Below are 134,931 nucleotides of genomic sequence, written 5' to 3' on the forward strand. Positions count from 1 at the left end.
GTTGAAGGGAGTGGTGAAGATCACCATCATGGCCAGATCCAGAGAGCTCTCTGAGGCCTTCAGAAAGAAGGCTGCAGATGATCAGAACATGGTTGGAGAGGATTATTCTGGAGTAGTCTGTCTTATTTAAACTTCAGACGTTTAGTCTGGTCGGCTCTTGATTGATGGTTGAAGGGAGTGGTGAAGATCACCATCATGGCCAGATCCAGAGAGCTCTCTGAGGCCTTCAGAAAGAAGGGTGGAGATGCAGAGGAGTCTGGGAAGGGGTTTAAGATCTCAGATCTCAGAACAGTTCGAAATGTGGAACCAACCCCATCATTTATGGCATTATTTGGTTTGAAGATTGGTTTGAAGGAAGAGAAACCTTCAATGAGTTCACACACAACGTCCAACGAACCTTGTGGAATTCTCTGGATCTGGATTGTGGATGGTGGATAGGGCACAGCTCCATTTTTGACAAGGTTTTGCTTCCAAATTGCGATTTGGCTTAAAGCTTACCATAGAGGCCTTCAGTCTCAGATCATTACTGATCATTTGAGGTCATCGGAACCAACAGACACCTGTTTTCAGCAGGTAAAGGGCCTTTTGCAATGAGTTTGGGTGGAGGTTGCACTGCATTTGTAGCCCTGCCCATGTTGTCTAATCACTCTTTTGGGTTTAGACCCGTGTTAGTGTAGGGAAAGCCCAGACCTCCTAGTTCAGGGTCCCTCCACCACAAAAGGTAAGTGTGTGGGTGTGTACAGTGACATGTGTCCTCTGCATTTAACCCATCTGTGGTAGTGAACACACACTCACACACTAGTGAACTAGGGGCAGTGAGGTGGACTTACTCAAGGGGCCCAACAGTGGCAGCTTACCGAGCCCGGGAATCGAACCCACAACCCTGTTATCGATAGCCACAAGGGTAACTCTAAGACCACTCACTGCACCACAAGGGTTCTAGATCAGACCACCCTTTACCTGGAAGGTCTAAAGCCACGGCTCGGAAGCCTGCCTCAGCCAGGGAGGTCAGGGTTCCTATTCTGAGCCAGTTCTCCGAGGTGAACCGGATTCCGTGCAGAAGCAGAACACACAGTTTGGGCTCTCCTGAAGGGGGGAGAACCTGTCTGTAGAACAGCGGGTGTCCACCACACATCTCCACCTTCACCGTCCCCTCGGTGATCTGGACTGCAGACATCCTGGTGGGGTGGCCTACAGAGAGTGGGGCAAAGTCCGGAGCAGATTAGATCTTCAGAAGTTCTCAGATTGAGAACTTCTGAGCGAGAACAGCAGATCGTTGGTCATTAGAGGATTGGTCGATGTCTCAGTGGATGTTATGTTTCTCAGAAATACTCACAAACTGACCCACAGCAAAGAAACCACGGTAAAACACCACAGCAGTCCCGGAAGAGCAGCAGGCAGAAACCGCAGCTTTCCCCACCCGTTTTCCGACAAGCCCTGAACTAGAGCCAATCCTGGCGCAGGAGGGCGGGGGCTGCCTGAAAACGGGTGGGGAACAAAACAACGGGAAAGGAGCAGATTAGCGTTCGTATTATAATCTGTATTATTATTGTTGTTGTTATTAATAACCTTTACCTTTACTTTGCTGGTTTATTGTGTTAAAGTAAAAGAGGATATCGTATTTTTTAACACACCCGTTTTCAGTGTTGAATGAAAGGGCTCTCCACTAGAGGCGCACTCTCCCATCACTTCCTAATGGGTCAGTAGGCTCAGTAAGTGAGTGTGAAGTGCAGTGGGGTAATAATTATATTTTAAGTATAGGAAATTATTCATTCATGATTTTTTATTAATATTTTTATAGTGAATGGATATGTGTAGTGTTATTGTGGATACTTGTTTGATGGTAGTTCAAATGTTCTGTTAATTAGGAATCAAATCAATCAGATTGATGTGTACAGCACCTTCTACAGCTGATCTCACGAAGCAGATTTACAGAACAAAAGAGCAACACAACATAAAACATGGAACCTCAAGTGAGCAAGACAAGAAAAAGCTCCCTCCTAGCTGGAGGAAGACACACACTATACACACACTATACACACACTATACACACACTATACACTCACTATACACACATTATACTCACACTATACACACACTATACACACATTATACTCACACTATCCTTACACTATACACACATTATACACACACTATACACACATTATACTCACACTATACTTACACTATACACACACTATACACTCACTATACACACACTATACACACACTATACACACACTATACACACATTATACACACACTATACACACACTATACTCACACTATCCTTACACTATACACACACTATACTAACACTATACACACACTATACTTACACTATACACACATTATACACACACTATACACACACTATACACACACTATACTTACACTATACACACATTATACACACACTATACTAACACTATACACACACTATACACACATTATACTCACACTATACACACATTATACACACACTATACACACACTATACACACATTATACTCACACTATCCTTACACTATACACACACTATACTTACACTATACACACATTATACACACACTATACACACACTATACTTACACTATACACACATTATACACACACTATACTAACACTATACACACACTATACACACATTATACTCACACTATACACACATTATACACACACTATACACACACTATACACACACTATCCTTACACTATACACACACTATACTTACACTATACACACATTATACACACACTATACACACATTATACACACACTATACACACACTATACACACACTATACTTACACTATACACACATTATACACACACTATACACACATTATACACACACTATACTAACACTATACACACACTATACTTACACTATACACACATTATACACACACTATACACACATTATACACTCACTATACTAACACTATACACACACTATACTAACACTATACACACATTATACACACACTATACACACATTATACACTCACTATACTAACACTATACACACATTATACACACATTATACACACACTATACTAACACTATACACACACTATACACACATTATACTCACACTATCCTTACACTATACACACACTATACTTACACTATACACACATTATACATACACTATAAACACATTATACACACACTATACTTACACTATACACACATTATACACACACTATACACACATTATACACACACTATGCTGACACTATACACACACTATACACACACCATACACACATTATACACACCCTATACTTACACTACACAAACATTATACGCACACTATACTTACACTATACACACTATATGCATTATACACACACTATACTTACACTATACACACATCATACACTCACTATACTTACACTATACACTCATTATACACACACTATACTTACACTATACACACCCTATACTTACACTACACACACACATTATACACACACTATAATTACACTATACACACTATACACATTATACACACACTATACTTACACTACACACACATTATACACACACTATACTTACACTACACACACATTATACACACACTATCCTTACACTATACACACCCTATACTTACACTACACACACACATTATACACACACTATAATTACACTATACACACTATACACATTATAAACACACTATACTTACACTACACACACATTATACACACACTATACTTACACTATACACTCATTATACACACACTATACTTACACTATACACACCCTATACTTACACTACACACACACATTATACACACACTATAATTACACTATACACACTATACACACATTATACACACACTATACTTACACTACACACACATTATACACACACTATACTTACACTACACACACATTATACACTCACTATACTTACACTATACACACATCATACACACACTATACTTACACTATACACTCATTATACACTCACTATACTTACATTATACACTCATTATACACTCACTATACTTACACTATACACTCATTATACACTCACTATACTTACACTATACACACATCATACACACACTATACTTACACTTTACACTCATTATACACTCACTATACTTACACTATACACACATTATACACACACTATAATTACACTATACACACATCATACACACACTATACTTACACTTTACACTCATTATACACTCACTATACTTACACTATACACACATTATACACACACTATAATTACACTATACACACATCATACACACACTATACTTACACTATACACTCATTATACACACACTACTTACATTACACACACATTATACACACACATTATACACACACTACACACACATACACTCACTATACTTACACTATATACACATTATACACTCACAATACTTACACTATACACACACTACACACACACACTATACTTGCACTATACACACACTATACACACTTTATACACTCACTATACTTACACTATACACACACTATACACTCACTATACTTACACTATACACACATTATACACACACTATACACATTATACACTCACTATACTTACACTATGCACACATTATACACTCACTATACTTACACTATACACACATCATACACACACTATACTTACACTATACACTCATTATACACTCACTATACTTACACTATACACTCATTATACACTCACTATACTTACACTATACACTCATTATACACTCACTATACTTACACTATACACACATCATACACACACTATACTTACACTTTACACTCATTATACACTCACTATACTTACACTATACACACATTATACACACACTATAATTACACTATACACACATCATACACACACTATACTTACACTATACACTCATTATACACACACTACTTACATTACACACACATTATACACACACATTATACACACACTACACACACATACACTCACTATACTTACACTATACACACATTATACACTCACAATACTTACACTATACACACACTACACACACACTATACTTGCACTATACACACACTATACACACTTTATACACTCACTATACTTACACTATACACACACTATACACTCACTATACTTACACTATACACACATTATACACACACTATACACATTATACACTCACTATACTTACACTATACACACATTATACACTCACTATACTTACACTATACACACATTATACACTCACTATACTTACACTATACACACATTATACACTCACTATACTTACACTATACACACATTATACACATGCTATATTTACATTATACATACACTATACTTACACTATACACAATTATACATATTTATATAAACAGAAGAGACAAAACAATATGTATTTATATATGTAGATGTATAGTTGCAAGATATGAGTTGTTTAAAATGCTACATTTCCATTAGTATCACCTCAAGTAATCAGAACATTGTGAAAATCTGGAAGCATTTGCCTTTTTGTGTAAGAATTATTGTATAAAACATTATATATATTTCTTAATGTGTAGTATGTTTAATCATATCTCTTACATCCTTAGAGATCATTAGTATTAGATTATGATGATAAATATTATTATTATTATTATTATTATTGTTGTTGTTGCTGTTGTTGTTGTTTTTGTTGTTTTTGTTATTATTATTATTATTAGTAGTAGTAGTATTAATATTGTTGTTGTTGTTGTTATTATTAGCAGTATTAATATTGTTGTTGTTTTTGTTGTTATTATTATTAGTAGTAGTATTAATATTGTTGTTGTTTTTGTTGTTATTATTATTATTATTAGTAGTAGTATTAATATTGTCGTTGTTTTTGTTGTTGTTGTTGTTATTATTATTATTAGTAGAAGTAGTATTAATATTGTTGTTATTATTATTATTAGTATTAATATTGTTGTTTTTGTTGTTATTATTATTATTATTAGTAGTAGTATTAATATTGTTTTTGTTGTTGTTGCTGTTGTTATTATTATTATTATTAGTAGTAGTAGTATTAATATTGTCGTTGTTTTTGTTGTTGTTATTATTATTATTAGTAGTAGTAGTATTAATATTGTTGTTGTTTTTGTTGTTGTTGTTGTTGTTGTTATTATTATTATTAGTAGTAGTAGTATTAATATTGTCATTGTTTTTGTTGTTGTTATTATTATTATTAGTAGTAGTATTAATATTGTTGTTGTTTTTGTTGTTGTTGTTGTTGTTGTTATTATTATTATTAGTAGTAGTAGTATTAATATTGTCATTGTTTTTGTTGTTGTTATTATTATTATTAGTAGTAGTATTAATATTGTCGTTGTTTTTGTTGTTTTTGTTGTTGTTATTATTATTAGTAGTATTAATATTGTTGTTGTTGTTGTTGTTGTTGTTATTATTATTATTAGTAGTAGTATTAATATTGTCGTTGTTTTTGTTGTTTTTGTTGTTATTATTATTATTAGTAGTATTAATATTGTTGTTGTTTTTGTTGTTGTTATTATTATTATTAGTAGTATTAATATTGTTGTTGTTTTTGTTGTTTTTGTTGTTATTATTATTATTATTAGTATTAATATTGTTGTTGTTGTTGTTGTTGTTGTTGTTGTTATTATTATTATTAGTAGTAGTATTAATATTGTCGTTGTTTTTGTTGTTTTTGTTGTTGTTATTATTATTATTAGTAGTATTAATATTGTTGTTTTTTTGTTGTTTTTGTTGTTGTTATTATTATTATTAGTAGTATTAATATTGTCGTTGTTTTTGTTGTTTTTGTTGTTGTTATTATTATTATTAGTAGTATTAATATTGTTGTTGTTTTTGTTGTTTTTGTTGTTGTTATTATTATTATTAGTATTAATATTGTTGTTGTTGTTGTTGTTGTTATTATTATTATTAGTAGTATTAATATTGTCGTTGTTTTTGTTGTTTTTGTTGTTGTTATTATTATTATTAGTAGTATTAATATTGTCGTTGTTTTTGTTGTTTTTGTTGTTGTTATTATTATTATTAGTAGTATTAATATTGTTGTTTTTTTGTTGTTTTTGTTGTTGTTATTATTATTATTAGTAGTATTAATATTGTCGTTGTTTTTGTTGTTTTTGTTGTTGTTATTATTATTATTAGTAGTATTAATATTGTTGTTGTTTTTGTTGTTTTTGTTGTTGTTATTATTAGTAGTAGTATTAATGTTGTTGTTGTTGTTGTTATTATTATTAGTAGTAGTAGTATTAATATTGTCGTTGTTTTTGTTGTTGTTATTATTATTATTATTATTATTAGTATTAATATTGTTAATATTGTTTTTGTTGTTGTTATTATTAGTAGTAGTATTAATATTGTTGTTGTTTTTGTTGTTTTTGTTGTTATTATTATTATTATTAGTAGTAGTATTAATATTGTCGTTGTTTTTGTTGTTGTTATTATTATTAGTAGTATTAATGTTGTTGTTGTTGTTGTTATTATTATTATTATTAGTAGTATTAATATTGTCGTTGTTTTTGTTGTTGTTATTATTATTATTATTATTAGTATTAATATTGTTGTTGTTGTTGTTGTTATTATTATTAGTAGTAGTAGTAATATTGTCATTGTTTTTGTTGTTGTTATTATTATTAGTAGTAGTATTAATATTGTCGTTGTTTTTGTTGTTTTTGTTGTTGTTATTATTATTAGTAGTATTAATATTGTTGTTGTTGTTGTTGTTGTTATTATTATTATTAGTAGTAGTAGTATTAATATTGTCGTTGTTTTTGTTGTTTTTGTTGTTATTATTATTAGTAGTAGTATTAATATTGTCGTTGTTTTTGTTGTTTTTGTTGTTGTTATTATTAGTAGTAGTATTAATATTGTTGTTGTTGTTGTTGTTGTTATTATTATTATTAGTAGTAGTAGTATTAATATTGTCGTTGTTTTTGTTGTTTTTGTTGTTGTTATTATTATTAGTAGGAGTATTAATATTGTTGTTGTTTTTGTTGTTTTTGTTGTTGTTATTATTAGTAGTAGTATTAATATTGTTGTTGTTGTTGTTATTATTATTATTATTATTAGTAGTATTAATATTGTTGTTGTTTTTGTTGTTGTTATTATTATTAGTAGTATTAATATTGTTGTTGTTTTTGTTGTTGTTGTTATTATTATTAGTAGTAGTAGTATTAATATTGTCGTTGTTTTTGTTGTTATTATTATTAGTAGTAGTATTAATATTGTCGTTGTTTTTGTTGTTATTATTATTATTATTAGTATTAATATTGTCGTTGTTTTTGTTGTTATTATTATTATTAGTAGTAGTAGTATTAATATTGTCGTTGTTTTTGTTGTTGTTGTTATTATTAGTAGTAGTAGTATTAATATTGTTGTTGTTGTTATTGTTATTATTATTAGTAGTAGTAGTATTAATATTGTCGTTGTTTTTGTTGTTGTTGTTATTATTAGTAGTAGTATTAATATTGTCGTTGTTTTTGTTGTTGTTGTTATTATTAGTAGTAGTAGTATTAATATTGTTGTTGTTGTTATTGTTATTATTATTAGTAGTAGTAGTATTAATATTGTCGTTGTTTTTGTTGTTGTTGTTATTATTAGTAGTAGTATTAATATTGTTGTTGTTGTTATTGTTATTATTATTAGTAGTCGTATTAATATTGTCGTTGTTTTTGTTGTTATTATTAGTAGTAGTAGTATTAATATTGTTGTTGTTTTTGTTGTTATTATTATTATTATTATTATTAGTAGTAGTAGTATTAATATTGTCGTTGTTTTTGTTGTTATTATTAGTAGTAGTAGTATTAATATTGTCGTTGTTTTTGTTGTTATTATTATTATTATTAGTATTAATATTGTCGTTGTTTTTGTTGTTATTATTAGTAGTAGTAGTATTAATATTGTCGTTGTTTTTGTTGTTATTATTATTAGTAGTAGTATTAATATTGTCGTTGTTTTTGTTGTTATTATTATTATTATTAGTATTAATATTGTCGTTGTTTTTGTTGTTATTATTATTAGTAGTAGTATTAATATTGTTGTTGTTGTTATTAGTAGTAGTATTAATATTGTCGTTGTTTTTGTTGTTATTATTATTAGTAGTAGTATTAATATTGTCGTTGTTTTTGTTGTTATTATTATTATTATTAGTATTAATATTGTCGTTGTTTTTGTTGTTATTATTATTATTAGTAGTATTAATATTGTCGTTGTTTTTGTTGTTATTATTATTATTATTAGTATTAATATTGTCGTTGTTTTTGTTGTTATTATTATTATTATTAGTATTAATATTGTCGTTGTTTTTGTTGTTATTATTAGTAGTAGTAGTATTAATATTGTCGTTGTTGTTGTTGTTGTTGTTATTATTAGTAGTAGTAGTATTAATATTGTCGTTGTTGTTGTTTTTGTTGTTATTATTAGTAGTAGTAGTATTAATATTGTCGTTGTTGTTGTTGTTGTTGTTATTATTAGTAGTAGTAGTATTCATATTGTCGTTGTTTTTGTTGTTATTATTATTAGTAGTAGTATTAATATTGTCGTTGTTTTTGTTATTGTTATTATTATTATTATTAGTATTAATATTGTCGTTGTTTTTGTTGTTATTATTATTATTATTAGTATTAATATTGTCGTTGTTTTTGTTGTTATTATTATTAGAAGTAGTATTAATATTGTTGTTGTTGTTATTAGTAGTAGTATTAATATTGTCGTTGTTTTTGTTGTTATTATTATTATTAGTAGTATTAATATTGTCGTTGTTTTTGTTGTTATTATTATTATTATTAGTATTAATATTGTCGTTGTTTTTGTTGTTATTATTATTATTATTAGTATTAATATTGTCGTTGTTTTTGTTGTTATTATTAGTAGTAGTAGTATTAATATTGTCGTTGTTGTTGTTGTTGTTGTTATTATTAGTAGTAGTATTAATATTGTCGTTGTTTTTGTTATTGTTATTATTATTAGTATTAATATTGTCGTTGTTTTTGTTATTATTATTATTATTATTAGTATTAATATTGTCGTTGTTTTTGTTGTTATTATTAGTAGTAGTAGTATTAATATTGTCGTTGTTGTTGTTGTTGTTGTTATTATTAGTAGTAGTAGTATTCATATTGTCGTTGTTGTTGTTGTTGTTGTTATTATTAGTAGTAGTATTAATATTGTCGTTGTTTTTGTTATTGTTATTATTATTAGTAGTAGTATTAATATTGTCGTTGTTGTTGTTGTTATTATTATTAGTAGTAGTATTAATATTGTCCCTGTTTTTGTTGTTGTTGTTTTCAACGTCGTCGTCATCATCATAAAAAGCCTCCAGATGAACTCCACATTTTGCCTCCCCTTCCCGTAAAGTGACCAGAACCTCCAGCTCCATCCAGCGGTGAGGGAGGTGTACTGCAGCACAGCACAGCACCCACCTGGTCAGCTCTGAGCTCCAGCCACGGGAACACAGACCCGGACTCGGTCCTAAACACACGAAAAACGAGCGAACCGTCCCCGGATCATGAGGCTGCTCTGCTTCTTCCTCACGCTGGTGCTCTGGAGGAGCCAGGCTGCTCAAGGTAGGATCACCCAGCTCTTCTGCTGTACTTCAACAGCTCCCAGCATGTGGACATTGGTTTGTGATTTGGGAATTGTGGCATTCCAGGCTGAATACACCTTTTTTGACTGGGAGAGATGGTTATGGGTTCTGTTTGATCAGCAGGGGGATGGCAGTGTGTAGGGATAGGTTGGCTACAGCATTTGCCTAAACAGTCAACAGTGTGAGCATGAGGGGTTGGTTTTCTCTCATTCTGTCTGTAATACAAGTTTAGTTAAAGTTGCACCACACACACACACACACACACACACACACACATACACACACACACACACACACACACCAGCTGAACAGACAGAGCTGTGTTAACTAGACCACATTACACAAGGCAGTTTAGATGAATCCGGGTCATAATAGGACTTTTTACGCCTGCTATAAATAGACTGGGGTCAATAAAAGGCCTGTAAACAGACCATAATATGTTGATAAAATGGGCTTTAGATGGGCTTTAGACTTCCCTGCTGTTTTGAGTGTGTGTATGTTGTGGGGGGGTTGAAGTTGGGGGTACATCATGCTCCTCTGCTATGACAGGACATTCACAGGAGCCCAGTTTGCAGATCCAAAGGTCATGTGTGCTTAAGCCCCCCTGTGAAGAGCATGTCAGTGTTATCTCCCGGGCCTGAAAAAGTGGAGAAACGGCTCGATAGTGAAAGTGTGAGTGCTGGTCAAAATCTCACTCAGTTAGAAGTGGACCTACAGAGCCAAAATATACTGGAGACACTATCACGGAAAGGCCGTGTATCTCCTAAACGTCAGCTTTACAGAAGGAGGAGAAAACCTTCTTCACTTTCATTGGAAGTCAATGTAAAAAGATTTCAGTGCAAGTCATTTTGGAGCATTTCTATTGGTCCATGTAAAAGACCAGCTGTCGGATTCACATTAGGTCAAAAAGGTAAAGAACGGCAAAAATGGAGATATTCAAAAGTCAATATTGTAGCAAATTAATTCAAGGTTTTCTTTGCTTGGGAGTGTGTATGAGATGGTGGTGAGTGTGAGACCATGACTAATGGGCAGTGTTAGTCCTCGCATAAGCACATTAGTATAGTCATAGTCTCGGGTGGGCAATATTTCCATAGTATTTTATAGTATTGTGAATACCTTTGTTAATGTGGTAGACAGTATACCGTTCTAAGCATATGGTGGATATCATCAGTGCTTCCTGACCAGAACACTGACCAGCTACATCTCATTACAGTGTACAGTGCACACAAACCACAGTCCTCAGTACGTGAGAGTAGTGAACATCAGTTTTTAAAGAATCTGTAATGTCAAAATAACGTAAGTATCATGAAACTGTCTTTAAAAATCATGGTGATATTTCTATCATATCGCCCAGCTCTAGTTTTATGTAGAACTGATGGGTATTAGGATGTTTTAATAAGAAAAGTACATTTGGATGCTTGGAAATTGATTGATGATGAGAAACTGATTGACTTTGTGATCCATTATTAAAGATCTGAATGAAAATGTACATGTTTGTATTGGAGAAATTCATTAAATACATTAATATTTTTTATTTACTCTTGGTAATTGTGTAAAAATCAAGTAATAAATTTATCGATTTATGATAATGAGAATCTGGCAGTTCATGATGAATGGACCAATAAAAATGCTCTAAATGACTGGGAATAAATTATTTTTACATTCACTTCCATTGAAAGTTAAGAGCTAAGAATGAGCTAAATATAAATAAGCTCTGTTCTGATTGGCCAGCCTGTATTTTGCCCCACTCAACTGTGGTAGGCTGAATAGGCGGAGATATGTAAATAAGTTGCTTTTTCGACATCAGAGGAACCTTGAATTCATTATGGGCTGAATGGGAATTCAGACTGTCTGTCTGTACAAGCCCACAGGGTTTAATGGTTCACTAACAGAAACAGGGAATGACTGATGTGTATGAATGTCTGTGGTAATTCACATATGTGCGTGTGTGTCCGTGTGTGTGTGTTGACAGTCCACCGCAGTGCACTGAATGATTTCCAGCGGTCCGAAGGAAGAGAGCTGGTTCTGAAGTCGTGGAATGCAGACCGTCTGACCCTGCTGCCGGGCATCACCCTGGAGGAATGCGCCAAACGCTGCTCCCACAGCCTGGACTGCAGGTCCTCAAACCTCAACCCCTCTTCCAACTTCCTCAGCTCTGTCTGTGACCCTGTTTACACCTGGTCACTTCATGTGACTAGTATCTGGACTGTATCCTGATAAAACTTTAGCCACTTGTGTCTACACTGGGTAGTCTAAGGCGTCTCCGGTTAGCCAGACTGAAATCCGATTGCTGCGTTGGGCATAATATGCAAATTTGCTCATTGCTTGGCATTTATTACTAGGGTTTTGGTTGTACTTGGAGGGGTTTTGGTTGTACTGGGAGGGGTTTTAGTTGTGGAATGTGTCTTTGGGAGAGATGGATGCGTTCACACTGCTATAACATGTGGCTCATGCGTCTCAGACCTCCTCCTGAAGTGGTTTGAGTGATTTTTATGTGGCTTGGCCTTCTCCAGATATTCGCATGAAGTGACCAGGTGTAAAACAGGTCTGTAGCTCTATAAAATAACCATTTTAACCTTAAACATCTGGACACTTTCTTCAGTCTTAAAAATAACAGATCCTAAATGGTCCTTAGATTGGACATGTAGTTGGTCTAGAGGCTTTACATTTTGGGCTGTATGCTCAGGCAGGGTTCGAGCCTAGTCTTAAACTACACCGGAATTTAAATGGAAGGTTTCCATCCAAGAAATGTTGGAAAATTAGGACAAAAAATCCTAATTTTAATAACCTGCCTTTGAATTAAAAAAAGGTCCCTTACACTCCTCACACACCTTATTTACAGGTGTATCTGGACTCCGCTGCAGCCTAGGTTTAAAAACTGTAGCTCTAAATGGAGCCGACTGGCCTGGAGCCAGAAACGTCATTAAAAATGAAAAAGAATAATTAAAATAATGTTTTAAATGTTTTAAAATGATGCTTCGGTTGAAAATTTTGATGTTGATTCATTTTCAGCGCCATTGTTAGCGACTATGGTGACTAATCGCGGCAGCCCTCAGTGTTTATGCTCTACGTTTAAGCTCTTTATTAAGAAAAATTAAAAAATAAGTGAGTAACATTTGTTTTTCTCCAATATGAGCCGTTTAAAGAACCGTCGTTTGATAAAGTTTGTACGGAACCAAGAGTACTTCTTGTAAAGACTTTCAGGTGCCTTTAGGTTTAAGTGTGAACATGTCCAAAAGGGACCAGATGGTTCTATTAATTACTGGTTTCAGCTACATTAAGGCACAAGCGTGTTCCTCCCGGCCCACAGCTGTGTCTCTCCATACAAAATCATTGCCAGTAAAACTGAGCTCCAGAGCGATGAATAACTTTGGGTTGAACTGGAACAACGATTGCAATCCAGGCCTTAATGCCCAGTATCAGTACTTGACCTCACTAATGCTCTTGTGGCAGAATGAAATCCCTGCAGCAATTTTCCAACAACTAGCGGAACGTTTTCCTGGAAAGTGGAGGCAGTTACTGCGTTAAGGGAGGTGGGGGGACTCCATTATCAGCTCATTAATGTCCAGATCCAATGATCTGAATGTTCCCCTGAGCTTTCCTGAACCCAAAAAAAGGAAAGAGTTTCATAACTTACACTAAATGTCCAAATGTTTGTGGACACCCCTTTTAATGAAGGCCTTCAGCTACGTTAAGTTGCACCCATTGCTGACACAGGTGTGCAAATACACATGCACACAAACACAGCTTGTCTAGTCAATAAAGAGAGGTATTACCAATAGCATGAACCAAGCCCAGCACTGAGCTGTGGAGCAGTGGACGAACTGTGTTCTCTGGAATGATGGATGATGGTGGAGCTCTATCCAATACTTTTGGGATGAGGTGGGGTGGGGTGGGGTCACTAACGCTCTTGTAACCAAATGCAATCAAATTCTCACAGCAATGATCCTCCAAACTCTAGTAGAAGGCCTTCTTCTATGGACAGTAGAGACAGTTACTCCAACAAAAGTAGGATCAATGAAATCAACAATGAATGGGCAGGTGTCCCAATACTTTTGTCCACATCATGTATGTTTGTCTTAATTTTATTACACTTGTCTTTTGGTCAAGAAAAAACACAAAATCTATTTTGATTGAAAATTAATTATATGTATTAAAAAATACTTGGTAAATATACGTGGTAGGATGTTCACATAAATTTATCATAGGCACGAATGTCAAGGCAATGTTGGACTTCTCGTTTCTTTACACTGCTGAATTTCTGGGCCAGGAAGAGTAACAACACCCATCTTTAATAGAAAAAAACAAGAAATTGAGGGGTTTCTAAAATCAGCACAGGCTCAAAAGTATACATACAGGGTCAAAAATATACATATACCCACTTATTAATTTAGTGACAATGAATTCAGTGATGCTGAAATGTTTCTTTTAACCTCTGAACTTCCTGTCCATGATCATGATTGGCTACAGCTGGTAGCTTCTCTTTTTTTATTCACATAAAATGGGTCTGTTTGACAGAACTCACCGGATTGACCAACTCACAGTGCAATGGGAAAGTCAGGAGCTCAGTGCAGATCTGAGGAGGATGATCGTAGATTTCAGGAGTCAAGAATGTCTCCTGGAGCAGTTTCCAAACAATTACAGATTCCAAGAGCATCAGTTCAAACAACCTTACCTGAGTACATTTTATTGGAAGATGAAGGTGAAAAAGACCCAAACCGTCACCTTCAGCTGAGAGGAAAGTAGCCTGGAGGGTCGGGAACATCCCAAGAACCACCAAGGCACAGACCTGCCATGACCTGGAAGCTGCTGAAACACCAATGTCACTTAGAAGCTTTCAAGAAAGAAGCCCCTTCGAGCCCCATTGCAACTGAACACATGGACAAAAAGAAAGGCTTCAGCAGTGTTCTGGTCAGGTGAGACGAAGATGTTTGGAGGAGTAAAGGTGAGGCATTCAACCCCAGGAACACTGTCCCAACTGGTAAGCATGGTGGTGGTGGCACCATGATGCAGCATGATGCTCTGGGGCAGTTTTGGAACTGGTACCTTATACAGAGTGGATGGAATAATGAAGAAGGGGGTGGACCACCTCAGAATTCTTCAGTATAACCTTAAACCATCAGCTAGATGGTTGAAACTTGGACACAATTGGGTCTTCCCACAGGACCCCAAACGCATATCAACAATGGATAAAGCAGGCTAACACTGAGCTTTTGGAATGAGTCTGGGTCTTCCCACAGGACCCCAAACGCATATCAACAATGGATAAAGCAGGCTAACACTGAGCTTTTGGAATGACCTTCCCAAAGTCCTGACCTCAACCCTGTTGAAAATATGTAGGACTGTGCCTGAGAGCCAAGACTGTGCCAGAAAACCAACATATTTAATTGAACTCTACCTGTTCTGCCATGAAGAGTGGTCAGATATCCCACCAGAAGCTTGCCAGAAGCTTCCTGATGGCTACCATTCGCATCTGATCAAGGTGCAATGATATTAGGTATGCTGTATGAATAGTTTTGACTGTATGTATAATTCTGATCACTGTGTTGATTACAGAACACCCAAAACTTAAACTTGTGACCAACTTTCTGTTTGTTTCTATTAATAAAGATGCATGTTTTAACTCATTCTGGCCCAAAAAAAGAACAGTTCAAAGCCTAATCAATAAAAGCCAAAATTCGTCATGACATTCATGTCCATAATGAGTTTATGTAAACTTCCGACCACAGCTGTGTACACAGTTTCATCACTGGCCAGGGGTTTCCAAGCTTTTGCAACTCACGGCCCACGCAACTGACCACAAAAAGCTTCCACGGCCAACAGGTTAGATTTACATCACCTAAAAATGTAAGGAAATTAGTGCTGTCAAAGTGAACACTAGGTCAAAACATATGATTAATCTGCAAACTTTAACACATTAATCTTTATTTTAATTTTTTTTATTTTAACACAAATTAACTATCTTACCAAGTTTGGCCCCAACTTCCTCCTGCTGGTCCCTTTCTTTACAGAGCCTAGTGACGTATTAGCGTTTTTGCTTTGCGATGTAAAACACAGCGTCACTACTGTTGAGCTCAGAGGGTAGAGCACACTTTATTTATACTGAAATATGGATTCAATCTCATAACTAACTCTCATTCTCTCTGTATCTCGCTCTCAAAACTCTCAAAACGACATAATATAAGATGTATTCAAAGAAAGATATATCTCTACACAGTTTAGCATTTTATTTTTTGTGATTAACCATTTTAATTGATTGACACCACTAAATGAAATATAGCACTATTATAATATAATAATATTTTATAGTATTTATTAATATAAAAATCTGTGTAGCTCATTAGCCTAGTGTAGCAATCACACAGCATAAGAAAATGTCTTACATGGACTTGGACACTAAAATATATAAACAATGGGCTAGCTGTGTCAGTTTACAGTAAGCTTGACCTAAGTATGAGGTTTATAACAGTAATTAGCACAATAATATTTGTTATTTCAAATTCTGTTGGTTAAAAATCTATATTTTGGCTACAAGCCATGCCTGCCACCACCACAGATTCTCTACCAGTTTTCCTCATCATACTAAATATAACTATTGGCCATAAATTAGTCTCCCTCTGTGAAAGAAGCAATATGGGATGAGCAAGTATCTGCATACATTTTTGAGTCAGCAAACTACAATCTTCCAGAATCATGAATAACATGAAATATAATTCTATTAAATTGTTAAATGAAATATAATAGATCATTTCAATTCCTGTATATTCTGAATCTTAATCTCAGCAGCGAAAATGCTTCATCATGTACTTTTGTGCTTGGATTTCCAGAGCCTTCAACTATGAGTTTCGTCCGTCCATCATCTGTAAGCACCTGCCCTGGGTGGACGACGGCGACAATGCTGAGGTGAAGAGAAACGTCAACTGTGATCTGTATGAGATGAAAGGTGAGCTCCTAGGCCTGATTGTGTGTTTACAGGTGATACAGTACAATTACATTGTAAAATTCTGATTTACCAAACCAGGAGTTGATGTGAGGAGAACTCTAACTAATACTAGACTCCATTAGGAGAACTTTGGAGATGTTCTAATGATGAACACAGTGATGGAGAACCATGATGTATTAGTGTTTATTCTAATATCAGTTTTTTACTGAGGAGACACTTACTGCCCAGATAAGCAGCTTCTCATAACATTTACTGCATATACCACCATACAACCCCTTTTCAGCTCTCTATGCTGTCTAACTTTATCAGCTGTAAAATTCGATGCAAAATTTCTGATACTATTAAAAGTATCAAGAATGCAGACTGAAGCTGTCGATTTTTAAATCACTTAGAAAGCTGTGGATGATCAGGAATAAAGGCATATCCAGATGGCATATTAATCTAATGTAACTGGGCTGACCTGAATAATTAAGATGTATTTATTTGTTACTTTTGTATTTGCTTCTATTTCTAGTATTAAGAAACTGTCCTAAACTAAAATATCTGTTATCTAAATAAGCTTTAACAAAAACACTATAGATCAAAAAAGTTGTTGCTATTATTATGGATAATGTAAAAAAATGTAAAAAAAAAAAATCATCTCGCCTCAGAGAGCAACCAGCTGCTCTTCGTGTTGTCACTGAAATTCAAGAAATCAAGCATTTTAAGTTATCGGACGCTAAGAGAAAAATACTAGGGGTTGAAATGCCATTAAGGCATGACAGGTTTGATGAATTGTCAGCATAGTGAACACTGTCGGAGCAACACCTGGGCTGTGTTCAGACTGCAGGCAGATCGGATTTGTTTCTCAGGTCTGGTGAGACCCAGACACCCACACTGTTATTTGCAAGTGATCAGATCAGATTTGCGTGTCAGAAGAAAGCGCTGCACTGTTCAGCCTGTGTTTGTAATAAACAGGTGATGCTAGGTCCAACTATTTCATAAAAAAAAAAAGAAAAGTGCAGAAAATGATGATTTGAAAATGCATAATAATGATCCACAGCTCACATGAAAATCTGTGTGAAAGCAAACCAGTGATAATGAGCCCCTCCCACAAACGAGCCCAGAATTAGTCCAGGGTGCAGATTTCTGTATTCAGGACATGTGAAAACACCCTATGGGTAGTTTTGAGAATCAGTTCAGAAACACACAAGATTTTAAAACCTGTAGAATCCCTACCTGAGACAGATGAACTTTGAGGGGCAATGTTGAATAAACTATTGAGTACCTGAAATATTCATAGAATCTCTAACATGTATTTTTGGTATTTTGGAATATTGTCTAATTTATAATGATTTACGATATGCTGTAAAAGAACTGTATGTCAGTAGATATCATGGGTCATTAATGTCTTCTGCACTGTCCAGTTTATGTGAGGAAGTGCATTGTGGGTAAAGGAGAGGATTATCGGGGGAAGGTGTCCAAGACCCAGAGCGGGAAAACGTGTCAACAGTGGTGGTCAAAGTTCCCTCATGACCACAGGTAAGAAAACAGTACTAACATAAAAAAAAAAAAGCAAAGTATTTATTAGTATTTATTATAGAATTTTAGGTGTATATATATATATATATATATATATATATATATATATATATATATATATATATATATATATATATATATAAATATATATATAATCGCTGCTGTCCAATGAAATCTCCATTTTTGGCCATTTTTACTTTTCTCCATGCTTTGAACCCTGTAGCTTCTTCTCTTCTTCTCTGTTCATAATTCTGAATCGGCCAATAGAAATGCCCTAATTTACTTGAAGTAAACTCTTATTTACATTGACCTCCATTCAAAATTAAGAACATTTTTGCCTTCTCCTGTAAAAAAGGTTTTGGAGATATGTTTTATTGGACAGTGATGATATACATTTATGAATTATTACACACCCCTCTCCATAATTATGGGCACTCCTGGTAAATTATTTCATTATTTTAAACCAAACCACCTGTGCCCCCTCTACCACATTCAATACTTTGTACAACCTTCCACTGCCAGTAAAACAGCCCTTGGTCTTCTCCTTTGACATTGAGGAGAACGCCAGGTTGGAGAATTCATCTGAGAGCATTCCTCTCTACAGAATCACTGCAGATCATCCAGGGTCCTAGTGCCCCTAGATTAACTCTCCTCTTCATCTCAGCTCAAAGATGATCTGTGGGGTCTGGATCAGGAGACTGATGACCCATTTTTAGTTTCTTGGCAGAGGCAGACCGATTTTCTCGTATTCCCATGACTATCCATGCTTTCCAGGGCCTCGCAATATCGATACCAGTGGGCATCTGGTTCTTTACAGTGTTGTCCTCCTTCTTTGTTTGCCACCCTCCTTCAGTGTTTGCTCAGTTTTTCAATCATCTGACTGTACAACTCTGACTCAGTCAGAGCCTCGGTTGTGTTTACATTTGCGGTACGATGACAGAAAAGGTTTTTTTCTGGCATGTTTTCCAAATGATCTGTTGGAATGGAGGTGATGTCTGTGGGTAGTTTCAGAGACCTGGTGACTCAGGATGCTGCATTTTTGTAACTCCAGTGGTCATCCTTGGGGGATTTTTTTTTCCGCCTTACTATTCTCCTCACTATGACCTGGGGGCTTAGTTGGCCAGTTGGTCATGGTTTCAGTTGATTGGAACCTTTTAATCTTATTGTAGCTGTGGACAATTTCAGTTGAGGAGCTACTCGTTTATAGCCATTACCTGTCTTATTTGGATTGTGTGTTCTCTTGTCTTCCCTATGATGAAGTATTTGGAATTTGACCTTTTATGTCTTACATTTACAGCCTTTATCTGACGCTCTTATCCATCATGTAGGAGAATGTAGTGTTAGGAGTATTGCACAAAGACTCTTACTGATGTGGTGTACTTGCCTGGCCAGGGAATTGAACCCTAGTCTACCACGAGGAAGGCAGTGTTGTTACCCACTATGCTATAAGTCCTCGATTACTACTTGAAGGTTCCTAGAAACTTAAATAATAAAATATAGATGAAAAAATAGTTTTAGTTACATTTTGTTTCAAAGATTTTCTAGGGGTGTCAGTAATTGTGGCTTTGTCAATAAATAAAATCATTATTTATTGACTAGCTTTTTTTTCTAAAGAAATAAAACATAGTTGAATGTGTGCTGATCATCATCTTAAAAACATTTAATCCGAATGCTAGAGTGATCATATTTCTGTTTTAAAAAGAGGACACTGCGGACACACAGGTATCCACCATAGTTATGGTGTAGTGGCTGGTGGGTTTTAAGTAGGCCTACACTGTAGGACTGTGTGTATGTGTGTGTATGAGGATGGAGCAGGTAATATTAATGCACATCAATACACACACATTTACTCATTTAGCAAAACCAATAAATAGCCTTAATAGCTTATATGACCAAAGATACTTTCAGTTCAACCTACAACTTAAGCCTACTTGAAACCCCCCAGCCTCAATGTCCTAACTACAGTGGATGTCCATTTGTTATTTGCTAATGTTTTTAGGATAATGATTTGCCAGGTGTGTCCAAACTTGTGATTGGTTATATATATAATAAACACTGTTCTGTACAGACGTTTTAGTCAACTAAGCTCATTATTATACATCATCTCTCTCAGCAATATGAGAGTTTTTACCGTAGAAGCTCCAGCTCTCATCAGAACAGATGCAGGTGAACATAAATCCAGTAAAAAGGAGAAACAAGAGCTTCTCATTCTGAAGAAAGTAGTTATAGTCTGAAGAACAGAGCTCGGTTCCTCCAGGTTTCTCCTGGACGCCCCCCAGTCCAGCCAGCACAGCGTGGAGGATGTGTTCAACTCCATCAGCAGCAGCAGCAGCAGCAGCAGCAGCATCACCTGATTTACCATCATTAAGCCCTGATTTACCACCAAACCAGGTGTTGATCTGAGGAGAACTCTAAATAACACTAGACTCCATGAGAGAGGAGAACTTTGGAGATGTTCTAATGATGAACACAGTGAAGAAAAAAACACAACTTAGTAGTGTTTATTCTATTTTATTTCCACATATGGGACTAAAACCTTTGTACAGTACTGCACATACAACCATACAACCACTTTTCAGCTCTCTGTTCTGTGTAACTTTATCAACTATTTATTATTTAAGAAACTATGAATGATGAGTCAGTTTTTGGGAACAGATGGACCCCCTCCCCCACTAATGGCCTGGAGCTGAACTACTGCCGCAACCCGGATGGAGACCGAATAGGACCCTGGTGCTACACCACAGACCCAGAGCGCAGATATGAGCGCTGTAATATCCCCCACTGCAAAGATGGTACAGATCATTTTTATAAAAATTATGAGGAAAGAGACAGATGATGTAAAGTGTTCTTTTACAAGTAAAACTCCAGCATCAGCTGGGCTTTAACCCTCGTTAAGGAGTTAACGAATAATTAAATAAGTGTGTTGGCTGGACTACATTGTTGTGGTGGTGTTTGTAGTTAAGTCTAATTTACTGTTTATATATATATATATATATATTTTTTTTTTTTTTTTTTTTTTTTTTTTTTGTCTGTAAGAGGTGTGTATCACCTGTAACGGAGAGGACTACAGAGGGCAGGTTGACCACACAGTGAGTGGACGGGAATGCCAGAGGTGGGATCAGCAGTATCCTCATCAACACATCTACCAACCGGAGAAGTATGGAGTTCTGCTCGCTTCCTCTATTACACTGTACCCGACTCCTTATATCATCACTGTTGTAAGGAAAGCAGCATCATGCATATAAACACACACTGCATTTGCCCAACAGTGGCAGCAGCAGAAATTGACTAATCTAGTATCGGTGTGCCAATTATGAATATAAATTAATATAAAAATGGCTTTTATCTGTGTAATACCATTTTGTTTTATTATCCAATGTTATTTTTAAATATGTATTTTTCATTTTTATCATGATATCTTGCTACTCTTTGGGGGCCCCCTGGTGGCATTGGGGCCTTAACCGCCCTCGTAATTCGAATATGCCTTGGACCGGCTCTGATCATTGAGGAAATAAATAAATAAATAAATAAATAAATAAAGTAATTTAGAGTGGTTTGGTGTTGAAATGGTTCACTGTAGGAAAATGCAAGCATTACATTTTTGCTACAGTAGCAACATCTTCATGACTACAACACAGATATGGCCATTTTTACTCACTATCCAAAACCACCAGTGAAGCTACGTGTATCTTCAGAGTTGTATATGATATACTGCTAATGATCACTAACTATGTGTTTTCCTTGGCTACTCCTTTGCCTTACAGTAGTCTATAAGTATCTCTGCATTGTGAATTTACTTACGAAATCCCAAAGAGCTTCGTATTAGTAACCTTGGGATGTAAAAACTTCATGTAACGGAACGTCTAGACTAGCATGAAACGTTTTTCATTTGGACGTTTGCTTCTATTCACCACCACTGTAGACAATTTCTCTAAAACAGAGCATTTCATATAAAATTAACCCAAATTACATTTTTTACATCCTAATGATTAATTAAGTATCAGTCTGCAGTCTGCTGCTGCTGATTCCTCTATAATACTCATGCATTCATCAGATTCTGCAGAAATAGTGGTCTGTAGGAGTTGTTGATGGTATATGATAATGGTTGATGATGGATGGATGGTTGGTCTGCAGATACCCTGATAAGAGCCTGGATGATAATTACTGCCGGAATCCTGACGCATCCCCTGTGCCATGGTGTTACACCACTGACCGGGAGGTGGAGAGAGAGAACTGTGACATCCGCAAGTGCTGTGAGTGTTTTTACTACTGATACAACCGTATTACGCCTCATTGAGGCGCGTTGTGATGCTCATTGCTATCTCACACTCAGCAATCTATTTTCACTCCTTCTGCCTGCGCCACTTAAATAGGAACAGTGCTTGTGAATATCTCTACGCTGATGGGCGCGGTGGTTTCGAAATGAGGGGTGTTCAGGTCAGTTTCTGAGTATTGCTGTGTATCTTGCCAACGGAAAACACTCCACTCCACTGACTGAAAACAGCCTAGACAGACAGACGCCAACCGTCAGACGTTCGTTGCTGTCTTGGCAGTGAATTGTCAATACAGGCGCGTGCATATCAACCCACCGAGGTCAGTCAGACCGCTCTTAAAGGGAATGTCGAGTGACGTGCTGATTGGTTTATTACTGCATGTTACGCTAAAAAAAAAACACACCCATGATTACTTAAGTCAGGCAAAGCGTACTTTTGCCCTGAATCAAGCTGTGCGGTTTACGGCTCGCCTAAGATTGCTAAAATAGGGCCCTAACTCTTATCTTAATCTTAAGGAACTCAGGGTTTTTAACTAATGAGCACAGCAGTAGACTGAGCTGTGAGTTTAGGGGCTTACATGGCACAAATCAACTCTTCATAGTAGTTTAATGACTTTATAGAGGAGTGTAACTCAGCTTTTGACTTACTAAAACTTTTCCGAGTCATATTGCCGCAATCTGAATTATTCGACCCCCATTGCAAATTTGGTTTAGAGGAAGCAAAGCAGCCCCACAACCTCACTGAGCTACAACCATGCTTCACTGTAGGCTGGGTGTTTTTTTCAGCACATGCTTTGTTCTTCTTACAACTCACTTATCTATATCCACCTATTCCTATTGATGACGGGGGTTCTGGGTTTGAAACCCGGGCTCAGCAAGATGCCACTGTTGGGCCCTTGAGTAAGGCCCTTCACCTCTCTGCTCCCCAGGTGCCGCAGCAATAGTTGCCCACCACTCCAGGCACGTGTGCTCACTGTCACTATGTGTGTATGATTGTGTGTGTGTGTGTGTGTGTGTGTGTGTATTGACTGCACAGATGGATTAAAGGTGGAGGCCAAATTCCATCTGTGTCCAACAATAATGGTGAACATGGTTGTTTTGTCTTGTCAATACAGAACCACCAATCAGAACAGAGCTCATACATGCACTAATACGCCCAAAAGTTTGTGGACACCCCATCTTATGAATGCATTCAGCTACTTTAAGATGCACCCATTGCTGACACAGATGTGCAAATGCACACATGCACAGCTTGCCTAGTCCCCGTATAGAAGACTACTATTTCCTACCTCCATGCTTCACTGTAGGCAGGGTGCTCTTTTCAGTGTATGCTTCGTTCTTCCTGTTTTAGACATACATGATCCACAGGCCCGATAAGGTTCTGTTTTATTCAGCGCTTCATGGAACAGAATCCCAAAACTTCTGTGGGGCAGTCAAACAAAAACTGGAAATTTTCAGGTATATTTGGATCAGTGGAAACTCCTGCCTACATCACTCGGCACATGATCTGCATTTGTGGGGAAGATGATCATGGGGAATGCAATGATCATCGGGGTACAATCCAGATAGTGGTATAAATGGGATCTAGGATGTCGACAGTCTGCCCACAATTCCCTTATCGATACATAGTGATGGGATAGTAGCATAATTAACTATAAGCAAATTATTTATTGTTTATTATGATTGGCTATTTCTTTCTAAACATAGAACTAAAATGACTTTTCTTTTTTGAGGGGGTTTCTCACTTAGCTTCCAGATGTACAGATGTGTGTATGGGTTTGTATGTCTGTGTTTTGGTGGTTTGCAGTGTATTCTAGAAGTAAAGTAATGAGCAATGAGATTTAATAATAGTAATAGGCACAGTAATCTCATCACTGTATTGAGAGATGTAATCTACAGTAATGCTCTCACTAACCAACACTGTTCAGAGAACACTGCATCTCAGATTTCCCCAGAAGAACACATGTAGGCAGCTCACTTTCACAGCTAATAACTGACACTCTTTGAGGAGCAGACAAAGCATTTTCAAGCACCATGCCTAATGCCTGGCATGGACGAGAGGGGTATAAAGCCCCCAGCATTGAGCTGTGGAGCAGCAGAGATGTGTAGAATGATGGTTGCTTTTTTTTGGGATGGGTTAGGGCATTGGGGATGAGGTCGGGTGGTGATCATCCAACATCCTGACCTCCCTAACACTCCTATCGCTGAATGCTATCAAATCCTCACAGCAGCGCTATTAAAATCTTGTAGAAAGCCTTCTTTCTTGGACAGTGAAGACTTTTGTTGGAGTTCCTCCAACAAAAGCAGGATAAGCTATTTTTAATACAATTGATTTCAAATAGAAACAATGATTGAGTAGGTATCCCAATACTTTTGTCCATATAGTGTAGTATTAATGTTATGGCTGATTGGTGTAGATAGGGATTAACAAGTCCAAAATGAGGAAGGAAATAGTGTGAATGTCTGTGAAGAACCTTTTCAAGGTCTGAAGAACCTTCTTCACACTCACACATCTCTATTACAAAGCTGGTTCTTTTGGAAAACCCAAAACCAAGAACCAGAATCTTAAGTGTTCCTTCTGCAGCAACAAGCATCTTTATACACTAATGAGGGGGGATGTCTGGCAGTGGTGGAGAATTCGGGTCCAGAAAGTGAAAATTCCCCCCGAATTTTGCTTTTTCTGCCATTTTCTTCAACCTTTCCACTTTTCCTTCTCAATATTTCACTGTGTATAATGTTTGACCTTGCTCCAAATTCCCTCTGCCTTCTACAGCGGAGGCCCCGAAGCTCCGTCTCCGCTCCAGCTACACCACCAACTGTTTCCGGGGCCGAGGGGAGGATTACAGAGGAAAAGTAAACGAGACCACCTCAGGAATCCCCTGCCAGCGCTGGGATGCACAGCTCCCCCACGAGCACCCATTCTACCCAAACATCTATGAGTGCAAGTGAGCTCTGGCCTGAGGGTGGGCATGGGCACATTAGTGTTGGTGTTTTCTCCTGTAGGTTCTGCGTGTGATTTCCTTATAAAGGACCCATAACATGGAAGCCTACTGTGAAGTGGCTTTTTTAATGAGCGAGTTCTGCTGTAGCCCGTCTAACCTTCGTTTCTCAGCCCGGACCTTCAGTAGTCCTATAGTGAAAAATCATCCTGGTTAAAATGACTTGTATCCACCTATTCCGCCTACGTCAGTTTAGCTCCACCCCTTCACACTGAGGTTATAGGGAGTGTTTCAGCCAAGACTGCTTTCTGAATAAGGCACAATACAGGACAACCAATAAGAACAGAGCTCATTCACATGCTATATGTGTCCAAATGTTTGTGGACACACATTTTAATGAATGAAATCTATGCATTTACCTTTAAGATGCACTCATAGATGTGCACACACACCCACAGCTAGTCCTATCACTGTAGAGACGTACTGCCAATAGAATAGGATTCTCTGGAGCACATAAACATAAACCTTATTGGCACCATGCTGCCTAAAGCTAGGCATGGGCTAGAGGGGTATAGAGCCCCCCAGCATCGAGCTGTGGAAGAGCTGTGTTCTCTGGAATGATGGATGGTGCTCCATCCAGTATTTCTGGGGTGAGTTGGGGAGTTAGGGATGAGGTGGGGTGGTGATCATCCAACATCCTGACCTCATTAATGGTCTTGTTGCTGAATGCAGTCAAATCCTCATCCGCAATGCTCCTCCAAAATCTAGTAGAAAGCCTTCTTCCCTGGACAGTAGAGATAGTTACTCCAACAAAAGCAGGATAAACTCTTTTCAATACCCCTGATTTAGGAAGAAATGATAAATGAGCAGGTGTCCCAATACTTTTGTCCATAAAAGTGTATATCAATGAGTGTAAAAACAAGGAGTTAATGGTATGGCTGATTGGTGTAAAGGATAAAACTGGAAATTATGGTGGATGTAAGTGCTAGTGAAATGGAGATTTATTGCTCAGACTGTGAGAAGAAATTACATTTTGAGGAAACGGCCAATGAGATTTCATATTTAGGTTTAAATTCCTCTTTTTCTTGCAAAGTTGGTTGTTGATACAAGGGAAATGATCATATTTGGATCTGATAACATTGTGCAGATGTTGTTAGAGTGCTAATGTAGGACAAAATTACAGACAAAAAACTAAGAAGGTGCAGAAAAAATAACACGTAAAACTGTATTTTGGATGATTTCTCTTCAGTAGTCTGAAAACAGATGTTATGGAAGCCAAATAACCCTGTCAAATAATTGCCTGTCGTGTACTTTCTTGTTTAAAACTCAAGAAAAACACAGCCTGTGGGTTCTTTTAATGCCTAACCTTAGAGTGACAAATTGCCTCTGGCTCAAAACAGGATTTATTGCCGGCCTGTAAAAGTGCAGAGAGCCTTCAACACGGACGTCTCCAAACACCTCCTCAGTTTAATTTCCTGTCCTCTTGCTCCTTGTGTCCCTGTCAGAGGCCTGAAGGAGAACTACTGCCGTAACCCAGACGGTTCTGAGGCTCCTTGGTGCTTCACATCACTGCCCGAGATGAGGACGGCTCTGTGCCTGCAGATCAAACGTTGTGCTGATGATATCGAGGCTGAGGGTATTGTATCTGCTTAGTGCCCCCTGGTGGCTGAAAGTGAAAGTGGTCATAAGGGAATACTTCTACAAACACATGTGATGTAGCTCAGAGTGAATAAAAGCTACAGGGCCACATACAGCATGACTTAGCGTCCTGTAGCCTTAAAAACAGATATATACAATGATTAAAGTATCTTTAATGATTTTGCTTCCTTTTCCTTTTTGAATGAAGACTAAAATGAGCATGTAGTATATTGATTAAGTCTTGCTGGTCATCTAATATGTTGTGCTTGCACTTTGTTTCAGATTGCTACCATGAAAATGGCAAAAACTACAAGGGTATTGTCCGCAAAACCCGAAAAGGAATCATTTGTCAGAAGTGGAGCGCCAACACACCTCATCAAACTAAGTAAGGCCAGCCACACAAAACATTCACAATGATAAGTATTAACGTTGGTTTCCTCCACTAGGCTTATTGTACACAGATATACACATATCTGCAGTAATATGTAAAAATTAGGACCCCCTGTGAGCATATTTTAGCATATTTAAACATTCGATCTTCATTTAACAGCTGATATGCTTGCACCTGATTCTAATTTTAGGTACTTTTAGTAGTAATAAATAAATAAATAAATAAAGTCTTGTGTTTTCCTTACAAGAAATCATTTTTTTTATTAATTACATTTTACAAAAAAAGGAGGCATTTCTTCAGTTGTGTGTGTTTAGTTACGTAAACCTCCATCCCTTAATATTGTTCAAAGTAGGATCAGATCTCCGGATGTTTAAATAAATGTGTTTTCATGGGGTGTCCTAATGTTTTGCATGACTAATCTACACAGTCATATCAGGATATTATGAACCCCCAGTAGTGGGAATAAGCACCCTTGGCTCGGATGCCACTAGTGAGACCTTGTTGAATGGACTGTATCAGGTGGTGAAAGGTGTTTGTTATAGAGGCTAGCTGCTCCACAGTGGCGCGTCCATTGCTCTGTACTACTCATACTACTACTGTGCCACTGTGATGCCGTTGGGAGGCACTCAGTGTGTAAAAAGCCCACTTTTAGAATAGCCGGCACCCTTTTATCACGTCCTTTTGGACTTCTGTGTGTGTATATATATATATATATATATATATATATATATATATATATATATATATATATATACACACACACACACATACGCACACACACACACAACTCATGTTATATTATATACCTTGGCTGAAAAAGAAAACCAGCTTCTGATCTTAAAGAATCAACAATTGCTCATGTATTTCACACCTCTGTGTACAGTACGGTATTAGGTTTCATAGAGTAAGGCTCTCTGGACAAGATACATCAACACTGGGAGTAATGTGCCGTTCAGATTGTGCTGTAGTGTATTCAGATGTGATGGGAAATGCTGGGAAGTTTGAGGACTAAGAGAATGCATCCCTCCTGGTGGAGTATTTGTGATGTGGAATGTTCTCAGCTTGGCGTTAAGGATCCAGTGCAGCTTTGATCATCAGTAATATGACAGTAATGCTAAGACTCAGCGCTCCGTCTTTGGAATTTGAATCAGACCGTAGCGCAGTGTGCGTCGTCATGCAGTATGATGTCAAACTGAGGGGGTTTCGGGGAGGTTTTAGGTCACGCTGGGTTTTTGTCCAAGCTGAAGGTGTCTTTATTTTTGCGTGTTCTTGCGTTTGCAGAATTAACCCAAAGACGCACCCAGACGCCAACCTGACGGAGAACTACTGCAGAAACCCTGACGGCGATCTGCACGGGCCCTGGTGCTACACCACTGACCCCAAGACTGAGTTTGATTACTGCGCTATCAAACAGTGCGGTAAAAAAAGACCCCCCAGACTTTTTTCGCTATCCTGTGTTTTAGGGCCACAACTGCCTAGTAACCACCTAGCAAGCATAGCTCTCACACATAACAACCAACTGCTGTAGCAACATCATATTAACCACACTATAGCAATCATTTAGCGACCACTTAGCAACATGGTAGCAACAACCTAGCAACATCACAGCAACCACTAAGCAGCTTCATAGGAAACCACTCAACAAACAACCATGCAGCAACTCATTAACAGCTATTTGGCAAAACCATAGTAACCACCTAACAACACCATAGCGATCACTTGTAGCAACATCATATCTACCAGCTAGCAACCACTTAGCAATGCGGTAACAACAACCTAGCAACATCATAGCAACCACTTAGCAGTTTCATAGCAACCATCCAGCAACCAGCTAGATTATAGTAGCAACTTCCAAGCAACCCCATTGGATACCATAGCAACTGCAAACAACCACATAGCAACTATATAGCAAAACCATAGCAACCACCTGGGATACCATAGCAACCGCCTAGCAACCATCAAACAGTGTGGTAAAAAAAGACTTTTCCTTCCTTTTCCTTCTTTGTTATGTTTGCAAGCATAGTGATCACTATGCAGCTTCATAACAACCTGCTATAGCAACATCATATCAGCCAGATAGCAATATAGCAATTATAGCAACCACTTAGCAACACGGTAGCAACAACCTAGCAACATCACAGCAACCACTAAGCAGTTTCATAGAAACCACCAAACAACCCCATAGCAACCACCTGAGAGACCACAGCAACTGCCAAATAAGCATGTAGCATAAGCAACTCTATAGCAGCTATTAAGCAACACCATAGCAACCACCTAGCCACCCTATAGCAACCACCTGTAGCAACATCATATATACCAGCTAGCAACACTATAGCAATCACCCAGGAGCCATTGGGCAGCAACCTATTAACAACCTAGAAACATCACAACAACCAATAAGCATTGCAAGTTTCATAGCAACCACTTAACAACCCCAAAGCACAATATGCAGCGGTTCACAGCAAGTATTCGGCTGTGTGTTGTGCTTTGGGGTTGTTGGGTGGTTGCTATGAAACTTAGTTCCAACTTAGGTTGGTTCCAAACTCTGCTGAAAGGTAGTTCCCCAGGAGCAGGGTTTGAAGACCACTGATCTACAGCGTCCCACATTAGCTGATTAGCAGTGTTGGTTCCTGATTAGAAGAACAACTAAACAGCGACTCAGTCGTTTATTTAAGATCATGTTTGGATGCACTGCATTAATAAACTATTAACTGAAGGAGTAACTGTCTGTTCTTCTGTCTACAGCTGGAGAGAAGGTGCCTATCATGAAACCAGCAGGTAAGTCACTGGTTCTCAGTCTCAGCCCTAGTCCTGGAGAACCGCTGTCCTGCACATTTTGATGTTTCGTCCACTCTGGAAAGCCCTCCGTGGGCTGAAGTGTGTGTGTGTGTGTTTAGCAGGGAAAACACTAAAAAAGGACAGAGCAGGGGAGCTCAAGGACCAGGATTTGGACTGATGACATTACTGTGTCGGTCCCACTGCTATGCTGAGATGTCCACAAACATATGTCCAAATGATTGTGGACACCCCTTCTATTGAATACATTCAGCCACTTTAGGTTGTACACGGCGCAGACACAGATGTGCAAATGCACACACACACACACACAGCTTGTCTAGTCTCTGTAGAGAAGCACTGCCAATAGATTAGGACTCTCTGGAGCAGATGAACATGAACCTATTGGCACTATTGGCACAATAAAGCCCATGTAGACAAGTGGAAGTGGAACTGTGTTCTCTGGAATGATGGTTGGTGCTCCGTTAAATACATACAGGATGAGTGATCATCCAGCATCCTGACCTCACTATCGCTGTTGTTGCTGAATGCAATCAAATCCTCACAACAATGCTCCAGATTCATGTAAAAAGTCTGTCCTGGACAGTAGAGACAGTTACTCCAACAAAAGCAGGATAAGCCCTTTTTAATACCCTTGATTTTAGAAGAAACCATGAATGAGCAGGTGTCCCAATACTTTTGTCAATATAGTGTATGATCAGCAGTGGTCCGATTGTGCTTCTTTTCCACTCATAGTGGGTTTGTGTGTGTGTGTGTGTGTGTGTGTGTGTGTGTGTGCAGAGCCTGTAGTGTTTAATGAGTGTGGGAAGCGTGATGACCGCATACCGAAGAGCAGGCTGAGGATTGTGGGCGGCACACCTGGAAATTCTCCCTGGACCGTCAGCCTCAGAGACCGGTCAGATACCTTCAACAGTGCTTTTCTCTGCACCAGGTTTCTCCATGTTTTCCTGCCTGACTGTGTGTGTCTGTGTGTGTGTGTGTGTGTGTGTGTGTGTGTGTGTCTCTCAACAGGAAAGGGAAGCATTTCTGTGGAGGATCTCTGGTGAACTCTAAATGGGTGATCAGCACCAAACAGTGCTTCTCCTCCTGGTGCTTATCTATCCATTCTATCCACAAATCACACACATCTGCATTCTGGGCATCACGTCAGGCTTAAACATGACTTTGCGTGTGTGTGTATTTGTGTTTGTGTGTGTCTGTGTGTAGCTATGTGGACCTCACAGGGTACGCTGCTATGATGGGTACTCTATTCCAGAACCCAAAGGAAGGAGAACCAGGCAAACAGACCATTCCTCTCAACAAAATCGTCTGCGGGCCCTCAGAGTCCCACCTTGTCCTGCTGCAGCTGGAAACGTAACTATCTTGCTTGTCCAAAAGTTTGCGGACCCCCCTGTCTCATTAGAACAGAACCCCTCTGCATTAGGGCCTATTCACTAAGGTCCACAGTGGATTGAATGCATATGCGTGTGTATAATTTTCATAGGAAGCATTGCCAATTTGACGAGATGCTGTAGAGCAGCTTGACATGAACTTTAGGTCAGAATGCTCAATGCCAGTTGTCTGCTAGAGAGGTAAAAAGCCCACAGTACTGGGCTGTGAAGCAGTGGAGAGGCATTTTATGGAGTGATGGGATGGAGCTCCATCCAGAGCTTTCGTGATCCAGAAATAATCGCCCAACCTCAGTACCTGACCTCACTAATACTCTTGTGGCTGAATGCAATCATATTCTTTCAGCGAAGTTCTACATTCTAGTGAAAAGCCTTCCGCTAGAGTGGCAAAAAAGGAGGACAAACCCCTTTTTAAATACTCTTGACTTTGGAAGAAACAGTGGATGAGCAGGTGTCCACAAACTTTTGCCCAGAAATCAAATTCTGTTTCTAAGGAAAATGTTCGTCAGGTGCAGGGGCTCAGAGTGGCTCAGCAGTCTAACGTCCTCTCACTACAGCCCAAGGGTTGCGAGTTTGAATCCCGAGCCATGTCGCTTTGCCATCAGCAGCCGGAGTCTGAGAGAGCACAGTTGACTGTGCTCGCTCCGGGTGGGTAGATGGCGCTCTCTCCCTTTATCACTCTTAAAGTGATGTTGGTGGAGCAGGGGCCCAGACCTTTCCCCTAAGCGTGTCGGCTGCCCGGTAATGCTGCGGTGGCTGACTTTCCATGTATTAGAGAAGACGTGTTGAGTCCTTAGCCACCTTGTGTTGGGAGCAGTGCTAGTGCTAGGGGGAGCTACAAACTAAAGGGTTAATTTGCAGCGCCACATTGGGAGTAAAAAAAAAAAAGAAAAAGAAAAAAAAAAGATTTTAATAAATAAAAATTAAAATCAGGTCTAGATGATTATTTCGATGAATAATGGTACATTCCAGACATGTTATTTTCTTGTTTTTATATCAACACTCAAATTGTAAAGGTGTTTAATGCACTAATAATAATAATAATAATAATAACAATTTTTATTGTAATTATATATATATATATATTATATTACATACAAAATTTTTATTTTTATTATTATTATTATTATTATTATTAGTAGTAGTAGTAGTATTATACATTTACTATTTATATTTCTATATAATAAATTTAATTATGTATAAATATAATTTTTTTTACTCATTCTAATTGTTATTTATTAGTACTATTATTATTATTAATAATAATAATAATAATAATGAATAATAATAATAACAATCACAAGTAGCAGTGTATATTTGCATTCGTGGTTGCAGGTGCGAGTGTTACTCACTGTTTCTTACTTCTTTCTTTCTCTCCCACTGTCTCTCACCCACTCTCTCTCTCTCTCTCTCTCTCTCTCTCTCTCTCTCTCAGTCCTGCTGAGTTTAATGAGCGTGTGTCACAGATATGTCTTCCTCCCGAACGCTACATAGTGCCAGAGGGAACCGTCTGCGAGATCGCTGGTTGGGGGGAGACCAAAGGTGTGACCTTCAGTTTTGTCGCCGTTAGGATGGACTTCCAGCCTCAGTCTGTTTCTGTGTTCTGTCCTCTCCTTCTCATCCTGTCTGTCTCTCTCTCTTTCTCAGGAACGGGGGATGAGTCGGTGCTGAATGTGGCTCAGATGCAGGTGCAGAGTAACAGCGAGTGTAACAAATACTTCAAAGGTCGCGTGAGGGAGAATGAAATGTGCACTACTCCGTTCTATGGTGGAGTCGGGGCCTGTGAGGTAAACCTACCCCCATGTCTCAACACCCAGGGCAAGAGCACACGGTAGCAGTAGCGTTTGGGGAAGTTTTGAATAGTAGCAGTAATAGTGGCGTAGCTGACCACCAGGCATTTGTCGGGCCTCCATGGATCAGATCAGTGAGCCTTAGGTGTTGCCAGTTCACTGGTTGTACTTCATTGGAGCCTTTTTGGTAGGTACTGACCACTGCCTACAGGGAACACCCCACAGGACCTGCCTGATGTTTTGGAGATGTTCTGACCCAGTCGTCTAGACATCGCAATTTAGCTCTTGTCTAAGGCCTCTTTTCCACTGCCGGGCCAAACGGTACCACTCTGCACTGGCACAAACCCATAAGATCGGTTACGGCTCCTTTTTCCATTTGCTTTGTTGCTAAATCAGAATATATATATATATGGTCACGAAGTCATGAACACAGTCCAGCACAGCTGTCACACATCAGCGCTAGCTTCCACTAAGTGAGCTGGGCAATGTTCACACTGTGGTACCGCTGGTCAGCGACCCATGCTGACGCCGTGGGGGTGCTCTTGGACAAGCCAGTTGACGATCCCAGCATTCGGGACATGCTAACGGTGCTGGAACGACGTTGGACTAGCCTTAGCGATGCTACTCTTTATGATGCTACAGTGAGCTAAAGCGTACTTGTCGTCACACTAACGATCAGTGCAGCTGAAGAGGCTACGTTTCACTTATTAGATACAGTCTGTCCACCATTGAACAGTGCTGTGGCCCCAGGTACAGGTAGCTCACTGCGCTGAGAACACCGGGCCCAACACAGCAGTGGAAAAGCAACCAGATTCTTATGTTAGCCCATTTTTCCGGCTTCCAACACGTCAACATAAGCTGTGTTTCATAGGGATTGTGTTTTTTGGTTTTGTTTATTTTTTTAAAGCAGAATTAACACAGTTTTATCTTTTAGAGAAAGAAGGTGCAAAACATCTATGAAATCTTAGTTGTCGTGTGCTTTACATTTTGCTATTTAGGGCAGTAGATTGGTTAAAAGAAGTAAAAATTAAGAAACAAAATAATATATATATTTTTATGATTAAAAATAAAATCAGGTCTAGATGAATATTTAGAAGAATAATGGTATATTTCACACATTTTATTATCATTATTATTATTATTATTATTATTATTTTTTTTAGTGTATTAAACACTTTTTATAGTTTGAGTGTTGATATAAAAACAAGAAAATAAAAAGTATTATATGATTTACTTTTTATTATTATTATTATTACTAATGTATTATTATCTTTCTATAACGATCACCAAAAAATTACTATTTATATTTCTAATAATATTTTTCTGTATAATAAATGTAATTCTATAAAAATATACATTTTATATACTTTATTATATTTTAATATATAATTCATTCTAATTGTTATTTATTAGTACTATAATTAGTATAATTATTAATAATTATAATTATAATATATATAATATATATAATAATAATAACAATCACAAGTAGCAGTGTATATTTGCATTCTTACTGACCTTGGTGCGAGTACAGGAGTGTTACTCACTGTTACTTACTTCTCTTTCTTTCTCTCTCTCTCACCCACTCTCTCTCTCTCTCTCACTCTCTCTCTCTCACACACACTCACTCACTCTCAGCCCTGCTTTTAACTTGTCAACATAAGCTGTGTTTTATAGGGGTTGTGTTCTTGTAGGACGACCTGTTTTTTGGGGGGTTTTATAGCAGAATTAACAGTTTCATCTATCAGAGAAAAAAGGTGCAAAATGTCTGTGAAATCTTTACTGTACTGTACTTTACCTTTTGCTATTTAGGGCAGTAGATTGGGGTATTCCAACTGTATCTTAGCTGCTCTTAGCGTATACACTCAAATCATTCGTTTCCCTTAGGCCTGTGTGACAAAGTGGACTGTTGGTTTTGCAGTTCTGCATTCTCAAAGCCTGCGAGTGAAGATTGTGAAATGAGTAAGTGATGCTTCATCTCTTCATCTCTTCACTCTACCCCCCCCCCCCCCTTCCCAACAGAGAGACTACGGAGGCCCCTTGGCCTGTCAGAACAGTGACTGCTGGGTCCTAGAGGGAGTCATCATCCCTATGCGTCGTTGTGGACACCCCGGCCAGCCCAACATCTTCATCCGCGTATCACTCTACGTGGATTGGATCAAGAAGGTCATGGAGATGGCATAGCCGGCCTAAGCCCTTCACCTAGCGCCACAGTCTGCGATTCATCTGATATAAGCATGTGCAGGCAGCAACAGTGGCGCCACAAAAAAGTACCAGAACTCTAATTGAGTCATGGCAATGAAACCATGACTATAAATTATTGTAAGTGAAAGTAAGCATAGTCAGTTCCATAGAGGGTAGATTATCTTGACTGTCTTTCTTTAGAAATGGGACTTGTGTTGAGGTCTGACAGTGTGTGACAGTACAGATCATTTTATAAATATGTGAAAATAAGTGGAAGTCATTTTCTAATGTAAGTTTTGACTTTCTAAGCCTTTTTATTCTTTACTAACCTTCACAAAGAGCCCAGGAACCTTCATTATGTAGCTTCTGTACAGCCTCCTTTTTGTTGTTTATGACTCTTAGGCCCGAAACATACTTTGCGTGAGGACGTGAACACAGACGCTTCAAGCTACAGACTGGCTTATATGCGTAGTTTCGTTCAAAACAAGAGCTAGCTGCATTCAGAGTGTGGCCACAAGGGGTGCTAGAGCGACAGCCAAGCTGTCCTATACCCATGGCATGCTTTTCCAGCCAATTGATTTGTCCTCTATCGCCCCGCTGAGTGTTTAACCGCCACAGTAACGTAAGTACACACACTAAGTTTGCATATATCCATATTGCGTTTGCATATTAGCGTTAAGTATGTTTCTGGCACGGCACTGCAATGTGGCGCCACCTGCTTCCGAATCTGCAGCTGCCTCAATAAGTCTCAATTCAGTATTTCTATTCATACTGTGAGTTTTTATTGTACTATAACTTTACAGATGTAGTGAAATTACATAAGTTTTGGAAAATAATTACACGCTTCCAGTCTTAAGTAAATGGTTCCAGTTTGCTTGTCTGCTGTATGAAGTACATTACATTAATTATCTTGAACCAAACACATATTTGCACATACTTTTCTATTAAAAAATATCCTGAAACTGTGCAGTTGAGACAGGAAGTGAGGAATAAAAGCTGCAGTCTGGACCTTTTTTTCACAATGTTGACATACACAGTCATAGGAGCATTGTGTAGTTCTGTAATTCCAGACTGTATCCATCTGTTTCTCTACATACTTCGTTATCAGCATCCTTTCACTCTGCTTTTCAATGGTCAGGACCCCACATCACCGCCACAGAGCAGCTTGCAGTCATCAGACACAGCAGTGCTGCTGAAGTTACAAGGAAACTGTGCATTTCATTTAGAAATCAAGGTCCTTAAATCTGGAGAAAGAGTGAAGAGGCTCAGATGTGTCTGCTTGTCGGCTGGTGTTGGTCCACTGTGTTTTATCAAGGCCTAGGAGAACTTCATGCATCCATCTGCTGATGAGCTTAGCACCTGCCCACAGCACTGGCCAGAACTACTACCAAATGTTTTGCTGATCATGATATTACGGTGCTTGAGTGGCCAGCTATAGGGTACTGTAAAAACACCGGACCCAGCAATGCAGATGAGCTGAAGGCCTCTATCAAAGCAACCTGGGCTTCACTAACATCTCAGCAGTTCCTCAAGCTGGTTGCCTCCTTGCCACACTGCACTGTAAAGGTGCCTTAACCAAGCCTAAAGTGTATAAATGGTGGTTGGTGTAGCGCAATAGTTAACATCACTACCTGCCAGTTAATTACCTCACCATGTGGGGGGCCAGGGTTCGATTCCGGTGATTATGCTGCCCTACACCATTAAGAGCCCTTGGGCAAGACTTCTAACACTACGCTGCTCAACCTCGAGTAACCTTGTAAGTCGCTCTGGGTAAGAGTGTCAGCTAAATGCCATAAATGTAAATGAACACACTTGCCAGGTCTAATCTAATTGAAGTCAGCATTACATATAAAAACTTTTGTTTCTGACAGTGAATGAAGTGGCTATTATCAAGTTGTAGTTGTGACCTCCACCACGGTCACGAAATCTGAGTCAAAAGCTTTCTGTTCAGTCAGAACACTCTAAATGACTGTTAGCATCTTGACAAATCATTCACAATAAAAAAAGATCAATGGAATTCCCCTAAGAAAACTGGATTGTACCTGCAACCGTGATGCACTATATGGACAAAAGTAATGGGACACCTGTTAGTCTCGTCTGAAATCAAAGGTATTAATAAAGAGTGTATCCTGCTTTTGTTGAAGTAACTGTCTCTACTGTCCAGAAAAGAAGGCTTTCTGCTAGATTCTGGAGAAGCACGGCGTGAGGATTTGAGGGCTTTGAATAAAAAAGGGCTTTCTGAGAGGTAACGGTTTCATTGCTGTGTAACGTGATGAACAAGGCTTTTGTTCTTGATGGATGCGCTGTGTTTTTTCCACAAGCTCAGCAGGGGTCAGCAAGCGCTTATTATTGATTTTCTTCAATCAGAGAAACGATAAAACGGTGATGGGTGATAGGACTGCTCATTTAATGCTCCTGCTAGATTCTGGAGGAGCATTGCTGTGAGTATTTGATTGCAGACAGCAGCAAGAGCACCAGTGAGGTCAAGATGTTGGATGATCACAACCTCCCCAACTCATCCCAAAAGTACTGGATGGAGCACCATCCATCATTCCAGAGAACACAGTTCTTCCACTGCTCCACAGCTCAATGCTGGGACTTTTAATACCCCTCTAGCCCACGCCTGGCATTAGGCGGCATGGTGCCAATAGGTTCATGATGTTTATCTGCTCCAGAGAGTCCTATTCTATTGGCAGATTGGCAGACTTCTCTACAGGGACTAGACATTTATTCTAGATGCTTCTTCAGAGTGTCGCTGTTGAACAGTGGAGTTAGGCAGATATCGGTTGCACATTTTACTGCAAAAATGGTTGTGAAATAAACAGATTGCAGACCCTCTTAGCATTCATCTCCAGACTCGTCCCCTCCAGCTCTTTGCCAGGCTTGTCATTCGCTGCCCAGCCTTTGATGGCTCCCTGCTTCTTTGTGCAGCTGGCAGAAATGTGAGCTTGGCACATTCCTGCTGATTCTACAGGAGGGTTTCTGGAAGGCCCAGCAGACAAGCCCGCTGGCATTCAGCTTAAACAAATTCCAGCTTCCTTTACAGTCACAGTCTATTCAGACTCCTAAACACATCATCATTTTCTTCTTTCTTTTCTCTCCCCTATGTGCTGAGCTGCCCCCTGCTGTCTGCTTGCTGCTGATACAAGTCCACACAACCCCTTGTGTTTTTTCCTTCCCCCTCTGTCTCCTTCATGCATTGAGATGCCCGTTTCCAACTGTTCCAACCTGGTTCCGCCTGACCTGGCTCTCCACTACCCTCCTGCCCGCTGTCCTGCTCTGGGGCCTTGCACGGATTCATCCTCAGGTCACTGCAGGACTATTGCTTGGCATGACACCACATTTACATTATAGGTGTCAACCTGAGGAGGATGGGCTCCTTATAAGGTTTCTTCCTCTCAACCCAAGGGAGTTTTTCCTTGCTACTGTTGCCACTGGCTTGCTCAAAAGAGGCTTGGATCTGAATCTATGTAAAGCTGCTGTGTGACAACATTTGTTGTAAAAATCCTATAGAAATAACATTTAATCGAATCGAATCGAATCGAATCTTACAGACGCTACAGTACTCAGGGTGAACGGATTTGATCTTGTTTTTGTTTCAGGTGTACAATCTAGAGCCTCCTCTGCTGACACTCATTCTGACCATGAAACTTGAGAGTGGTGTGTGGGGTGGGGTGTGGGTTCCAGGCAGCCTGCTGTAACTTCAGCATCTCTGTCTAATTCAGGTGACTCATTAGTTACAGTCTCGCTTTGTCAAAGCATGAAACGGTCAAGAACTGCAGTGAAGTACCTGTTACTCATTGCCTGACACTGCAGTTTACCATTATGGAAACACCAATAGCCCAGTGCTAAGAAATCCACCCTGCTGTGCTCAAAACCTCAGACTGTGTTCAGTACTCTTCACATAGCAACCTGTTCCCTGGCTGTTACAAATAGATATAATATTAATTGTCCTTATTAATTATTATTAAGTGTGTTATTAAATGAGTTGGTTGGTTGGTGTGGCTAGCACCACTACCAGCCAGTGAGCCACCACACCATGTGTGAGACCAGGGTTTGATTACCAGTCTGGCTGACTGTGCTGTGCTATACCAGTAAAAGTATATTGGCAAGACACTGCCACTGACACTACACCCACCCCTGGCCCACCTCTACAATATGAGTAACCTTGTAAGTCGCTCTGGATAGGGGCGTCAGCTAAATGCCTTAAATGTAAATGTGAATGTAAATGAGGAGTGCAGGCCTCCCAATTGTGCTTCAGTTTGAGCATTTCAAATGTTTGATTTTTTTTGACCCCACTGGTAATCTAGTCATGTATATTGGTCAGCAACTCCATCTGAACGAGCTCGTCAATAGCCAATTATAATTAAGCACAAACACCTACCACTTAGCCTACGAAGATGAAGTTGGCTTCATGTTCCACCTTAACTTAAATGATGCAGCAGCTACAATCTGCCGCTAGTACCTGTCCAATACCGCAGCAGCTTTTAAGGTGGAATGGAAATTCTTATATGAGGCCTCAACATCTGCCTCATACATAAGGTAGCCTCTAAAATGTGCTGTGCCCCTCACCTCTCTCTCAACTCCCTCTGCAGCCTTCCCATCCCACCCATGACCTCACTCAAAAGTCACTCACCTTTCTTTCATCATGGGTCAGTGAAAATGGTGGCACAAATGGTGACAGCCGGAGGCTGTAATTGGTGTCCCCTTTGGCACGTGTTCGGTTCGGTTCAGCCACAGTTTGAAGTCCTGTAGTGTATGGCCACTCAAATCGACACAAAGGGCACTAGGGGCATTTATCCTGTCTCCCATTCCCGCCCTGATTTCACAGAGTTAGCAAGTTAGCGTGCTAACAAACTAGTCTAACACACCTGCTGTCTTGTTATTGTCCTTCTGTTGTCTGTTAATTTAGGAAGTTTAGGAGTATGATGAATCCCTTATGCGCAAGCACCTGAGCTATCATCTGGAACACTTCTTCAACTAACGCTAGTGTGTCCGCTATAGACCTAGAAACAGTCTTGGCCTATTTTCTGTACTGGAAATATAAACCCAGGATTTTACAGCACTAAGCTGATGATAATGTTTAGCCAACCAGCAGATTCCTACGTCATTAAGCCCTCCCACCGAACGGTTATGTGGCCCCAAGTACAGTTAATTACCCATGCCAACCCATTTCCATGTGGAAAAGCCAGTGGAATGGTTACCCTCCACATTCAGAGCCGTTCAAATGTGCACCCAAGGCTTCAGGCTAGTTTAGCTGTCCAGAGTGAAAGGGTAGAAAGGGTAGGCAGGGTAGGCAGTCTTACTTTTTGTGTGTGTGTGTTATTGTAATCACTTCTGTGCAGTGTAATGTATTGTATTGAGTATTGAATCCCCAGTGTGTAGCTGCGTAGCGTGACCCAATACGTTACTGTGCCACAAAATCTGATCTGAACCTGCAACCGAGCTTATTTGCATAGTTTTTTCAAGAACAAGAGAGCAAAATGAGCAGAGTGTGTAGCAGTGGTTGTCGTGTCAGGCTCATGTAGATCAGTAATCGCATTAATCGCATTAAATGAAAACAATGGCTTAGCGTTTAGCATGAAGTCATTCTGCACTTCCTGTGTACTTAACACCCTTCCACATTCCAGAGTACAGCATCCAGACACGTTTCACCTACTGCTTAGACTCTACTAAACACAAGTCAGTACAGTGACCACTCTGCTATCTGCCCAAGTACTCTTGGAAGAGGAGGGTCTTCAGTCTGGGTTTGAAGACAGCGAGCGTTGGATGCCGTTCGGACACCCAGGGGAAGCTCGTTCCACCACTTTGGTGCAGGACAGAAAAAAAAACAGACCAGCCAGAAGAGAGCTGCAGTAGTCAAGTCTCGAAGTGACAGGAGACTGAACGAGCACCTGGGCGACTCTCTAGAGAGGAAGGGTCGAATTCTCCAGATGTTGTACAGGAGAAATCTGCATGACTAGTTATGTTTGCAATATGGCTTGAGAACGATAACTGATATGAAACATAGGACAGTACAAGTCTTATGCCACAGGGGACCAGAGGAGGATTGGGTCCCCTTTTGAGTCCTGGTTCCTCTCAAGGTTTCTTCCTCCTGATCTCAGGGACTTTTCTTCTTGCAGTTGTTACCACTGGTTTATTCACTTGGGACTCGGACACGGATCTCTGTAAAGCTGCTTGTGACAATGTCTATTGGTAAAAGCTCTACATGACAAACTTGAAGAAGTAGAGGAAAAAGGAGGTCTATTAGAATAAAGAGGAATAATATTAATACAAGACATAGTTATTTTATGTATGTCAGCAGCTTCCAAAGCAAGTCCTGGGGACCTACCCACCATGCAGATGTTCGTTTCTATCATCTAGCAGACCTGATTCAACACGTTAACTAAATTACAAGCTGTTCATGGTTCAGGTCACAAAAATGTGTCCCGAGACATGTCCTAGTATTTGTGGACAGCCCTTCTATTGAATGCATTCCACTATTTTAAGTTGCACCCATTGCCGACTCAGATGTGCAAATGCACACACACAGCGTGTCTAGTGCCTGTAGAGAAATACTGCCAATAGAATAGGACTCTCTGGAGCAGATCAACATAAACCTATTGGCATGATCCCAAATGCCACTCGTGGGCTAGAGGGGTATGAAGCCCCCCAGCATTGAGCTGTGGAGCAGTGGAAGAACTGTGTTCTCTGCAATCAAATCCTAACAGCAATGCTTCTCTTATTCCCTGGACAGTAGAGGCAGTTACTCCAACAAAAGCAGGATAGACTTTTTTAATCCCCTTGATTTCAAAAGAAACAATGAACAAGCAGGTGTCCCAATACTTTTGTCCATATTATGTACTTTATGCATGTTAAAGCTTCCCAAACAAAACGTCCTGGGGAACCAACCACTATGCAGATGTTAGTTTGTGCTTTCTGATTCAACTCATTACCTAATTAACGAGCTATTCATTGGCCAGTTAGTCAGATGAGTTAGATTAGCACAAGAATACCTTCCTAGGACTGAGATTAGGATCCACTATTCCAAGATATTCATTTCAGGTATTCCATGATGGCGTCTCTCTCCAGCATGTTGACATCATCTATATTGGTATACCATGATGCCAACACATCAAGATGGTGCATTCCAGTTTTAGCAATATAATATTTAGCAATATATTTGATATGTACTCAGTATTCCATCCCTTGTGTAATAATGATGTCCCTGTTTCCAAGCATATTCCAAAATAAAATGTTAAAAATATTATTTATTAATTACTAAAAACATAATTCATCGGACAAATCAAAGTGTTTTCCTAAGATCTGAGGACATATTTGAACATGTGGATGCTCTAAGCACAGTTTACCTGCATGACACCTGTGCTTTGCCTGTAGCTGTAGTCAAACCGTGTAAATCTCTTGTTTTGTTTTTTATTATTATCTCAGAGCAAACACTAGCTACTGACCTATACAGCCCCTGGCCCAGATTAAAACTATTAATGATAAAACCCCTCAAATTAAAGTCAGTGACCAATATAGCCCTTCAGATTAAAATCTGTTATGAGAGAGCATTTCAAATGAAACCTAATGGCGATACAGCCCATCAGATTAAAGTCAGTGATGATACAGCCCATCAGATTAAAGTCAGTGATGATACAGCCCCTCAGATTAAAACCAGTCATTGTGCAGCCCCTCAGATTAAAGTCAGTAACCAATACAGCCCCTCAGATTAAAGTCAGTGACAATACATCCCCTCAGAATAAAGTCAGTGATGATACAGCCCCTCAGATTAAAGTCAGTGACCAATACAGCCCCTCAGATTAAAGTCAGTGATGATACAGTCCCTCAGATTAAAGTCAGTGACCAATACAGTCCCTCAGATTAAAGTCAGTGACCAATACAGCCCCTCAGATTAAAGTCAGTTGTGATACAGCCCCTCAGATTAAAGTCAGTTGTGATACAACCCCTCAGATTAAAGTCAGTGATAATACAGCCCCTCAGATTAAAGTCAGTTATTATACAGCCCCTGAGATTAAAGTCAGTTGTGATACAACCCCTCAGATTAAGGTCAGTGATTATACAGCCCCTCAGATTAAAGTCAGTTATGATACAGCCCCTCAGATTAAAGTTAGTTATGATGCAGCCCCTCAGATTAAAGTCAGTTATGATACAGCCCCTCATATTAAAGTCAGTTATGATACAGACCCTCAGATTAAAGTCAGTTATGATACAGCTCCTCAGATTAAAGTCAGTTATGCTACAGCCCCTCAGATTAACGTCAGTGACCAATACAGCCCCTCCTATTAGTCAGTGATGATACAGTCCCTCAGATTAAAACCAGGCATTGTGCAGCCCCTCAGATTTAAGTCAGTGACCAATACAGCCCCTCAGATTAAAGTCAGTTATTATACAGCTCCTCAGATTAAAGTCAGTGATAATACAGCCCCTCAGATTAAAGTCAGTTATTATACAGCCCCTCAGATTAAAGTCAGTTGTGATACAACCCCTCAGATTAAGGTCAGTGATGATACAGTCCCTCAGATTAAAGTCAGTGATTATACAGCCCCTCAGATTAAAGTCAGTTGTAATACAACCCCTCAGATTAAGGTCAGTGATTATACAGCCCCTCAGATTAAGGTCAGTGATTATACAGCCCCTCAGATTAAAGTCAGCTGTGATACAGCCCCTCAGATTAAAGTCAGTTGTGATACAACCCCTCAGATTAAAGTCAGTGATAATACAGCCCCTCAGATTAAAGTCAGTTATTATACAGCCCCTCAGATTAAAGTCAGTTGTAATACAACCCCTCAGATTAAGGTCAGTGATTATACAGCCCCTCAGATTAAAGTCAGTGATAATACAGCCCCTCAGATTAAAGTCAGTTATGATACAGCCCCTCAGATTAAAGTTAGTTATGATGCAGCCCCTCAGATTAAAGTCAGTTGATACAGCTCCTCAGATTAAAGTCAGTTATGATACAGCCCCTCAGATTAACGTCAGTGACCAATACAGCCCCTCCTATTAGTCAGTGATGATACAGCCCCTCAGATTAAAACCAGTCATTGTGCAGCCCCTCAGATTTAAGTCAGTGACCAATACAGCCCCTCAGATTAAAGTCAGTTATGATACAGCCCCTCAGATTAAAGTCAGTTATGATACAGCCCCTCAGATTAAAGTTAGTTATGATGCAGCCCCTCAGATTAAAGTCAGTTATGATACAGCTCCTCAGATTAAAGTCAGTTATGATACAGCCCCTCAGATTAACATCAGTGACCAATACAGCCCCTCCTATTAGTCAGTGATGATACAGCCCCTCAGATTAAAACCAGTCATTGTGCAGCCCCTCAGATTTAAGTCAGTGACCAATACAGTCCCTCAGATTAAAGTCAGTGATGATACAGCCCCTCAGATTAAAGTCAGTGACCAATATAACCCCTCAGATTAAAGTCGGTGACCAATACAGCCCCTCAGATTAAAGTCGGTGACAATACAGCCCCTCAGATTAAAGTCAATTGTGATACAGCCCCTCAGATTAAAGTCGCAGGTTAAAAGGGCGGTGTTTGGAGAGTACGGGGCGGTGCTCTTTCTCACAGCACGTCAAAAAGACGCACAGCAGCTCACAGAAATGCCACAAGCAAATTATACAGAGCTCATGGAGAATAAGGACGAGCGATAGTCTTCGTTCAGTGGACAGACGTCTAGTGAGTGGTAAATCAAGATCTCATATATTTCCAGCAGGGCAGGTTCTGGGCTTGGCATGTGTTTGTCACATTGGATAGACATGGAGTTAACAGTAGCTGGAGTAAGCTGGAGCTATGTGTGGGCAGGTAAAGGTACAGTGTTGTGAAGATGCAGCGTGTTGGACGCTTTGAGTGCTTTGTTCTATGGTTATTTGGGTAATGTTTCAGATGGTTTAAGGAATCTGGTTTTAACTGGTTTGTTAACTGGTTTGATTTTCCTTCTTAAACGGTGCTGCAGGTACATCCAGGTGTTTGATAGCCTTAAAAAATCTCCTCTTCAGCCCTTAAACTTTCTCCTATGATCTACAAACCTCCATTTCAGCTTGAATGATATGATTAAACCTTTTATTTTTGCTTCTCTTTCCTTTTGGTGGATCAGCCAATCAGTACATTCACATGGATTTAAGGTACTGGAAGCGAATGACTGCATCAACAGGCATCATTTTGCATCTCTTTGTAAAAACAGGCTGTTTCCATCTCTTCTCTAGACCTAGTCCTGGAGATCCAGCTATGCACATTTCTGTGCTTTCCCTCGTCTTAAGCACCTGATGCAACTCATGGACTACTGAACAAGCTGAGTCAGGTGTGGTTGAGCATCAGAGCAGGAGGGGAAATACAGACCTGTGCAGAGCACTGAGTCCACAGGACTGGGATTGGGAACCATTGTTCGCTTCAGGTCTCCCATAATGTTGCCAGTGTTTACAGAGTTGTGAAATATACGATATGCCATATTGTATAGCATTCAGTTTATTCAGGGTAATTCAGGATATTTCTTGGTTATGCAGCTGGATACCTAATCCAACCTGGATTACAAATCCATCAACACTGTGGTGTGATGCTCGCTGTGTGTTTGCTCCTGTGCCATAAGCAAATCCAAATGATATATGAATATTGTAACATCACATGTAAAAAAAAATGAATATATATATATATATATATATATATATATATATATATATATATATATATATATATATATTCATTTTTATACATTTTTTTTACATTATATTATATAATATATATATATGTATAATAATACAATATAATATTCATAACTACTACATTAAAACACTGGACCAATAGAAATGCTCCAAAAAAATGTATTGGCTTCCATTGAAAGTTTTAAGCTTGTCCTGTAAAGTTGATGTTTTGGGGATAAAAAGTGACAATGTGATATATGCTAAATATCACAGGATATGATCTTTTCACTATTTTCATTGGTTAGGATCTCTATCATTGCTTTTATGTATTTATTTATACCCAGTTTTTCATCCCATTTTAGATTTTAGCCAATTACCTATCCCACTTGTTGGGATTCTTCCCCTGTCACATGTTCCCCTGAGCTTCGTCCACCCCAAACCACCATCAGCCAATGAAGCTTCAGAAGAATTTCATTAGCATGTTTCTGAAGGTTCCTTCATCCAGCCCCAGTCTACAGAACCTGCTTATGCCATCTAACATCTCCGCCTCTCCTCAACCCCACCAGGACTGTGCGTGTGGAGTCCATGCCTGTGTGAGGTGAAGTCCAGGCAGGATGGAAGAGGAGATGAGTGGAGCAGGAGGAGAGGAAGTGGCCACTACACCTGCTGAAGGTCCAGCACCACCGAAACGAGGAAGAGGCAGACCCCGCAAGCAACCACAGGTTTCACACCAACCTCCTTATACATGCTGGCAGTCAAAAGTTTGGGAACACCTGGCTTTCTTTGTTCATTTTTTTTTCTTTAGGCCTCTGAAAGGTTTGAGTGCTAAAGGTGTAACAGTTGTAATGCACTATATGTCCAAATGTTTGTGGACACCCCTTCTAATGGATGCATTCAGCTAGCTTAAGTTGCACCCATTGCTGACACAGATGTGCAAATGTGTACACACACACACACACACACACACAGCTTGCCTTGTCCCTGTAGAGAAGTACTGCCAATAGAATAGAACCCTCCGAAGCCTCCATGACTAATGGTAGGCATGGGATGAAGATATTTTAGCAGTCAGCATTGTATACAAGCATTCAATTAGGACATGACTCAGTAAGTTCCTGCCTTTGAATGCTGCCTTATTACACTTGAGACACAGCCATTGTGTACATCACAAGGCTGTATCATTTAAGGTGGAACGGAGAGTTCAGGTATTAGGACAAGTTCAGCTTAGCAATTAGCTCAGAGGCTTACTGTAAACGTAATGCAGCAGCAACATTCAGCTCCCAGAGCAGCAGGTAAAGAGCGTGTTAGTTAATCTGCCAGAAGAGGAGGATTTACACTCTTCGCTCTTCTTTACGCTCTTCGCTCAACTAAGCCACACAGTTTAGTTGTAGCTATGCAACGACAGAGATATTATCTCCATTTGGGAAGATCTAACGTTCCACCCATCTTGTCTTTACTCAGGAATTTTACCTGGTTAGACACCTATAGCGACTATAGTGGAAATGCTCTGTTCTGCCAGCGGGAGAACCGCACTCCTTTCTTAACAGTGTGTTCAGAACCAAGAGGAGGAGATACTATGGAAAAGCCAACCATAGCTTATTCAATCTTAAAAAATATAGATTTTTTAATCCCTGTGTGAATGCCTTGCCTAAAAAGCCCAACTCTTAACCACAGAGTTTTGTTCTCGAGTTCCATGTTGGCCTCACATATGGATGCCCACCAGGATCAGTGATGGGACCAGGAGGGCTTAAAAATGGGCTCTATTTGGGTTATACACTGCACATGCGGCCTAGATGGGACCCAAGCATGATTAAGGTGGGCTGTAACACTGTGGCCCATTTAGGAAGCCCAACTGGGTCCCACTTACAAAGTGTGTACAAACCCACTAGGAGCCTATGCCCACTCGGAACCCACCTGGAACCCATCTAGCTCACGTTTCACCCATGTGAGCCCCACATTAACATGTTGGCTGAGCAGTGATTTTACTACTGTATCAGATCAGCATCAGCCAACAGTCAGAATTAGGGTACTTGGTTAGGATTGAAGGGCAAAACAACTCGATTGGGACATCAACACAAGGCCCATATTATGTACTATTATGGGATAAAGAGCTAGGGGTGTTTCTTTATACCAAGAACACAAAGAACTGACTTTTGTTCTTGGGAAGGTCCTTCTTGACAGGTTAACTTGGATGTAGGAAAGCTATTGAGAAGTTCTGTGTTCTTGCTATTGCTATTGCGCAATACAGCAAGCTCAGCTGTTAGCCACCATTCTCCACAGCTAACCAGCCTAGCTCAGGCCACCACAGGAAGTTAAACGAGTCGCAGCACATAACGGGAAAAATGTTTGTATCGAATAAACTGAGATTTGACAGCTTAACGATCCGTCCCTTACCTTATTTTTTAAGGGCAGATCTTTTGGGCTGATTACCGCCACCTACTGAGCGGCACTGTTTATGTAAAATAAGAGAACCAGCATCTTCTGCCATTGTGGGAGCTCTAAATTTTGCGATAAATGCTGGGTATATCCACTGGTGAGATATCACCTTGGTTTTCAGGGCAGAGAAAGAACACATCCAGGACCTTTAACTATTCTTGGTCAATGTCTTCTTGAGTACTAGAATGCAGCTTATAAGAGCACACATTGAGAAACAGCCTAGGTGTCTCCAAGCTATGCACTATACACCATTACAGCGTTGGCTCAGATTGAAAGACTGAAGCCTAATGAATTGTATGTATGTTCTAGGAGCCAGTCGATCCCACTGCTCCCAGAAGGCCGAGAGGACGACCCAGAGGGAGCAAGAATAAGGCCCTTCGAGCTACAGCCAAAGTGAGGGAAAGCCCCGAAGCCCAGTTTGAGTCAGTGTAGTGAAGTGTTCTCAGTGTTTTCGGCTGTTTTTCGTTCATCGTTCACTTTTTTTCCGTCCTTTCTCTGTGTACCCAAAGGTAGAGCCACCAAGGGAGAGGAGACCTCGAGGCCGACCTAGAAAATGGGTCAGTGACACTTACTCTCACTCTCACGCTCACTCTCTCACTCTCAAACACACACAACCGTTTGAAATACCACACTACCGTTTCTGCAGTTTTACATGCCTGACTCTCTGCCTCATACTAACTCTCCCACAGCCTCAGAAATCCGTTCAGCAAGAAGAACAGCAGGTGAGAACATTTCTCACAATCTCACAATCTTGTACTGTCTTGTGCAAAAGTTTGGACACCCCAGTTCCTGACTTCTTCTTGTGTAAATAAGTGAAGGAAATGGCTACAGAAAACCGGAATTGTCTGAGGAGCGATCTGTCTAAATGTGCTGGTATTTGGGTAACACCACAACGCCTTTTTACACTAAAACTGTATCACTCCGCTGGCAAAACCGTTGAGCTGAACCAAAGTGCTTATAGGCAAGTTTGTGTACTCTGCGGCCATCTTTGCAACTCTGCTGCTGGGCAGTTATTTCCAGTCAAACAAGACCAGGCTTTTATCTCTATGAATAAGGAGAGACGAAACTACTGGAAACGCCTCTGGTGTGGAACTACTTTTTTGGCAGAAGGATCTGACTGTATTGAAGCGTATTCTGTATGAAATTCATTCCTTATTTGGTAAAAACTGTTGTATAGTTTAGACACAATTAAGGATAAAAAACAGAAATATCAGAAAATGGAGATACAGGTAATATACACACATTAAGGGTGTAGTGGTATGTCACTCAGATGTCAATTCGGTCACCACATTTTCAAAGCCGCAGTGTGGGTGTAACAGAGGTGTATAACCCCACCCCAGCATTGAGCTGTGGAGCAGTGGAAGAACTGTGTTCTCTGGAATGATGGATGGTGGAGCTCCATCCAGTACTTTTGGGTTGATCACCCAACATCCTCACCTCACTGATGCTTTTGTTGCTAATTGCAATCAAATTCTCACAGCAAGCTCAAAAAATCTAGCAGAATTCCTTCTTTCCTGGACAGTGGAGACTCAGTGGAGTTACTCCAACAAAAGCAGGATAAGCTCTTTTTAACACCCTTGATTTCGGAAGAACGAATGAAGGAGCAGGTGTCAATACTTTTGTCCATGTAGTGCATAGAAAAATGTGGTACAGTGTAGTGGGTAACAGCAGCCTTTGGGTTGATTTTCTGAGCATGCTTATCTCACTGTGCCAATGCGACTGCTTGGGCAAGACACCGAACTCTACATTCATCCACCGCTGTACCAGCGCCGAGTCGTGAGCTGCTCTGGATATGAGTGTCTGCCAAATGCCACCGATGTAGCTGCAGTAGATAACAGCAGTCTAGTCGAAATGCCCACTGATGGATAGACTGATAGAGCAAGACGTTGCTTCGGGGGAAGAACTCATTTCTGTGTTGGGTGTCATAGCTCCAGTGAAAGCAATCTGTTTGAACCCCTTTTTCTACTACTTTCTGTTAACCAGTCGTTTCTGGCACACTTCTCCACAGCGAAAGCAAATTATGAGTTGAGGCCGTTTGAAAAACTCCCCTTTTACTCATAGAAGTACAGATGGCAGACCGGGACGGGAACCGAATGAGTCAGTGCCTTTTAAGGGAAACTGAACCTGGCCGTTATCCTGTAGGTTTCCTGTCCCCAACTGTCGTAGTTTTTAGGGTGCCTCATTCTCATGCAAGCACTGTCACGCTCCCCTCCGTAACCCTCCTTTCTCCCATACCTAGCACGAGGAGCAAGAGGAGGAGCCAGAAGAGACACAGTCGACCAAAACTCCACCCCCAGAGTCTCCACAGGAGGAGCGCGTCTGAAACTACCTCGGCGGTTGGTGGAGAGTTGAGTGTGTGCTGTTGACCGACAGGCAAATCCATATTTTTTCCACATATCTGATTCATATTTTGTTTTCATATAAAAATATATTTTTTATTAAGAAAAAAAATAACCTCCCAGTAACTTAGTAAACAAACCAGGGATCTATACCACTAAACTGAGCTTTCCAGACTGTATGTAGTCCTAGCTAGCGTCTGATGTCCCAGCTAACATGCCCATGTGGGGCCTGTATGGGTGGCCCAACTGAAAACCTTAAACCCCACATATGGATGCCCAGCAGGGTCAGTGATGGGAGTAGGAGGGGTTGTACACTGCATATGGGGCCTAGATGGGGCCTATGTGAGATTTGGGTGGGCTGTAACAATAAGGGCCAATTTGAGAAGTCCCAGTAACAACACATGTAGAAACCCACTCAGAGCCCATGGCCACCTGGAGCCCACCTAGCCCAGGTTCCACCCATATGAGCCCCACATGAGCCCCACATGAGCATGCTGGCTGGGCTAATTGTAAACAGCACTTACAGTAAATACAGTTAGCTATTAGTCACAGTCGGGTGAATATCGTTGCTGTCTTTTTTTTTTCTCTTGGACAGAATTTTAACCCCCATCTGCCTAGGCATATTTTATATGGCTGTGTGCAAAAGTTTGGACACCCTTGGTTAAATGACACATTTTGTTGATGTTGATGATCTAAGTGTAAATAACGCAATATGGCAATTTTCTGCAAATTTCAATTTCTGTTTATTTACTGAATTTAACAGGCACCACATTTCTAATTTTTGCATAATGTTAAACTCAACAAATAAATGGTCATTATTCTTTAGGATGTGTTGCATAAAATGCGTATCTATATATCGTCGCTGTTCAAATAAAAAAAAATGGTATTTTTCCTGGAAAAGGCAAAATGTATAATAAGACTTTATTCCAAGTCATTTCGAGCATTTCTATTGGTCCTTTCCAATTCAGATTGATTCACACAGTGTGCCAGCCAGCTAAAGAGCTCAAACTATGAAGGAAATTAAAAACTAGCAAAAATGTCTTTTATTGGACAGCAGCGATACATCGTTTCTGTCCCACCAAAAAACAAGAAAAGGGGAGAAGGACAAAACCTTCTTACCTTTCAATGGACGTCAGTGTAAAAAAATGTAATACACGTAGCATTTCTATTTGTCAGCACGAAATTTGACACAACTGTCTGTTTATGTGTGACACCTGTGTCAAAAAGTTAAAAACAGCAAAAATTGGAGATTCATTTTTACATGACAATAAAAAATATATACAAATAAAAAAATGTATTAAAAAAAATCTTATTTTTGAGTCATGTTGAAATTCCAACATGACTCAAAAATAAGATTTCTTTTGCTAGTGGGAGGGTCTCAAAAAGTCTATAAAAAAAGTCCTGCCGTGATTGAATTGGCTGGACTTGTATTTAAAAACATCCACTGATCTGTGATCTGTAAAAACACAGTAATGTAAAACTACAGATGAGGTGTAGCTCAGCAGAACCAGTCATTCTTTCCCTCTTAATTGATCCTATTAAACAGCATACTGGTACAGTAGTAGTAACCCGAAAGTTGCTAGGGGGCCCCCTAGTGGCAGTGGGGCTCTAAGCGTCCGCTTATTCAGCTTATTAGATGGAGCCGGCTCCGATAATACAGATTGAATAAATTCTTTACTTAACTTTTTTTTTTGGAGATACAGGGTTTTGTACCGACAGCAACGATATGCCACTGACATTATTTATTTAGGGGATTTCTGAATCTTTTTCATGTCTGACACGTCTGGTCTGTTCTTTGAAGATTTAACTGTAAACAGAAAACACCTAACCCAGACGTTTCAGTTCTGAGCTGAACCACATGTACAAATCTCTAGTACAACTAGTCTCTTGGCAGCACACAGCCATTATGATGGTACTGTGGTACAGCTTACAGTGTATATGTAATATTCCACTATCAGCACCCAATACCTCAGTTTCAGTTTTTAATAGGGGAGAATTCACTATTTCACACATTACTGTACCCAGTTTGTCCTCTAGCCGTTGCGGCACAGTGACAGCTTGGAGTTTTAACACTGATTGATTGCATGCTGTGGTCGTGTGCCAGGCTTTTCCCTGGTATTTGCCAAGTTGTTCGGCCCTAAATCTTTTTTGCTTTAGTATTGTTACTCTATCACTTCTGCTACGGCGTCTCATACAGCTCCGTGTGAAAGGCCTCTGCTCAGGATGGGCTCTCAGTGATCACATTTAAACCAAAGCTTGAAAGATGTAGAATAGTTTACCGTCTCTACAGGATGTATTTCCTTTGTAAATAGGGATGCACTGGCAGGGATTTCAGGGCCATTGTTGCCTAGTCTGGACTGGGGTCCCATCTAACATGGGGTCCCCATGTGGGGTCTGTAGGGGTAGCCCAACTTGGAACTCTAAGGTTTTGTCCTCGGGATCTGCATTGGCCCACATGTGGATGCCCACCAGGCTCAGTGATGGGACCAGGAGGAAGGGTTAAAAATGGGCCCCATCTGGGTTGTACGCTGCATACGGGGCCTAGATAAGACCCATGTGAGATTTAGGGTGGGCTGTAACGATGAGGCCCTATTGAGAAGCCCAACTGAGTCCCAGTAAAAACACATGTACAGACCCACTCAGGGCCCACGCCCACCTGGAACCTACCTAGCCCACGTTCCACCCATGTGAGCCTCATATTTGTGATTACACAGCCAATTACAACAACATTTAGGCATCTCACCAGTGTTCTGTGGGATCTGTTGGCACACATGTAAAGGACTAAATGGACGTGCAGCTTTTACAGCATGTTTACTTCTCAGATGGGGTATATCTGTACTTCACTGAAAGTGATAGCGCCCCCTACAGTGCCTGGAAGAGAACTGGAAAAAATTTCAATATTTACTGGTACAAAAAATAAACTGCCATTACAGATTTTTTCAAAAGTCTGTTATCATCATGCGTCCCTAATAATTAGTCCTGTCCTTCATGACTGTAATGTTGAGTAATTAAATATTTCAACTTGTGGTGAATTTTACAGTACACTCTAAACAATAAATGTGCTTCTAAAGGTTCTTTGAGCAACACCATAGAAGAACCTCTGTTGGTTTTATGAAGAACTATTCTGGTAAGAGATGTGTGAGAGTCAGAAATCTTTAAACCTGGCAAAAAACCTTTACATCAACCTTTAAAGGTTCTTCACACTCGCATGTCTTTTACAAAACTGGCTCTTCAGGAAAGCAAAAGTGGTTCTTTTACAGCAGGGGTGGGCAGTGGAGGTCCACCTATGGAGTTCAGCAGTTCAGTTTGGAAGAACTGTTGGAGGTTCTTCAGTTTAAACTGAGGAGGAACCTTCGAGGAAAGGATTTAGAAGACAAATGTTCCTCAAAGCACCTTAGGAGGTTCCTCCACAGTTTCAAATTGAAGAACTTCCAAATGTTCCTGAAGGATCGTATACTTTTAACAGTGTAGAATAGGAACAAGCCGTCCCATTCCTGCTCAAGCACACCTGATTCACCTCCCCTGTTAATGATCAGGTTGCACTGTTTAAAGCATGAGATCTTTTGGAGGTTCTTTAGTTTGAAACTGTGGAGGAACCTTCAAGAAAATATTTTTAGAAGGTGTAGGTTTTTTTAGTTTTTTTTGTAGATTTCTCAAAGCAACTTGAGAGGTTTCTCCACAGTTTCAAACTGAAGAACGTCCAAAAGATCCTTAAGGATCTTCAGCTTTTCACAGTGCATGGCATGGCTTTAAGAGCCACGTGAAGCCCTTTTGTTTTATTTTCTTTTTTGAGGTTTATTCCTTAGAAATTTTTGTTGTTTTTATTTTTTTTTATTTTTTTAAAGACCGTGATGGAAAGTATGTTTTTGCAGTGAAGCTTTAGTTTAGGATGTTTTCTGCTGCATATCTGTACAATCAGACATGTACTGTATTAGCTATTGTGTGTAAGGTCTGTCAGAACCAGATTTTAATGCTGGGTTTACCACTAAAATACTGTTTTCACTCTTTTTAACCAACCGAACGATGCAGTCTGAAGACAAGATATCCATATACCTCCAGAATATCTCTTTTAATGTCCACTCATAACTGCATATCAGTTTATCTGGCCTGTCTCTGGAGTGTTACTGTGCTTCTTTGCTGTTTTTGCTCTGCTTTTCTAGTAATGAGGATTCTTCTTAAAAGTCCTGCTCATTTGTAGTAATGCTCTTTATATGGTCTGCCCACTTTTCTCTGTGCCTTCAATCATCCTACGTCAGTTGACCGTTGCGTAATTCATCACAATCTCTGGAGAACATAAGACATGTTTACATTGTTGAATAACGATGAAGCATCTGTGGATATTTTACACTGTCCGAAAGTAGTCCGAACGTTCTGCCTCATGAACACAGCTCAGGTAAAGCTTCAGCAGGAGGGTTAATCCTATTCATAACTGTTGTGATCAAGTGATGATGATGTTTATGTGCCTCAGTTTTGTGCTTCATTTGAACAATGTCATGAATAAAGGCCCTTAACAACAAGCTCTGTGTTGGTCAGTTCTTCGTTTTTAAAAATGGAAAAGTGCAGAAACAGGGTTTTTTGAGTTAACACTAACTTTTATTTAACTTTTATTTTTACTTTTGCATCTCTGTTTGGTCAACAGTTCATATTTAGAGGCTGCATTTGTCCCATTTCGAAGGTTTCTTCCTATACAGCCAAGATATACATCCTTCTTTTTCATGGCAATGAAGCATCCAACAGGTAGATCACACTCCAGCCAACATATCCCAAGTTTCATTGCATGCCGGTGAGGCGTCAATATTGCTCGGAAAGAGTAGAAACTACGGTGCTGTGGTGGAAACGAGATCCACCATTGTACAGAGCGTCTAATTTTGGTCTACAGAGCCTTTAAAGGCCTTTGAAGGATGCAGACCCTGAACTGGGACACAACTATTGAGTTGAGCCTCAAAAACATTAGCAATCGAGCCGCATCTGAAACTGATTAAATATGGTGTGAGATGTTTAGTCTGTGGCTCCACCCCCCTCGATCTGTTTACTGTTTATTCCCATCTGCAAGTTAGTACGGCTTTCCTATTATCAGACTCCTGACCATGGAGGGCTCTTCTCCACAAGTCTGTTGACAAACATGCGGTTAGACAGTCGCTCCACTCTAGAGCTGTGAAGCCATGTACATTTCTGTATGAGAAAGTAGGGAAAGGTAAATTTATTCAAAACTGTGTTTGGATGTAGTGTAATTTTACAGCTCTTGACCGGCCCTACGGTCTAACTGCTGATCATCATCAAGTATGAGGAGAGCATGAGTTCTTATGGTCTGGGATGTCATGTGATTGCGGTGGGGGGGGGGGGGGGGTTCTAACCTGTAAATGGGAATAAACAGTAAACAGACTTAGGGGAGGAGCCACAGACTAACCATCTTACACAGTATGTTTTTGAGGCTCAATATAGTAGGGAATGTGGACCGAACTGAGATGTAGAGGTAAAAAAATGAGTTACTTTTGACTAAACTACGCTAAACTAAAAAAAACACCCTGCAATCAGTTAGTGCATCTGTTAACATTGGCCTGACTTTAGATTTACTTTTTGGAGACTGAAATTCAACAGGAAAAGCCCATAAACAGTCCACATATTTCGCTTTTATTATTTTCCACACATTTGGAAAAATGTCTAATTCTTCTTTTGCTGGTCTGGAAAGTGGTGGAAGGGGCTACAATGTTCACACTCATACTCACACACAAGTAAACTCACTTTCTCTCTCCTTCATTACAAATTCCAAGCCATGGATTCATTTAGATCCAACCATTTTCTCAGTGCAGTCCCAAAACTGTCGGTACCGGCGTACCTTTTTGCACATCACTGATTGTGCAGGGAAGCAAGCGATCACAGTGCACACGCTTTGGAATAGTAGGAGACGGAAGCACACTGTGGAGGAGGATCTATTAGAAACACACAGAGAATGCCTCATAATTCCCTATTCACGCTCTCCATTTCCACATCCCATAGTCCTCCAAGGTCTTCGGACATTCCCGCTGACCTCTCTCGCCCAGAGCATTCCCAATCGTTTCCTTTGAGCAGAAGATCTGCTCCGTAAGGGTTGTAATGGTAGTTTGGTGCCATGGCATTGTTAGATAAACAGTCATGGAAGTACTATCTTCCCACACAACACCAGCGCCTGTTCGCCGTGTTGTAGTTTTTTGTTGTTGTACATGAGCCGGCTTTTGAAGTTCAGTGAAATTCTTGCTAGACTACTCTGACGACTAGCGCTGACACAGTTTCGCCGTGAATGCAGAAGCTGTTTGAGCTCCTCAGATCTCAGAGAGTGAAGTTTTCTGTGAGTTGAAACCGCCTGGCTTGCTTTGCCTCTCATCGTCATCATTCTCATCCTCACTTCTAGAGGTCGTCCATAAAAAAAAAGATCACGAGGTGACAAAAATGACATAAATAAAAACCATACACATACTGCATTCCTTAAAGGGTTCTTGAAGTGATTGGATGCAAATGTAGATATTTAAAAAAATAAAAAACAGTCCCTTAAAAAAGTGTCCTTGCATTTTTTGAGTCGGAGTGAAAGACTTAAAGACATTGTCAGCATTACTAGCAAAGGGCCCCATTCACCAACATGTTCCTAAGACTTTTTTTTTTATTAGCTCTTGAGAAAAGTCCTAACAGAAGCTTCTAGGTCAGATTGGTGATGTATTTTACTGAACTGTCCACAGCTCTGCTCTTAAGATAAGATAAGATAATCTTTATTAGTCCCACAGTGAGGAAATTCTCAGTGTCATAGCAGAAAAGGGATAGCAAGACACTAGCAATTACCACTATATACACAAAATAAATAGTAAAAAGCAATAACAGTATTATTATAATGGTGGATCCCATTGTTCTCCTAAACTAAACAAATCCCACATTAGAAAACACCGGTAAAGGTCAGTAAAGGTTTGGGTTTTCAAAGTAAATTTCTTCTTAAGAACGGTTGATGAATAAGGCCCAATGACACTTCAAGACTTCATCAGGCTGTGGTTTGAGTGGTGGAAGTGGTGGTGGTGGTGGTGGTAGATGTACATCACCCCAAATCCACAGCATCTTGTTTTGTACTCTCATTCTCTTAAAAAAAAAAAGCCAAGGCCAAGTTCCCTTGATGAAAAGACAACCTGCAAGTTCCCACTTAGGGGTTAAGGATCAGAAAACCCAAGCATTCCTCGTCTATGAATAAGTAATCTACACAACGCCAAAAGAAAAAGAGACAGGGTGGAGAATCACAAATGCAGCTAGTCTTCCAACACCAACCAATCACTTCTCACAAAGAACATGACGTATCTAAAGATGCATGCAGTTAGGAACCCATGAACGAACATGATGACTTGGAACAAATGGTGTGTTTGTCTGTACATATAGTGACTAAACCAGCATCAGAAAGGCTTTGTGCTGACTTCCAGACGTTCCCCCTTTCTGAAGTGAACGCAGCCCAATCGTCCCAGTCTCCAAGACACATTCTGACAGGAAGCCTTATCCCTTATTCTTTGAGTCTACAGATTTAATGCATAGCAATGCTTTGTCCCAGTCTGTACCACAATGTGAGTCTTGACGTTGGCAAATTTCCTTTGTCTCCAGTCTCCATGATGTCCAGTCTCCTGGACATGATTCCCAAGTTTCCTTTGTCCCTTTGAGCGCTGTCATGCATTTATAGCATCGGCCACATCCGTGAAGACCAGTCGACTGGGCCTTTGCGTGGTGCCCTGACTCGTCGTCAGAGTCTGAGAGAGAGAAAGTGCGAGAGAGAGAGCTTTAGGGCGTGAGGGCTTACAACCTGAGGGCGTTTACTGTAGAACACGGGGCAGTAAATGATAGGGTCTGTGATTTTCTATTGAATGTGTGACAAGGATGAGTGTCAGAATGAGATGGAGGAACGAAATGGACTTACGTAATTAATTCATTTATTCATTAGTAAATTAAGATGACATATTAATTGACAAAAGGGAAATTAGGGTGTGATACGACTGTCGACTGTCATGTTGGGTTTGTTCCAGTTGTGTTAGATGTAAACACAGGAATACAAGAAGGATAAGAAACACACAAGAACAATGACAGATACTTTACCACAAGCAACAAACCATATGGCCTTGTGTCAAAACTTAAAAGAAACAAAAATGACAAATTAAGATTTTAAAAATGTTTTTTTTTTTGCTTTTGAAATATAAAATGTTTGTTTAAATATGCAAATATCTTTTTATAATAAAGTGTAGAGGTTCTGTCAGATCAAAACTTCATAACTCTGCAAAGACAACAACAATTTCCAGCTGGTATGCAGTATGTATGCATATATATGGTATGTCTGTATATGTTACTGTAAAAACTAATAAACAGTTATTAACTGTTAAATAAAAAATGAAGTTAAAAACCTTTGTAAGTCCAGATTTCTGGGGGAATTTGCCTGATTTTCCCATTTCCATACTGGGGCACACACAGAATTAAGAGGGTCACAGCTGTACCCCACTGCTTGTCCAATAATATTACTAGTTATTAATTATTAATTTAATAATACTAATAATACTTATATACTCTAATTATTATATTCATAATAATAATAATAATTGTTATTATTGTTTTTGTTATTAGTATTACATTATTAATATTACTGTCATACACATGCATGAAATTATTTCCTTTGTGGCATAAAACTACATGTAAACTATAGCCAGAACTCATTAGTTATCAGTGTCCCTGTTACAGCTACCATAACTACAGCCTATGCTAACGTACCTGCTACTTTTGCTAGTTTAATGTGAATGTCTGTTATTTCACTCGAAAGCGGTAGCTACTGAAACGTTTGGAAGGATGCTGGGGCATTCTGGGAAATGTAGTTGTCATGTCTGCCCCTGTTCTGTCATGTCTGCCACTGTTTTGTGTTGCCATGTGATCCCAGGCTCTGTTTGTGTCTTGTCAGGTCAAGCCCCTCCTATTCTTTAGTGTTCCCACCTGTGTCTGCTCTGTAGCCACGCCCCCCTGTTAATCCCAGGTGTTCCTCGTTGTCTCTTGGTACAAGTACCCATTTGTTTCAACCTTCCCTTGTCTGGTCTTGTGCACAAGCACATGGTTTTATGGCAGTTTACGGTTTGATGGCACGGCTGGTTGTGCTTGTTTCTTGAGCTGAGTTTCATTGTTTGTTTTCTTTGTTAGTCTTAGTGCTTATTTCTGTTTCTGTTTGTTAGTTTTAGCATCTGGATTGTCCCTGTCTGTGTTCCATTTGTAGTCTATTTGTTTTGTGTTATTTTCCTTGTTTTTTTGCTCTTTTTTTGGTTTGGTTTGATAAAATACCTGCGATTACGTCCACCTCAAATTTATTAGTATAGCTAATACTGCTGAGGTCCCCTCTACCTGCGTCAGACCAGCTGCTACCTACTAGTCCGACCATCAGGCACACCCTCCTACCACTGCTACCTGCCTAATGACCATGTTCAAACCTAAATGGACTCTTAACTATCTGCCACTATTAAAATCACCATTATTAACTATCTGCTGTATCTGGTTTGGTCATTTTTATCAATAATTTATAAATAGTTCTGATCAGAGGAGGACTGGTCGGGTCCCCCTCGTGAGTCTTGGTTCCTCCCAAGGTTTCTTCCTCCAGCTCTGAGGGAGTTTCTCCTTGCCACTGTCGTCATTGGGGCTCATGGGGGTCTCTGATCCTTCATGTCTTCTTTTTTTGTTTCTGTCTTTTACTAATTACTAATTATCTAAAGCTGCTTTGTGACGACGACAAGCTATACAAATAAATCTGACTTGACTAAATTGGGTCTAATCACGCCCTGCTACCAGTGCTGGGAGGACGAGGGCTGGAATGTGCTTTCTCCAATTACGTGACTGTGGCTAATGTAAAATTGATTGGACAGCTGACTAGCTTAGCTTGGTGGAGAACACCACAACACTAACATTCAGGTACGTTAGCTAATCTACGTCCGCTAATCCGGTGGAGGGAGACGCTCAGACGGCTTTTAGTTTTTTCACCGTTTTTATATAACTTGAGGAAACGCCGGCTGCTGAGTAGATCCGCTGAGATGCTACAGCAATACATTCAAATCAAAGTATTTAGTAAAACAGAAGCAGTAATAGTCTTTTCCATCCTTTTGGAGAAACAAGGTTTTGTTCTGACAGTAAATAAATGATCAATGACAGTCCTCAGAAAGTCAAACTGCTCTACTTACTTTAGAGTTCGGCCCGGCCGGGCTGCCGTCTCGGCCGTGGTCTAAGAGTTCCTGCTCCAGGTCGTCCTGCTCCTCAGCCGGATCAAAGTTATACATGGGCATGAGCTGGTGCCTCAGCTTCTCCAGCCTGCACAGACAAAGCTCACCCTCATCATGATGTCCCTCTCAGAGCATGCAAAGAATTGGAAATACTGGTGAAATACAGGAGAGAGCACGTTTCTCACCTCTTCTTTTTCCTTATGTACAGCAGCTGAGGACAGAAATAAGGGTTCAGAAGAATACACTGTATGCTCCGGATATCTTGGGTGAGGAACTACAGGAACTAGTAATAACTTTTGGTCGCGAGTAACTAAGACTACGTTCACACAGCGGGTAAAAGTGGCCCAAATCCGAGCTGTTTGGTCATGTGTGATGCAGATGTGGTAATCCAACCTATCGAACCTATCGAAACCTAGGCAGTTACTGTGTGACTGTTCACCTCTAGACTAGGGGGTCATATGTAGCATATGTGCGTCAGTTTAGGAGCCAGATAATGTCGATTATAGGTCACATCAAAACATCGTGGAGCCCCCAAAGGTGCAGTCACTATGGCCAGAGGATCGCTGGTTCGATCGATAGCAGCCATCAGCAGCCGAGGCCCCAAAAGAGCACAACTGGGTAGAGGGAGCTCTCTCCCCACATCACTCCAGTGTGCTGCTGGCCGCTGCTTTGAACCCAGGTATAGGGCGCTTCCCTCCAGGCATGTTGGTTGCCCCGTGATGTTGCATCGGTGGCGGTTCGAAAAAGGGGTGTTAGCTGGCTGTGCTCGTATTGAAGGTAAAAAGGTAAAGGTGCACGTATTTGTCAGTGTACTATGTACAGCGAAATGTGTCCTCTGCATTTAACCCATCTGTGGTCGTAAACACACACACACTAGTGAACTAGGGCAGTGAGTACAGTGAGTGCGGTGGGCAGCCAACTCCAGTGCCTGGGGAGCAGAGAGGGTAAAGGGCCTTGCTCAAGGGCCCCACAGTGGCAGCTTGCCGAGCCCGGGAATTGAACCCACAATCTTGTTATCAATAGCCCGGTGCTCTAACCGCTGAGCTGAGATGGTGGGGCAGGGGGTGTGCGTTTTTTTGCCAAACTTTTGCTGTAAAGCACAATAATGAATCAATAATACAGAGACTTATGATATAAGTATGCTTTGACAGCAGTAAGCATGGTTTACTGTTGATTGGTTGATTGATTGGTTGATTGGTTGGTTGGTTAATGGCCTCTTTTGGACACCAAAACCCACTTCCAAATGAGAATGCATGGAGGTGAAATGCAGGGAAATTAATTGTGATATTGTAGATAATATTATTTTGCCTAACCTGTTGGTGCATGGTGACGATATCAAAAATCAGTGGTGGCAAAAGGCATTCAAGTTTAATAGAAGATAAATCAGAGATGGTGAATAAAATAAAATAAAATAATTTCAGGTTGATTTTAAGGAAGAAAATATCTTGATAACTTAATAACAGATACTTTTGTTGGTCTTCACTGAAAGATTATATACCAAGAAATGAAAGGACCTTAAATCTGGTCAGTACAGAATATCTAATATTTTTCATTCTGAGATTGATGTAGGAATATTATTAGATTATTGCATTTATCATTTTTGCTGATGATTTTGCTTCATTCCAAACATAATGTTGGTGTATTTGCCTGTTTTCATACAATAAGACAATGTCACTGGATATAATGGATTAAATGATCATTAAATATCTGAAGTACGAACATTAGTGGTAAACACTATTAGATATCCTTGCTGTCAAACAAAAGCCTTGTGTCTCCAAAAGACAACTTTACAGGGGAAGGAAAAAATCTTCTTAACTTGTTAAACATTAAACAATGGAAGTCAATGTAAAGATTTTATTCCCAGTCATTTTGGAGCATTCCTATTGGTTCATTCATTCTGACATTTTGACACAATGTAAAGAACAATGGTCAGATTTAAATTATGTCAAAACTTGAAAAATGAGGTTTTTGCAGGACAGCAATCTACTGATCTAATGACTACCTGACAAGATCTACATTTTTATAGTGTAGCCTCATGATCTCCTCCATCCGTACACACTGCATGCTCACCACAACAACGGCCAACCCAATGACTGTGATGATGCCAAAGGGCAGAAGGACCATGCTCATCCCAGCGCCCTCCACTGACGCCATGGGCAGCTGTGTGGAGTTGAAGCTGGTCTCGTTGGCCGTCACCGTGGCTGGATGGAAGGTGGTTCTGGACGTGACATTGGCCTGCTCTGTCCTGCTCTCCACCGTGCTGATGATGAGGGGGCTGGAGGTGGTGGCTGGCAGAGTGGTCAGGTGGCTGGGGAACGGGACAGAAGCAGGGACTGAGGCTGGGCTGAAGAAATCAGGTTTGAGTGTAGTTAGAGACATGGCTCTGGATTGGGTCGACGTTGCAGTGGAAAGGGATTTTTCACAGTAGAAATCCGCCCTCTTTGGATCACTCCTCAGCCATGAGCTCTGTCAGGGGTAACAGGCTTGCCTGAAGAGCAAGGCTTTCATCAAACCCTGGAGAAAAAGTGTGTAAGAATGTAAGAATGTCATGCACATTACATTTAACATTTTGGAACATTACACTTGAATGATGGGATGAATGTAGCTTTGGGAGTCTTGATATAGTTGCTATAGTCTATAGTAGTGATCTGAAAACCCTGAGACCCTGTTTACGGGTGACTTCATCCATCTTTAGCATCAGGATGATATCCAGAAAAAGCCAAGCAAAGAAATGTGGTGTAAACGCACCCGGTTTGTATCCGGATAGTATCTGGATTTCCTTTGACCGGATTCTGTTTACACCTGGAGTTAACATGCATTTTGTATCCGGATAGTATCTGGTTTTACTTTGACCAGATTCTGTTTACACCTGGAGTTAACATGCATTTTGTATCCGGATAGTATCTGGTTCTACTTTGACCTGATTCTGTTTACACCTGGAGTTAACATGCATTTTGTATCCGGATAGTATCTGGATTTAATTTGACCAGATTCTGTTTACACCTGGAGTTAACATGCATTTTGTATCCGGATAGTATCTGGATTTAATTTGACCAGATTCTGTTTACACCTGGAGTTAACATGCATTTTGTATCCGGATAGTATCTGGTTCTACTTTGACCGGATTCTGTTTAACTTCTCCCCGTTTACTTTTATTTGTTGTTAGCCATGCCTCAGCCTCAGCTGAGTCTTCTAGGACTCCAAGAAGCCTAAAGGTTTCTTCTCAAAGGCAGGACATGTACAGTATAACAATCAACAGACCTCACAGTAACAATAAATAGTCTAAATAGACTAAATAGTCAATTTTCGTGTGAATTATGGTGTGTGTGTGTGTGTGTGTGTGTGTGTGTGTGTGTGTTTGTGTGTGTGCTTTGCTGGTGTGGACATGACTAAAGAAACTCTGTGGACATGGATGTTTCGTGTGATAGGGCAGACAGGCCCTGAGCTTCCTTCCACATCACAGCCGTTAGGATGTGTGTGGGGGTGTGTGTATATGTATGTGTGTGTGTGTGTGTGTGTGTGTGTATGTTTGTGAGCGCGGGGGTTGGATGCTGGGGAAGGAAAGAGGTTTGAGGCTTAAAATAGAGAAGTGAAGATGCTGGAGGCAGAAGCCGGGGCTTGGTGTGAATGAAAGTCAGAGTCTCTCTAACCGCAGCCTGTCTCCTGCTTTTCATTCACATCTTCTGCTGAATTCCTCCATGTGCTCGCTCGCTCTCTCTCTCTCTCTCTCGCTCTCCCTCTCTCTCTCCCCCTCTCTACCTCTCTCTCCCTCTCTCTCTCTCTCTCTCTCTCTTCCTCTCTCTCTCTCTCCCTCCATCTCTCTCTCTCTCTCTCTCTCTCTCTCTCTCGCTCTCCCTCTCTCTCTCCCCCTCTCTACCTCTCTCTCTCTCTCGCTCTCCCTCTCTCTCTCCCCCTCTCTACCTCTCTCTCTCTCTCTCCCTCCATCTCTCTCTCTCTCTCTTTCTCTCTCTCTCTTTCTGTGTATCTCTCTCTTCAAAGCACTGCATGAATTTTGCGATGCTGCAGAAGCATGAATCTTGGCAAAGCCATGAAGATGATGCTGGTTGAGATGTAATCTGAAGTTTGGAAGAAACACATGCATCACAGGCTACGTTTCCACCCACAGGATTTTACATTTATTTTTTACCAACAAATATTTGAAATCTTCAAAATGTTTGCTGATGTTGCTATGGAAACGGAAAATGTCTGTAATATCTATTGATCGCAGACAAAATGTTGTTCAATTTAAAATCTTTACATTTTAAATTTACATGTAAATTTACATTGGGGTCATGTGACAGATGATCATTACGTTCCTCTGAACAACAATAACAAAAATGTTTAATTATTATTTTTTTATAATATTAAACACAACTAACAAAAAAAAACACTCCCACACTTGACAGTTAATGAAAAATTGTGCACCACGATTAGAAGTGAGTCAGTGTAACACTCACCAATTTTCTGACAGTTTGAGGCAAAATTTGAAAAAAAAAATTGGGTGTAGAATTTCATATTTCCTTTTTTTCCATTTGATATCATATAAAAGAAATGGGTTAGTATTTGTTTTACCAATTTTATAGTTTTTTATAGTAATTTTATATATCTGAATTTCAAGAAAAATGAAAGCAACATTTATTTCTAGGCACTAGTGAGGACCTCTAACCCCTGCCACCGCCCCCCAAAAGTGACAGACAGTCTCACTGACCAATCACAGACTGGAGTCATGTTCTCCCCCAGTCTAGCGGTACAGTCCTACCACTTTCATTACAAGATGCAGAAACGGAAAAATCTGAAAATCGTAGATTTATTTTTCTCATGTTTCCTGAAATCCAGATTGTGAGGAGCAGAAATTAAAAACTGGAAAATTGGAAAAATAGAATAACCCAGTTTTCCAAATTTAGTCCAAAAATGTATAAACTGAGTGCATTCATTCATTTAGTCAAATTCAACCAGATGTGTTTGTACAGCTGTTATTAAAACTGATCTGTCTCAAACCAGATTTACAGAAATCCAGAATTCAGACCAAAGGTCAACAGCACATAAAGCATAAACCCCTGTCTGCCCCTGTTCTGTCATGTCTGCCTCTGTTTGTGCCCCGCCTGTTCATTAGTGTCCCCACCTGTGCCTTCTCTGTAGCCACGCCCCCTTGTTAGTCCCAGGTGTTTCTCCTGTGTCCCTTGTTAGTCTGTGTATAAGTAGGCCTTTGTTTCAGCCTTCCTTTGTCTGGTCTTGTGCAGGTTAACATGTTTGCATGGCAGTTTGTGGGTTGTTAGCGTGTCCTTAGGTAAGTTTTAGTACTTAGATTATTTTCCCAGTCTGTGTTCCTTTTGTCATCTATTTGCTTTGTTTTGGTTTTGTTTAATAAATACCTGCGATCACGTCCACCTCCACCTCCAAGCTTAACACACCATAACAGCGACAGTGGCAAAGAAAAGCTCAATCAGAGCTGGAGGAAGAAACCATGGCAGGAACCGAGATTCACAAGGGGGACCCATCCGTTCTCCTCTGATCAGAACTATTTATAAATTATTGATAAAAGTCATTGAACCACCGAATAAGTGGAAAGGAGACCTTTTAGGTCTGACTGAGAGAGCTCCAGAAAAGGCAGCAAAAATAAAGAGATCAATATGGTGCAGAAATAGGATCTTTTAGACGGCTCTGATGGGAGAAATGAGAATAAAATTACCAGAATTTGGAGAAATTTGAAATAAAAACATCATTTTTATCAATGAGCCAGAATATCTGTGGTAACAGTCTTTTTTAGGGAATTTCAAAAAGTTATTGCAAAAAAAAAAAAAAAAGTTAATTGGGAGGGAATATGGTGTATTCTCATTTCATGGTTTACACTTTGTGCAGAAGATCAGTGGAATACACCATAGTTTGTATATGTAGGGATGTAATACCTCAACACAGTGCCTTACTGAAGTGCATGTAGATACTCAGTATCTACATGCACTTCTGTACAAGCTGGTTGGGCTATTCTCTGGTCATAGAAATCTGCAATAACACAGCTAGTTGTCTAGCATTAAGCTGCTGTGGAGCAGTGGAAGAACTGTGTTCTCTGGAATGATGGATGGTGGAGCTCCATCCAGTACTTTTGGGATGAGTTGAGGAGTTGGGGATGATGAGGTGGATGGTGATCATCATCCAACATCCTGACCTCGCTGACACACTTGCTGCTAAATGCAATCAAATCCTCAAAGCAATGTTCCTCCTCCAAAATCTAATAGAAAGCCTCCTTCCCCGGACAGTAGAGACAGTTACTCCAACAAAAGCAGGATCAGCTCTTTTTAATGCCTTTGATTTCGAAAGAAACAATGAAAGAGCAAGTGTCCCAATACTTTTGTCCACATAGTCTACATAGAATGAAATGTCTTTATGTCCTTGGTTATGGTTTAGGCTTAGAATTTGTCTTAGAACATACAAGTAATAAAAGTACCTCTTGCTGGGCACTTTATTAGGAACCTACCCACCTTGTTGGTCCACCTCCTTCCTATTACAGTGCTCCGAACCTTAGCCACTGATATGGAAGTTTTACATTAATGGATGCTGTGTTGCACCAGACAGCTAAAAGTGGTCTGCTTTGTAAATGTAGAAGTTAGAGATCATAACTGCTGACCCACAGTTTATTAGTCATCTCCTAGTTCTTCATCAGTGGTTAGTTTCTGACCACAAGATAACTGCTGTCTGGATATTGTTTGGCAGTGTCTCTAGGTTGATAAAAAAAAACCTCTAGCATTGCTGCTGAGTTCAGCTACTTTAGTGCACACACAGCTGGTATAATCTCCGCAGAAAAGCACCTCCATTAGAACAGGATGCTACGGAGCCTAAATCACTGTGCTAAATGCTGCCAAGCTTTTGCCCGAGCAGTAGAGTGAAGCTCTAGCGGAGCTGCATTCTCTGGAGCGATGGAGCTTCCTCCAAAACCTTATAATCCAACATCAGGACCTGGCTTCCCGAATGCTTTTGTGGTTGACTACAATCAGATCCTCACACAATGTTCCATCATCCAGTGTAGAAAAGCCTTCGCAGACAAGTAGAGGTCAAATGTTGGTGTCAAACTATTGTTCATCTTAAACTGAAGGATGTACAATATACGGACAAAAGTATTGGGACACATGAGTGTTTACCTAAGACTTTATCCAGCCTTTGTTGGAGTAACTGTCTTTACTGTGCGGCAGAAGAAGGCGGAAGAGCATTGCTGTGAGGATTTGATTGCATTCAGTGACGAGAGCATTGGGAACTCCACCCCACCTCATCCCCAACACCCCTACTCATCCCAAAAGTACAGGATAGAGCACCACCATCATTCCAGAGAACCCCTCTAGCCCACGCCTGGCATTTGGCAGCATGGTGCCAATAGGTTCATGATGTTTATATGCTCCAGAGAGTCCTATTCTATTGGCAGTACTTCTCTACGCGGTCTAGATGAGCTATGTATGTGTGCATTTGCACATCTGTGTCAACAATGGGTGCAACTTAAGCAGTTGCTGAATTAAAGTAGCACTCATTAAAAGGGGTGTCCACAAACTTTTGGACAGGTAGTGTATCTCAGTTGAACCGACACAGATGTGTACGGCTATGTGTGTGTACGTGTTCACCTCTCTGTGCCGTTAATGTTACCTTGTGCCCCCTCCCTGAGGCAGCTGGGCAGCAGTAGGTGTTGTGGCAGGATGTGGGTGTGAGTGTGTGAATTTACTTAGAAACAAACCCACGAAGGGAAGAAGCATTTCGCAAGACTTGCAGCCAGCCTTTGTGCCTGTTTCTGTCTCACACACACTTTTTCCTCTCTCTTATCTCTTTCTTACTCTCTTTCTGTGTGTGTGTGTGTGTGTGTGGAGGGTAACTGCCAGCAGAATGGCTGGGTAAGAGTTTCACACTCTTTTTCACACTCACAGCTTTTTTTACTGTTAACTCTTTAAACCCCAATCTGCTAAACTCCACTAAAGGGGCTCTTCTGCACAGTGAATTCATAGGGCCCTATTTCAGTGATCTTTAAGCGAACCGTCAACCGTGCGCGGCACAGCTTGATTTAGGGCGTGTCAGTGTGTCTTTGCTATCATAACGACAAGAAAAGTTCGCCTTGTGCAGCTCGAAACACGCAAAAGTCATGAGCTAAATCTCTTAATTAATCATAGGTGTGTTTTGGCGTGTCACTCGCTGTTCCCTTTAAGAGCCAGATGCGGTCTGGCTTTGGCGGACTGATATTTCAGTGGCGCATGGTGCACGGTCTGGGAAGGCGTGCTGAAGCGGTGGAGCTCCTCGCCTCTGGAGTAATGATATTTTAATTTATTCTGGTTATTATTGATGTAAACGTTTGCATGGCTACCAACTGGAACACCACTGCGGGGTGTTCACTACACGGTGTTGGGCTGCACGCGCCTGTGTTGACAATTCACTGCCAAGATAGCAATGTCTGTCTAGGTTGTTTTCAGTCAGTGGAGCTCCTCCTGTGTTTTCCGTCGCCAAGATACACAGCAATACTCCAGAAATGGACCTGAACACCCCTCATCTCAAAACCACCACGCCCATATAGTCACAAGCACCGTTGCTATTTAAACAACGCAGGTGGAAGGCGTGAAAATAGACTGTTGGCGGGGTGGAAGATTGCAATGAGCATCGCGGCGCGCCTTGCGCAGGGTGGAAGATAGGGCCCCGAGTGGGTTTGGTATACAATGCGCTGTTCTAGACAAACTGGCCAGGTAAGAACTGTTCTCAGTGACGGTAAACAGAAGCACAGTTTAATGCACCCCAAGAAAATCATCACAGAAACTTATTGTAATACACTGCCTAAAGTCTGAGACACTGTTTAACCCTGGGTTAATGATTCAGTTATTAATCCTACAGCGAAAAAAGTGCTGCCTAACCAATTAGCCTACCAGATTTTGTGGAATCCCACAGGGTTCTATTTTGGGGCCTATGAATTGAGACCGTAATGAAGTATGGGCTTACATACATAGTTCAAAGGGTTTAAGGGGTATAAGCGGCAGGCCTTAAGATTTTTTGTTTAAATTGAAAGCTGTAAAGTTCCTGAGTGAATAGGGGACAAATTATTGTAATTAATGGTATCAGTGTTGGCACGATCGTCCCTGCAACGTCTAATCTTTTCAGTGAAAAAACAGACAGAGTGGTCAGACAGAGTAAAAAACAGTGGTCTGGTAGATTTTCTGGCCAAGTCTCACGTCTTTACAGACTTACAGCACACGCACAGCCTCTGAAAGAGGATCTGGCACCGTTTGCTAGGTACCTGAGCAACCGCGGCACTGCTAAAGGCACTGGTACAAACAGAACGGCTACTTACATTTACATTTAAGCCATTTAGCAGACACTCTTATCCAGAGCGACTTACAAAAGTGGTTTGCTATTTACTTAAGAAAACCCTCAGCTAGTTTGAATAGGCTACAAATTTAGAGATACCTCCAAGTTCTACTTCGAGAGCTTCTGCTCTCGTCTACTCATTCACCCACTGTCAAACCAAAGAAATGCAGAATTAGAACTGAAGAAAGCTGGCAAGCCAAAGACAGAGTGAGACAGAGTCCTCACTAAAACCAGGATCAACACTGGCTAGGCTTTGAAAGGAGGCGAGAGCTCGGTGACCTGAAAGGATACAGAGGTGATGCTGAGTTGGCGTTTTCTTGCTGAGCAGGTAAGAGATTTTATTTTTTATGGCAAGCTTCTAAAATAGGCAGCCTGTGTTGCAGTGCAGTACAGTACAGCTGTATTCCTCGTATAGCTAGTACTAATAAATTAGCTGATTAGCTTGCTAATTAGCTCACTATTCTCTGACAATATCAAGCGCTATCCTTACAGTCGTTTCATAAATACAACCTATACGACCACCTAAACAGAGGCCTGACTGAGTGGATGCTTTATAGGGCTACTGTACTCTTATAGCCAGTGTTTTATACGTTGTCTACATATGTTGGAATGATCTGCTCTCTACATTGCAACAGTATTTTTATTATAAATGAAGCTAAATGAAACCGAACTATATGCTCAGAAACCCAGAATACAGTTTCATACTGTCATTTATTCACATTCACCTGCATTAAAAGTTTAAAACGCTTTACCTTCAACTACAAAGTCGCTACTGTAGATATACATGTTTTTTAAAGCTTAAATACAGTTATTTTGCTGATCAGAATGACAACCGTCTATAATTCTCCTACATCCTCTGAAGACACTTCCTTCACTAGGTTTTGACTGAGCTCTCTCTGAATACTCCTCTCTGAACTGCTCTACTGACTGAACGCAGTGCTGCCAACTTTAAGCTAAAAAAACAAAAACAACTAAACCTGCTTGAAAAGTCGCTGGATGGTGCAATTTCTTTTGCAATAATTTGCATCTTTGTAATTTCAGTAATCCGTATTTACATGCTGCCTAGTGTCAGATGGTATGAATCATATAGTTATGAAAAAAAGTGTATATTTTAAAAGAACAGCACTATGTATGTATGTTCTGATGAATGCAGTGAAATTACAAAGTCACAAAATGGAGTTATTTAACTATGTGCAAATACTAAAACATAAATATCGTTACAGAATGGAGTTAAGAGTTAATGAGCTAGATGCATGTATATTAGTACTGTCAATGTTAACACACTAAGGCCAACTTTCTCCCGTAGGTCTCTCTCTTTACAGAGCCTGGTGACGTATTTTATTTAGTGATGTAAACACAGCGTTGCAACTGTTGAGCTCAGAGGGTAGATTATACTTTATTTATGCTGAAATATGGATTAAATAACTAACTCATAACTCATACCTGCTACTCTCTTAGCTCTTAGCTTAATCCGGCCCAAGGACTCAAGCCAAAAGTCACTCAAGCTTTTTCTCTATTAAAGCTTCTGCATTTGAGCTCCGTCGTGTTCAAGGCCAAAGTTCTCAGATTCCGACAGTTTATTAGGCACATTTATTTGTTCTTCGGCCCAAAAACTCAAGAAGGTGCTAGCCAGCATTTTAACTTGTAATTAATCACAGGATATTTTTAATGGATTGACATCATTATTTTATATGCAATATCTTATCAAACACGAGTGCCGTAGTTCAGGTGTTCAGATACGTGAATGAGCAGATTAGCGATTGGTCCTTGGCAGCATGGTTTGCACAGGAGCAGCTCATTCACGTCTGAGTATGAGCCCTGCGGACCGAATGTGTGGCTCCGTCTCTTGAACAGACAGGAGACAGAGCTGTGCCCATGTATGTGCTCCCCCTACAGGTGCGGAGTGTAATTCATTTTTACACCACTGCTGTAAAGACAAATTTAGCTAGGACAGCCCCCTTGTGGACAGCTGTACATGTGCACTTGTGGACAAGCTAAGAGATACAGAGGTCTGAGTAGTAGAGTAGTATTGCAGGATTTTGCATGGGTTACATATGACTCTGGCTAGGCATGCAGAGTTCAGCAGCGCTGTGGCCTGGACGTCATTCTCCCTGTGACAGTCAGTGTAACATTACTCTACCTCATCGGTTGGACGGTTTTGGGTCCAAATTTCAGAATTTCAAGCCGCTTTCTTGATCACTACGAGACTGAACAGTCTATAGTGGTTGAAAACATTACATTCAGACCCACCAGACCAAAATATCTGCGAGTTTATTGGAGTAATCCTTGTTGGGTGTTGTGATCTTGTCGTTATCTGGTTACATAATCATGTAGGGTGACATTCCTTAGGAGAAGACCAAGCCAGGGATCACTTGACTCCTCTCACTCTCTCGTTCTGTTTGTCTGTGTATGAGTATGAGTACATGAGCATGGCCTACACGCTTAATGAAGGACATGCGAAGCTGCCATCCAGTCACAGCTGTTAAGCCTCTCTTCTCAGCCAATCAGAGATCAGCCCAGGCCAAAGATAGCCAGACCAGCAGAGGCAGCCAACAGCACTCACACCTACACTTATCAGTCATTGCATGTGCGTCAGCCGGTCAGCACAGCAATGGTCAGGGCTTTCCAGTGTGAATGTTGACTGCACAAGCCTGCCTTATCTATCTATTGTCATGAGCTGCAGACCTAGACACTCACCTTATCATGGAGAATGGAAGCCGGAGCTGGGGTTGACCACGCTGAGCACTGAAAGAGACAGATATCCAAGCAGGAGAGGGATTCTCTCTCTTTCCCTCCTCCTCCTCCTCCTTTTCTCCTTAGCAGGGGGTGGGGGGAGCTCAGCTGTTGTCAATTTGAGCCAACAACAGCCTTTTCCCCTGAGGAATCAGTCGACTGCCACCGTTCCCTTGCTTTCTCCCCCCAGTAGCCCCCCAAATCATCTCACACCTCTCTCCTCGCTTTGTCGTCCTTTGCTCGTCCTCTCATTCCTTTATTCCTCCTGTCCTGTTCTTCAACAGGCAGACACAGCTACATGGATGCTACAGACCCAGAGCTGCTAGTTCCACCCCCCTCTGAGAGCTGCTATTGGCTGGCCCCAGCACAGTGACCGGCTATGATTGGCTGAAGCAGGAGTCCATCATTCTTAACAGGGATGAGGATAGGATTTAATGGCCGAGCACAGCAGATGCCATGATTGCATCCGGGTAGCGGCCTCTGGGATATTAACCCCTTACTGCCCTGCTCTTATTCTGAACAATGCCATTTTCTCAGTTCACTCGTTTTTTAAATTCTTTTTTAGAATTTTTTTATTTCTTTGCAGCATTTCCATAAATTAGGTCATATTATTATATTAATAAAATAATTATTAATTATATTATGGTTATTATTATATATTTTTATTATATTTTATATTATTATTATATTTCTTTAGCTAATATAAAGCGTTGAGTAACTGTTATTAATTATTTTAGTTACTTTAAAATAGAAAGTATATATTTTTAGCTAATATAAAGTATGCATTTTTTCAATTGAGGATGTGGGATTGACATGTTGGGCATTTAAGACTAGATAGGGTTCTTTGAGCGATGCCAATGACAAACCATTTTGGTTCCAGAAGGACCATGTTTATAAAAAAGATGCATGTGTAAAGAACTTTTTATAGGTTTCTTCTTTACCAATTTAAACTGAATCTCTTTTATAAACATGGTTTCTTATGGAACCAAAAATGGTTCTTCTATGGCATCACTTAAAGAACCCTTTATAGTACTTTTGTGTTTAACCGTTTAACCCTAAAAACCCAACAGGACAGTGGTGGCTAAGCGGTTAGAGCTCCGGGCTGTCGATAACAGGGTTGTGGGTCCGATACCCGGGCTTTGCAAGCTGCCATTTTTGGGCCCTTGAGCAAGGCCCTTTACCCTCTCTGCTCTCCGGGTGCTGGACTCTGGGTGCCCACTGCTCTGGGTGTGTGTGTCCTTACTGCCCCTAGTTCACTAGTGTGTGTGTGTGTGTGTGTTCACTACCACAGATGGGTTAAATGCGGAGGACACATTTCGCTGTACAGTGACAAATACGTGCACCTTTACCTTTTTAACATCCATCCCACATCCTCAAATAAAAAGTTGCATACTTTCATAGGTGTTATGGAAAACCTTATATTAGCTAAAAATTAATTTCACTGTAGCTAAAATAATTGATAACAGGGGGCGCTGTCACTATGATCAGAGGATCGCTGGTTCGAATCCCGGTCATGCTGCTAGCCACTGACAGCTGAGGCCCTGAGAGAGCACAACTGGCATTGCTCTCTCCAGGGTGGATAGATGGCGCTCTCCCCCCACATCACTTTGCTGCTGATGTGGGGGGAGATTACGTACGGGTTGGGTAATTGCCGGTCCTGAAGTTTCTGAATACTTTATATTAGGTAAAAATATATACTTCCTATATAGTAGCTACAATTTTGAACAGAATACTGTTTTAGCTAAAAACGTTAAAATTTTTAAGTAAATAAAATTATTTATAGCAGTTACTGAATAATATGCCTTAAAATTAAAATAACAAAAAGCCAAGACTTTGGAAGGAATGAGGAAAACAATTATAATGTATTATAATGTATAATGTTTACTATAATTATAATGTAATTCAGATTTTATTACCAACTCATTGAGTTTAGATATACTGTACTACTTGTAGCCAGTGTATATTATTATTATTATTTCAGGTGAAAATAACAATATGTATAATGCGAAATGAATGACTGTAGAAAACATGGACAGAGCATCAGAGCGTCTCTTAACAGTGAATTCACAACGGGTCTAACGCCTCTGCTGCAGTACGATCTGCAGTTCCGCCCATCCCTATATGTGTCAATGACATATACAGAGCATTTCCCATCTCATCTCCTCCTCCAAGTTGTCTTTTCATCTCCAGTGTCTCTGAATTCCATCAGTTAATTCTCCCTCTGCTAATGTTGACCCATTTTTAATTTTCCCCCAGAAATCCCCAGTTTTTAACCCTTACTCTGTTAAAAAGTTAGAAGGCCGGGTTACATTTAGGAATGAAGTGATTGACAGCCTTGGCTGGAAGAGGCCGGTCGTCTGCAGGACCTGCATGGCGCCCTTTCTGCTCATTATGTGGAGGAGCTGAGTTGTAGTGGAGAGAACATGAGCTGCACTTGGAGTGTCCACTTACCGGACAAACTGGGGAAAATCCAGGGGGGAAATCCGCCCTGCTGCTGCGCTGTGAGCTCAGTGAAGGTGGTCTGACACATGCTTAGGCTGGGAGAAGGGGGCGGGTCTACCAAATAAGTAGGGGAGTCTGACCCCGCCTCTGGTCTCTACTGTGCAGACTCTGGTTGCAAATTTGGCAACATGGTGTAGCGACAGTATTGATTAGCTATCTGCTATATGATTAGCTATCTGCTGAACGATTAGCTATCTGTTGTATGATTAGCTGACTGCTGTACGATTAGCTATCTGCTGTACGATTAGCTATCTGCTGTACGATTAGCTATCTGTTGTATGATTAACTGACTGCTGTATGATTAGCTATCTGTTGTATGATTAACTATCTGTTGTATGATTAGCTATCTGTTGTATGATTAACTATCTGCTGTATGATTAGCTGACTGCTGTACGATTAGCTATCTGTTGTATGATTAACTATCTGCTGTATGATTAGCTGACTGCTGTATGATTAGCTGTCTGCTGTACGATTAGCTATCTGCTGTATGATTAACTGTCTGCTGTATGATTAACTGACTGCTGTATGATTAGCTATCTGCTGTATGATTAGCTATCTGCTGTATGATTAACTATCTGCTGTATGATTAGCTATCTGTTGTATGATTAGCTGACTGCTGTATGATTAGCTATCTGTTGTATGATTAACTATCTGTTGTATGATTAGCTGACTGCTGTATGATTAGCTATCTGTTGTATGATTAACTATCTGTTGTATGATTAGCTATCTGTTGTATGATTAACTATCTGCTGTATGATTAGCTATCTGTTGTACGATTAGCTGACTGCTGTACGATTAGCTATCTGTTGTATGATTAGCTATCTGTTGTACGATTAGCTATCTGTTGTATGATTAGCTGACTGCTGTACGATTAGCTATCTGTTGTATGATTAGCTATCTGTTGTATGATTAGCTGACTGCTGTATGATTAGCTATCTGTTGTATGATTAACTGACTGCTGTATGATTAGCTATCTGTTGTATGATTAACTATCTGTTGTATGATTAGCTGACTGCTGTATGATTAGCTATCTGTTGTATGATTAACTATCTGTTGTATGATTAGCTATCTGTTGTATGATTAACTATCTGCTGTATGATTAGCTATCTGTTGTACGATTAGCTGACTGCAGTACGATTAGCTATCTGTTGTATGATTAACTATCTGCTGTATGATTAGCTGACTGCTGTACGATTAGCTGTCTGCTGTACGATTAGCTATCTGCTGTATGATTAACTGTCTGCTGTATGATTAACTGACTGCTGTATGATTAGCTGACTGCTGTATGATTAGCTATCTGCTGTATGATTAGCTATCTGCTGTATGATTAACTATCTGCTGTATGATTAGCTATCTGTTGTATGATTAGCTGACTGCTGTATGATTAGCTATCTGTTGTATGATTAACTATCTGTTGTATGATTAGCTGACTGCTGTATGATTAGCTATCTGTTGTATGATTAACTATCTGTTGTATGATTAACTATCTGTTGTATGATTAGCTATCTGTTGTATGATTAACTATCTGCTGTATGATTAGCTATCTGTTGTACGATTAGCTGACTGCTGTACGATTAGCTATCTGTTGTATGATTAGCTATCTGTTGTACGATTAGCTATCTGTTGTATGATTAGCTGACTGCTGTACGATTAGCTATCTGTTGTATGATTAGCTATCTGTTGTATGATTAGCTGACTGCTGTATGATTAGCTGACTGCTGTATGATTAGCTATCTGTTGTATGATTAACTGACTGCTGTATGATTAGCTATCTGTTGTATGATTAACTATCTGTTGTATGATTAGCTGACTGCTGTATGATTAGCTATCTGTTGTATGATTAACTATCTGTTGTATGATTAGCTATCTGTTGTATGATTAACTATCTGCTGTATGATTAGCTATCTGTTGTACGATTAGCTGACTGCTGTATGATTAGCTGACTGCTGTATGATTAGCTGACTGCTGTATGATTAGCTATCTGCTGTATGATTAGCTATCTGCTGTATGTTTAACTATCTGCTGTATGATTAGCTGACTGCTGTATGATTAACTATCTGTTGTATGATTAGCTATCTGCTGTATGATTAGCTGACTGCTGTATGATTAGCTATCTGCTGTATGATTAGCTATCTGTAATTAATTTTACTGTAGCTAAAATAATTGATAACAGGGGGCGCTGTCACTATGATCAGAGGATCGCTGGTTCGAATCCCGGTCATGCTGCTAGCCACTGACAGCTGAGGCCCTGAGAGAGCACAACTGGCCTTGCTCTCTCCAGGGTGGATAGATGGCGCTCTCCCCCCACATCGCTTTGCTGCTGATGTGGGGGGAGATTACGTACGGGTTGGGTAATTGCCGGTCCTGAAGTTTCTGAATACTTTATATTAGGTAAAAATATATACTTCCTATTTAGTAGCTACAATTTTGAACAGAATACTTTTTTAGCTAAAAACGTTAACATTTTTAAGTAAATAAAATTATTTATAGCAGTTACTGAATAATATGCCTTAAAATTAAAACTACAAAAAAAGCCAAGACTTTGGAAGGAATGAGGAAAACAATTATAATGTATTATAATGTATAATGTTTACTATAATTATAATGTAATTCAGATTTTATTACCAACTCATTGAGTTTAGATATACTGTACTACTTGTAGCCAATGTATATTATTATTATTATTTCAGGTGAAAATAACAATATGTATAATGCGAAATGAATGACTGTAGAAAACATGGACAGAGCATCAGAGCGTCTCTTAACAGTGAATTCACAACGGGTCTAACGCCTCTGCTGCAGTACGATCTGCAGCTCCGCCCATCCCTATATGTGTCAATGACATATACAGAGCATTTCCCATCTCATCTCCTCCTCCAAGTTGTCTTTTCATCTCCAGTGTCTCTGAATTCCATCAGTTAATTCTCCCTCTGCTAATGTTGACCCATTTTTAATTTTCCCCCAGAAATCCCCAGTTTTTAACCCTTACTCTGTTAAAAAGTTAGAAGGCCGGGTTACATTTAGGAATGAAGTGATTGACAGCCTTGGCTGGAAGAGGCCGGTCGTCTGCAGGACCTGCATGGCGCCCTTTCTGCTCATTATGTGGAGGAGCTGAGTTGTAGTGGAGAGAACATGAGCTGCACTTGGAGTGTCCACTTACCGGACAAACTGGGGAAAATCCAGGGGGGAAATCCGCCCTGCTGCTGCGCTGTGAGCTCAGTGAAGGTGGTCTGACACATGCTTAGGCTGGGAAAAGGGGGCGGGTCTACCAAATAAGTAGGGGAGTCTGACCCCGCCTCTGGTCTCTACTGTGCAGACTCTGGTTGCAAATTTGGCAACATGGTGTAGCGACAGTATTGATTAGCTATCTGCTATATGATTAGCTATCTGCTGAACGATTAGCTATCTGTTGTATGATTAGCTGACTGCTGTACGATTAGCTATCTGCTGTACGATTAGCTATCTGCTGTACGATTAGCTATCTGTTGTACGATTAGCTATCTGTTGTATGATTAGCTGACTGCTGTACGATTAGCTGACTGCTGTATGATTAGCTATCTGTTGTACGATTAGCTGACTGCTGTATGATTAGCTAGCTGTTGTATGATTAACTATCTGTTGTATGATTAGCTATCTGTTGTATGATTAGCTATCTGCTGTATGATTAACTAGCTGTTGTATGATTAACTATCTGCTGTATGATTAACTATCTGCTGTATGATTAGCTGACTGTTGTATGATTAACTATCTGCTGTATGATTAGCTATCTGTTGTATGATTAACTATCTGCTGTATGATTAGCTATCTGCTGTATGATTAACTATCTGCTGTATGATTAGCTGACTGTTGTATGATTAACTATCTGCTGTATGATTAGCTATCTGTTGTATGATTAACTATCTGCTGTATGATTAACTATCTGCTGTATGATTAGCTATCTGCTGTATGATTAACTATCTGTTGTATGATTAACTATCTGTTGTATGATTAGCTGACTGCTGTATGATTAACTATCTGCTGTATGATTAGCTATCTGCTGTATGATTAACTATCTGCTGTATGATTAACTATCTGTTGTATGATTAGCTATCTGCTGTATGATTAGCTATCTGCTGTATGATTAACTAGCTGTTGTATGATTAACTATCTGCTGTATGATTAACTATCTGCTGTATGATTAGCTATCTGTTGTATGATTAACTATCTGCTGTATGATTAGCTATCTGCTGTATGATTAACTATCTGTTGTATGATTAGCTATCTGTTGTATGATTAGCTATCTGCTGTATGATTAACTAGCTGCTGTATGATTAGCTATCTGCTGTATGATTAGCTATCTGTTGTATGATTAACTATCTGCTGTATGATTAGCTATCTGTTGTATGATTAGCTATCTGTATGATTAACTATCTGTTGTATGATTAACTATCTGTTGTATGATTAACTATCTGTTGTATGATTAACTATCTGCTGTATGATTAACTATCTGCTGTATGATTAACTATCTGCTGTATGATTAGCTATCTGCTGTATGATTAACTATCTGTTGTATGATTAACTATCTGTTGTATGATTAGCTGACTGCTGTATGATTAACTATCTGCTGTATGATTAGCTATCTGCTGTATGATTAGCTATCTGCTGTATGATTAACTATCTGTTGTATGATTAGCTATCTGCTGTATGATTAGCTATCTGCTGTATGATTAACTATCTGTTGTATGATTAGCTATCTGTTGTATGATTAGCTATCTGCTGTATGATTAACTAGCTGCTGTATGATTAGCTATCTGCTGTATGATTAGCTATCTGTTGTATGATTAACTATCTGCTGTATGATTAGCTATCTGTTGTATGATTAGCTATCTGTATGATTAACTAGCTGCTGTATGATTAACTATCTGTTGTATGATTAACTATCTGTTGTATGATTATCTATCTGCTGTATGATTAACTATCTGCTATATGATTAGCTATCTGCTGTATGATTAACTATCTGTTGTATGATTAACTATCTGCTGTATGATTAACTATCTGCTGTATGATTAGCTATCTGCTGTATGATTAGCTATCTGTTGTATGATTAGCTATCTGTTGTATGATTAACTATCTGCTGTATGATTAGCTATCTGTTGTATGATTAGCTATCTGCTGTATGATTAACTATCTGTTGTATGATTAACTATCTGTTGTATGATTAACTATCTGCTGTATGATTAACTATCTGCTGTATGATTAGCTGCCTGCTGTATGATTAGCTATCTGCTGTGTGATTAGCTATCTGTTGTGTGATTAGCTATCTGTTGTATGATTAACTATCTGCTGTATGATTAGCTATCTGCTGTGTGATTAGCTATCTGTTGTGTGATTAGCTATCTGTTGTATGATTAACTATCTGCTGTATGATTAACTATCTGCTGTATGGTTAGTCTGAATCTTTCTTTTCGTTGCTAATCGAGTGTGCAGGAGTGTTTCTGTGCAATACTTTAGTGTTAATAGTTCATTATTCACAATAACCAGTAAGCTAAAACTTATATATCCTCACTGACCGAATGAGACCTTCTCAAATACTCCTGTTTAACATTTGTTAGTTTCTTACCTACATACTCTAAAGAAGCCAGCATCTCTTTACTCTGCCCTGCTATAAAACCCAGCATACACCAGCAAACCAGACCAGAATAAAGCAGTTTAGACTATTGTAGACAACCAGGGAGTTCAGACGGGTGTAAACTGTGTGTTTTAGCTGGATATTTGAACACTTCATGATAATAGTTATATATATATATATATATATATATATATATATATATATATATATATATATATATGTATATATATATATATATATAATTTGCCTGTGAAATTCCCATTTTGGAGATAAGAATTTGTCCCAGCAGTTATGTAATATAAAATTTAGTAGACAGGAGATTTGATTCATGATGACATAGGATTGTTTATTGCTTATATTTGGTGTAGACACATGGGACATTATCTTGATATTTATTTTATTCTAATTTGTTTCTCTTTTTTCTCTGTAGTTCTGACCACTGTTAGATGCATTGAGTAAGAAAACCACCACTCAACTGCCACTCATAGACCATACGGATGCTCCATAGACCTAGATGGGGTTATTCTGCCCAAATCTAGAATTTAACCCCTGAGGAAAAGACTATGGAAGAATATACGCACTCTGGGTTAGGAAGGTAGGATGATTCTGAGGGCTATGACTGACAGGGGCCCTAAAATGTATTCATTGAGTATTTTGGCAGAATTGTTAGAGTTGTGAAATATCTTGATGGGGCCCAAAATCCCTCTCAATGTCCCTGCAAAGCAGCAAGGCTCCGGACTCCAATTCATGACCCCGGGCCATAAGAATGTCTACATAATGTTTTTATTTTATTTTATTTATTTATTTATTTTTTTATATGTAACCTTAAAATACAGTAATCCTTCGAACTGTGTTACAATGACCTTTTTAATCTGTAACAGAATACTTTAATTAAATTCATTTAAATTAAATTTAGTAACCCTCCCAACCCTGTTAGTGAGCATATCCCTTGGCCATCCTGTGGATTCTGCAGCTGTTTCTTCTCAGTCTTAACTCATCTTGAACGAGTCTCCAGTCATCATGGCAACAAATTCTGGGAAGACAGCAACATTTATCACGTTACGGTTATGGGAACGCCAACAGTGATTATGGGCGTCTGAGGCTCATTTTGTAGCCACCATCACGCTCAATTAAGGAACTCTAGGATCTCCAAGGACTTCTAAGCTGTTTTTCCTCCCCATGTCTTATAATGACAGTTAAATCTGGGCTTTTTAGCTGCTGGGAGACCAAAGGATCCAGGGACATTCAGGGGAGGAATGTGAACATTTGAGACAAATGTTTGTGGACACCCCTTCTAATGAACGCATTCGGCTACTCGTTGCTGACACAGATGTGCAAATGCACACACAAACACAGCTTGTCTAGTCTCTGTAGAGCAGTATTGCCAATAGAATAGGAGCAGATAAACACAAAGCTCTTGTCACCATGCTGCCTAATGCCAGATGTGGGCTGGAGGGGTCTATAAAGCAGTGAAAGCAGTGGAACTGGTGGATGGGGTGGTGATCATCCAACATCCTGACCTCACTAACGCACTGGTTGCTGAATGCAATCAAATCCTCACAGCAATGCTCCTCACACTGGACACTGTACAGTAGAGACTGCCAATAATCTATTTTTAATACCCTTGATTTCAGAAGAAACATTGAGCAGAGAAGGTGTCCCAATACTTTTGTCCAAAAGTGTATTTTTGCCCCCTATACAGAAGACCTACATATCCTTATTTGGACCCAATGCCAGTGACAAAACGTTGGCGATATTCCGCTCAGGTTTGTGGTTCTGGTACCTTCATAATCAATGGTTCCATCTCCATCCTTGTCAGCCTCCTTCATCATCTGCTCTGCCTCCTCCTCATTCAGAGGTTCACCAGCGTTCATCAGGACATACCTGCAAACACAGAGGAGTCCCCACAGTGACCTGAACTGAAAGGCACTCCTGCCTCATTGAGTAAAAGCAACTTGAATTTACTTGAGTGTGTTCCAGTCGATGTAGCCCTTCGCCTCCTTATCAAACACTTTGAAGGCAGCTCGTAGCTCCGCGTCTTGGTTTTTAGTTCGTTCATGGTAAAGAGCCATGAGACCCAGGAAGCTGTCGCAGTTGAAGGTGCCTTTTCCTGCAGAAAGCAGGATGAAATAAAAAAAGTAGCCTGGTTAAAGAGCTGTTGGCAGATTGGGGGAGTTGTATTCTTCTTATTGGTGCAAACTCATTCATTAGAAGGGGCGTCCACAAATATTTGGACATGTAGTGTATCTATCTGCTGTAAATGGACTGGAGACAGAGCAGATGTTCAGTTCTGCAGACAGGCTGCAGATGGCGTTGACTGCTTTATGAAGAAGGGAGTGCTGAAGTGACTCTGTGTTCAATGGCGCCCACATGTGGTCACGTCCTGACTCCCAGCACTCATCCCGGTAATCCTCTTATGTGCCTCTGTTTACCAAACTCTGTCTAAAGGGTGCTCAAATTAACTGGCTGACATGGAGAGTGCTGGGAGGGCAGGAGGGCAGAGCGTAAGCCGCTGCAGATTCAGTTACATTAGAATACAGTGAATTACACTACTTTGGGATTGTGCTGGTTTATTCAGCGGGATCCCTCCCTGGGCCTGGTAAAGCGGCTTTAGCCCCGTCATAGAAATACTGCACTGTGATACAGCCGGGACAGATGTTTTTACAGATGATATTATTTCTAATAATATTAGTAGCAGAATTATGTATTATTGCTAGTGGTGGTAGCAGTAGTTATTAATATAATACTAATGTAAATAATACTAATACAACAATTTACAATAGTAAATTATAATAGTTTTGATTCTAAAGTTAAATAATCGTCATGTTAGAAATGTATTATAATACAATATTATAGTTAATTATAGTTATTATAACTTTTATATAGCATTATATATATTAAAAATAATATAATATATTATATATATATTATAACTATTGTATGGTTATTATAATTATAGTTAATATAGTTGATATAATTATAGTTAATTTGGTGTTTGATGTGGTGCAACAGATGAAACCACTAGCTGCCATGAACTATTACACCAGGTGAGAGACCAGGGTTCGATTCCCAGTCTGGGTGTGCTACACCAATACGAGTCCTTGGCCAAGACTCCTAACACTGCATTGGCCCACCTCTGTAATACCAGTAACCTTGTAAGTCGCTCTGGATAAGAGCGTCAGATAAATGCTGCAAATGTATGACATTTTAAGCTAGTTTTATTATTTTAATTATTTAATTTATTAACTTATTATTGAACTTATTATTGAACTGATTCCTGAACCTTCTGGTGTATTGTTCTATTTTCATGGCTTTGTTTTTAAAATTTGACTAAAGATGGGTCCACTGATCTACTTTTAGAAACACATACAAATGCAGTACACTTCGGGTCTGCAAGGGGGCAGCACACCAGAAGCCCTGTGTCTTTAGATAGCAATTAAAGACACTTTTAAAGGGCCTGTATCATAGAAATGCTTTGTTTTATTGTTTTTAAAATAGTTTAAATGATTTAAAATTGACAAGAATGGCCGTCTAATTAAATTCTCTTTGTGATGTGATTTTGATGATGTCAGGAGCCAATGGGAAAATAGTTTTACTTCGAAATGTAAACACTGTACGTATATTATTGAGAAGACTTCGATTTAGTTCCATATACCTGCTGAAAAACATCAACTTGTGAGAAATGATTGAATCCAACATCAGTTCAGTTTGCTTTTTTAGTGTAATGTACTTTTCACAACAAATATATGCAAAACAGACCAAAATATTGGCTTATATAGCACTTATATTGGCTCTTATATAAATATTATGGAATTATTACATTATAGATTTTGCTACAACATTAGAACAATGCTTTTTAGAAAGTTTAATCAGATTATTTTTGTCAGAAAATACTTATTTACAAACGCAGTAAATCAGTGAATATCTGGCTAGAATTGCTTCTGTCAAGGGGTGGGTCTACATATCAGAGAGCAACTGAACAGTCAGTTCTTAAAGGTGATGTGTTGGAAGGAGGGAAAACTGGTAGACATAAGAATCTGAACCAAACTGTGACGGCCAGACGACTGGGTCAGAACATCTCCATGACATCAGACAGATCTTTGGGGGTGTTTCTGGTATGCAATGGACAGTACCTACCAAGATGGCCTCAAGGAAGGACAACTGGTAAACCGGCGGCGGGGTCAGAAGTGCAAGGCTCATTGATGCATTTACATGAACGTTGATAATTAGCAGTGTTTAGCAGACGCCCTTATCCAGAGTGACTTAGGAAAGTGCGTAAGTGTTCCCTCAGAACAGCCAAAGCTAGTGTCAGTGGACCCTGAATTCAAGATGCTTCGAGTTCTGACCCTGGCAGAAATGAGTACCCACTAGCCCTAATACAACCAAGCAACACACAATTCCCAGAACCTGAATATGGAGATGAATATGGATACTATTAAAAGAGGTGGGTCTTCAGCTGGCGAAGACATTCTGCTGTTCGGACACTCAGGGGGAGTTCGTTCCACCACTTTGGTGCCAGGACAGAGAACAATCTGGACGCTCGTCTCCCATATGCCATGCGAGAGACAGTGGGTCAAGCCAAGCCGTACTTGGAGCACCATGGGCTCTTTCTATGGATCAAGTTTTGACCATTGCCATCAGGTAGTAACGAGCTGGACCATTTTTTGGCTTTGTAGGTCACTGTCAGGGTCTGATAGAGGTTGCTGCAGGAAGCCAGTGGAGGGTACTCTGCAAGGGAGTGCGATCCATGGAGGCCCCACCTCACAACTTCTGACCCTCACAACTTCTACTGCTTAGGATCTACTGCTAATGTCTTTGGTGCCAGATAGAAATAGATAGAGAGTGTTATTATTCTCAGTCCATGAACATTCAGAGCCCAGATTAAGGCTAATCTTAGACTAAAGCTATTTCCAATTGTGATTCTTCAGTCCAAGACTAGGCTTTATCAATGTTCAGGAACCCACCCTTTGGTCGTCTGACGTGTTTGTAATAGCAAATAATAAATAAAACCACACCCCATCTCTCCAAACTCACCATCCTTATCCACATCTTTGGCCATCTTGCTCAGCTCTCTCTTGGTTGGGTTGATTCCCATCAAACTCATCAGCCTCTCCAGCTCCTGCGTCTTCACGTCTCCGTTCCCGTCCTCGTCAAACATCTCAAACACGCCTTTATACTCGCTGATCTGCTCAGGGGTCAGTTTGCTTGCCTACGAAGGGGCCGTGCACTGTTATTTAGTATAATCAGTATATCTGTAGATCAACTACACTCTAATTATGAAGGGTTCTTGATACATAGTGCAAGTAACAGTAGTGGAACCCCTGTAGAACCATCTCCAAAAGGCTTTCCATCGATGCAAAGCATCCGACACAGGGTAATGTTTACAGGGGGAACAATCACACTATCTCCACTATCACCCTACTGGAACCCTATAAATCATTCTGTTATTAATCGTAATGCAGAAACTGCTGCTAATCATTTGGTAACAGTTTAGCTTATTGTGTGGAGTCCCACAGGGTTCTATTTTAGGGTCTATAAAACTGATGTTGTTATGAGAGTTATGAGGCCTATGTACAGGGTTTAAGGAGTTAGTTAAACTAGTTGGAGCACTGTTTAACACTGTGGTGGAACTTGTTAAAGAACTGGATATATTAAAGATATATGCCTGATGAAAACATAACATCTGAAAAAAAAGCCAAAATATGTACTTCTTGTAGTCCTTAATGTGTTTATTTTATATATTTTAAATTATTTTATTAAATATTTTCTATTTTTTATATAGGGTTCTTCATTTTCACACATTCACTCCATCAAAAGACACTTCCCAGAGTCTATGGGCTTTATACCAATGTATGGGTTCGTCCAACATCGGAAAAAAAAGGCCCAAATATGTACTTTATGTAGTCCTTAATTTGTTTATTTTATATATTTTATATTATGTTATTATGTATTTACCATTGTATGGGTTCGTCCAAGAGCCTTTCCATCATGACAAGGACTTTAAACTTGAAACACTCACATATCTGATTCACAGAATAGTTCTCAGCTCCCCCCTCCCCCCCAAGAATTCTTTACAGGTTCTTTAGTAAAGGTTACCATGACATTTTAAAGAACCATCTGAATGTTTAAAGGGTTCTTTGCACGGTTCTTCTGTTCTTCTGGTGTAGATGGTTCTTTAAAATGGTTCTATAAAGGACCAAAACGGGTTTGTTCTTTTGCTACATGTTGCAGAACCTTCTTGGTACTATATATAGAACATTTTATTGAGCCAAGTGTGAAGAACCATCCATTGAAAGGCTTTAAAGGAAACAAAAGTACTTATTTGCATCATGCAAAGAGTTAAAACCACACAGAAAACACCACAGAAAGTATGTTATTATTATTGTTATTATAAAATATCATCAGGCAATTTTACATATGATATGAAAAGCTAAGCTAAATAAGTTGAATACGCAAAGCAACTCACCATGCTGTCAGGATTCTGGACTGGAAGGTTGTGCATCTGATGGTCTGGTGTTGGAGAAACTCACTCTTGAAACCCATAACCGATGTCAAGTTAAATTCTCCCCTGGGATTTTTACACACTTTTACACACACCATTTATGGTATCCAAGAGATTGGCCATGTCCCACTGGAGGGAGCATCCTCCCTGCTCATTACCGAGTGTGAATTTGTAGGCTGGATCACATGTTGTCCTGATTAATGACAGCTAAGGAAGAGTTCGGTGTGTTCATGTGTAAGGAAACCCCCTAGCACCTGATACGACCTACAGGTTTGACCAGCTGATCTACTGTGTTGGGACATGGCCGGCTGATCTTCACTCCTCTTTGGGATTTGGGAGCTTTTCAGCAGGTGCTGAAGGATGCTCGGCCCAAGTGAACATCAGCAGACCAAATAAAGCTGTATGCACCAGTAGGCTTCTATTTCCAGTTCCCAACAACTGGGGTTCCCATTAGAGATTCCGGATTATTCGGCTATAGTAATTGCTCTGAACCTGAGGTCCGTAAGCAAAGGGCCTCACATTTGCTATGGGCTCTTAAGGGAAGGCCAGGAGTTCAGCACAGTGTTTGTAGACAGCTGCTTCTCCAGTGTGTCTCCTGAAATCAAGGGTCTTCATTGGGAGTTTGTCCTCCTTTCAGGGGTGCTGTATGGTGGGGGTGGAGTTGGGGCGATGCTGGTGACTGACAGGGGCCCTAAAATGTATTAATTGCATATTTGGGCAGAATTGTGTTGAGCTGTGGGGCCCAGTGTAGCATCTTTTCATGGGGTCCAAAATCCTCATGTGCTGCAGTTACAGTTTCTCATACATATTGTACATATTGATGTAGTTTGACCTATTTACCTATTTTAACAGGACTGTTTCTGGACGTCTCGCGCCCCACAACATCCCATTTGTGTCTCAATTGTAGCCTATATTTAAATGTATGAACTGTATTTACTACATTCATTTCCAAGACATATACACTAACCAGCCATGACATTAAAAACACCCGCCTAATTATGTAGGTCCCCCTCATGCTGATAAACAGGCCTGACCCACCGAAGCACGGACTCCACAAGACCCCTAAAGGTGTTCTTGGAACCGCCAAAACGCTAACAGCAGATCCTTTGAAGTTCTGTAAGTTATGAGGTGGTTGGTGTGGTGCAACAGAACACCACTACCTGCCAGTGAGCTACCATGCCATGTGGGAGACTGGGGTTCGATTCCCGGTCTGGGTGACTATGCTACGCTATGCTACATAAGATCCTTGGGCAAGACTTGGGCAAGACTCCTAACTCTACATTGGCCCTCTGTAATATGAGTAACCTTGTAAGTCTTGTAAGCTAAATGCCAATGTGGGACCTCCATGGATCGCATTGATAAGCCTGTCCTCATTTCCCCAGAGCCCTTTGGGAAGGTACTCCGTACCCCAGATTTGTAGATGTTCTAAACCCTGTTGTCTGGTTCTAGTTACAGGGGATTAGATCTGTATACTTACCCATTTTTCCTGCTTCCAACACCCCAAACTTACTGATGACTAACTGCCTATTATAGCTCGGGTTTCTCTTCATTCACGCATAAATCTTTCGCCTTTTACTAAAGATTTCCGTGGAGGGGAACGTTGACGAGTTTTGCCTATTTTGATGGGGCAGTGGTGGCTCAGCGGTTAGAGTCTTTTGCTGTAAATAATATTGTTTATTGCTTTTTTAATTCTTATTTATATTGTGTACATAGTGTAAATTATTTATCTACATTTTTGTAACTGAGTGTCCTGCTATCCCTTTCTGCTGTCACACTGTGAATTTCACAGTCCCACTGCGGGACTAATAAAGGACTATCTTATCTTATCTCATCTTAGAGCACCGGGATATCGATAACAGGGTTGTGGGTTCGATTCCCGGGCTCGGCAAGCTGCCACTGTTGGGCCCTTGAGCAAGGCCCGTTACCCTCTCTGCTCCCCGGGCGCTGGAGTTGGCTGCCCACCACCGCTCTGGGGTGTGAGTATGTGAGTGTGTGTTCACTACCAGATGGGTTAAATGTGGAGGACACATTTCACTGTACAGTGACAAATACGTGCACCTTTACCTTATATATAAAGGGGGCCATTCATTCACCAGTTGTTCACTTGTTCACTTTATCTGTCAGTGGTTTTAATGTAATGGCTGATCAGTGTTGTGCAGCCCATTATGTTCCAAGAAACACACTTTCACTTAAGCTTTTATTAGTAATGTTTTTATTATTATTAAGGCTCTTCCTCCAGTAGTGGAGAGAGACTGGTGGCCTGTGGCGCTGGTGCGTAAGCGGCGTAAGCGGCGTGGGGTTTCCCGAGGCGCACTGCAGGGTCACCGCGCCCATCTCGTTGTCTGATGGCCGGATGAGCAGCGAAGCGGAGGGGAGCGCTCCTTCAAGGAAGGCAACGGGAAGTGGCGACCAGCGGATTTACACGGTGCCCAGATCTTGCCTTACGGACTTAAATGACCGGTGCCTTGCATCGCAGTTGAACTGTGTGCTCGAAACCGTCCAGAACCGGGCTGTTTTCCGCCTGCGGAGAGGGTTATTTCTGGAAGCTGGACTCGTTTGTGAAGACTGAGGCTAGTTAGCGAGCTAGCTCGGCTTGGTCGTTGATGCGTGGATTTGACAGCTGCACAGTCGGGGTTTTTCGGTCAATGCCATATAAAACAAGGCCAGATACGACTGAGTACAGGTATGTCGGGCTATATGAGTGTTGCTGGAAGACGCAGGTTAAGTCGGCGGCGCTTGGTCGGTAATAACGCCTGGCTTGTTGTATGATGGACGGGGGAAGCGTGGAGGGGGTGGAGTCAGCGGGAGCTAGTCAGTCCAGGTCCAGAAAGTCAAACTCCACTCCGGGATTTCACTCCAGTTCCGCTGCAGCCGCGCTTTGCCGGAACTCCGGAAAACCCGGGGTGGATTTCCACTTTCTGGACCTGGATCGGCCTCCTCTGAGTAGCCGGAGCGAGTCCGCCAGGTAACCGAGCTATTTCCATACAACCAAAACGGCAAACGGGGCTGATTTAACAGCCCAGTTAAGCACAAAACGTTAGACTTGTCTACTTTTAACATCAGGACTGTTTACCGTATTTCCTTCTGCAGATCTTTCCTATCAGCCCTATCCGAGCTGCAGCTTCTTAAAACGGAGATTGGGAATATTTCCAACCCCTAATCTCTCCTCAGATGTAGACCCAGACACCCTTTCTATCTTATTATGAGCATAAATCATGATTTATAATCAATTTCCCGTCCGGAGTGACGATTCCCTTCACGTATGGGTGTCGGTAAGCTACCAGCTAGCTAGCTAATTAGCTAGATAGCTATAATAGCTAGCTAGCTAACTTCTTCCCAATTTAAACCCAAACTAGGACCCATTTCTCATTCTTGCGATCTAAACTACATCTTTAACCCCTTAACTGTCAGACAAACCTTCGTTTTTTGGGTTGTGTGTTTATTTGGGAGATATTTGAGCCTCCAGTCTGGCCGCTCGCCGCTCGTTTCAGTTAGCTAGCTAGTTAGCATAGGTGGCTAGCTATAGCTAGCTAGCTGGTTAGGGGTCGGCCGGCACTGCTCTTCGTGACCGGCTGTACAGGGCGAACTGCTGCGAAAACCTCCCCGACTGTAATCTGGGATTAAAATCAGATCAGCAGGCAGTTTTAACCAGCTAGCTAAAGCGATTAAGCATGATCCCAGGCCGAGCTGGAGCTCCAGTAAAGCCCGTTAGCTGATCGCGTTAAGCGGGCACGGCTGCTCCAAACTGCGGTGTAACGGGGTCGTGCTAGCGAGCTAATTGGACTTTCCTCGGCAAAGCCGCCCTCATTTCGGGCTTTCACCCTCGATATTTCGATTTAACCCCTTTTAGAGTGTGAATGCTCTCGAAAACGACATGGAAATTGGGTTGTAGGCTGGTCTGGCTGGTCTGTAGTAACTCCGAGGCACGTAGCTACAGACCCAGCCCTGTCCCCCAGCCTGGGGAAACATGGGGGGGGGGGAGAGGATACTGGTGAAATATGAGGGTTACGACGCTTAATGGGGGGGTAACCTTTTAAATATATGCTTTAGAAACTCATATTTGTGCATAAATCTAACAAATAAACGATTCCTTCACTGTAGGGCCTGAGAAGAGGCTGTGAACAAGATGGCGTGTGGAGCTCCCTCCCTGCCTCCGTCCCTCCCTGCAAGACATTAGCATGCCATTGATTTAGCCCACAGGAAGGGCCAGGCAGAGGGTCTGGCTCCTTCAGTCCTTTTCACTGCTAAATATCAGCCTCATTTGCCCTTTTCTACACTGTAAGCCCTGTAAATTGTCTCTGATCTGGCTGTGAGGAGAGAGTTTTCCTGTTTGCCATAGGAGGCAAGCCGTGTCTTCTTCCATTAACCCAGTTTAATTGGTAGTGTGTACACTGTGTTCCTAGTGGACCGACCACCGGAGACGATGTGGTAAAGCTGGAGATCAATGCATTTGTTCTGTGTTGTAAGTTTAGTACTAGTAAGTGTGTGATTTGGTGGGGAAATGCTCAGATGTGGTTTCACACGCCCGTTAAACCCCATGTTATTTTTTCATTCTCCGACTGAAGCGCCGATTTTCCTTGTATGGAGGCCTAATGTCGCTGCAGCGGCTCACGTGAGCCGCTTTTATCTCTAACGAGAACTGTAATTATTCCCAAATCTTACCAGATACTGTTGCTGGGAAGAGATGAGATGTGAGATGCTTTCTCAGATACCTGCTCCACTTTGCTCTAGGGGTCTCTTTCTGTCAGCTGACCCTCGTCCTTCAGACGAAGCCTTCCCGGGCTGTGCTCCTCTGAAAGGCGCTCTTCCCAGATTTTGGCCGTGCTCTTCTGAACACCGCTTTTCCCAGCTGCTTTTGCACGCTGTCGACTGTGCACCTCCTTAATGCGCCTTTACCGGCTGTCGGCTGGACTCTCTTGAACGCCACTCTTCCCAGATTTTGGCCGTGCTCTTCCGAACACCGCTTTTCCCAGCTGCCGGCTCACCTGAATGGTGCTTTTGCCCGCTGACGACTGGGCACCTCCGAACGCCGCTTTTCCTGGCTGTCGGCTGTGCTCCTCCGTACTCTGCCATTGTCGGCCGCCCTCCTCCAAGCGTTGCTGTTCCTTGCTGTGCTCTTCTGACCGGCACTCCTCCCAGTATTTGGCTGTGCTCTTCCGAACACCGCTTTTGCCGGCTGACCTGAAGGGTGTCGCTATTCCTGGCTGTTGACTCTGCTTTTCCCGGCTTTAGCTGGGCTTCTCTGAATGGTGGCTCTGCAAACTAAGGTTAGCTTTTAGCTTGGCACCTGCTGACTTCTCCAGCTTTAGTGTTCTGGCTTACCAAATTGGGCGGCTCTTCTGCCGACACTGGAACGAGCAAAGTCGCGGTCACGACAGCTTGTCTGGCGGCGAAGGGCATCCTGGGGAAAACCTGCCTCAGACTGTCTGCAAAAACGCCACGTTCTCCTGAAGTGGGCGTTGCTTTTTTATTAGTAGGGCTAGCAGAGCTTTCTCTAGTGGGCCGGGTGTAGGTAATTGGTCAGGACTGGTTAGGAATTGGTTTTACCGGTATGAGAAGAGTTGTCCTGTTTTACAGCTCATTTCAAGGTTCACAGTGTCACTTCCATATAAAGAACTTTTACAGGTACCTTTTTAAGTAGGTCTGTTTAACCTCATTCTCAGAACCTAAGGGCCTTACTGTGGGCAGATGTGACCAACATGCTGTCTGATTGGGGCTGTCTGACTACGTGTGGGAGCTGTGGGCTGATGTGAATATCCAATATCCGTAGATGTCAGTAGATAAGCCACTTTTTGTAGATTTAGAAATTGGCATCAAGTTCCCAAATTATTAGGATTAACATCACAGATTTACTATTTATTTAGTTTGGTTACAAATGCTGTATAATTAATAATATGCATTTATTTTAGTTTGAGATCTGCCCAAATGACAGGTTTTATTATTAGGGGCATCATAAGTTCTATTTCATTGTATTTAGTGCCGCACATTTTAAATAACAATGATAGGGTAGTTGTTGGATGGCCAAAAAATGTCAAAATCTGCTGTATCTGGTAACTTTTGTCTGCATATCATAATATTGCAAAACAGTGCAGTGTATTGTGGAAGTATCTTTATAGTTTGATGATTACGGCTGGGCAAGATGGTAAAAATGCTATATATGCTCATTACTGAATACAGGTTTTTGTTTAATTCAACATCTGCTGCTCTTCGTCTAATTAAAGCAGTCCAATTACGTCATTGGTAATGAAACCTGCAGCTGATCAGTGTTTTTTATTAAGCTGGAACATCATTCTTAATATGCTTAGAAAATCATATTGTGCATCACAACTAAATTTATTACGGTACGTCGATAAAATTGTCATATTTCCCAGCTCTGATTATAATATGCAGTTTATAATATAAATATTTTTACCATAATTGCCCACCCCTGATTTTAGTCATCTAAATATTCAGCTTTTCTAGAGTTCACTAAGTGTAAAATATCAATTTTCCATTTTTAGATGTGATGTTCAGACCTGTTTAACGGCTTCAGAGTTTTTAAACAGTAGTTTTATCTGAATTAAAATATCGCCGTTTCCGTAAGAGATGCTGTAGACCCAAACTACTCTAAACAAGTTTGTCAGATTTTGAAAAACGACTGCGTTCCTGAGCCTAGGCTTAATTATGATTATAAAAACAAACAATTTTAAAAGGAGCTCTGCCTTGGAGGCTTGGTTTTCAGACATTTTCATGACCGAGGGCTGGGAAAGGATGCATCGGTTGTGTCTTCCAATTCCCCCCGAATGTGTGGCTGGTTTCTAGGCTCTATATGTGGGGTCCTTTACCGTGGAACAGCCTTCTATGACGTAGTGGCTGAAAAAATGCAGCCTAGGCTTTAATACGCTATTATATTACACACTATACGCTATTGGTTGTAGCATAAAGGACCAGCACTCAGACAGCGACCCTGAATTCAGCCTAAATCTGAGAACATGTCATGTGCCCTGAGACACGGCGTCAGGGAGGACCTCCGAGCCGAGAGCTGTAGAGTTTTTTTCATTATTGGTTATTTTTTGCCCTGCCTGCTGGTGTTTGGTGACCTCATCAAAAATATCCTTTTTTTCCTATTAGAAGAAGGAAAAATCACAGAATTTCTCTTTACAGGGAAAACAATGTATAACTTTTTATGGTTTTTGGTGTTTTAAGGGGAATATATTTAATTAAACCCCTCAGCTGACAGAGCTTGTCAATTCTGTTGTCACAAAAACTGTCGTCACAAAGCAGCTTTACATAATTAGTAATTAGTAAAAGAGACGTAGACAAAAATAAATAACATAAGACATGAAGGATCAGAGACCCCCAGTGAGCCCCAACGGCGACAGTGGCAAGGAAAACCTCCCTCAGAGCTGGAGGAAGAAACCTTGGGAGAAACCAAGACTCACAAGGTGGACCCGACCCGTCCTCCTCTGATCAGAACTATTTATTTGGTTATTTATTTAAATATTGATAAAATATCAAACCAGATACAGCAGATAGTTAATAGTGGTGATATTAATAGTGGCAGATAAGAGTTATGAGTCCATTTAGGTTTGAACATGGTCATTAGGCAGGTAGCAGTGGTAGGAGGGTGTGCCGCTGGTCTGGTATGGGTGGTGGTGGGTGGGGGGCCTGATTGTCGGACTGGTAGGTGGCAGCTGGTCTGACGCAGGTAGAGGGGACCTCAGCAAGCAGTCTTCCAGCAGGCCGGGCTGGGTGGCCTCTGGTTCTGTTACGTTAGTCTAATTTATTTAATGTTTTTATGTTTATGTGCAGTTTTATATGAATAAACAGTCGAAAAAAAGAGAATTTATCACACTGATGAAACGTGATGGCTGGCTATAAATCCTGATATTTATAGTGGTCAACTTTTTAGACATTTTTTTTAAATATCTGATCTCAAATGAGATCTAATAAGCTTGAAAGATCAGCGTTTACAGGGTAAGGAACTGCATATTTGAAAGGTTTCAGAGCTGAAAAAATAAAAATGCAAAAAACACGAGCAGGTAGGAAAGCATAATCTGGCTAAGCTTCACCAAACAGCTTTTAAGTGTGTTCAATTTCACGTTTCAGAGCCGTGAAAAAACACAAGTTTAGAAACAAAGAGCTTCTGCAGCGATTTCACATTCGGGTTCACGACTCTGTGTGAAAAAGGTAGTAAACTTCAGTATCTGGCTTTTAAACAAGCTGCTGAAACTCGACTTCTGGTTTCAGAACCAAAGAAACATCACATGGAAACAAACAGTGCTAAAAGATAATGGTAAATTAGTTAATGTTAAACGTTTGGTTTCTTAAAGTCTGCAAACAAAATGTATGTATCATTAAGCTTCATGGTGTTCTCTTTTACCGACACTGTGTGTAAGTGCCAATATCGGCGCAGATAACGATACGGTATCTGTATCTATGTAACACTACTTTTTTTTTTTTAAATATCTTATTTAATATTTTTGAGTTGTATCAGTAGGGTGCCGCTCCCCGGTTCTTCTGTTTTAGCGATCCCGAGATCAGCAATTCTTTTAAATGTCTTCCTTGAAACCTAAATTTAATTGCTAGAATTCAGTCTTTCTATTTCTATGAGCCCACAGTGTCCTTATTAGACAAGTACACTGATTTGCATATGAAGTGCAGAGGTTTAGGTGGTCTGTAACCTGAAATTATTACTGCTTCTCAGAACTTAATGTCCTGTTGGGCTTGATGAGCTTGCTGTGGACTGATGGAACTGAAATGCCAGCTGGTTCTGGGCTGATCAGATTTGGGTTTCATGATCCATTATGTTAGATTATTTTGTGCTGAATAATAGTAGAAAAATACCCCTAATATAACTTTATAAATAAAAAAAATTTTTTCCCCTCCCCAACGTGGGTTGGGTATACTAGTACTCTTCCCCGATCACATTTAATACTCCCAATACTGAAAGGGTGAGGGGCTTTCGCCACCAGCCACCGCCTCTTCTCAAACTGCCACTGATGCAACGTCACCGGGCACCCAACGCGCTCTGAGGAAAGGGCCGGGTCCCCAGCTCGCATCGGCATTGGCCAACATCGCTCGGAGGTGATGTGGGGGGAGCGAGAGAGATCTCTACCCACCCAGAGAAAACGAGGCCAATTAGCTCTGGCTGCAGATGCATGACCCGGGATTCGAGCCAGTAATCCTCGGGTCATTATCTGTCGGACCACTGGGAGACCCAGTGGCAACATATTCTTTAAACCTACTGTTCATATACTCTCCAGTACTTGGTACAGTTGGGCAGTGGTGGCTCAGTGCTAAGAGCACCGGGCTATTGATGACAAGATTGTCTGTTCGATACCCGGGCTTGGCAAGCTGCCTCCATTGGGGCCTTCAGCACGGCTCTTAACCCCTTTCTACTTCCTTTAGAGTGGAAAATACCAATTTTATCATATTTTAAGTGTTTATGTATCATCATTGGCTCACTCGTCTGTGCGTCCATGTTTTTTTACAGTGTAATACTCTATGGATCTGATTTTAGGGACAGATTAGCAGGCTCAACTCAAGTCTCTCTAAGAAAACCAGCCTCTACATTGAAGCTCTGTTGCATGCTTTTGAAATTTGCAGTGTGTAGTCTGAGCTTTTGTCCAGTTTTGCCAAATATACGAGCATCATTTGTGGTAGTGACCATAAACATGCTTGCAGAGAGTGAGCTCTGAATGTCACCATGAACCAGCGGGCGGGAAACCCTCTACCCCACCCATCGTCAACTGAAAATGCTTAGCTAGCTCGGGGACCCTCCCTGGTACTGTGTTTCACTTTGAGTCGAGTCCTGTACTGTGGCCCTTGTAGACGTCATTGGCTGTTTTTCTGCTATACTGTATTTTAGGGCTTCGACTGGCATTGACTTGTAGTCCCGCTGTTGTGTTTGACTAATTGAACCATTACATTAGTCTCCTATTTCACATCACAGCAGCACTATACTTCAAAGTTCTGTATTTATGAAATTTGTATGTATTTCCTAATTCATTTAGATTTTTATTTGTCCTTGATCTCATATCTAAACTTGTTAGTTGTGAGCAACTGAAAAATGAACAGCACAGCAGTACTGTTGACTTCATATTTCATTCAGAAATGGATAAGGAATGAAGGATCCCTCTTAAGGTAACACACTGATGCATGTCTACTCCAACACCTTCGCCACCAGCCACCGCCTCTCTATAAACTGCCGCTGATGCAACATCACCGGGCACCCAACATGGTCTGAGGAAAGCGCCGGGTCCCCAGCTCTAAGGCATCGGCCAACATCGCTCTGAAGCGAGAGAGATGCAAGCCAGTAATCCTCGGGTCATTGTCTGTCGGACCACTGGGAGACCCAGTAGCAACATATTCTTTAAACCTACTGTTCATATACTCTCCCGTACTTGGTACAGATTGTCGGTTCGATACTGGACTTGGCAAGCTGCCTCCATTGGGCCTTTGAGCAAGGCTCCTAACTCTCTCTATTCTACTAAATACACGTGTCCGTATGAAGACCACGATACTCTACAAACTCTACACTCTGCCTAAGTCCTCTTGGAAGAAGAGGAAGGTCTTCAGTCTGGGTTTAAGGACAGCGAGCGTTGGACTCTGCTGTTCGGACACCCAGGGGAAGTTCGTTCCTCCACTTCGGTGCAGGACAGAAAAAAGCCTGGACGCTCGTCTTCCGTGGATCTTAAAGGATGGCGGGTCGAGCCGAGCCGTACTTGAAGCTGGAAGGGCTCTTGGTGCAGATCGGCTTTTGATCATTATCGTCTAGATACGGTATCGCAGAACACCACAATGCTCCAATATCAAGTTTCTTACACGTGTATTGATCAGCAGAGAAGGGCAGTTTTGTCTTTTTTGGCTAAATGTAAACATTATTAGACTAAGAGTCAAACACTGAAAACAGGTCCTAGAAATCTCCATCCTCGACAGTGCTTTTAAAAATATTCGTTTTCAGTCACCTAAACCGCTGTGCTCGTTTGTACAGGAGGCCGAAACACATTTTTAAATATCCAGATATGACAGATCAACAGCATGTAGCACTTCAAGAAAAAAATAAAAACGCAGCTTCGAGATGCTCAAGTCGATGCTCCACAGACTGTAACAGGAAAACTCGCCAGTCATATTAGTGTAACATCCTGTAGGTGTTACTCTCCCGCCGCAGTCCACATGCTTCTCTACCTTCTGATGCCGCTTCTGTATCTCCCAGCATGTCCAGAAACGTGTGCCCTTTAGTGGTGGCTTAAAGCACAAATTCAGCTTCCCCGCTGCAGGGGGAGCCCAGGAGCAGGAAATACCAATTCTAGCATAATTCTGCATTAACAGATATTTCTGGCCTTAGTGTTGATGTTCAACAACTGTTTCATGGCCCTGAATGAGATTATAGACTTACTGTCTGTGGCTTTTAGCATTACTGGCTTGGTCGGTGATCAAACTGCTGAAGATGTCTTAAATCCTACAATTTTAAAATAAGAATTTTCTTTCCTTCCTTCCTTCTTCATCATCAGCCCTTCGGCCATCAGCGTATCTGGGACGCCACGCCTCTTTGTGTGCTCAAAATTTTCTTATCTTATTTGGTGGTGGGGGATATAATTTATTATTCTTGTTTTATAATATTTCAACCTACTGCTTGATATTGTGATCTATGCGGTTGCTTTTAACCCCTCCTTTAATTTCTCTAGTGCCGTTCCGACCCGCTGTAGTCCCTTTCTGTCTTTTATTCATGTCTGTGTGTCTGCAGATCTGCGTACAGATTGGTACCTGGTATTGGAGTTCTTTGCGGGTTCTTTGAGTGGTCCCATAGAAGAAGCTCTTTTGGTTTCATTAAGAACGGCGATAGTTCGAGATGTGTGGGTGGGTGTGAAGAACCTTTTACATCAAGTGAACCCCAAAGAGTTTCTACACTTTGCAGCACTGTTAAGTGTAGTGATGTAGGCGTTCAGCTCATCCCAAAAGATGTTGGATTGAGGTCCATCACTCCAGAGATGTTTGGCTTATGAGGCTCATGTGTGGCTACTACAGACTGTCCCATTCTATCAGCAGTGCTTTTCCACGGAAATTAGACAAACTGCTTGACTTAGTTGAACAAGATGAGTGAAACCTAACGGAGCTGAGGTATAGTGTAGCTGTGGTTCTTGGTTTTTGGGTCTGAATTCAAGGATGAGGCAGAGGAGTCAACTTTCCTCTATTCTAAGCCTGGGCTGTGTCGGCCTGGGCTGTGTCGGCCTGGGCTGTGTCGGCCTGGGCTGTGTCGGCCTGGGCTGTGTCGGCCTGGGCTGTGTCGGCCTGGGCTGTGTCGGGCCTGGGCTGTGTCGGGCCTGGGCTGTGTCGGGCCTGGGCTGTGTCGGGCCTGGGCTGTGTCGGGCCTGGGCTGTGTCGGGCCTGGGCTGTGTCGGGCCTGGGCTGTGTCGGGCCTGGGCTGTCTAGTTAACAACCAAATAAGCTCATTCCCCCTGGTGAATGTAAGAGTCGCAGGGTGGCGGCCCCCAAAACCCACCATAGTTGAGAGTTAACGACGCACGACTTCGTTTGTAAGTGAGAATCAAGCAAACCAGCCTATCAAATGTGTCTGAAAACTCACAGCTATTCTGCTTTATCCTTTAAACATGTACCAACTCAGTCTGCCTTCTTTTAAAACTGAGAAACGATCAAATCTTTGTTTTTAAGTCAGTACTGAAGAGTGCATTCACAACTGTGTGGATGCTAACGCTAATGCTAACACACACAAGCACACACACTACAGAAGCCCAAATCACACACAGCACATTCAGCCCCTATAAGCCAGTTATTACACACCAGTAGACCAACAACCACAGACATCAGTCCAGAGTGTGTACCACCACATAGGAAGGAGCTGATTGGTCAGGGAGGAGATCAGACTGGATTAGAAGATATTAAACACTATAAAACATCATTTTAAGTAAAGTCCCGACTAAACTGATACTAAACATAAAGGATTTTACTGATCCCATTAATCAGCAGCTGTAGTGTATAGTGTAGCTGTAGGTGTGTGTGTGTGTGTGTGTGGTGATGGATGGTAGGTTTGAAGCAGACACAGCTCGAGACACGGACTGAAAACAAAACATTTGTCATGGTTTCGTTTTATGGCCCATGCAGGCAAAGCGTTACGGGAGGGTAACTGGTTTCCGGCTGCGCGCTGCTTGTGGTAATCAGCAAAAGAAAAATAGAAGCAGCACCCTGGTAAACACACAAACCGTGATCACAGTTACACAGAAGATGACTTGCACACACTGCTGAAACCCTGACACCATCTGCAGTTCATTTTCCGCTGTAAAATAGTTCCACACCGCAGACGTTCAGGCCGTGTTCACGTTACCAGGCTGAAGTGACTCAGCAGGTTTTTCCCATTTGGGTCACTTTTGGCTGGATTAAAGTGGGCCATATCCTATTTTCACCACCCAAATTATATCATATTATTAATATAACATATATCCGACATTAGTCTGAACAGTTCAAGGGTCGCTCCCCGAGGTTTCGCTGTAAACAGGAAGCGTTATTCGGCCACGCTCACTTTTCTTTAAGAGCTTTTTATTTTCCGTTAACAGCTCCCTCCTGTGGCTGAGTTCGGCCATTGCTTTAGACAGTTCCTAAGACACCACCCCAAATCCCAGCATCACCCCATCATCCCAAACCCAAGCCACTGACGACCTCCCTCACTGCTGACGAATGTCGAGTAGGATTGACGCAGAAGTTGCATGTGTCCAATCTGCCTGCTCAGACTGAGCCACTGTGCCACATATCAGCTACGGATCGGATATGAAAGTGGCCCAGATCAGAAATAAAAGGGGGTCAAAACACGAAAACATCGAATTTAGGCCATTTCTGACTGCTGTGTGAACGTAATCTGACGTATGTGACCCTACAACAGATAGGTGGCCCATTTGTGGGCGTGCAGCATGAATGTGAATGAACAGATCAGATTTGATGCGACTTTCTGCCTGCATGCATTCGCTTAGTGTTCGCATCGTCAGAGATGATCAGTGTGGGCATGCGTGCTGTTCCAGGGACAGATTCGTTCACGTTGCAGACAGATTCAGGTAGGGATGGGCAATATGACCATATGCTTCCATCCATTTCTTTACAAAAAGGTTATTTTGAGTAAAAGTCACAGTGTTCAGTATGGGACAGTGTTTAGATAGCAATTTTTACAAATTAAAATTTTACATTTTGTCTACATGACAAAATATTCAGAGAAATATTGTAAAAAATTTATTAATAATATCGTGATCTAACATTTTTACCATATCGCCCAGCTCTAGATACAGGTCACTTATAAATGCGAACTGTCAAGACAGCCAAATTCAGTCTGAGCAAAAAAATCTGTATTGATTAATGAGGCTTATAATGTTGAACGCAGCCTATGAGCATCTTGTTGCCTTCTTAACAGCTCCAGGATGGGAATCCTGTTCAACATGGCCTGGATTGGCTGAGATCCTGATGCTGTACCTTTTTTAGTAAGCCTCCCCCCCTGTGCTGTGACTAGGGTTGCATTGCAATGGTATGAGAGGATCACAGTATGATAACCGTCTCTGAGAAGGTCACAGTATTTAGTATTTCACAAATCTTTGTAGTTGTTGTTGTGGGGGGAGAGATTACGTACAGGTTGGGTAATTGGTGGTCCAAACTGGGGAGAAAATGTGGGGAAATCTGGAAAAATAAATATATAATAATAATCAGCTGATTATTTTCTTAATTAGTAGATTTAATCAATTATTTTTAAGAATTCGATTGCTTTTTTTTATAATTTTTTTTTTATAAACCAGATATTAAGCAAATGCACACCAGCAATGTTCGCACCATTGGTTCGCAACAATGGTGTACGGCTGAAACCCTAACTAAGCCTGATCATTTAAGCCAAGGAATGTCTGCGATGTTGAAAAGTACCTGTATTTGATTAATGGCAGATGTTACTTTCCTCCTCTGTGGTAGATTAATCGATTCTTATACCCACTCCTGAGTCTGTGTTGGCCCTGATATCATGAATAGAGCCGCAGTAAGTGCAGTAGTGACTCTGCCACGGAGTGACCTGAGATGAGGCAGGCTGCCACACCTCCAGGCCATTTGCTACAGCTCTTTATTTAATCCTTCAGTCAGCTGACCGATCAGGTGCTTGTTGAAAGGATGAGCGTGTGCTTCAGTAACGCACAAGATGCTATGGATTACATTCACACACACGAGGCAAGGTCATATCTAGTGCTGCGGGTACAAACTGCTGGGAGCTGTTCACGACTAATTTCAAGACATTGACAGCTCGCCAAAAGATCGCTAAAATAGGGCTCAAAGGCTTGATTGCGGGCGTGTCAGCGTGTCTTTGCTATCGTAACGATGGGAAAAGTACACCTTGCCTTGTTGTGGCGCAACAGATAACACCACTACCTGCCAGTTGCAACGCCATGTGGGAGACCAGGGTTCGATTCCCGGTCTGGGTGACTGTGCTGCGCTACACCAATAAGAGTCCTTGGGCCAGACTCCTAACGCTACATTGGCCCTCTGACCTCTGTAATACAAGTAACCTTGTAAGTCGCTCTGGATAAGAGCGTCTGCTAAATGCCATAAATGTAAATGTAAACACGCAAAAGTTAATGTACTGAGTCACTTAAATAATCGTGGGCGTGTTATTATTTGGGCGTAACGTGCAATAAACCAATCAGTATGTCACTCGCCATTCCCTTAAAGAGCCTGGTGCGGTCCGTCTGACTTTGGCAGGTTGCTATATCAGTGGTGTAAAGCATGGGGGGGGGGGGGGGTGTACGAGCCTGTGTTGACAATTCACTGCCGAGATAGCACCGAACGTCTGACTGTTGACGATTGTGTAGTGGAGCTCCTGTGTTTTCCGTTGGCATAATGCACAGCAATACGCCAGAAACTGACCTGAACACCCCTCCACCCCCATATTGAGACCACTGCGTCCATCAGCGTAGATATATTTACAAGCAGCGTTGCTGTTTAAACGACGCAGGCGGAAGGAGTGAATATGGACTGTTGGTGGGGTGTAAGATAGCAATGAGCATCGCAAAGCGCCTTATGCAGGGTGTAAGACAGGGCCCTGAGAGTTGCCTCTGAGATTGGACTGTTAGCATTAGGATCTGTATCTTATGTTTTTTGTCTGAGGTCAAGTTAACTTTTGTGTGACTGAGTACCAAAATCAGGATTTTAAACTTAATAATCTGAAACTTGGTGCCTATTCTATTTGCAGTACTTCTCTACAGGGACTGGGCAGGCTGTGCGTGTGCATTTGCACATCTGTGTCAGCAGTTGGTGCGATTTAAATTAGTTGAATGTGTTCATGTTCACAAACATTTGGATCTATAGTGTACATCACTTATCTCTAATCTGATTGGCTGTCCTGTGTTGTCTTATTAAAAAAAATAGTCCAGGCTAAAAACCCATAACTTCAGTGTGCAGTTCCTCGTTCAGCCACTAGAGGTGCAATTTAAAATCTATAAACATTTTAGTGTATTTAATAATAAATATTAGACCTGCACCGATGTTTAATTTTTTATGCTAAAGAGAAGAAACAAACTTCATTCTCTGGAAATAAAGGATTTTGAGGTGATATTAATCCTTGTCTTTTAACTATGCAATCATTTATCCATATGTGGAAATTCTGCCAGTGAGCAACCTTGCAACAGGGCTGGGTGACTATGCTGTGCTACACCAGTAAGAGTCCTTGGGCAAGACTCCTAAACCTACATTGGCTCACCTCTGTAATAAGAGTAACCCTGGAAGTCGCTCTGGATAAGAGCGCCAGCTAAATGTTGTATATGTAAAAATGTAGACGTGAAAGTTTGGGCTGCTTATATTACGTGTTTTTAGATTTTTTTTGAAGTGTAAATAAGTTTGCATTTTCTACAGAGATGCACTCTGGACATTTTAAAGCATAAGTACTGTTTAGTAGATTAATTTAACATGCTGAGAATACTCTACGAAATGCTTGTGCCAAAGTGGTAAATACGTCATTTATTTATTTATTATTGGAACTAATAAACATTTTCCAAGCATTTCGAAGTACAACTACAGTTTATTTATTACTTGTTTGTTTCCTGTGGAGGCTCTGAATTTATGTACTTTCACTCAAATCAACTAAAATATTAATATTAAAAGTTAATATTAGAACAACAGTACCCTAAGGTTTGCCTAAGCCTATATATTTGCCTGTTGCACATACCACAGTTTAGCTCCACCCACTCATGCCACGGTTGAATAAAGTACAATACAGGACAGCCAATCAGGACAGAGCTTTTTTTTGTCTCATCAAACTGGACGGATTGTGTCGTAATAATATAGAAATATGGGTTATTAAATGCATGTTCTGGTATTAAAGGTTATCACACAGATTTCTGTCTCGTGTTTTAATCTCTCTGCGTATCTTCTGTCTCCCGCACAGATCAAAGAGTGTCCCGACAGCAGGAGTGAGGAAGAGCTTTAGAAGAAGAAAATGAGTGAACTGGACCAGTTACGCCAGGAGGCTGAGCAGCTCAAAAACCAGATCAGAGTGAGTGTGCATTTCTGTTTCTCTCTCTCTCTGTGTGAGTGTGTGTGTGTGTGTGTGGAGAGAGACAGTTGCACTTTTATTTTTGAATTGGCACACTACAGACTGTATTGGCTACCTCAGGGGTAGCCAATACAGTATAATGGGATGTTATAGTCTACCACCTGATCTCAGTGTGTATTTTCCACTAACTGAAGGCAGGGTTGAAGCCCCTAAAACAAGTAGGAACTGAAAATAACTGCATAACAGGCTGGGCAGAGTGTCAACAGGGAAGATGCACAGCGTCTGGTGATGTCTGTGGGTTGCAGACTTCAGGAAGTCGTCTGTTGCAAAGACTTTGCAGCCAAACTCTAATCAGTCCTGTATGGTTTACCCACTATAAACATGCACCTTAGTAACATGTACAGTTTAATTAATGCACGTTAATCGTGATCCGCAAATCCACTGTGCTGCGGAACAGAGTCGACCCCACGACAGTAACTGACCGTCTACTGGCCTGCAGCCTGAACTGTATGATGGGGCCCAGCTCATTTAAAAATGTGTGCGGCTGATTCAGAGACTGATAATCACTCCGCTTCGCTCAGGCAGTCTGTGATTAACTGCTGGTGGGCGTTTCGAGTGTACAGATTTAATATTTGGATGAGAAGAAAGCGAAAATTACATTCATGGTATTTATGCCAAGCGGTCACTTCTGAAGATTCACATTTCATTGTCGGGTCAGTTTAAGATTAGAACATGCTTTGGTTCTGACGCACCTCTGTTTTTATTAAGATTCTGTTTCATAAACACAGTAAACTTTGGGCCCTTTATAGGCCCAGCAACGGTTACCGGGACCAGTGAAGATTAAATACATTAATATATAATTATTGATTTAATTTGACTCTGTAAAGATTCAATTATGAGTTCAGTGTCTGAGTAACTTCAAACTAGGGATACACCGATCCATCTTGTTCTGTTATGATACAGATACATGAACTTTGCGTATCGGCTGATACCTGATACCGATCCAATACCATTGTTAAATTAATAAACCATATACATCTTTTAAACCTGTCTTTAACAGGTAGGCAGTGAGGACGAGGTGCGTATATAGCTAACAGGTAGGGAGTGAGGATGAGGTGCGTATATAGCTAACAGGTAGGGAGTGAGGATGAGGTGTGCGTATATAGCTAACAGGTAGGCAGTGAGGATGAGGTGCATGGAGAGTTAACAGGTAGGCAGTGAGGAAGAGGTGCGTATATAGTCAACAGGTAGGCAGTGAGGATGAGGTGCGTATATAGTCAACAGGTAGGCAGTGAGGATGAGGTGCGTATATAGTCAACAGGTAGGCAGTGAGGATGAGGTGCGTATATAGTCAACAGGTAGGCAGTGAGGATGAGGTGCGTATATAGTCAACAGGTAGGCAGTGAGGATGAGGTGCGTATATAGTCAACAGGTAGGCAGTGAGGATAAGGTGCGTGTATAGTTAACAGGTAGGCAGTGAGGATGAGGTGCGTATATAGCTAACAGGTAGGCAGTGAGGATGAGGTGCATGGAGAGTTAACGATGGGCAGTGAGGATGAGGTGCGTATATAGCTAACAGGTAGGCAGTGAGGATGAGGTGCATGGAGAGTTAACGATGGGCAGTGAGGATGAGGTGCGTATATAGCTAACAGGTAGGCAGTGAGGATGAGGTGCGTATATAGGTAACAGGTAGGCAGTGAGGACGAGGTGCATGGAGAGTTAACAGGTGGGCAGTGAGGATGAGGTGCATATATAGCTAACAGGTAGGCAGTGAGGATGAGGTGCGTATATAGCTAACAGGTAGGCAGTGAGGACGAGGTGCATGGAGAGTTAACAGGTGGGCAGTGAGGATGAGGTGCATATATAGCTAACAGGTAGGCAGTGAGGACGAGGTGCATGGAGAGTTAACAGGTGGGCAGTGAGGATGAGGTGCGTATATAGGTAACAGGTAGGCAGTGAGGACGAGGTGCATGGAGAGTTAACAGGTAGGCAGTGAGGACAGGGTGCGTGTATAGCTAACAGGTAGGCAGTGAGGACGGGGTGCGTGTATAGCTAACAGGTAGGCAGTGAGGACGGGGTGCATGGAGAGTTAACAGGTAGGCAGTGAGGACGAGGTGCATGGAGAGTTAACAGGTAGGCAGTGAGGACGAGGTGCATGGAGAGTTAACAGGTGGGCAGTGAGGACAGGGTGCGTGTGTAGTTAACAGGTAGGCAGTGAGGACAGGGTGCGTGTATAGCTAACAGGTAGGCAGTGAGGACAGGGTGCGTGTATAGCTAACAGGTAGGCAGTGAGGACGGGGTGCGTGTATAGCTAACAGGTAGGCAGTGAGGACGGGGTGCATGGAGAGTTAACAGGTAGGCAGTGAGGACGAGGTGCATGGAGAGTTAACAGGTGGGCAGTGAGGACAGGGTGCGTGTGTAGTTAACAGGTGGGCAGTGAGGACGAGGTGCGTGTATAGTTAACAGGTGGGCAGTGAGGACAGGGTGCGTGTATAGCTAACAGGTAGGCAGTGAGGACAGGGTGCGTGTATAGTTAACAGGTGGGCAGTGAGGACGGGGTGCGTGTATAGTTAACAGGTGGGCAGTGAGGACGGGGTGCGTGTATAGTTAACAGGTGGGCAGTGAGGACGGGGTGCGTGTATAGTTAACAGGTGGGCAGTGAGGACGGGGTGCGTATATAGCTAACAGGTAGGCAGTGAGGATGAGGTGCATGGAGAGTTAACAGGTAGGCAGTGAGGATGAGGTGCATGGAGAGTTAACAGGTGGGCAGTGAGGACAGGGTGCGTGTATAGCTAACAGGTAGGCAGTGAGGACGGGGTGCATGGAGAGTTAACAGGTGGGCAGTGAGGACGGGGTGCATGGAGAGTTAACAGGTAGGCAGTGAGGACGGGGTGCGTATATAGTCAACAGGTAGGCAGTGAGGACGGGGTGCGTATATAGTTAACAGGTAGGCAGTGAGGATGAGGTGCGTATATAGTTAACAGGTAGGCAGTGAGGATGAGGTGCATGGAGAGTTAACAGGTGGGCAGTGAGGACAGGGTGCGTGTATAGTTAACAGGTGGGCAGTGAGGACGGGGTGCATGGAGAGTTAACAGGTAGGCAGTGAGGATGAGGTGCATGGAGAGTTAACAGGTGGGCAGTGAGGACAGGGTGCGTGTATAGCTAACAGGTAGGCAGTGAGGACGGGGTGCATGGAGAGTTAACAGGTGGGCAGTGAGGACGGGTGCATGGAGAGTTAACAGGTAGGCAGTGAGGACGGGGTGCGTATATAGTCAACAGGTAGGCAGTGAGGATGAGGTGCGTATATAGTTAACAGGTAGGCAGTGAGGATGAGGTGCGTATATAGTCAACAGGTAGGCAGTGAGGATGAGGTGCATGGAGAGTTAACAGGTGGGCAGTGAGGACGGGGTGCATGGAGAGTTAACAGGTAGGCAGTGAGGACGGGGTGCGTATATAGTCAACAGGTAGGCAGTGAGGATGAGGTGCGTATATAGTCAACAGGTAGGCAGTGAGGATGAGGTGCGTATATAGTCAACAGGTAGGCAGTGAGGATGAGGTGCGTATATAGTCAACAGGTAGGCAGTGAGGATGAGGTGCGTATATAGTCAACAGGTAGGCAGTGAGGATGAGGTGCGTATATAGTCAACAGGTAGGCAGTGAGGATGAGGTGCGTATATAGTCAACAGGTAGGCAGTGAGGATGAGGTGCGTATATAGCTAACAGGTAGGCAGTGAGGATGTTTGAGGAGTGAGGAGGCCTTTACGGGTGTAGGGCGTAGCGTGAACGTCCATGAACGACAAGGGAGAGAGACGGAAAGAACGAAATAGAAACGAATATTTCGCAAATTTGCCAGGAAACATGGGGTTAATTGGTGGTATGCCCACAGCTAAGCCAGCTAAACTGACAGCTTTTTCCTGTAGGTTATAAGAAAAGTAGACTTTGCATAACGGAGGGACATTTTCATGTGGCTGCCAACTATTTGCATAGTTTACCAAATACAGTTAGGATGCCTGAGGTCCTGAGAGGTGCTTCCTGGTGTGAGTCAAAGTGCACTGTATTGAAATATTTTGCTGCTAAATTAGGCTCCTGCAAAGTAAATATTTTTGAACGTTTGCCATGACTAACATTACCCACCTGCTCTTCCACTGTGCTATTGAATGCTTGTCCCCAAGCCATTTACGTTTAAACTGCACACTGTGTTCAGACTGTTTTCAGTGGTGAATGAGGCCAGAAAAAGCACAAAACCAGTTCATCAGAATGAAATCCCACAAAACGCCTTATCAAATTAACACTGTGGAGTGGCATCTGTTTGCATTTAGGAGTCTGTTCATCCATTCAGACTCCTCAATCTCAAAAATAAGTCCTGCATGACTTAATATTCTGCATGTTTGTGTGTGTTTCAGGATGCGAGGAAAGCCTGTGCAGACGCCACACTATCACAGGTAATACTTTCATCATCAATAAATGATAATAAAGATCCAGCAAATTAATAGTCCTTATTTTCTAATGCAGCTCTCCAAACCAGTCAGATAATTTGGTATCTGTGCCATCAGTTCACAGCTTCTTACATTTGATCTTGTGTACAGATCACAGCCAACATCGACCCTGTTGGCCGAATCCAGATGCGCACAAGGCGAACGCTGAGGGGACATCTGGCTAAAATCTATGCCATGCATTGGGGCTCTGACTCAAGGTACTGAGTTTGTGTGAATTTTAGCTTGAGTAGACTTGATTTAATTGGGAGAAATAGGACATCAATCGATTTCTTGATTGATTGGTGTGTTATTCAGTGAAACTGAGACTTATATGCATACACTCTATGGACAAAAGTATTGGGACACCTGCTCAGTCACTGTTTCTCCTGAAATCAAGGGCATTATAAACAGTTGATCCTGCTGTGGTTGGAGTAACTGTCTCTACTGTCTGGGTAGAAGGCTTTCTGCTAGAATTTGCAGGAGCATTGCTGTGAGGGTTTGATTGCATTCAGTTGGATGATCACCACCCCAACTCATCCCAAAAGTATTGGATGGAGCACCAACCATCATTCCAGAGAACACAGTTCCTCCACTGCTCCAACAGATTCATCTAGTTTATCTGCTCCAGAGAGTCCTGGTGTATTGGCAGTACTTCTCAACAGGGACTAGACATGCTGTGTCTGTGTATGTGCGTTGGCACATCAGTGTCAGCAGTGGGCTACTTAAAGTAGCTGAATGCTTTTATTAGAATTGGTGTCCACAAACATGACAAGCATATAGGGTTTATTAAATGATCAACTTATTCTCTTTAACTGGGACATTAAATATCTACCTTTTATTTATCTGCATTTTAAAGAGCTACATTTTTCTATATTCCAAATAAATCAATACTGTAGTAGTAGTAGCAGTACTAGTGGTTGCATAGTACTGCTTTCCTGTCCTATTCAAATCTTGAAACCTTGAGTGTCTCCTAATACAGACCTGATATTTCTTCACAAACTCATGAGCTCATTTTAATCTTCAAACTTCACTTAAATAAGTGTTCTTTTTTTTAAAGACATGCTTTTCACACCCTTTGGTTATTTGGTTAAAAGAAGGAGTGATCCAGCAAAATTATACATTCAAATCAAATCACGTTTATAGTCACATCACATCACATTTTTACACCAGTGTAAAGGAGAGTGAAAAAAACTGTCAACGGATATTTACAAAATAGAAATACTGAGTATTTACACATTAACTTGGTCATAATGTGTGTGTGTATAGTCTATAACAGCACCTCTGTTGATAAAGTTGAGGATTTTCCTCTGTGTTATGAAGCGTTGGGCAGCAACCCTGCCTGCTTCTGACTAAGCCCCACCTCTGCGTGATCGTTATTGCCCACTTTTAATGGGCGTTTTTCTTAAGTGCTGAGCAGGCCGGAGACCCACTGATACTGAATGCGGATGTACTGGATACTTTGTAGTAAAAACTCTTATTCTCAAACTACTCTGTACTCTGTAACGTGTTGGATTAAATCCAATCGGATTCTCCCTGAAATCCGATCCAGCATACTATCTAAATATCACTCTGATCCCATGCTTAATATTTTTGTTGGATCCATCTTGGACTTTGATATTTGTACTGCAAATACAAGACAATAGACCCATATTTTAATCACATGCCTAGTCTTAATCTAATATGTAGCTCCTTTAGAGTGAAAGTACATGGATCTGAATCATCCATTATAATTAGCCAGCATGAGGGGCTTCCCTGGTCTGTGTAGGAGTAGGTGGGTGTAGTTTACACTAGCTGGTGGACATACGCACGGAGTGGTGAATCACTTTCTGTTCATGCATGTAGGTGGTGGAATGATGGCTCTGTGTAGGTGGTGTGACTAAGCATATGTTGTTGCTATTACTGTCATGGTTTAAATTGAGGTCCAACCAGCACGAACAATGCTGCAGGAATGGTCTTTTAATAGTCCACTACATGGTTTATACAAGGTTTTATTAACGCTCTTTCCTTTATGAGCCCGTCAGATTACACTGCGCAAAAATAAATCAATACAAAAGGATGGTGCTGGATGTTCCTACCTGCTGCTTGCATTCACCTCAGTGCTATTTTTCCCTTTCGTGTAGGCTGTTGGTCAGTGCATCCCAGGATGGTAAACTTATTATTTGGGACAGCTATACCACAAATAAGGTAAGAGCAGAGGAAGGGACATCTCTCTTATCAAGAACCAAGTGTCCAACATAATACTGTTTTGGGTCTTTTTATTTATTTTTTTTATTTATAATAAACCAATTATTCCTTGTCGTTCAGGTCCATGCCATTCCTCTGCGCTCGTCCTGGGTGATGACCTGTGCCTACGCTCCCTCAGGGAACTACGTGGCCTGTGGAGGCCTGGACAACATCTGTTCCATCTATAGTCTGAAGACTCGCGAGGGCAATGTGCGCGTCAGCCGTGAACTGGCTGGACACACAGGTACCTTCAATCATCCTCCAGCTGTTCATCGAGGATTGCTGTTCATTGGCTGTGATGACTATTGTCTTTGTTTGATGGCAGTGTTGTCCATTTCTGACCACAGCTGAAAGGTCCTGGGTGTTCAATACTGCTGTGTTTGAGAGTACTCCAGTACTGACCGCTGCCACCCCTCTCAACAAAAGCCGGCCTGGCTCGTCCGATTTTGCAGCAGTTTGAGTATTGAACAATCATTTGACACTGTGTTCCCTCTTGTCTGCAGGTTACCTGTCCTGCTGCCGCTTCCTTGATGACAACCAGATTGTCACGAGTTCTGGCGACACCACCTGGTGAGAAAGCTACACTGCAGTTTTTCTTCTCCCCTCTAAACAAGGAAACTGAAGTTAGGGGAAAGCAGGAAGCAGCATGTGCAAATTGCAGAGTTGGCTTACTGTAAAAAGAAATGTCCTTAAAGGGAAAAATTTAAATTGGGTTTTAGTGAGAATAATCTGCAGAGTAATCTAACCTATATTTTTAGGATCAGTGATCTGGCTTGGTTAACTATAGATGTTCATTATAAATATAAACCGGGCAAAAGTTTGACTTTCTTACTGCCGCTCCACCTGCAGTCAAACATGGAGCTCCAAGTCTGCTCTTCACAGCTGAGACTGAGACACCCCTGGTTCAGTGTTTAGTGAGATGCCAATCACGGCTCAAGGTGTAGACTCAAACTTGTTTTCTGATGATGTGGATGTGTGTCAGACATCTTCCTGTATCAGACCTCTTTAATTTTTCAAAGAACAGAGCAACACTTTTAGGAGGTCAATACGCCTTCCTACGCTTTTCCTTCTAAGCGTCTTCTTCCAGATATTATAATAGGAATCTCTATGCACAATGACCTCGAAATACTGCAGATAATATAAATAATGCAGAGTGCCATAACACCGTTCTTACGCTGATTTATGTAGATAAATGGGTTGTAAATTATATATTATTTACATTAGCTGTCAAAGCCTAATTTACTAATATTGCAACAGACGAGCTGTAAGTTGTTAACCTATGACTTCATGAGTTCATTTTACTTTTAATCTTTGTACTATTTGAGGTCACAGGACTTTTAAGTCTATTGAATAACTTGCAATGGTTTAATGTCAATAAAAACTGTTTTAAAACTTTTGACCGGTAGTGTACATCTATAATAGAATTATATAACTAATATAAATCTAAATTATATGCAGGAGTGTAACAACGTATTCTTGCACCCCAAAAACTACAACAAAATGAGCACGTAATGAAAGCATTGTCCCAGTCACGCAAAAACCTTGTATCTCATGAACAGCAACTTTACTGGGGGTGGGGGGGGGGGGGGGGGGGGGGGGGGGGGATGTAACTTTTATAGATTATAGATATATATTAATGTAAAAAGATTTAAAAGTATTTTTTAATACTTTTGGGGCATTTCTCTTGGTCTAATTATTCTGAAAATCTCACCAAGTAAATAATGGAAAAGTGTGTGTGTGTGTGTGGGTGTGGGTGTGGGTGTGGGTGTGTGTGTGTGTGTGGGTGAGAAAGTTGTGTGAAACATGAAATGGAAAATATGAAGAAAACTGGAGATGCAAGGTTTATGTATGTTGTGGTGATATCGAGCCTCTTCCTAGTTTTGAGTAAATACTGAGTAAATCTTTGTTGGTAATCTTTGTGTGTGTGTGTGTGTGTGTGTGTGTGTGTGTGTGTGTGTGTGTGTGTGTTTTAAACAGTGCTCTCTGGGATATAGAGACCGGTCAGCAGACGACCACTTTTGCAGGCCACACTGGAGACGTGATGAGCCTGTCCTTGGCTCCTGACTCCAGGACCTTTGTGTCAGGGGCCTGCGATGCCTCGGCTAAACTGTGGGATGTGCGCGAGGGCATGTGCAGACAGACCTTTACTGGCCATGAATCTGACATCAATGCCATTTGTGTGAGTAGCAGTACTGTTTATTATAGAGCTGCATTATGTTGTCTGATCACAGCTGATTGGCTAAGGCTGGCAGTAGTCCAGTCCCAAATGAGCAAACCAGGAAGGAACTCATAAGGGGTCAATATCCGTCGTCCTCTGGTCAAAACCACTAATAAATGCCAGACCTCCATTGTTATGCTTGTGTGTACTGATATTATTGTACGTCCAGGTATTTTTAAGGGTTTTTGAAGACCTAGAGATGTCCTGATCCAGTAATTTTGCCTCCGATCAGTGTGTCTTAATGCAGTTGGAACAGTTTTGATCCAATAAACAGTCAGACCGTTTAGATCAGACGAGCTGCTGATTAATCAGTTCAGTAAAATCCATTTACTTTAGTTTCAGTTTTATATTCAGACATTCTGGACTGATTTGATTTGTTTAGTCAAGACTTTTCTTCAAATCACTTATTATCCAGTCTGACTCTCCTCCCTGACCAATCAGCTCCCAGTTCCTGACCAATTCAGTTTCCACCTACCAGAAGTTAAAACTGGATCAGGTCTAAAATGACTGATACCTGATCTATTGTAATATGCCTGCATCGGGCAGATCCTGGTCCGCTGGATCCACTCGGGCCTCCTTAGCCAAGACACAGTGGCTTAAGTTGGGTAGTGGTGCACACTGGCTGCCATCTTTTGTTCTAAGACCTCCCCGCTGTCTGTGATTGGTCGAAAACAGCCCAGGTTTGCTTATGGCACTTCACTGAAATAATGAAGATGCCGTACAAAACCAAAAAAACTAATATTATGTTAACAATGGTTATTATATATATATATATATATATATATTATTATTATTTTTTTTTTTTTTTTTTTTTTTTTTTACATGCCTCTGTAGTCATTTGAAGTAGGGCTGAACGCTAATGGAAAAACAGACATTGCAATATTCAGAATTATTGGCGAAATCTGGTGTCTTGAAGTCAGTGATCCAACATGTCCTGATCTACGTAAAGCCCTCTGTGATATTGGGTAGATATAATCTGCCTGTGGTAGATCTGTGTGATCTTGTGTATATATACAATATAATAAATTATGTAGCCTTATTTTAATGGTTTATATTTTTACTGTGGTAAAGAAACCACTGTCATGCTTGCTCATGTGACAGGTGTCAAACCACAGTAGCACAAAGCGTTGCATTAAGCCTCATTACACACATCGGATTTAACTCATCAGCTGCTTAGCAAAGCCGCCCTGAGCGCGATGGAGTTTGACACCTGTGGGTTTAAAGGGGCTCGAACTGTCTAGACGGTTTAGTCTTCTGCTAAAAGCATAAACTCATTAAAATACGTTGACGTGCCTTTTTGAGGTTGTAGAATTCCTGTTTGAAGGCTCTTTAATGAAGGAGCGGTTTAATTTATTTGCTGTTCTGACTCTCGGATGGTTAATCTCATCCTCTTGACTGTTTCTCTCCTCTAGTTCTTCCCCAACGGCAACGCGTTTGCCACTGGCTCGGATGATGCCACTTGCCGCCTGTTTGACCTGCGCGCTGACCAGGAGCTGATGGTGTACTCCCACGACAACATCATCTGCGGCATCACCTCCGTGGCCTTCTCCAAGAGCGGCCGCCTTCTGCTGGCTGGCTACGACGACTTCAACTGCAACGTGTGGGACAGCCTGAAGGCTGACCGTGCAGGTACGTCACCCACACATTCCCATTAGAGCAGGTCATGCTGGGTAGATGCTGTGCTGCTAATAATTCTACCTGCTGGTTTGTGTCTTTGTGGCATGCAGTCCGACCTCAGCACTGTGACCTTATTGCAGTTCATGTTTTATGATGTTCTGTGGGTAAATGATTACTCAAATATATACACAGAGCTTTTTCCGTCTAGCATTCCAAGCTGAAGCACGTGTACGTAGCAAAAGGACACACTGGGCACATTGTCTCTGAGTGGAAAGGAAGTGTTGAGCTGATGGATCGTATAGTATAACCTCACTGAGTGTAACGTTGACTTCATCTGTGTAATCATGCCGTTCTCTGACAGGTGTGTTGGCTGGCCATGACAACCGCGTGAGCTGTCTGGGAGTGACTGATGATGGCATGGCTGTGGCTACAGGGTCCTGGGACAGCTTCCTCAAGATCTGGAACTGAACTCTGAAGGTGCTTTCAACACAACATGTCCGACAAAGTAAGAGTCGGCTCCGTTTGCCTTTACTCGTGTGCATTTAGGAGAAGTAGGGTCAGGATGTTCGTCAGTGCATCTTCGCTGTCATGCAAAAAAAACTTCTTAACTTTCAGTGGAAGCCAGTGTAAAGGGATGTCATTGCAAGTCATTTGGAGCATTTCTATTGGTCAATTCCACCTGGAAATGGACACAAAGCACAGCTGACAGATTCTTATTAAATCAAATAGTGAAAAACAGCAAAGGTTTTTGCGTGACAGCAATTATCTGTAATTTTAATTATTTATTCCATTCTATTAATGTTGGGTTTAGATGTTTGCTCTTAAGCATATTTGTACTAAGCTCTGATAGTTTTAAAAATTAGGACCTTTTGCTTTATTTCTCACTGTTTGTGGAAGCTTTTCCACTATGTAGTGCAGTTCCATAAGGTACCCTTCGTGCCACATCATCAATGGTGCGACCCAGCCAATGACCAAACTCAGATGTGTGCTGTTAAAGATGCAAACTTAATAAATAAATATGAAGAAGTAAATAAATAAAGAAGTAAATAAATAACAAGAAGTTATTTAAAAACCAGAGAAGACCCCCGTCATGGTATACTGTGTGTGTTGGGGAATGGACACGGGTACTGAAGCGGGGTACAGACTTTGATTTCAGGTCCGTAATCGTACGGTGTTGTAATATGCTGGCCAGTGGAAAAACGGCATGTGATGCATGCCACAGTCCGTGGCTTCACTGAAGTCTTGCAGCACTTAATAGTGTAATAGATTTGTAGAAATGTAGAAATAACAGAAATGGAAAGCTTGCTTTTGCATTTAACTCAGTAACTAATATAATAATAATAATCATCATAATAATAATCATAATATAATAATAATAATAAAGTATTAAACAAAACTGTAATGCAAAATGCAAGATCCTCAATAATGTAATAAATTATTATAAATAATATTTTTAAAAATATTCCTTATAATGCAATAAGGTAACAAATGATTGATCTGAAAATAGATCATATAGATAATAAATACAATTATGGACCTTAAAAAATGCAATAAATCCACAATAATGTAATAGATTATTACAAATAATTAGTCTGAATGTAATATTCCTAATAATGTAATATTGTAGCAAATCTGAAATCTTGATCTGAAAATGCAATAATATGAGTAATTGCAATATGAGAGATTGCAGTATTGGTAAGTATGGTGTTATGTTTATGGTTTATGATTATGGTTTCATTTTTAGGATGTTTTTGATGAAGTAAACTTTTAATTTGATATAAGTTTATGGTTCTTATTAAATTATTGTGAAAGGATTTCAATAGTAGGAGCTACAAGCCTAAGTTTAAACTGTAGATGGTACACATCCACCACCGTCTCCACAACATCTAATCGTCTAACGTCCCATCAATGTCATCAGTAATGTAGTCCAGTCCTGATACTGACACACACTGATGATATTGTAATATAATAATATTAATGATGGTGATTATATTATTATTGAAATGATGCTGAACTGCTCTCCTCACGCTGCTCCCTCTCTCTCTCCTTCTGCGTTTCTTTAGATGTCATTTGAACTCCAAAGTTGACTGGAAGACCATTCCAACTTTAGAATGTTAAATTTCACAGCATCGTCTACAGAACACCTTATAAACTGACTCAGACACCACCACGAAAAAGAGAAGAACTTCTAAGGGAAAACGATGCCTTTCCTACACAAAGAAGAGCACAATTTGTTTTATCACCCACCTTAAAAAAGAAGAATTCCTGTGGTATCAAATGAATAACTTTGTGCATTCCCTTTCGGACCATTCTGTGTCACCCTGTAAGAGAAAATAGAAACACTATCATCCCATGCTTATGTATCATGTGTCTAGAAAGCAAATGTTGGAGTGTAATTGTACAAATTATTTAACTCTTATTTTTTTTTCTTTTAAAGAAAAAGTTCTTTTATCACACTGATGGTTATTCTTGGATTTGTTTTCCTTCATATATAAATATATATATTATTTTTTTTCCTGTTTAGATATGTTCCAGTTTAGGAAAATCTTAATCCTGTAAAATCGTGCGAGAACGTTTAAGACAATAAGACTCGTTTTAAAAAGAAAAAGGCTGAAATTTAGACCAGGAAGGAAGAGCAGCTTTTTCTGAAGATGCCAATCATGCGTTTTTGTTTATTTTATATATTTGTTTGTTTTTATTTTGTAAATGGTGCACTAGATTGCTCTAGAGAGTGAGTGGTGAGCGTGTGTGAATGTGAGTGCAGGTAGTCTTCATGAGCGTGACTTTAGATGCCATGTGAGGAACACGGCGCTCGCTTGTGAAATCATGATTCATGTTCTCGGGCGGCGGAAAGCGTCGGCCCGAGCAGCGTCAACTCTAAAGCGTTACTGAGCTGTCAGCAAAGACTGGGTAATAAGAACAGCCTTAGTTTTCTAAACCTGTGATCATCTGTGCATTAGTTAACCTTGGATATGAACGCCGCTCCTTTTTTGTCATTGAAGAGAAAACACCATAGAAACGCCATATCTTTCAGATCTTTTACCATTTCTGAGTCCGAGGTACTCGCGTCATTTATCTGGAAATGGCTGCTTGTAAATATGAGTATCCGACTTGCACGCGAATGCAGCATTATATCCTAGCTAATTTTTCTTTCCAGTCTCGTCACAGCTTTGTTTGCACAATAAGAAACTTGACTAATGTTTTACGCGGTAACTAACCAAGCACACGCCGTTAATCACATTTGAATGCTAATTTTAACAACAACAAAAAAAATTACACAATTTTCAATCCAATCTTGTCTTTTATTGGGTTTAACCTCTTTTTTGTTTTGTTTTTTTATGTTTTAGTATTAAACTAACCTCAAAAGCCTCTCTTCTGGTCTTATTTTTTGTGTCTGAGTTGATTTGGGCTTTCTATTCAGTCCAGGGATGAATTTTTTTATTATTATTATTGAGGTTGGAAAAAATGCAATGTGGGACAGAAGGATATTACAGTGTCTCTCTTCTCTTATTTTAATTTTTTTCTTATTTTCTTTACCCCCTTTTTTTTTTCCCTAAATAATCAAGTAACCCCCACTTTCAGACAGCGGATCTCCCTGTTTGTGCTTGGAAATACAGTTAATAATCTGTGAATGAAATGTTGTACAAATCAATGTCTGAAAATAATGATTCTTAAAACTTTAAGCGTTAACTTTTTATTTCATCTGCCATGAAGTAACGTAGTCGCATGCTGTAGAAATGCTTACGCAGGTGCTCCTTTTTTTTGTTTTCCTAAAAACATTTTTTGTTTTTTTTTTGTTTATTTTTCTTGGTTCGTGGTTGTTTTTTATTTTTTGTAAGGCTTGCTGGTCTCTCTGCTAGGGTGGAGAAATTGGTATATTAAAAAAATTCTTTAACGGTTGAAGCCTAATTCCAGTCGTTTTTGCCACGCTGTGTATACATCGTTTACTTTTACTGGCAAAGCTATGCACCCAAGTGAGAAGCTGAAAGAGAAAGGACTACATATTTACTGCAGACTTCCTCTGCCCCTCCTCATTGTGAGCTCCTGTAATGATTCTAATGAAAAGACAAATTATTACCGAGACTTTTCTGTTTCTGTTCTGCAACGATTTTAATACCGTGGGTTTTTAGTTGTTTTGTTTTTCCTTTTAATTTTTTAATTTTTTATTTTTTTGGTCAAACTTTGAGAGGAACAGAGGTATTTGTCCAAACAAACGCCGCTCTGGCTTCCTTGAATTAAAAAAACAAAAACAAAAAACAAAAAAAACACAAAAAACACAAAAAACAAAAAAAGTCTAGAAAATGGCATCTGAAATGGCAGATAGTTCTGTTTTCTCCCCACTGTAAACAGATGCACTTTCTTTAATAGTTGTGACTTCTTTTTATTTTTATTTTTTTGTTTTGTTTTTTTCTTCCTCTCTCTGCGATAATGTACAATAATTGTGATGTATTTGTGTGTGCTGCCACCAGTAAAGATTAATTGCAGTTCAATTAAAATGGATTTCCCCCCTTTATTTTCTCATCATTAATAATTGTAGAGCTCGGCACTCCTCCTCACCTTTTTTTATTTAATTTCAGTCTGTCGGTGTACCACAGAAAGCTGGATGCAAGATAGATACTATATTAAAATGTACTGTTATTTAAGATGTAATAAAAAGAAGTTTGAGATGTCTCTCTGTTTCGATGTTTTGGTAGAAGCCGGCCTTAGTCGCAGATCTACGCATCGTGGATCGTTGAGTCGAGTACATGCTATGGACAAAAGTATTGGGACACCTGCTCGTTCATATTGTCTTCTGAAATCAAGGGTAATAAAAAGAGCTTATACTGCTTTTGTTGGAGTAACTGTCTCTACTGTACAGGGAAGAAGGCTTACTCCTAGATTTTGGAGGAGGATTACTGTGAGGATTTGATTGCATTCAGCAACAAGAGAGGTTGGTTTGGATGATCACCACCTCACCTCTATAGCTATGCTATTCTATGCAATGCTATTCTGTTGGCTGTACTTCTGTACACGGACTAGAAAAGCTCTGCATCTGTATGCATTAACCCTAAAGCTAAATAATACATGTATTAGAAGGGGTGTCCACAAACATTTGGACCTATTGTTGTACCACCAGCGTGCTGAGCTGTTCTGCTGAAGTGGGAGGTTTTATTGTAGACATTCAAAGTTTCTAAAGCAAGGTAGACTTCCTTCTACCGTGGAACACCGACAAAGGTAGCAGATGCATTACAAGGTTGTTCCCACAGCATTGAGGAAACAGGTGCTTCCGAAGAGCGCTGCAAAAGCAAGGACGTCTGCTGGAGGTCCCCCAGTAAAGCAGCTTAGAGCCAAACCTGCCTCCCAGGCTTACCTAGAAATAATGATCTTCTTTAGACACAATCGATACGTAAGAAGGTTCTCATTCTCCTGTTTCCCCTTAAAACCCCACAGAGCTCCAAAATTAGCACACTTCCTGCTATTCATGAAAATCCTCTGAAGCTGTGAATGAGGACTGGAATCCCACTGAAACTCGTTTGTTGTGATCTCTGCCTTTTCCAGACTTTTCAAAGTCATCAGTGAAATAGGAGGCGCCCTCTAAACGAACGACTTCCGGATGAGCTGATGATAATTCTCCTTACAATATATGGACTAGACCTCCAGAGGTGTCGAGTAATGAAGTACAAATACTTCATTACTTTACTTAAGTAGAAATGCTGGTTCTCTAAACTTTACTGGAGTAATTATTTATTTTTCAGACCTTTTACTTCTACTTCTTACATTTTCACCCAATTATCTGAACTTTCTCCTCCTTACATTTTAAAACCAGCCTTGATCCAGATAAATCTCTCCATCCAGAAAGTGTGAGTCTGATTGTAATTGGATGAGAAGTATAAACAGACACCATTCTGACTCCCTATTGGTTTATAAGAGATCATCACACCTGCACACGTCCCGTCACTCTCCAGCAGCTCACAGCAGACGTCTGTAGTCTAGTATGAAGACTGTGTCCGTGGCAGAGACTCAAGAGAGCTGCAGTGAAACGTCCCGACTGAGCCCCACATTTACATTCCAATAAAGCTTATTGATCACACGCCTCTGAAGTCTGACTTTCTGCAGCTTTACAGAACTTCTAGACAACGACTCCTCATATTTTCCTCCATGAAGCTCATGTTAATGCTCAGTAGAGCACAGAGACGCTCCTTTAATAGAGCTGATATTACTGAAATGCTTCATTTTCAACAGGAGCCTAGTGCAGCTCAACTTTTTAGATCATTCTCCTCATTATGACTTTTAGAGAAATGTTTTTTTGTTTTTTTTTTGGGGGGGGGTAGTACACTATAGACCCCTGTGGCGCGGCCTGAGCTTTCGGCCTTTGTTTTCCTTCCATTACTTTTACTTTTCTACTTGAAGTCATTCTGAAACCAGTACTTTTACACTTTTACTGGAGTCAAAAGCTTCAGTTGATACTTTAACATCTACAGAAGTCTTTTAAACCCTCGTATCTCCACTAATGAATGGGAAAGCTTTCGACAGCTTTGTGGACCACAGCGCAGAGCTTTGGACAGATCTCTTTATCACTTGCTGTTCAGGAATGCTATTAAGGCAGAGCTGCCTGGATTTACTTATTTACGGTTTGTAAACAGCCTGTCAGAAACAGTTGATGATGAACTTTTGGAGTCGAGATTTTCTGGTGTTACTAATGAAAACCATCCTAAATACAGTTTGAAAGGAGACAGGAAATCCGGAATCTACTCCTGGAATCAATGAAACAGCACAGAGAGGATGCTTTATCTAAACAGAAGGGTTTTTTGACCTCTAACCATCTATACAAGGTTTCCCACGAGAGCCAAGAACCATTCTTAAGCGTCCAGACCTTTCTTTAGAGTTGTCCTGGTTCTGTTTGAGTAAAGAACCCAGCTGTGGACTCAACAGCTGTATCAGATAGACTCAGATGATTTATACGGCCTAAAATAATTGTGGTGACGCCTTTTTGAGCCCATCATTGTCAGAAGTAAGTTGACTGATGGCTGTAACTTTTCAGTAATTACAAATCGTGGGTGTACTTAGTAAAGGATCTGCGCTGGTTCCCTCAGCTATTTCTTTTTCTGTATATGTAGAAGTGCTTATTACAGTAATTCACTAGTGATGTAGTCAAACCCAGGTCACTCATGGAAGAGGTCAGTAAAGGCTGAAAGACTGTAGTACACTTAAAAGTAGAAGATCCTTGAGAAACCTTTGGAGGTTCTTCAGTTTGAAACTATGGACAACCCTCTCAAGGTGCTTTGAGGAACCTTCAAGGAACCTTGTTCTTCTAAAAACCTTTTGTTGAACTATAAATGTTCCTCAAGGATCTTGTATTCAGCCATGTCACTCCTCTACTGCGTTCTCTCTTCACTGTAGCTTCCTGTAGCTGCTGCCCTCATCAGATTCAAACCCCTGACCCTGGTCTACAAAGCCAAGACTGGACCAGCCAGCCCCCCTGTACTTGATGGCGATGGTCAAAAGCTGATCTGCACCAAGAGCCCTTCCAGCTTCAAGTACGGCTCGGCTTGACCCGCCATCTTTTAAGATCCACGGAAGGCGAGCGTCCAGGCTTTTTACTGTCCTGCACCGAAGTGGAGGAACGAGCTTCCCCTGGGTGTCCGAATGGCAGAGTCCTAACAGTCAGGTGCAGGTGTACCTAATAAAGAGGCGTCAAAGTTAATGTATATACTCTACCCTTGGACCAAAGTATTGGAACATCTGCTCACTCACTGTTTCTTCTGAAATTAAGGGTATTAAAAATGTTTATCCTATTTCTGTAGGTACATTGCTGTGAGGATTTGATTGCGTTCAGTGACGAATGCAAAGTAAGGTCAGGATGTTGGATTGGATGATCATCACCCCACCTCACCCAAAAAGTATTCGATGGAGCACCTTCATCATTCCAGAGAGCACAGTTCTTCCACTGCTCCACAGCAGCTCAATGCTGGGGGGCTTTATACCCCACTCTAGCCCACGCCTGGCATTAGGCAGCATGGTGCCAATAGGTTCATGTTCATGTTTATCTATTGGCAGTACGTGTCTGTGTGTGCATTTGCACATCTGTGTCATTCAGCAATGGGTGCAACTCTAAAGTAGCTGAGTGCATTCATTAGAAGGGGTGTCCACAAACATTTGGACAAATAGTGTAGCATTTATGATGTTTCCTCTTTTCTATGGTTTGTTTACTCTCACCCCCACATCCATATGTCATGTACTGGCTCAGCTGCAATGTAAACGAGGGCCACCCCCAACGTACTCCAAGGTTCGGAAAAGTTCGATTAGCTGATTTATTGATTAGTATGATCTATAAATGCTGCCTGAAGTAAAGACCAATTTGCATGAGCAGAATGCCATTCCTTATAAAGGTACAGTGTACATGAGGACTTTGACTTAATAGCCATTGTACGTTTTAATCTTTTTAATCTATAAAAGAGTGATTGGTGTATAAATGACCCCACTTCCACCACAAGGAAAGGCCTTACTGGGAAGCAATTGCATAAGAAAATTACAGAGAAACCCCAGTGCTGTAAGGAAGCACTTATTATGGAGTTCCTCGTAATGACTAGCATGTCCTAATTTCTTGGTCTAATGAGCAGTCTTGAGTTCCAGACACTTCTGCTCCAGGCAACTCCTTATAAAACCAGCTGGGTTGATGACACAGACCCCAGAAACAGGTACAACCAGTCAGGAGGTGCTGTGGAAGAGACAGACAGCTATGTATCTATCTATGTTAATTTCATTGCAGGAGGTGGAAGCACGTGCCAGGTAGCTCCAGGGGCCTGGGCTTGTCAGCTCAGTCCTCGCTCACATCTCGGCCTGTGAGACGTTTGGTATCTACTTCTCAAGAACGCATGGTAGCTGAACTGGCTATGCAAATTAGTGTGGCACCCTGCGCTGGACTGGTGCACCTGATTAGGCCCATCATGATAACTATGATGTCCCAGTGAAAACGCATCAGCCATAACAATAGTACCATCTAGTGCCTAGATTTGAGTAGGTCCTCCATGTCCCCCATGTCCCCCACAAGACCTCTGAAGGCGTCCTGTGGTCAGCAGCAGATTTTTTCAGTTCTGTAAGTTGTGAGCATCATTGAACCTTAGGTGCCCATGACCTTGTTGCAGGTTCAGCATGTACTGACCATTGCATACCGAAAAACACCCCACGGGACCTGCCTGATGTTTTGGAGATTCTGACCCAGACAGATCACAGCCCTTCTCAGAGTCCACCCTGTATGTATGGAGACTTTTATTGATGCATTGGTCATTGGTCATCTTTTTTTACACTATAAATGGGACTATATCGTGATGAATGCTAGTTTTAAGGTCATGTCCATATACTGTACAAGAATCAGAAGTAACATAATTAGCTTGGCAGGCCTACACCTAAAGATTCCAGGTGGAGCATTTCAGACCAAGAAGAAGCGGACAAGAAGACTGATGGATGGATGTCTGTATTGTCACTGTTGTAGAAATGGGTTCACAGGCTTCGGAGTGTAGCTTAAAGCATGCTGATAATGGTTACATCATGAGCTAATATGACCAGACAAGAAGTGGATCAATAGGTAACAGAATAAACACAAACCAAACCATGCCCTTAGCACCAATCAGCCATAACATTAACACCACCTGCCTAATATTGAGGTGTCCTGCAGTGTCTTGTGCTTAGACGTTACCAGCAGATCCTTTAAGTTCTGCAAGTTGTGAGGTGGGGCCTCCATCAGCATCAATGAGGTGAACCATAGCTGTTAGAAGGACCATAGAATGTCCTTTCTTGGAGCACTTTTGGTAGGTACTGACCACTGCATGCCAGGAACACCTCACAAGCCCTGCCTGATGTTCTGGAGATACTCTGACCCAGTCATTGTCTAGAACATCACAGTTTGGTTCTTCTCAAAGTGGCTCAGATTCTTACGCTTGTCCATTTTTCCTGCTTTTAGCACCAACATCACCGTCAAGACCTGTCTGTCCACTTGCTGCCGAATGTATCCCAACCCTTTACCGATGCCCTGTAGATGAAGGTAATCAAATACCTTGTTGAGACCTGGTCGCTTCATCCGTCTTGAGTATCAGGATTATATCTGGATCAGGCCAAGCTAAATAAAAAAGCCAGTGTGAACGCACCCAAGACTCACTGATACAAATCCCATCCCTCAAACCACTACAGGAGGTGGTCTGATCTGAGCCACATTTGAGCCACACATGAGTTTCTCCAAAACTCATTCCACAGCCAACCAAAACCCCTCCCGGTACAACCGAGACACCAGTAATAATTGCCACACAATGAGCGAATTAGCATATTTCGTCCCACACAGCAATCGAATTTCAGTCTGACTAGCTTATTGGGGCAGTGGTGGCTCAGCGGTTAGAGTGCCGGGATATTGATAACAGGATTGTGGGTTTAATTCCCGGGCTCAGCAAGCTACCACTGTTGGGCCCTTGAGCAAGGCCCTTTACCCTCTCTGCTTCCCGGGCGCTGGAGTTGGCTGCCCACCGCTCTGGGTGTGTGTGTGTACTCACTGCCCCTAGTTCACTAGTGTGTGTGTTTACTACCACAGATGGGTTAAATGCGGAGGACACATTTCGCTGTACAGTGACAAACACATGCACCTTTACCTTTAGATACACCTGCATACCCGAACTTATCAGATACTATACAATCCAGATACTGGTATCTGGTGTTTTTCATCTGACCTGTCAGTGGTGTTAATGTTTCGGCCGATTGGTGTAGAGCTGCCGGACCTTCATCTGCAATAATCGAGTCAAAGCAGCGCTAACAATGCTAATGGTCATGCTCAGAGCAGGGGTAAGGAACTGAGGGCCGGTGTCCAGCACAATTTGGGGGTTTTCCTGCTCCACCATTCCAACGAAACCTGACAATAAGCCAAGTTTAATCCAAGGTGTGTTTAAACAGGAAAATCACTATGCAGGAATCCAGGCCTTCAGGAGCAGAGCTGCTCACCCCTGTCACAAACTATTCATAAAAAGTCTGATGATCTCATGTTTATGAATAATAATGATAGCACTACAAGACAAATAACACTCTGGCAGTTATTCTTTACATAATGTCAATGTTTCACACTGAATGAACCAATAGAATTATTATTATTACCTTATTATATCAGCTCCACTTACAATATAATACCACCACACCTCCTCTGTGGTGGTCCTGTGGGGTGCTGAGCACTGAAGAACAGGGTGAAAGGAGGCTCACAATGTACACAGAGAAATTGATGGACTACGGACTGGAATTATAGAACTACAAAAAAATGGAGGTGGTGAACCCTTTCCAACACAAAAGGCAAACAGACTTGACCAAAAAACTGGCACTTATGATGGATGAATGTGTGAAACCTATGCAGAAATGGTAAAATCTATACATACATATACAGATTAATAAGCCAATAAACTGTGGTGTTAATGTTGTAGCAGGTGGCCTCCAACAAGAACCCCTCAAAGCAGGGTTACCTGGTGTGATTTTTATTTGGATGGTAACGATGTTTTACCACGTTGTCTTCTCTAGCAAAGCTTGTTAAACTGGAAACAGACATCCTGCATTCTGACTAATTACACTGGAATTATACTTTGATAGCTCTTCTGGCTCTTCAGGCTGTTTTGTGAAACTGCTATGAAGACAATTCTCCTGTAGTCACTAACAATGGAATGTTTCTTGTAGGATTCAGAGTCAAGGGCTTTACTTCATGTATCTACTTCAGTCCGGTGACGTCTGGTGAAGATAAATATTCACAGTTCGGTTCTTTTCATTGTTTTTTTTTATCCTTAAAATATACAAAGTTCTCAACGCAAGGGAATAAACCACCCTTCCATCTTATACCGGAAACGAGATCCACAGCATCTGTCCCATCGGACCTGTGATTCCTTGCCTGTCCCCCTCACTGAAATCCCATCCCAGCTCTGTGCTGCAGGTCAGAAGAAGAGAAGGTAGAGTCCATTGCTCGTTCCATTGCTCTTCACTGAACATCCGGCTTTTTTTCCGGCTCCAGGAGGCTGTTCGGAGTCTGGTGCATCCCTCGCCTGCTCGATCGGTTCCTCCCCTGGAATGACAAGCGGAGGCTGTTCTCAGAGCTGATCGTTCCCCGGCGCGAGGCCCTGCGGAAAGACGTTCGGAAGCTCTCCCCAGCAAAGTAGTACATGAGGGGATTCAGGCAGCTGTTGGAAGCCGCCATGCACAGCGTCAGGACAGGAATCCTCAGAAGTTCGTCCTCCAGCCTGCAGTTATTCCTCGACACGATGGCGTGCAGGTGGGCGGTGCGGACCACGTGGTACGGCACGAAGCACAGCAGGAAGGTGCTCATGATGATGGCGATCAGGTACACTGAGCGCAGGCGGTGTCCCCGCTTGTGATTCCGAAACTTCCGACCTGCAAACAGCTTGTGGATTATGCACCCGTAGCAGACCAGAATGGTGCTGAAAGGAATTAGGAAGCCCATAACCAGCGCCAAGTAGTTCAGGTGGAGTATCCGGATCCAGTTTTTTTGGGATCCTGGGTCAAAGCAGCGCACCTTTTCACCATCCAATAAGGTGCCGGACATGAGGAAAGGGATGGACATCGCCGCTACGAACACCCAGATGCAAAAGCAAGCCAGGCTGGCCCGGCGCACCGTGACGAGGGTCTTGTTCCGGATGGGGTGCACCACTGCGATGTAGCGCAGAACGCTTAGGCCCATGAGGAACAGCACGCTGGTGTAGAGGTTCACGTAGAAGGAGTACACACACCAGCGACACAGCCAGTCCGGAAAGTCCCAGTGACATTCCCTGGAGTAGTAGATCAGGCGAAAGGGCAGCGTTAAGGTAAAGCTAATGTCACTAACGGCCAGGTTAGTCATGAACACGGTGTTGGCCGACTTCTTGGGGGTGTGCCGCAGGAACACGAACAGAGCGACCAAATTGCTGAGCAGTCCCAGAGGAAACACTATGCTGTAGGTGATGGTGTAGGCCATGAATTTGAAGTGACTGCAGTTGTCACATGCCTCGCTGCGAGTCTGGAAGTCGGAATTGGAGGCATTTGACAGTGCGGTCAGTGCTGAGGTCGGCAGAGGAGCTGAGAAGGCAAAGGAAACAATGAATTATTGAACAGTCCAGCAAAACTTGTCAATGAAAACACCTAATTGTGAAGCAGTTGTGAGCTGCCGGACCTTCATCTGCAATAATCGAGTCAAAGCAGCGCTAACAATGCTAATGGTCATGCTCAGAGCAGGGGTAAGGAACTAAGGGCCAGCACAATTTGGGGGTTTTCCTGCTCCACCATTCCAACGAAACCTGACAATAAGCCAAGTTTAATACAAGGTGTGTTTAAACAGGAAAATCACTATGCAGGAATCCAGGCCTTCAGGAGCAGAGCTGCTCACCCCTGTCACAAACTATTCATAAAAAGTCTGATGATCTCATGTTTATGAATAATAATGATAGCATTACAAGACAAATAACACTCTGGCAGTTATTCTTTACATAATGTCAATGTTTCACACTGAATGAACCAATAGAAATGCATTTGTGTGTGCCCCGACTGGACCAGCCACTTCATTAAAACCACCTCTCTGTTTCTACATTATCTTATTATATCAGCTCCACTTACAATATAATACCACCACACCTCCTCTGTGGTGGTCCTGTGGGGTGCTGAGCACTGAAGAACAGGGTGAAAGGAGGCTCACAATGTACACAGAGAAATTGATGGACTACGGACTGGAATTATAGAACTACAAAAAATGGAGGTGGTGTTAATGAAGTGGCTGGTTGGTATAATTTATGTATATATGTATATATATATATATATATATATATATAATTATACAGCAATCCCATTTCCTGCATGCCTTTCACTTTCACATGTTCGGTCCTCTGGGGGGTTGCCAGATTTGCAGTTTTCACCAAATTGTGTAGTTTGAAAATGCCTGATTTTGCGAGGTGCATTATGTTTAGGGTTGCTACTTTGACTTTAGAGAGTTGGATGCGAATCAAATGGTGTTCATCGTGAACGTCTCTGACCTGAACTGATTATCTGCCATTAGATTAGGACACCTTTTTCAAGGGCAGTACTATGAAAAACCTTTTTTTAAAGGCAGGGGGCCATTATCAGCCCAGATAGCATGCCCATGTGGGGCCTGTATGCTTAGCCCAACTGGGAACCATAAGGTTTTGTCAATGGGTTGTCCATGTTGCCTCCACATATGGATGCCCATTATTGTACCACCAGGGTCAGTGATGGGACCAGGAGGGGTTCAACATGGACCCCATCTGGGTTGTACACTGTACATGGGGCCTAGATGGGACCAAGGTGAGATTAGGGTGGACTGTAACAGTGTAACAGCGCAACTGAGTCCCAGTAACAACACATGTACAAACCCACTCAGAGCCCATGCCCACCTGGAACCCCACCGCTCTGGTTTTAAAACTTGCAGAATGCAAAAGCTGGCGCCCCAACACCCAATAATGAAGCCTGGCTCACCGATAGCAGGCATGGGCTTTCCAATCCATGGATCATAGCATCAGATGTTTTAGTTAGGAGTTGTATATTATTTGTGTGTGTATATATATATATATATATATTCTAATATATTATAATATATCATATATCATATATATATATATATACATATATATGATATATGATATATTATAATATATATATATAAATATATATATATTAATAATAGATGGATGAGCGTTCTCAGAATGAAACGTGACCATATGCTCTGCCTAAACAAATGAAGGTAGTTAAAAACAGGAACTTATGAAATCAGTGGGTTTCTGTTGGAGGATGGTTGAGTGCTGTCTAAACTACATTCCTGTCTAACAGGTCAACAGCTACGCCAAACACTGAATAGATGTCTGAATAGATTAGCTAACTGTAGCTTAAACAGATCTTCAGATATTCAGTAAATTACACTGTGATGTTGAACAGTAGTGCTACCACAGACATACAGAAATACGGCCTCTGCTCTTCAGTCAAACTTGCTGCAGTTTCACCACAAATATTTTAGACATGTAAAGCAGCTCTGCTTTCACCAGCTCTCACTGCGCTGCCAACCTGTTTTTCTCTATTTGATGTTCTACAGATGGTAGCTGATAGAGGGACAGCGTACAGTAAAGGTCACAGGGCCGTCCTTTCACACTCAGGATTCCAGTCCTTAATAAAGCCTCCAAAAGAAGATCCATCCAAAGGAACATCACTGCTACTAAACCTCACGTTCAGAACACTGCATGTAGGATTCATTATCTAATACATGAATTATCTAAAATCATCTCAAGAATACTGTATGTTTTCGGTGAACACTGGGATGCTGGGATGGTGTTTTTTTTATATTAGAACACGGCTGGTCGTGAAATCATTGGGTTTCTAAAAGATAGGTTGACCATATGACCTCTTATCCCTCAGACATTTCTTCTTTCTTACACTAATATTATTATGAAAATATGTCCGGCTGGAATTTCGTGTTAATTTAAGCTCCGCCCACTCACTGGTGATCTATATGTACCTGCATCTGCATGCAACCACTGGTCAAAATGGTTCCCAACTTAGCAGACTGACCACAGCCTAAAATGCCTAAATGTAAATGTAAATAAACATAAATCAGTTCTAGATAAAAATCCTGTGATTTTGTCTCAAAGGAACCAAGTGGAACCAAGATCCAAAAGCTTTGAGTTTGAAATCAATCACACACACAGTCAACACTGTCAGTGAACAAGTGGATTTTTATCACTGCACAAGTTTTTATCGTTATTTTTTTTATTATTTTGACATTAAAAAAAATTTATGTCAAAAGTATTACGTAAATTTTAAGTAAAAAAGTGGGGTTTTTTTGGGTTTTTTTTTAATAAGTTGAAATACGTTCATGAGTTAAACTGAAACAAGATGATTTGTCCATATAGACTATTAAGGCTATTTTTTAGTACAGGTCAATGATGTGGTAATGCACTGCCACTATTTGTAGCAAGTTCGAATCCTGAGCCATGCCGCTTTGCCATCAGCAGCCGGAATCCGAGAGAGCACAATTGGCCGTGCTCTCTCCAAGTGGGTAGACTGTTAAAGCGACGTTGGCCGGCACAGGCGTCTGTAACCCCACAGACATTTCATGGGTTTGTTTACATTCAGACCAACGCACTGTGATAACACAGTCCTAACATTATAGGTAAGCTGGCTGTGATCAGTGAAACTTGTGCTTAGCATAGAAACCTTCATTAGCATTCAATTTCCCTCCCTTTTAAGCAAGATATTACAGACATGAAGTAAACCAATCAAGTTAAGCCAAATAAATAAATAAACGAGCATGTCACCATCATGAAACAAACCAACGTCTGGCACAGTCCTAAAGTAAAGCAGAAAGTGGACTGAAGGACATTTTACAGTCATAACAAGACCAGATGAACCCGTTTAAGCTGCCCTGCCTGGCACTTAATCTACAAATAAACTGCCAATGGCTGAAAGCTGAATCTTTATAACATGTTGGATGATTCTAATGATCAATACGTTCAAACTGAACAGGCTGGCATTTAAACGCTTTTAGAGAGAGCAGTTCCAAACATTATCAGGGATGAATAACAAAGAAGAAAAACAAGAACAGCTGGTTTGTTAATTCACAGGAGGCTTCAGTGCTCAGTGCTTGTCCTGGTTTAACCAGTGAAGAGAGGTGTGACTACCCCTGTACTTAACCAGAACTTGGGGTGACTGATTCCTCTACATCCACCAACCCATGCCATTTATATTGTACCTGTACTTACACTTCCCAAACCTTAAAAATACATTGTGTAAGTGTGGTGTAGTGTAGTGTAGTGTTATTGACTGTGACCCACCCCAATGGTTACAAATAAATAAATAAATACTTGAATGTATGAAAATGACAAAGAAAATATGTTACATATATTTTACAAATCATATTTGGCATATATGAAAGTGGGCAATGAATCATAAATAAATAGATAAATAGATAAATATAGTAGTATATATAGTATACATAGTAGTCTTAGTACTAGCAGTAGCAGTAGTAGTAGTTGCAGTAGTATTAGTATTAGTAGTAGCAAGAGTATTGGTATTATTGGTGATAGTTGTAGTAGTAGTATAATTGGTAGTATGGTATTATTAGCAGCAGCAGTAGAGGTAGTAGTAATAGTAGTAGTAGTAGTATTGGTATTGGCAGCAGCAGCAGTAGTAGTATTGGTATTAGTAGCAGCAGTAGTATTAGCAGTAGTAGTAGTAGTAGTAGTAGTAGTATTGGTATAATTGGTAATAGTAGTAATTGTAGTAGTAGTAGTAGTTGTAGCAGTATGCAGTGGTAGCAGTAGTTTTAGTAGTATTAATAGTAGTAGTAGTATTGGTATTGGCAGCAGCAGTAGTAGTAGTAGTAGTGATTTTAGTAGCAGTAGTAGTATTAGCAGTAGTAGTAGTAGCAGTAGTAGTAGTAGTAGTATTGGTATTAGTAGTATTAACAATAGTAGTAGTAGTATTAGTAGCAGTAGTAGTAGTAGTAGTAGCAGTAGTAGTAGTAGTATTGGTATAATTGGTAATAGTAGTAATTGTAGTAGTAGTAGTAGTTGTAGCAGTATGCAGTGGTAGCAGTAGTTTTAGTAGTATTGATAGTAGTAGTAGTAGTATTGGTATTGGCAGCAGCAGTAGTAGTAGTAGTAGTAGTAGTAGGCAGTAGTTGTAGCAGTAGTCTTAGTAGTATTCATAGTAGTAGTAGTATTTGGTATTAGTAGTATTAGTAGCGGTAGTAGCAATAGTGGCAGTAATAACAGTAGTAGTATTAGTAGTAGTATTGGTATCATTGGTAGCAGCAGTAGTAGTAATAGTAGGCAGTAATTGTAGCAGTAGTCTTAGTAGTATTAATAGAAGTAGTAGTAGTATTGGTATTAGTAGTATTAACAATAGTAGTAGTAGTATTAGTAGCAGTAGTAGTAGTAGTAGTAGCAGTAGTAGTAGTAGTATTGGTATAATTGGTAATAGTAGTAATTGTAGTAGTAGTAGTAGTTGTAGCAGTATGCAGTGGTAGCAGTAGTTTTAGTAGTATTGATAGTAGTAGTAGTAGTAGTATTGGTATTGGCAGCAGCAGCAGTAGTAGTAGTAGTAGTAGGCAGTAGTTGTAGCAGTAGTCTTAGTAGTATTCATAGTAGTAGTAGTATTTGGTATT

General features: G+C 40.9%; 7 protein-coding genes and 1 non-coding gene across 9 annotated transcripts in view; 4 read left to right on the forward strand and 4 right to left on the reverse strand.

Annotated features, from left to right (window-relative positions):
* Positions 1 to 1,415, reverse strand: part of abhd14b (abhydrolase domain containing 14B) — a 5,740-nt gene extending 4,325 nt beyond the window's left edge. The window contains exons 1-2 of the mRNA XM_072683185.1: positions 1,337 to 1,415; positions 961 to 1,191 (exon numbers count right to left, since the gene is read on the reverse strand). Coding sequence (XP_072539286.1) covers positions 961 to 1,177 — 217 coding nt within the window. The 5' untranslated portion in view covers positions 1,178 to 1,191; positions 1,337 to 1,415. The remainder of the gene's footprint in view (positions 1 to 960; positions 1,192 to 1,336) is intronic.
* An 8,985-nt stretch (positions 1,416 to 10,400) lies between these two features.
* mst1 (macrophage stimulating 1) lies at positions 10,401 to 37,183 on the forward strand. The gene is made up of 18 exons (XM_072684882.1): positions 10,401 to 10,549; positions 12,542 to 12,686; positions 17,397 to 17,512; positions 18,919 to 19,033; positions 21,689 to 21,825; positions 22,070 to 22,190; positions 23,168 to 23,286; positions 26,080 to 26,251; positions 27,751 to 27,881; positions 28,166 to 28,268; positions 29,556 to 29,692; positions 31,020 to 31,052; positions 31,851 to 31,965; positions 32,082 to 32,159; positions 32,277 to 32,423; positions 33,894 to 34,000; positions 34,106 to 34,245; positions 36,271 to 37,183. Exons 1-18 carry the CDS (start codon positions 10,492 to 10,494, stop codon positions 36,430 to 36,432), a joined length of 2,136 nt encoding a protein of 711 aa, XP_072540983.1. The 5' UTR covers positions 10,401 to 10,491; the 3' UTR covers positions 36,433 to 37,183.
* Positions 37,184 to 47,700: 10,517 nt separating this feature from the next.
* On the forward strand, positions 47,701 to 51,837 carry LOC140559639 (uncharacterized). Its single transcript, XM_072683186.1, has 5 exons — positions 47,701 to 47,796; positions 49,817 to 49,900; positions 50,017 to 50,064; positions 50,197 to 50,229; positions 51,747 to 51,837. The coding sequence occupies exons 1-5, from the start codon at positions 47,701 to 47,703 to the stop codon at positions 51,828 to 51,830; spliced, it is 345 nt and encodes a 114-aa protein (XP_072539287.1). The 3' UTR covers positions 51,831 to 51,837.
* A 5,619-nt stretch (positions 51,838 to 57,456) lies between these two features.
* Positions 57,457 to 74,480, reverse strand: c7h3orf18 (chromosome 7 C3orf18 homolog). The gene is made up of 5 exons (XM_072684874.1): positions 74,100 to 74,480; positions 64,152 to 64,595; positions 62,267 to 62,292; positions 62,043 to 62,169; positions 57,457 to 59,594 (listed from the first exon to the last, which is right to left on the reverse strand). Exons 2-5 carry the CDS (start codon positions 64,458 to 64,460, stop codon positions 59,514 to 59,516), a joined length of 543 nt encoding a protein of 180 aa, XP_072540975.1. The 5' UTR covers positions 64,461 to 64,595; positions 74,100 to 74,480; the 3' UTR covers positions 57,457 to 59,513.
* An 8,754-nt stretch (positions 74,481 to 83,234) lies between these two features.
* Positions 83,235 to 91,081, reverse strand: LOC140559752 (calglandulin-like). The gene is made up of 5 exons (XM_072683356.1): positions 91,001 to 91,081; positions 87,280 to 87,454; positions 84,211 to 84,355; positions 84,029 to 84,129; positions 83,235 to 83,278 (listed from the first exon to the last, which is right to left on the reverse strand). Exons 1-5 carry the CDS (start codon positions 91,079 to 91,081, stop codon positions 83,235 to 83,237), a joined length of 546 nt encoding a protein of 181 aa, XP_072539457.1.
* LOC140560463 (U5 spliceosomal RNA) lies at positions 90,278 to 90,388 on the forward strand. The gene has a single exon (XR_011979966.1). It is a non-coding gene; the product is annotated as a U5 spliceosomal RNA (small nuclear RNA).
* Positions 91,079 to 121,454, forward strand: gnb1b (guanine nucleotide binding protein (G protein), beta polypeptide 1b). Of its 2 annotated transcripts, none has more exons than XM_072684875.1 (11): positions 91,079 to 91,430; positions 106,143 to 106,250; positions 110,654 to 110,692; positions 110,837 to 110,943; positions 112,846 to 112,909; positions 113,030 to 113,192; positions 113,452 to 113,518; positions 114,926 to 115,127; positions 116,579 to 116,795; positions 117,145 to 117,288; positions 118,847 to 121,454. In XM_072684875.1, the coding sequence occupies exons 2-10, from the start codon at positions 106,194 to 106,196 to the stop codon at positions 117,249 to 117,251; spliced, it is 1,023 nt and encodes a 340-aa protein (XP_072540976.1). In that variant the 5' UTR covers positions 91,079 to 91,430; positions 106,143 to 106,193; the 3' UTR covers positions 117,252 to 117,288; positions 118,847 to 121,454. The 2 variants fall into 2 exon arrangements, with proteins under 2 accessions (XP_072540976.1, XP_072540977.1); XM_072684876.1 differs by having other exon boundaries at positions 117,145 to 117,260.
* Positions 121,455 to 127,961: 6,507 nt separating this feature from the next.
* cysltr3 (cysteinyl leukotriene receptor 3) overlaps positions 127,962 to 134,931 on the reverse strand; it is an 11,429-nt gene continuing 4,459 nt past the window's right edge. The window contains exon 2 of the mRNA XM_072683187.1: positions 127,962 to 129,845. Within this exon, the coding sequence (XP_072539288.1) occupies positions 128,755 to 129,845 (1,091 nt within the window). The 3' untranslated portion in view covers positions 127,962 to 128,754. The remainder of the gene's footprint in view (positions 129,846 to 134,931) is intronic.

The sequence above is a fragment of the Salminus brasiliensis genome, chromosome 7, assembly GCF_030463535.1.
Source record: "Salminus brasiliensis chromosome 7, fSalBra1.hap2, whole genome shotgun sequence".
Lineage (NCBI taxonomy): Eukaryota > Metazoa > Chordata > Actinopteri > Characiformes > Bryconidae > Salminus > Salminus brasiliensis.

Bases quoted from the DNA above. Each gene is read 5' to 3' on its own strand.
- mst1 (XM_072684882.1), top strand. From the start codon at position 10,492: ATGAGGCTGCTCTGCTTCTTCCTCACGCTGGTGCTCTGGAGGAGCCAG. The intron at 10,550-12,541 runs GTAGGATCACCC...GTGTGTTGACAG, and splicing joins GAGGAGCCAGGCTGCTCAAG to TCCACCGCAGTGCACTGAAT. The intron at 34,246-36,270 runs GTAAACCTACCC...CCTTCCCAACAG, and splicing joins GTGGAGTCGGGGCCTGTGAG to AGAGACTACGGAGGCCCCTT.
- LOC140559639 (XM_072683186.1), top strand. From the start codon at position 47,701: ATGAGTGGAGCAGGAGGAGAGGAAGTGGCCACTACACCTGCTGAAGGT. The intron at 47,797-49,816 runs GTTTCACACCAA...TGTATGTTCTAG, and splicing joins GACCCCGCAAGCAACCACAG to GAGCCAGTCGATCCCACTGC. The intron at 50,065-50,196 runs GTCAGTGACACT...ACTCTCCCACAG, and splicing joins GAGGCCGACCTAGAAAATGG to CCTCAGAAATCCGTTCAGCA.
- c7h3orf18 (XM_072684874.1), bottom strand. From the start codon at position 64,460: ATGTCTCTAACTACACTCAAACCTGATTTCTTCAGCCCAGCCTCAGTC. The intron at 62,170-62,266 runs GTGAGAAACGTG...TTGTCTGTGCAG, and splicing joins TACATAAGGAAAAAGAAGAG to GCTGGAGAAGCTGAGGCACC. The intron at 59,595-62,042 runs GTAAGTAGAGCA...TCTCTCTCTCAG, and splicing joins CGGCCGGGCCGAACTCTAAA to ACTCTGACGACGAGTCAGGG.
- LOC140559752 (XM_072683356.1), bottom strand. From the start codon at position 91,081: ATGGGCGCGGTGACCCTGCAGTGCGCCTCGGGAAACCCCACGCCGCTT. The intron at 84,130-84,210 runs GTAAATTCAAGT...CTGTGTTTGCAG, and splicing joins ATCGACTGGAACACACTCAA to GTATGTCCTGATGAACGCTG. The intron at 83,279-84,028 runs GTACCAGAACCA...CTGTCTTCCCAG, and splicing joins TGGAACCATTGATTATGAAG to AATTTGTTGCCATGATGACT.
- gnb1b (XM_072684875.1), top strand. From the start codon at position 106,194: ATGAGTGAACTGGACCAGTTACGCCAGGAGGCTGAGCAGCTCAAAAAC. The intron at 106,251-110,653 runs GTGAGTGTGCAT...TGTGTGTTTCAG, and splicing joins AGCTCAAAAACCAGATCAGA to GATGCGAGGAAAGCCTGTGC. The intron at 110,693-110,836 runs GTAATACTTTCA...TCTTGTGTACAG, and splicing joins CAGACGCCACACTATCACAG to ATCACAGCCAACATCGACCC.